The sequence below is a fragment of the Amblyomma mixtum genome, chromosome 7, assembly GCF_055824585.1.
Source record: "Amblyomma mixtum isolate Tamu chromosome 7, ASM5582458v1, whole genome shotgun sequence".
Taxonomy (NCBI): Eukaryota; Metazoa; Arthropoda; class Arachnida; order Ixodida; family Ixodidae; genus Amblyomma; species Amblyomma mixtum.
The window spans coordinates 84,954,497-85,077,462 of record NC_143018.1 but is presented as its reverse complement, the minus strand read 5'-3'; the positions used below and the strand labels follow the sequence as shown (position 1 = coordinate 85,077,462).

Genomic DNA, 122,966 nt, shown 5'->3' with positions numbered 1-122,966 from the left:
ACAACAAAAAAGTAGTCTGTTAAAGTTTTCCTTGCTTTTTTTTTAAAAAAAACTAATAATGAGGCAAAATTAAAAGCTCAAGAATTTTGATTCGTCTGGCTTGTTTGATATAGTCAAACATTAGAAAGCTGATTTTGTTTACTCTTGTATTGGTTAGCAGAGTAACATAAGATGCCACAAACCATGACCCATTGTTACTAACTGCTGTTTAAGTTGTATACTAATATAGCACCTTCTATGCCACGAGGTTGTGCACATGGTCCCCACACGCACTTGTCTCAAACAAGAACACATGAGCTGGTTCACAAGCATCCTTAAGTAGCACTGACAACGTATGTACTGCCCTGCAGGCATGTCTTTCAGAATGGTAGCACACACCTACTCTGGCTAGGTGAAGCCAGCACTGCTCTTTTCTTGAAAGTAAACCCAAGAGGCTATTGTGAAGGAAAAAGCTCATACCTGCTCTAGTGGCTGCCTCTCCCAGATAAGGGATGTGATGAGAAGTGGCAATTATAAATCCCTTTGCAATAAGCTGCTGGGTTTGCTTTCAGGAGTAGTTAGGAGCAGTGCTGGCTTTGCCTAGCCAGGGTAGGTGTGCATGACCAACCTGTAGACACGCCAATAGGATAGTACATTGTCAAAGCTACTCAAGAATGCTTGAGAACCAGTCCACTTGTCCTCATTTGAGGCCAGTGCATGTGGGGACCATGTGCACATCTCCATGGCATAGGAGGTGATAGTGATTATTATAAGTAGTCAATATTATCACTGTCTTTACTCCAAGCTGCCAAATAGTCATTTCATAGCTGTGCGTACAGACATTTTTGTGCACAGTTAACCCTTTGTGAGACAATGGGACACACGTCCCACTTTGCTCTCCATACTAAAGGGCTCGTAAAAGGCAGTGGGACACAGCAGTCCAACATGCATATGCTGTGCTCCCACCTGTAAGGTTTCAGTGATTTGTTGAAAAATGGTTTCAGCCAGCTGCGTCAACTAGATGAGGTAGTGGGTTGAGACCTTAAAACTTCATTCTTTTTTCGGGAACGTTGCAAGTTTAAGGCTATATTTGATCTGGCAAAAAACAAAAACACAATGTGCACTTGTTCCAAAGATTTTAGATGACAAGTAATAAGAGGAAAGTACTTTATCTTTGCCATGCTGAAAATATTTGCCATTTAATGACAGATTATTGAGTGCAAATTCTCAAACATTGTATGTAGAGTTTGTTCTTGGGTGCCAAATCATCAATAGCCAAACATTCACAACTGCCAGCAGCAATAAGCCTTTTCGAATTAACATGGAGGGTTTTTTGAAAAAAATGGCCAAAATAGTTGGCGTCTCAGGTGAAGTTCAGCTAATCAGCCAAGTACACAGCCCTGTGAAAGTCAAACGAGGGCATGGATGCCGCTGGCATTCCATGACTGGAGAAGTAGTGCGAACAAGTTCCAACAGCAAGCGAACAAGTGTGAACAAGTTCATGAAATGGTAAGAAAAAACTAAATCAGTGAGGAAACCCGTGTACGTCAGAGGGACAAATACATCCCATTTTCTTTATCCTCATTTAGTGTCCTTGGGACAAATATGTCACACTTTTTTCCACATAACTGTGTGTACTGAAATTCAAAATTTGTTGAGAATTGTTTCTGTGCAACTCTCTGCTCGTGCATTCAAAAACTTTTCATCAATTTTGCCAAAAAAACACATGCTGTCCACAAAGGGTTAAGACACTGTCAGAGATTGCCTTATATTTGATCTTAATGCCACATGTAATTTTGTTCACAAGGGCAAAAACAAAGAAAACACTCCAGTGCCCACTCATAATTTTGGCCCATAGTACAGTTAATTAAATATGTACTGCAATCTGCTCACGATTCAAAAATGGCTGTGATTAAAGGTACGTCAGGCAGACCTATGTAAACTTTTTTCCTAAGTACGTCGGACGGGTCTGAAGGCTGGGGCTAAAAGTACATCAGATGGACTCGGCACGTTTTTTTTCCCCGTATGTCGGGTAGATGATGAGCAACATAAAGTCCGGCCACTCCTTGCTCGCTCAGCGGTCCGCTTTTTTTTCCTCCTGTTGCACACCTCTTCGGTTTACCATCTACCAGGATACATGACAGAAGACAACAGTCATGAAAACCAAGGAGCATAGAAAAAAATTTGAAAATTGGCTGTTGAGGAAAGGAAGTGGTGCAGTAACTGTCTCGCATATCTCGATGGATACCCGAGCTGCATAAGGGAAAGGATAGAGAAGGCAGTGAAAGAAGAAAGAGGCGCTGTAGTGAGATCTCTGAAATAATTTTGACCCCTTGGGGATCACTGACATCGCACAGCACACAGGCACCTTTTGCGTTTCGCCTCCATCAAACCGCGGCTCGCGTTTCACAAGGCGAACCGCAAAAGGTGCCCATGAGCTGCGAGATGTCAGTGCACATTAAAGATTGCCCGCGGTTGGGTTTGAAACTTTAGTAACCGAGTGCCCTAACTACTGAGCCACTGTGGCAAGCAAGAAGCATAGGGGATCTTTTTTTCTTGTTCATTAATGGGACATTAATAGGGTAATTAATTTACTAATTGATTAGGAAGGAGAAGCAAAAACAACCACATGCTGCCAGTAGAATCCGAACCTGCAACCTCCAATGTTTGTGTCCGGTGCTCTACCAAATGAGCTACAGCAGTGGCTATCCAATCTTATGCTTTTGGGGGTATTTATGTGTACTGTAATTGAACTTTGAGTGTTCAACAGGGCTACCCTCAACCATAGCGGTAAACGTAGTGCATTCTGTCGACGTTCTAGTAACGTTGCGTCCTGTACTACCGTGAGTGCCACGTAAGAACATGATCAAACCATGAGGGCGGAATCTGCGCGAGAATTGAGGCCCTCTGTTAGCTGCTGAGCATACAAGGGAAGGGAAAAGAGGAGCACATTATGACACATATGACGGAAGCCAATTGTCACGTGACTGTTGGCTTCCGTCATTTATACCGTGATAGTTAAACATTTTTTGGACTTGCAGTTGCTCCTCCTCCATTTATTGTTCTGAAGCACACCTTCGCCTTAGCAAAAGCGTTGGCTTGGTAATCATGCCAGTAACCATATAGACCAACAACGATGACACGAGCAAGATGCAGTGGCGCTGCTGTTGCCAGCTGGGATGACAGGCAAAACTGCGTGTGAAATGTAGGCCTAGCGCCCATAGGAATGCACGGAAGCAAAAGTTTCAAAAGCAGTTTTCTGATTTCATAGTGCACCTATGATGGCGTCCCTTCGTGAAGAAAAAACAGGTTCATCTAACAGATTCCGAAAGCATAAACATCATTTTTCTCGTTTCACATAGTAGCCATAGAGGGGGCTGTTTGTTAACAGCTTGCAAGTGCTTTGAATTAGTGTGTGAGAAAGTATGCTACGTCATATCAAAGCTATCATTTTAAAGGCACTCTGAAAGGGGCTGTCAATAAACTTGTGGTATGCCTAGGATGTAAAACTAAAGAACGCTGCTTCACAAATATCCTTCAGCAAGAATTTTTTTATTGCGCTGCATGGAAGCCGAGTTATCTGTAGTCTAAATTTGAATTTTCGTCTTTTGTGCCCTTCCCTCACCTCTCATCGCTTTTTGCACGCTGAAATCTTGGCACTCTGCTGGCGGCCCCTTTGAAGGCTGCCGACACGCATGGGAATTCCGCGGGGAGCGGAGCTTCCTGATTCGCCAGAGTGGCCACGGCCTTGGTAGTTACCCAACGTCTGAAAAGATTTGACATGGCGACCCAATGACAGCCCTCCGCTGATGACGTCACTTGAACGACACGACGTCGTGAGCCAGGTTTCACGTGAAAGCCCGGCACCGCAGGTCGCCGCAAGGTGCAAAAGCGAGAATTTTTCAAACTGCATGTGAATTATCCACTCGCTTCTGAGGTCTCGTACTTGGCATGAACGCTCGGTGACCTGTATTCTACTTAATGAAATCACTTTATAGCCAACCTCGTACATCCCTTTTCAGAGGCCTTTCAAACACCACGACCAATGTGCTGTGAACCCGGATACACTCCCAAAAAAAATTTGGAGGAGACATTTAAGCTCCACCTTAAGGGTACAACACAATTAGCGTTATTGGATTAATGCCCTTATACGCGGGAATCAGCCATTCTATAGACCAACTTGCTACTCTTTTAATCCTTTCGGGATTTTTCCCTCACGGCCAACGCCTTCGACGCCGTGTGAACCTGGTGCTGCTGATTCTAGAATGGTGAAATGGACGCCCGGAGCGGCAAACCCAGCCACGAACGCCAGCATAGCTTCCGCGCCGAACAAATGGGCAGCAAGCTTCGTGGTGAACGCGCCTTGTTCGCCGCTCAGTGCGTGATTCCTGCATCCCCGCACGGCCCCACAGCGCCCGAACGAGACGAGTGGGAGGCGCTGCCGTCGCGTGCTATCTGTTGGGGCAGTGGCGTACATTGCGAGGAGGAGGAGGGAGTGGTTTTAGTGGGCGCCGCCTGATGGCGCTACATGCGCGCCAATGAAAAGGAAAAGTAGCGGAAACATACTTTGCTAATCACTTAACTGCGACTTCTGTATTTTCCATGCTCATAATTAGTAATATACACCACAGTCTTAAAGGGCAACTCCGGCGATTTTTCGATGTGCATCGATTGAAATGAAATTTTAAGTCTGTATTCTTTATGATAGTCTTATGCCTCATGTAAAATTTCGCACCTGAAACCGGCGTAGTTTTTCCGCAAGCGGATTTTGAAGACAAGCGCTCCTCGACGCGAGCGGCACCCACTGATCGAGCAACTTCTACAGGCCACCCTGTTCTGTGACGTCACTGGCGGGGCGGCGTGTCAAGCTGGTTGGGCGCGCGCTGGCGCTGGCAGTGCAGGGGAAAACTGAAAATTGGTTTTGAGGAAAGTAAATGACGCAGTAATGGACACCCGAACCGCGACTTAAGGGAGGAGTGAAAGAAGAAAGGAAGAAAGAGGTCCGTAGTGGAGCTCTCCGAAATTATTTCGACCACCGGTGCCATTTCGCGCCAGCTCAATGTGCCTGATGTGATGTGTAGGTGGTGGTGGTGAAAACTTTTATATTGTAAAAAAAAAAGAGTTTGGGAGCCACAGAGTGGCCCCGCTACATGGTCGGCGTCCCTAGTCCGGGACACCGCACGACGAGGCCCCGTCTCTCGCCCGTTTCACCAGAGCCCTTTGGGACTCAAGCGAGGAGCAGTTGAGGAGGGCAGTCTCCCATGCCTCTCTGGAAGGGGTAGGGGAAGGGGGGAGGTGGGGATTTTGAGTACATGCCCACACCATGTGGAAGATATCACAGGTCTCCCCACAGTGTGGGCATCGCCCATCCGTGTTAGGATCGTAATGTTTTATTATTGCAGGACAGAGTAGAGTACCTGTCTGCAGGCGCCTTAAAGTTCGCTCCTCCGTCTTACGCCAGAGTGATGGGTCACGGCAACTTCTTGTGTGCTGTGGGGTGCACAAATTCTTGATCTGTGACAACGGGCGTGATCTAGCGTAGGTTTCCTAGCGATAAGGACCTTCGCGACAAGTTGGTGAGAGCTGTCCGCCGTGTAAACTGATCTCCGAGGAAGCATTCCCGCTTGCTCGGAACATTTCGCGCCAGATTGCTATGAAGACAGCATGTACTTCAAAGATTGGACTCGCTAAGGCTTCGTTCAACTGGCGCTTGAAGGCATATTCTGTGGCAACGTTATTCTAGTACAACCGTCTATCGCAGCGGCCAGCTGAAGGAAGCGCGGCCGTCAAGAAGAAGCGGTATGTTGGATTGTTGAACTCAGCAAACCATGAATATGCAGAGGATGTCCACTAATGGTCCTAACGTCCAATGTCTATGTATCAATATCCTCTGCATGTTGAGAAGACTATCGGATTCAGATATCAGTTAGTGGATATTCAGATGACATTCATACATGTTTTTCTTTCAGCACAGTGGAAGATTTGGAAATGTGCAAACAGCTTACCAGAAAACACATTAAAATTATGTTGCCTTTAAATTTTAATTTTTTTTTTTGCTTTCGCAATCTGGTTTTCAGGAATGAATTATTTAGGCAGTCAGCAATTACATGCTTTGATTTTATTTTATGCAAGCAAATGCATGTGAAGTACGATTATTTGAAGAAACTTCTCAAGCTAGACTGAAACCCACAAACGCCGCGAATTTCAAACCAGAACCGCAACTAGAACTGTATTGATATTAGGCAGCCCAACGGCCATGGGCATCATCATTAGCCGCGGCGGCCGCGTAGCGACGTTTTCTTGGTCCCTTTCAGCGTTCGTTTGCACATTTTATTTTTTCGCGTGTTTACATTTTCTTCGTTGTGGCGGCAAGCTTGTACGCGTCGTATACCGTCCTGTGCCAGCATTGTGCAGTGTACTGGGGGACTACGTGAAGAACGGCAATAATGGTGAGTTTTTGCACACTTTTCGCTCAAACAAGTGTTAGTGTTCGTTTGTGGCATTGTGCAGTTTTCGTGCTGGCGATTTCACCAGTCGGTTTATCAGTTCGTGGAGTGCATAGATAGCTTAAAAATGCGTGGCGTTTAGTTAACTGGATTTGTCCCTGAAGCGGAGGCATGGTACAGTAGTGGCGCGGGAATGCCTGTGGCGGCCGCCTGGCATGCTATGACCCTCACTACAAAGGTAGAGTTTCCAGTCTCCGGCGGCTCAAGAAGACAGTTTTGGCAGATCTTGTGTTGGTGTAAAATTTGCTAACAGGTCCCCTTTCGTTGCAGCTCTTCTCTTCAAAACTAACTGGGCTTTGTTTTTAGTCAAGCTCTTCTGTTTAAATTTGCCTTTTGCGATCTGACATTGCTTTTTCATCTTTGTGCTTGTAAAAAACCTTTGTGGGTTCTTTCTTATTTGTAATTTTCTCCTATTTCAGTTGTTGCTCACTTCATGATATTTGGTTCTTGACTGTTTTTGTCTTTCAGCTTGTGGTTTCTATAACTTTTGCTGAAAATATCTTTTTATTGCAGTGTGTGAATGCAAGTAGTGCTGAGAAAATTCTTGCTACTGTTCGTGTGCCCCAGTACGGGGTTACATTATATAAAATGAGAGTTGCAAATTGTAAACCTGTAATGCAACTGGGTGTGACCATTCTTCTCTCCTGTTCATTTTCAGGTATTTTGGAGAGCATGTTCAGAAAAGAGGCTGTCTGTATGTTGTCACTCACTAGCTGCATTTGCTCCATCAAGACAAAAAGCTGGTATGAAACTGTTTTTCGCGCTTCATTCTTAGGTTATTAGTCATGACCTATGGAAAGCAAATAGCTTTCACCAAATATATTCTAGTTCTTCATTAAAGACAGGCTAATTGCCAACTACTGCCACATCTTTCGTCTTAACATAACGCATAAAAATTCAAGCAATCACGTTTCACTGGCGTAATTAACTCACTTGAGTTAAATCTGTTTTCTCACACGTCCCAACTTTGGTTCCGCAAATGCTTTCATGAAGCACAATTTATAATGTTCGGTAATGATTAACATACATTTATAGCTTCTGGGTCTGGAAAGAGCTTTGATTTTAGACGTCTCCAAGGCATGTTTCTATGTTAAACTCCAGGTTTCTACAATAAGACTAAGGCACCTCAACAATGACTATTTGGTTTTCTACAGGGTTGCTGACTTTCTAACTGCACATCATTTGACTGTTAATGCAACCAACTCTTATGGTGTTCTAATCCTTTCAGGCATGCCTCAAGGATGTGCTTTAGCATGTTAACTTTTTCTGACCTGTATTAGCAGTTCATTTAGTGTTGTTTCTGCTTGTTTTTTGCTGCTGATTGTGTCATCTACTGCTTAATAACTGATGGTTCTGACACTGCATCACTTCAGACTGAATTCAGTAACGCTGTGTAACGCTTTCTCTAGAATGTGGAGCTTTACTTTCTGTTACAAATTTATGAGCATTTCTCATAACCAGGCACCCTGTTCTTGTTATTTTTACAAATAGTTGCCTGGACTTTCTGCATAGAAGTACTTTAGCATGCATTATACAACTTTTAGCAAAAATTTATGGAAGTCCAACTAGTATTGCTTAAGTAATATCAAAATCTAATTGCATGCTGATGCATTTGGAAAACAATTTTCACAATGGCAATGAAAAAGTACGTGCCAGCCCATTCCAATTTTGTTCCCATCCGTGTTTCCTCATGCTGCATTCCCCGATTATGATCTACCAACCAGACTTATTACAATATCGACCATTCATGGCTCTTTTTTCCATGTGTGCTTTCATACTGAATGTGTCCTATCGTTCTGCATAGATGCTGTTCGATCGAACAAGATGTTCTCAACAACACTGGCCGAGATAGAAGAAATGGTAAAAAAATGGCTGCAGCATGCGTCCTGCAGGCAGAAGCAGCTCCAGGAAAGGCACGCAAAGAAAGCTGAGGCAAGTTGATTCCCTTATACCTTTTGTGAGCTTGAGACTGTTTTTGTGTGTACAGTGATGACCAAAAGTGTGCTTGTCTGCATAGACCTGGCATACCCAAAGGTTACATTCCACACCTCGTGTTATCCACTTTTATGGAAAAAGATACTTTTGATTTTTGTGAGCATTTGTGTGCACACTATTAGTTTTTTGGTTTGCTGCCTCATGTAGCCTAACATTTTTAGTCCCCTGGTACACAATTAGGTGCACTGCAAATTCACAAAGCTTGGAGCATAGTCTGCGTAGCTTAGATTGTTTCATTTAAGGCTAATTAATTGAGCAGATAGAACGCTTTGTATACAACTGAAAGAGCAAATATATTTCACAAAATCGTAAGCTTGGCACTGTGACCTCCAATGTTTTGGTGGTAGATTTTGGCCCTATAACTGATGTCATTTTTTTTTCTCAGAATTCAGTTTTATTTGGTTCATGGGATTTAACGTCAAAAAGCGACTGGCTATGAGGGACGCTGTGTGGAGGGCTGTGGATAACTTTGACCACTCTGGGTTTTTTTATCATGCACTGACATTGCTACACAGGCACCTTCCATGCCTGTGTAGCCTCCACAGCCAGGATCAAACCTTGGGTTGCCAGGCTCAATAGTCGAGTGCCCTAACCACTGACTGGTTAGAGCCCATGCGCCCTTACATCACATCTGTCTTCAAAATGATTTGAAGATGCCTAGGGTGACAATTTCATAGATCTGGATTTTAAAAATTTTGTTTCCAATTTTTTAGCAGTTTCCATACCTAGAAAATGTTCGCCATTTGTGTTCTCTCTCCGCTGGAATGATAAGGACTGTTTTGAATCGAAGTTTGTTTTATGGGGTTTAACGTCCCAAAGTCACTCGGGCTATGAGGAACGCCGTAGCGAAGGGCTCTGGAAATTTCGACCACCTGGGGTTCTTTAACGTGCACTGACATAGCACAGCATACGATAAATGGCGCCTAAATGCAGTCACTTTCTGAAAAGTTCTGTGATTTAGTACAAATAGCACATCATTGAATGTTTTGATTCCTAGTTGCATTTGTAATTCACCTGTAGTGTCATTCTGGAGCTAATTTTTTCCAAGCAGAAACTGCTTTAGCATACACGTTTTTCTCCACAAAGTGCATTTTTTAGTTACTTGAGTCATTAGTTACGTGAGTCATTTTTAGTTACTTTAGTCAAGTAGCTAAAAGTAACTCACTTCCAAAAGCTCGCCACCGAGATAGAGCTTCGCAGAGAGGACTGTTGGTGATGCATGCCCCTGTAAGGACGTTGGGCACCGCGGCAACGTTCCGGCAGCAGATTCTTTCATCAGGCTCGGTCGGCCGGCACTGGCCACACGAACAGCTGTCGGCGGGAGCATTTCATTAACTTTTGTTCTGACGACTCTGTCACAAATGCATGCACGAGAAATGACTCAAGTAATCATTTCTCCAAGTTCAGACCGTCTTCGTGCTGCAGGAGACGCGGCCTGCGGTGTGACTCGGCTGGCTCGCGCGGCGGTGGATCATACCTAAAAGGCGACTCGTCCAGTCCAAAATCGTCGAATGAGTCGTCTTCTAAAGACTCGCTGGTCTCGGAAAAGCTGTCCTCCGCGCTTTCAGTCATGTCGACAGCGCGGCTCACGGTAGTTGTGATGTCTTCGGGGACTTCACAGCGCGGCGAACCCGCTCGTGACGTCACAGTCAATACCGCACGCAGGCACCTCCCCGGTTTCGGTTTTGCGGTTTCGGTTTCGAGTTTTGCGTTTTTTGCTGTTTAAAAATTATTTTACGGTTGCTTTTGAAAACCTTGTATCGTACCCATTACAGGTGGTTCTTAGGAACACAAAACAGCCATTAACTTAAAATGGCTGAAAAATCGCAGGAGTTGCCCTTTAAGCACCCTTCTAAGACAACACCGTATTAACTAGACGCGCCTTTGTTCACGGAGTGGTTAGCGTGCTTGTCTCGCACTCCAGGAGGCCCTGCATGGTGCGATTCCCCAACGCAACCAATTTCCTACTTGGTTTTATTTATGAATGCTTCTGGGATTTTTCGCTTACGGCAAATGCTGCCGACGACGACACCGGCTTTTCTGTTGTTGTTGTGACTGAGAGAAGGATGAAAAGGAAATTGCACGGGCCTGCCTACTGGCTCCAGCCGAGCCACCACCGTTGCCACGTGCAGATAGAGGAGAGTTAAAAGATCAGAGGAAAGAGAAAAAGGAAAGAAAAGACGCGCGTCGCAGCAACAACTGCTTCCGCCGGAGCGGACGCTGCTCAAAAAACAGATAAGCGGCCGAAGCCGCGCTCGCCGAAGCGAGGACAGATCGGCTTTTCTGCGACACGGGGCTATCGCTTTAATAGGAGCTTTATCCACTGGGTGGCACCCGGTAAGCGCAAGCTTCTCGTGAGTCTCGTGCAGTCCGACATGCTGCCACGTGCGCTGCATTGCACTCCCGTAGTTTACTGGAAGGCAAGCTAGCCGATATAAACCAAGCCAAGCCAATTTGTTCTGCTCGCGCCAGGTTTTTTCTTTCTCCATGGCCCACGCGAATCTTCGATGTGATTAGCGACGAGGTGGGTTCTTGTCGATTGTTTTTGTTCACATTACCCACTTTTGTAAGCTAAATAAGCGTATTTACTGTTATTACTCGGACAGCTTCATTTTTACGCAAAAACAACTTACTGCGATGACCTTTGGGGCGCCAGAAACCGGCGCAGAACAAGTCAAGTGGCATGGTTTCTTTTTCTTAAGAATCGCGCTTTTGTGTAGTTCAGACGTGGCAGCTAGTGCACAGCAGAAGTGCAGAAGTTTCGGTGCTCCTAAAATTAGCACATCATATGCTTACAGAGCTCTAGAGTTCACTGTTGTGAACAGTTTGGAAGCTATAGAAACTGCGCGCCGAATGCGCCATCGACTGGGCGAACTGGTCGCCGCTACCCGAAGGATCAAGCTGCAGCCAGCACAGTTTACTTCCTATTCAGTCATGGTCATAGCTGTGTTGAAGGACATCCAGCCGCAATGATGCCAGCTAATGAAAGGACTGCAGCATATCACCTACTGAACAGCTGTCTGGCCTCGAATACATGCAAGCATTGTCACTCAACAGGCGGCTAAAATTTGTTCGGTTGAATCTGGATTCTTTCATGCAGCGGGCAACTCGCTTAGCACAGGTTGCGCATATTTTTAGAGCGCAGCTCTTTGGTCCCGTTTCTGCATTTCGCGACGTCGCCGTCGCCGCGCTGCCGTCAGTTGGTTGGTTGGTTGGTTGGTTGGTTGGTTGGTTGGTTGCGACTGAGAGAAGGATGAAAAGGAAAAGTGCACGGGCCTGCCAACTGGCTCAAGCCGAGCCACCACCGCTGCCACGTGCAGATAGAAAAGAGTTGAAAGATAAGAGGAAAGAGTAAAAGAGAGAGTAAAGACGCGCGTCGCAACAACCGCGTCCGCCGGAATGGACGCTGGCTGAAAAAGATACCCCGTCAGTGGACTACCTTAGTCGCGTTTTAAGCTGAGAATCGAACCAATGGAGCGGGAGCGCGGGAACTTGGAAAGCTGAGGGAAGGCGCATATAACTGCCCTTTTCGAACAAGTGACACCTCAATCGTGCTTTATCTATGTGGCGGTAGTGACAGATGTGGGTTACATGCTTTGACAACGTTGTGCCAGAAACGCGGCGCTGAATCCATAGGCCGTCGGCGTTCATGGGTTCATTGGTGTTGACGTTTTACACTCCAATCATTTTAAGGAAAGGAAGTGCGCATAACTGGCCCCCCCATGTCAGTGGACTCCTGAATCGCGTTTATAGGTATGTGGGTGATGATAGATGTGGGCTGCATGCGTTAGCGCTGACAACGGTAAGCGAACTCTCGCGATCAACCGTCAACTGCCACCTGCCAGGGTGGCAGGGTAGGTGGGGACTTTAATGTAGATATAAAGAAAAACAGGAATTTCTAATGCGGGAGAATATCCCGTTCATCTAGTCTCCCATGGCTTTGACAACCTCTCAAAATACTTGCATAGACCTCGTCTTTGAGAACTAGGCATTGGTGCAGCAAGGCGAGCATATATCCATCTATTTCTCCGACCACAGGAGGAGCCGGACGGAGCGGATGCGCTCCATATGGGCTCCGTCAACTTTTTTTTTTTTTGCCGAATTACCTCATCCATGCTCCTGAAATCTTCACTTCAGGCCTGGCTGATCACCCCTTCACCTCTTCGAGAACTTCGTTGACCGTTAGTGTTGCTTATTTTTGCACAAGTTGCCTTTGAAGACATCCAAGGCGGTGCCAATGCGCTAAGCCTAACGCCGCTCCGGCGGCGAACGGGGCGAGGCCGCGCGTCATGTCAACGCAGCATATCGATAACTGCATCGCTTCCCAGCCAGGCCCCAGCAGGCTGGGCTCGGTGCCTGCTTCTGCCGGAAGCAGTCAAGACTCAGCCAAAATGGAAGTCCAGGACATTCCACCCGGACTTACCAAGCAACACTCAGAAGAGGAGGGGCCAACGCTGGGGACACCTAAAGCCCTTTGATATTGGAAGTAGCGCATTGCTGTGAACTTCGCCGCCGTGCCGCGAACCCTCGCACATCCTCCTCACCCGTGTGTCTTTGCGGGGCTTTTCTGAACGCTGATTGGCCCACTCCGGCAGTCGCCCTGGAAACGCACGGAAGAATCGTTTTGGTTGTGTTTTCGTTTTTCTTTGCCGCCATGCGCAAGCCATCTGCCTCTGCTGCAAGTCGAGCTCCCTTGAGTTGCGCGCTGAAAATTCGAACTCTACCTTTAGTGCTCCGTTATACCCGTTTGCAGCGCATTGCAGTGTGCAAGCCGGCGTGTAAATGGCTTCGTACTGTTCGTGATTTTTCGAAGAAAAAGTGGCATTAGCCACAGAAAAAAGTGAATCCAAAATATCGGCCATAACTGAGACTTCTTTAATCCCTTCATTCCCTTCCCCTGTGCAGGGTAGCCAACCAGAATCCTTTCTGGTTAACATCCCTGCCTTTCCCCTCTTTCTGTATCTTTCTATTTATCATTCCGACAAAGCACACTGTCCTCTGCTAAGTACTGGACATTTCTTTGTATCTAAAGTGCAGTGTGGCTACTTTAAACTTTTCGAGATCACCAGGAAGCTGATAATCTTGCTTGATTCGCTAGTCATTTTGTACCTTTTCACATGCTGTTCTTTCCATTCGATGGCATTGTTCTGTGTGTTCTATTCGTGATTGTCGGCGTACGTAATGGGCCTATAATACTGGCTTTAATTTCTGGATCTCGGTGTGGGTTTCCATGAAAAACGAATGCATCGTAGACATCAATTTTTTGCTAGTAATCGCGTGCTTCTAATGTGGCACAGAATAGAAAATGTTCATTTTTGTAGCGTATACGGCAGTCTATCTCTCGTGTGCCCAAGAGCTCTGTGCGCTAGTAGCTGTAACGACGTTATACCGTCATCTGTCTAGGGATGATAGGAGTTGTTAATCTTTGCAGAAATTAAGGTGCTCATTTGACCGTTGCGACTGCGCAACTCTACCGCGATTTCGAGATCAATGACGCCACATGAGGAGCGAGTCACAGAAAAAATGTTTTTTGGGATGAGTTTTGACTTGTCATTGGTGAAATTGTTATCATCATATACAATAGTGAATGGTGTTTTCAAACTAACATCATAGTCTTCAACTCCGTAGTATATAAAATAGTACGAATTGTTTCCGTGAAGTTGATTCTATCACACGATAAATACATCATTTCCAATCGTGCTTTACAGTGCTGAATATTGGTTCAGCATGAGCATTAGAAGCACTCATTAAATTCCTTCGAGGAACTATTCTACATGAGTCATCAAGAGAGCATCATCTTTGTGCCACTTAATCTCATCATCCCTTGGCACCAGCAATCATCCAGAAATTTTAAGCCAACCCTGGCCAGGCATGCTTCTGCAGTAATCAATAAAATAAACGAAAAAAACTAGAAAATAAAATTGTTCTTTTTCAAGCAGCCGTGAAATTTGTATTGACCAGGCAATAAAGCCACTGCATGTGCATGATTCCGAGGAGCCAAGCTTAAGTGTATCAGTCTTAAACTTGGAAAAAAAATGCATACCGCGTATTAAATAAAATGTCCCAGCATTTTCGCAGCCACTATCGCGCTTCTGAGACTTCTCTCATGAAAAATCTTTAGCTAAATTACGAAGTCTTTGCTTTGCTCGTTTGCAAAAGAACACCGTCGTAAACAACATTTTCTGGAAAATGCAGCACTAAGTGAAATCTGCTTTTATTGGAGCGTCATTGTGCCGAAAACTATCGAAGAATATATAAATTTAACGTTAATTTTGTCCTAATAAAAACTGTGCCATATTGGAGAGAATGGAGGAGGCTTTGATTGTTCATGCCGCAAGCACTCATGTTTAGCACTGTCATTGCTCAAACGAGAAGTTGATAAATGTGGCTCATGGTAAAGTCAAGCATGTCGCATCACTTTCTGGTGATTGTGTTTAATAACAGACCATGAAAAAAAGCATGAACTTCGGCGCGTTCATGTGCACAGGTGAAGACATTGGGCCGGCGAGCGTGTGATGGCGTTCAAAGTGTGCCGTGCACAGCGCACACACCTGGTGGGCGAGAATTGAGGAAAGCGTGGGAGTGGAGGAGAGTGTCGCTACTTTCAATATCAACGGGCTTTAGGGACACCGCCGGGGGACCCTTACTCCAACTAGATGCTAAACCTCTACAAACGCACGAAACATCGCCTCGCTAAAGGTCAGCAAGTCGTGGTTGCAGATACCCATCTCGTGCTTACCAACACCCTAGAATTGACTTCGCTTATCAAGCAAAAGCTGAGCCCAGTGCCTATAAAACAACGAAAGCTTCCGCCTCTTCCGAAGAGCAACTTAAAAATCATAATACAGCTGAAGAAAGGCCTCCTGGTCAAGATTTGTACCAACCACCAAGTATCCCGAGCTTTTTCTCAAGCCTGTGAAAATCAAGTAGAAGATTCTAAATTCCTGGTTCATGTACGGCCGGGCTCTAACATCATCGTATTTAGCACCCCTCACCAGGAGGTAGCCAAAATACTAAGAAAAATCACCGAGATTACGCTCTAAGGCGTAAAGTACCTCGTCAATACATACGTGGCGGCCACAGATGGAGTATTGAGAGGAGTCATACACAGACTGGGACCCAACACCCCGGCGGACGAACGCATGGCCCATCTCAGGGTTCGAACCCAAGGAGTTTAAATCTTGCAAACCCGCATGCTCGGTAAATCAACGACAGCAGTCATCACGTTCAGCTCATCAACACCTCCCCGTTGGGTCTATTACTGCCGGGGAGAAACAGCATGCTACCCCTACAAACCCACCCGACAAGTCTGCTAGGTATGCCAAAGCATTTAACTCCAGTCAGAGGTGTGCCCAACGCCAGACATCCAGATCTGCTGCAACTGTGGCACGAGGGATCCAGACGAACTCCATACCTGCTCCCCACGCTGCGTAGCCTGCGGAGAGGCCCACAACACGGGGTCCCGGGAGTGCCAAAGACGCCTTAAGCCCGACACTTGGCTCTGCCAAAAGAATCCCTTCCTCCCCAATAAAATGGGGAACTTGCAAGGAAACCAGCCGAAGCCACCAGGACAGACCAAATCATCTCTACATCTCAGCAGAGCCGACAATTAATCCTCCCAACCTACGATTCAGGTGGTTCAGTTTGGATCAAGAAACCTCATTGCGCATCTGGTCGAGATCACGTTCCCACTTGAGATCCAGGGTGGACCATCCCGTCAACGTCTACTGGAAAGAAGAACCACAAGGAACCAACAAAAAAGACACCACCCAACATCAATGATCAGGTGAGCTGGCCAGCTTTAAGCGTCTCTCACCCCTCAAACACCTGCTCTAAATGTTCACAATTAGAAAAGGAAAACACACACCATAGAGAACAAGTTAATAACCTAAATCGGTGCCTTCAGCGCCTAGATGCACAACGACAACAACCCGCGCAGTTAGCACAACAACAAACACCAGGTACTCAAAATACAGAAGTAAGACCCAATGCGCAAGTAGTGGCATCCCCGACAGAACCCCCTTGTCCTGCAAGCTTACTAGCTGCAGTTCAAATGCTCATCACCCAACAACAGCAGTTCGTCACCCAAATGCAAGCTCACATGTAGACCAGTACAGAGCTAGGGCAGGCTGTAGCCGAGCTCCAATGGAGTGCCCGCGTCCTGGAGCACGGCCCATGCAAGAGAGGGGACGATAAAAACAACCCAAGAGCCAAGGTATACGGTGCATCAATGACATAAAAGATGTTAGTGACGCAGAAAGCAGCCTCGATGGCAGCAACAACTAATACCTTTCGAGACATCCCAAATCAATTGGAAATATGGCATTGGAACTGTCGCTCGTTTTATAAAGGACCCTCGTTACAACTCTTCATTCAGACCTCCCCTACTCCACCCATTGTCATCTGCCTTCAAGAAATAGGAATGCAATTTGCCATGCTAGGAGGCAATTACAGAATTTTTATCCAGATTCACCACGCATCACTGTGTATGTATCAAAATCCATAGCCTCTGTGGCCCACTCCACCTAAGTTACCAGTATTAACCGCATATTGCTGGAAGGCCTCCCACAGAAACGGGGGAAACACAGCACCTTTATATTGAAACTATATAGCCCACCTCATGCGCAACAAGAACAGTTTGTAAACGTACTCCAGGAATGTGCTCAAATAGCAAACAAAAACCAGATTGTAGTATGTATTGGGCAACCTGAATGTCCCCCATACGGCATGAGGGTATACAAAGGACACCAGAAAAGGCACCTCCCTGTTGAAAGCAGTGGAGAGGGAAGACCTCAGGCTAGCTAAGGACTTTACAATACCTACCAGGATCGGCAACAGCGTTTGCAGAGACACCACTCCTGATCTATCTTTTATGATGAAAGCTATTAACATCTCGGCAAGGGCGTCCGCAGAATTTTTTGCAGGGGGGGGCCCCATTGGTTGTTGGCGCCGGAGGGGGGGGGGGGGGGGGGGGCATGTTCGTAGCAAAAAGGCACTATTTGCGGTATGAATTTATTTATTTATATATAAATAAAAAATAAGTGAAATACACACATGAAATAAAAATTACAAACAGCAAATTAAAGTGTGGCTAGGAGAGATACATTGCAGTTTATCAACGAAGAAACAATTAAAATTAATAAAAAATCCAAAAATATACTATCACTTCGTGGAGAAGAGTGCTCAGTATTGCTGCATACGGGTTCTCGACTCACCCGGATTGATGACCAGCACACAGCACAATATGGTCACAAACACGCAACCACAGTCACTCAGTCAGTCTTCCTTGAACAGCAACTGTAGACTCCACGGATTTTTCTGGGCGAATTGCGTGATTACACAGGTGATAAATTCATTTCTGTGCTTCATTACACGCTCTCGGTGCACACTCGTCACACACATTGATTGGAAAAACGTTTGAACGCGCACGTTGAAAACAAAAGATGTCTATACATACAACGAAAACTTATTTACAAGATAAATGCACGCTCGCAGCTTCATACACCTCGCTCCATCTTGCTCGCGCATCCGCACAGTCGAGCAACCGCACGCACACTGCTCGCCGCTCGTAGTTTTCTCGTCCACTGTCTTGGTTGTTCTCAGCTTCGTTGACAAACGGCCACTAAAAACACCGAAGCACAAATACAGAGGCGCGCACACGTGCAAGGGCTTACTTCCGTGCGACTTCCAAGGGGAAGGGACACTAGCCACTCCCGTGGGAAAATTTATTTTGTGTGTTTTTATGGGGTTCAGAGCCCCAAAACGACTCAGGTTATGAGGAACGGAGTAGTACAGAGCTCCGGATAATGTCGACCACCTGGGTCTCTTTACCGGGCACTGACCTCGCACAGTACACGGGCGCTGTTGTCATTTGAGGCCCAGCCAGAGGTGACAGGCGAGCCAGGCAGGCGCCATCGGGCTGCGTTGACCAAAGGCGCTGGTTTTCGGAGAAGACGCAAGGGACGCTGGTGTGGGGGCGCCTCTGGAGACTGCGTCGCCGTGAACAAAAGATGCTAATCTCCTTTGCCGAAGATTCTGATAGCGGCGCTTCTACCGCACTGCGCTCTCCCGTGGATCGGAGGCACAGCGAGCGGCGGCGGCGCCAACTGATCGCCCGCTTGCCCATGAGCAGCCCGACAAAGCGGGGGTGGACACGGCTGATTTGTCTTTCCCTCCTGAAGAATTCATCGGTGGCCGGCATAACGAAGGCGAAAACAAGATGCACTGTGCACTGTCTGCCTCCGTGTCGCTATCTGTCTAGAGATCAAAGAAACAGGCACCCATTTCAAGACGGCTTGAAACACATGCTCGCCGGTGCCGCTGTATGTCTGCAACAGGTCGGCCTTCAACAGAGCTAACGATGGCGTGGTTTGAAAACGGCATAAAGACGCGTGCCCGGACGCGGCATTTCGCAGATGTGACCCAAAGCGTGGAAGCGGAGCTGCTTTTACCCTTTTGGCTGAGCCCACCACGGCCCCTGGCGTGCGGCCATCACTCACGGTTCGAGAGAGTGATTTTCCAGGGGGGTGCAGCCGCCCCCCCTTGCCCCCCCCTCCGGACGCCCATGCATCTCGGTGAGACCCTAGAGAGTGACCATTACATCCAGAGTTCAACAATCTCTGCTCCCAAGCTCAGACTGTGAGCTGTGCCAGCCCTGTCTTCGTTACAATATTTTGCGTGCTGTTTCTAATAAGCTTTCAGTTCATAGTCAGCGTCGGTCCTGCTGTCTTCTTCTTTCTTTGTCCCTCGTCTCAGCACTGTTTCTTTCCCAGCAGTAGGTACCAACTAGCTCAACTCTTTTTTATTGTAATTTCAGTTTGTGAGCTTCATGGCCACCCAGTGGGGGCAACAGCTATGGCTGTGCATTCACCAGTCATCCAAACCAGCTGCACGTTGCTTTCGGACGGCAGCTGCTGCGGCATTGCTGGTCATTTCTTAGTTGAAGCAGTCTCGCCATTCTGACACAAAAGCACATTCCCCTCTCTTACGTCTCCTTTATTCATCTGACATGCCAGAACTGTGCACTCAATAGAGGAAGGGTTTGTCGCATTTTGCCTATTGGAGCCTCCTTGTAAGGCTTTACCGCCCTAAAAGATACTGTCAGAAATGTTAAAACGTTTCCACTTTCGGCCATTTTGGGGAGGGGGGGAGCACTTTCGAGGAGGAGTAACGGCTTTAATCTCATCTTTCTGCATTTTTCCTGAACCCTCGAAGTACATAGAGTACCTGTTCTACTATTTTTGGTGCCAGTCGTGTCAGTTCTTGGATTTAATTTTGTTTCACAATATGAGTGACCATATTAAAGGTTGCTTACTGTTATGCTATCTAATCAAGTACTATACATTTCTTTGCTTATCACATTTTTCTTGTGTGGTTCTGAGTCGATTTAGCTTTTTGTAGTTGAAAAGACCATACACAGTTTAGAAAAAGAAATAAGGGCAACAACATTGGCTATTTATCTTTATCTTAAAATTGTTTTTCATGCTGAATACGTACTAGATTAGTATGAGGAAGTTTCAATATTCCTGCACTCCTACCTAGTTACAATCGACAGCCAGTCTTCAATAATTCTGTGCATAAAGACTATAGTATATCATTGAGGTCTCACATTTCATCTTTATTTTAGTTTGCATCTTAATAAAGTTGTGGTGTTTAACAAAACTTCGTGCTGGGCTAGTTGGTTGGACATAGTTGAAACTTGGTTCAGCGCAAAAGACGAGCGCTCCGTGTGTGTCGTTTCCTTTCTTTGTGTTCGTCTTTTGCGCTGGACCTAGTTGTGGTGTTTATTCAATGGCATGCTGTGTACTGCTGTTGTGTCAGTAAATGCACACCAACTTTGAAAGAGAACATTTATTTTGGTACTGTGTTGTCTTAAGTAATGCTACGCTTATTGGTTTTGACACGACATATGCCCGTCCTGAGTTACAGCGTCCTTAGCATTCATTGCCTCTTCTGGAGATGGGGGTCAGCTGTTGTCCGTGCACTGAAGCGCACTCTTATCTTGAGAGGTATATGTTTTTTTTTTTTTAACTGTGCAGGTTCAGTAGCAGCTGAGAGCAGCTCCAGCATATCGTCTTAGCAAGAATTGCAGGCTGGGAGGCGGTGTTTCTCGTGCCCTGACTGCAGCTATGCCACAGCTTCTTACACCCACTTCAAGAGATGCCAGAGGACGCACATCAGTGTCCTTATGAGTGCATCCACTGGAGCAAAAGCTTCATGCACCAGGAGCAATCTTGTGGCCCACCTCTGGGTGCATACGGGCGGTAAACCATACCACTGCAATCACTGACTGCAGCTAGAGCTTCGTTCACCGCTGCGCTCTGACCCCTCATCTCACATCCGCATCCACACAGGCGAGAGGCCACACCAATGCCACCAGTGTCCCACGGCCTTCACAAACAAGTCTAATTTAAGTCATATGCAATCTTACACTAGTGGAACACTTAGTGTAGCATCTTTTTGTTATGCTGCAAAATGAATTTGGGTTTAGCCAGCATCTTGCATCCTGTGCTCACAAGTAGAAGAGGTGACCTTTAACTGAAAGCAGTCTCCGGTACTCTGTACACCAGTACCAATGGTACTAGCATCACTTATAGCATAATTGTGCATCACTTGTACTGGCAGAAATACTGGTATCAGAACTATTCAGAAAAAAACTAGTCATTATTTCCTTTTTTTGCTGAGGAAATGTGCAATTGTACTATGCCTAGGCTTCTTGCATTCTCTTCTGCAGTTGTGCGAAAGGAGTGTGAAAAAATTTTTAGAAAGGAAAGGGAGCAATGTGGGAGGGAAGAATGTTGGAGGTACTTTGTTTGTTTGCTTTTTAGGTTTTAAGCCTGCCTTTTGACATTTCCAGTGAAATGCAAGTCTGTGTTGCTGCACTGTTCTGTGGATTACTCATGGTCATGACACTGTAACTTACATGCTGTCCTTACTGCAGTGCTGCACGTTCAAGAGTTCATCAGCCTTTGAACTGTGATATGCCCTCACAAACTCAGAGATAGCTGCTGCAAATGTATACCATTGTTATTGTGCATTTTGGGCAATGTTTTGATAGATTACAAATATTCCTGCTGATTTTGTTCGCAAGTTTTCACATCTTGGCATTCAGAGGAGTAGTTGCTCTGCTGTCAGTTAACAGTTTACCGTCTTCGCAACATTCAGCTTGCACCTTGACGCATCCCTGCAGCAGAAGCTTCACATTACCATGAAGGGGCGGCTTACGTATGCTCGAGAAAGGTTGCATGGTGCGTAACAATCAGGTTAGGTTAACAGGTGCTGTCGGGAGACTAAGGATTGTGGAACTGAGACCGTAGGCTGAACTGATTCATTACATAACCTGGTGGAGCTGCATTCTATGATATAGAGGTTGTGCTTAGCCTGCCCTTTTTGTGCTGCTTATGGTATTTGCCCAATATGCATCACTGGGATCACTGATGCCCACTTTTGCGACAGGGAGCCTTGTGGTGATGGTGTGGTGGTGGTAAAACCATTGATTTAGTGTTATAGCCATCCATGATGGGTGGAGTCCTCAGTCCTGCACCCCCGTGGATGACGTGATCTGGCATGCCCACTTGATCAGCAGTTGTTGATCGCTCGAGACTGAGCCGGTTAGGGTTGTCTCACAGGAGGAGATTGAAAGGCGGGAGATCAGTGTTTGGTTTCCTGGTGGGTAAAGATGGATGCTGCTGCTGATACAACAGTTCATGCTCATGTCAACATTCAGGCTCCCCCTGAATTGAAAATGATGTGCATAACAAATATTTTTAGGTGTGCGAAAGGTGTATGTTGGTGCTAGTGTTAGCAGCAGGGAGGCAATCTGTGTTGGGAAACACCAGTGCAGTCATGACAGTTCATGTATGTTCTGTGATACTTTGTCTAACTTTGTACCTAGATCTTTGATGAATTTGTACTTTTGTTGTTCACAAGTACCTTCAGATGTCAGAAGTTATTGTGGAAGCAGCTGTTTTTACAATGCTGTGATACATTCATTGAGCAGCTCTTTAAATTCAGCCTCCCACATGCCAGACCTGAAAGCACAAGATGTTTTTTTAAGGACATCATGAAACACTTGCTAGGTCTGAAGTGCTAACATAGGTATCTTTGGTGCAGAGACTGAACTAGATACTGCCTGGTAGTAATGTGTCAACTAGTGATGTTAATAGGGTTTAACTAATAAAGTTAAAAGCAGTGAGAGCAAAATTTGGTAATGTAACTAGAGGACTGGGCATGGATTGTGTGGCCTTATCTAAAAGCCTGTGTGATACATATTTTGTCTGTTCTGGTCATTTTCATAGTAGTTCTGCTCGTGCTTGATGTCTTTTGTAATTAGACATGAAGGACGAAGGAAAGAGTAACAGAGGACAGAGTAGATGACATGATACATAGCACTGTGTGTTGTGTCGGGCTCTTTGTCCACTGTGCATCTCCGGTTGCACTGTACACTGTGTTATGCTTCTGAACCAACTATCCAACCAAAACATGCACCCTGTTGAAAGAGCAACAACAAGGGTGGGTCAGATTATACATTCATTCTCCACAACAGAATTTATGAATATTAGAATCGCTTTTCGGTTTCTTCCTTATGAAACTCAACCTCATGCCAGATTACAAAATCATCTTCTCCTATTCTTTATAAATATTACTGTGGTTGTGTCATGCAAGTTTTATTTTCCACTGCCAGAAGCCATGGTCACTGCTGTGTATATAGGGGAAAATCTCATAAAGCATGAGGTGTGTTTCACATGTTCGTATTTTACCCTTTTGCTGAAGGGTGGTGGATGGTGTAACGCATAATACACGTGGCACAGCTGGTAAATCATGCACACTGCTGGGTTTAAGGCTGTTCAAGATTCTGTCAACTTTGTATAGTGCGGATGCTTCTGTGTATGCTGCTAATAAGTTCCTCATCTTGCTGGGAACGAAAACACGACTTTGAAAATTGGTCACCTTTTAATGATGCGTACCAGGTTATTCAATAAAGGTGAAGAATTGAGCTTCATTTGCTGAGTGTTTTGAAGGAGGAGAAAATTATCTAATGCAAAATTGTTTTACCAATGAAACGTGCATTATAAGACAGCTGCATCATGACAATCTTTGTTCTGTTCCTGCCTTTCATAAATGTACTTTCCATTTCATCTTTTTTGTTTTGTTCTTGTTGCACTTGTTACAGTTGCACTTGAAAATTGTGAGTTCAGACTTGAAAGAGCTTAGATTCATCTTTGTTCCTATGCATTTGTTGGGACTTGCTGCACAAATACAAGCGGTAAGTTTTCAGTGTAACGCTGCGTTGTACATTCTAAGCTACTTGGAGCGTGTGAACTTTCTGCTAATTAAAGTATCCTCCTGCACTATTGTTAAACCATGCGGTGGCTCATAATATTGATCGCTTTTGATTCGATTATAAATAATTCTAAACATCTTTTTGTGCTGTTAGCTTCTTTGTGACCTGCCTTTGCTCATTCATGCTATCTTAAGAACAGGAAGTCTTCACTCCATGGAAATATTGTGTTAGGACTTTGACTTTTGACTCACAGTGCCTACCTCATCAGAAGCGTCTTTGTCATTCTCTAGCGCTCCTTCAGATATGGGCGAGCTTTTGCCAATATGTTGAGGAATGTACCCTGCCTATGAAGAAACTTACCTGATGTTTCTTTTGTGCAGGCTTACTAGCTGCGTGTAACAGTCGCAGCTGGTAATGTCAACAAGTTTTGTGAGGAGATAGCAACATTTCACTCTCACTTCAAGAACCTTCAGTGGACGAAAACCGGAGGGCACCCCTTTCAGTTCAGCGACTGCTGCGAAGGCATTGCACAGAAGAGCGCCCTGCCAGGACACCTTTGCCTCCACGTACGCTTGAGGCCGTAGCAATTCCAGCTGTGTCCCATGGCTTTTGCTCAGAAGACAGATTGAAACTGTCCTTTATTAACGCGCACATTTTTTGAACCACTCAAGTGTTACTTTTGCTTCAAGGTTTTTGCGGCCAGTGTTCTATTAAGCTGCGATGTTGTGTGGTTGTTGAGTGGTTCACTTGCAGGCAGTGTCTGGCTGCAAGGTTGTTGTTTTCGATGTTTCTTTGAAGAGAGACCCAAAGCGGCATTCAGACACAACCCATGTTGTTCTGTTGGGCATAGTGCTGTATTTGTGCATGAGTAAGTGTCATAAAATTTTGGCGTGAATGAGTTCAAACGATTTTGGTTTCTGGCTCATTAAATAAATTGGTAAAAATGGTCGGAAGGAAGTACACGGACCTTGAGCGTGCATGTTTGCTGTGCAATAACGTTTTTTCTGGTTTATAATATGTGTAGTGTGGGGTAAGTGGATTTTTTTTTCTTAAAGTGTGAAAATAGTTTTTAAACCCGTTCTAGAATTAAGAACAGGTAATGCATGGCAAGTGCCTCGCCTGTGTATTTTCTGGTACCTAGTGCTTGCTTTCTCTTGTGGCACACATAATATGAAGTGCAGTTCTGTTTTGCTGTTGTATTCATGAATTAACCTAAAAAATGTGGCCTGGTGCAGTTTTATTATGCTAGTGTGGTGTAAGTGGGAATGTTAATTCTTGTCCCAAGATTTTGTATTGCCTTTATTCCAGGCACTGCAAAGTTAATGCAGCAGTTATCTTTCCAAACCATTCCTGACCTTCTTCTCGGCATCATGCCATGAGAACATAAGCATTGGTCACATTTTTTAAATGCGTTCGGTGCTTCTGTATTACAAGTTAAACTGACGCTGCAGTTTTGCTAACACATTTTATTGTTGTTGTCTTAATGAGAGTTACTGCTCTGTTTTGTATTGTACTACGTTCTGAGTAACACTCAGTCAGCAGCTTTGTTATGCAAGCTTAACAGTGCACTAAAGTTGATTGTTGGCTCGTTCATTTACCACAGGAACTTGACCTACACGCTCCAAGCATTCTTAGGAACCCTGAATTGTCTTGTGCGGCCAATTTCCCTACTAAATCGAATTAAACTTCCCGGCCCCCCCTCTTTTTTTTTTAACTCACCTCCTAAAGTATGAGGAGTCAGCCAACACGTGGAGTTTCTTTCAGCCAGTGACGTGGCAGGCTTGCCACTCTGGCATCGGCGGAGTGATATGTAAAGCAAGGAGTCTATGCCTACTTTTATTTCCGTGGGCCTAATTTGCAGCTATAATGTCTGCGACTGAAACTATTTATTCACGAAAATTTAAAAAGCAAAAGCGAAGCTGGCTTGCGAATGTCTGAAAGGCATTCTATGCGTTGGTTGACTCCTCCTACTTTTGGAAGCGAGTTCAAAAAAAGGTAAAGAAAAAGTAAATCAGCCACACAGGATAATAATTCAAAATTTCTAAAATGCTCGGAGTGTGTAGGTCGAGTTCCCGTGGTAAAAAAAAAGGCGAACTGAGAATCCTCTTTAATGCACCTTTAAAGCTAAATCTTACAGTTGCAGCACTTGGTGCCTGCCAGCTGATTTTATTCTTGACTGTCATAGAAATAGAAGGCTTTTGGAATCTTTTGTGTGGATTTTAATATGTTTAGTGAATTTGACATAGCTTTCTTATTGGTTGTTTGGTTTTGGTTTTACAAGGCTTAAAGTTTTGAATCAACCTAGGCTATGAGGGATGCCGTAGTGGAGATTTCTGGACAGTTTTGACTACTTGGGGCTCTTTAACGTGAATTGAACATGTTTATTAGTTCATGGGCCTCTAGCCCATGGGCAACAAATTTATGGGCAAGAGGCCCATGAACTAATAAACGTCGAAATGCGACCTACATCGAAATGTGACCTCCATAGCCAGGACCAAACCCACGTCTTTCAGAAGCACCTTAACCACTCAGCCACCAGAGTGGCTCTCTTATTGGTTGTATTAGGTCACATTTTAAAAGTTAGTTTACTACCTTCCCAATCTTGCAATATAAGCAGAAAATGAAAAAACAAACAATACAATATGACTATTGACGCCTTGTCCTTAGTGATATTTTTTAAATCAGGTGTGTAGCAAAATTATTTGCATGCTGTAATGTGCCTTCCTAATAGTGATGCAAAACTATCGGAAAATTGACTGTCGATAGTTTCTATCTATAGTAATAAAATACTATCAATAGACTATCGATAGTATTATCGATAGTCTACTATCGATAGTATGACTAGCAATAGTACCGCTATCGATGGCAAGACTATCGATAGTGGTAAGGCTATTGATAGTAACAATGTTGATATTATGCATTTGTCGGCCAGCGATATAAGCAAAACATTTGCGATACCTGATTGGTTTAGCGGTCTCATGAGGCTTAACATCCCAAAGTGACTCAAGCTATGAGCGATGCCATAGTGGAGGTCTGCGGGTAAATTTCAACCAGCTGTGGTTCTTTAACGTGCACTAGGACAGTTCGGAAAAATACCTGGAACTGCATCTAATGTAAGAACAAAGAGCACAAGTTGTGCCGGCTTACACGACACTATCGTGCACTGCAGACGTCATCTTGCTGGCGTAGCCACTGCAGAAATGCTTTCGCACACATGCTTTGCAACCAGGGCATTCGCACGCTAACATTTTATCCAGCAACTTTACGTAGGGAACGTTTGTAGGGTTCGTTGACACGTAGGCCGCGAAAATGGGCGACTTCTGTCAGTTACTCATATCACCACCTCTATTCCACACACTCGGGAAACCAAGTTTAGGATGCGGTGTGTATGCATGGTTGATTTTATAGAATCAATAGTACCATATATAACAAGTAGTATCGATACAGCTATCGATAGTACTATTGATACTACTATCAAAAGTACTAAATATCGATCGATAGTGCTAGCGATAGTACTATCGATAGTTTTTTTACCATCGATAGTTCAATAGTGACCCAACTATGGTTAGTATCAATAGTACTATCGATAGTTTTGCATCACTACTTCCTAAGTATTATTTCCACTGTATCTGTAAGGGATGTCGAGAGCGTGATTGCAACTATGGTTAAGAAGACATATTTCTGGGTGAGACCCACCAGTGTGAATTGTTAATAGAAACAGCAAGCATTGTGTTTCATTACTTTATGTTATGACTACAAAGAAAAAGGTGCAGCAGTATGTGCAACGCTGTCATAGATGATGTTGGCTTTGGTAGGCTAATAGTCTCTCTTTCCATCTGTATCTTTACTTTTTACAGTGTTCACTGGAAATACTAAAAAGCAAAGCTCTGTTCAGCATGAAAGTCATTTGCAGTCTTAATTGCACATGGAGGTACAAGTAGGGGAATTCAGTAGTAGAACGTTCTTGCGGGCTAGTTGGTTCATTGCAGTTGAAGGCAGGACTGCACAAATACGAATAAACAACTGGAATTTGTGCCTCTGGTGCCATTTTGCTTCTGTTTTCTGCCCTGTCTTATTCGTGCAGTCCTGCCTTAAAATGGAAGGGGAATTCATTTTCCCTTTCCCAGTTTCTTGATGTGAAGAAATTGACTTCAAAGCAAACTTCCTGTAATGGCCATCCTAATGATAAGCTGCTGTGACTGGATGATCATTTTCGTTTTTTCCAACTTTTACACGCTCTTGGTGCCTTCCTTGTGATCTTACACTCTAATAGAATTGCTCTGATAGTGGACATTGTTCGCTGTATTGGTAACAAAAAAATGTATGCGACCTTAGAAACAACACATTACTGAATGGAACCAAGGTTGTCTTAATCTGAGGCTCACTGATATATGCTACATGTCTAAGAAGTACTTGAAGCTGTGCTTGTTGGTGCATATTCGTGAAAGACATGAGAGCAGCGCTCGTCCTGTTAACTTCCTCGTCCGTGTCCCCGTTTTGCGCTCTCATGTCTTTCACGAATATGCTACATGTGCCGAGCTTGAACTAGAAAATGTTTACCATTCATTTACTTACCTCAGTATTTGGGCCAGGTGTTATCAATGCATTGAGGCATACACTTTATATCTAAAAAAAACGTTCATTTTCATTGTGCAGGTTCGGCCTCAACTAACAGTAGCTGCATCTCGCCTTCACAACAAAAATTGCTAAAAGGCAGGAAGTGGTTCCTGTGCCCCGAGTGCAGCTATGCCACAGTGGATCCCTCCAACTTCAGGAGACACCGGAGAAGCCACACCGGAGAGCGTCCTTACCAGTGCAGCCAGTGCAACAAGGTGTTCACATACTCGGGGAACCTTGTTGATCACATGCGCATCCATACGGGCGAGAAGCCGCACCAATGCAATCACTGCGGCAAGAGCTTCACAAAGAGTTCTAACCTGATGGACCATGTTCGCATTCACACGGGTGAGAAGCCGCATCAGTGCCCCCTCTGCCCCATGGCCTTCACACAGAAGACAAAACTAAGATGTCATTTGAAATTCCACAAGAATGGAACCCTGTAGTAGCCTGTCTTGTTCAGCCACATTCACATGCAGGCTACAGCTCAAGAACTGTGAGCATAGTATGTTTTAAAAATATTTTGTTTAAGTAAATGGGGCGTTCTTCCAGCGTTATGGAGTGCAGTTACAGGCAGCCATTGTGCATTGTAGAGTTGCCAGTTTGGCGATAAATTCTTTGCCTAAGGGACCGATTATTTTTAGAGTTATCTGTCAGATTTTAGGGGTCAGTGACTGCTTTCTACACGTGAACTGGGAACAGCAGCAGTTGGGAAATTCACTGGCCATGGGCTGATGTGCTAGCTGTGTATTAATGTTCTGTTTTGGTTGAGAATTTTTTCTAACAGCATTCTGTTCAACTGTTTTTTGCTGAAGATATTTGCTTTCAAAAGTGAGACAGACTGCCCATGCTGCTTTCATTAATTGTCTTGGTTTGGTTTAAGATGCTATCAGTTTGCTAAAAAATTTCTCTTTGTTTTTTCACTGCATATAGTTCATACAGGAAATGTGGCCACTGCACAGGATTTTTTTTGTTGGTACCTCATAACTGAAAAGGTAACCCCTTTCTTGAAATGATGGAACCTGCTCACGTTTAAGCAGTGCAAAATAAATTCAATCTAAGTCTTTGCTATGTACTTCTAAGTGTCTGCTCAGCTTCATGTCCTCTGACACATATGAAGCATTCTTTGTTTGTTACTTTGTTAATGTTTGCTGTTCGTTCTTTCCTCAATATATGACTCGTGTACAACACCTGCTGACACATTTTCACATTATGTTCGTGGGAGGTGTTTAATAAACTTGCCTATTACCTTTGTTGCAGGAGTAGGTAAAATTCGTTCTTGTATATGAACTTGCTCTTCTCTTTTGTACTACTTATTCCTGTGCATGATCATGTTAGTGAACATACCTATTATATTTTGGCACAGTTTTTAAATCATGCGCACTTTTGGGTTTTAGGGCTGCCCAAGCCTCTATGGTGGATGCTTCTATGTGACCTAATAAGTGGTTCATCTTAATGGCTGGGAACGAAAACATGACTTTGAAAATTGAACACTCTTTTGTGATGCATACCAAGTGATTCAACAAAGGGTGGAGAACTGCGTAAACAGGAGTCATCGCATTTACTGAGTGTTTTGAAGGAAGAGAAAAAATTGGTAAATTGTTTTCTGAGGAAAGGAAATGGCGCAGTATTTGTCTCACATATCTCGGCGGACACCTGAACTGCGTCGCAAGGGAAGGGAGGAAAGTGGGAGTGAAAGAAGAGAGAGAGAAAGAGGTGCCGTAGTGGTCGTCTCCGGAATAAGTTCGACCACCTAGGGATCTTTAACGTGCACTGACATCGCACAGCACACGGGCGCCTCTTGCATTTCGCCTCCATCGAAACGCGGCTGTTGAACGAAGAGAAAATTATCTGAAATGCAAAATTGTGATAACAATGAAACGACTGTCTTATTGGACAGCTGCGTCATAAAGATTTTGCAGCGAAAGCTACACTACTATAGCTGGGACGCATTTTGCCCTGAGCATCCGAATGACCCTGAGATAAGTCATGTCTAGTGTTGCTATGTACATGTGTCTAACCATGTGTGGTCGACCTTTCACCTTGAACTTTGGCAAACGACGCCTTTTGCTGTGAGCCTCTGAATTACCTTGAAACGACCTTGAGGTAAGGGTTGCACGTCTGTGTTACCATGTGTGGTTCACCTTGGTGCCGCACCACTTGATGTTGACCTTTTAAGTTGTTGGTGCAGGGTGGTAAGAAGCCACCTGGCAATCGCATGGTGTCACGTGATTCAATTTACAGTTGTGATGTCAGGGTATGGGTTATATAATCCATAGCTGTGCGCTCTGATTCTGCTATGTGAAACTTGGTTTGGCAGAGTTTAACCACTGCCTAAATTTTTGATCAGTCCCTGCCTTTCGTATGTGTGCTTTTCATTTAGTCTTTTTGGTGTTTGCAGTTGTCACAGTAGCACTAGGAAATTACAAAGTTCAAACCCGAAAGAGCTTAGATTCATCTTTGTTCCTATATGTTTGTTGCGACGTGCTGCAGAAATAAGTGTCAAGCTTTCGGTGTAAGGCTGCATTGCACGTTATAAGCTACTCGGAGCCTGTGAAATTTCTGCTAATTAAAGCATCCTCCTGCATGGTTGTTAAGCCATGTGGTGGCTCATAATATTGAGCACTTTTGATTTGATTATAAATAATTCTAACCATCTTTTTGTGCTGTTAGCTTCTTTGTGACCTGCCTTTGCTCATCCATGCTATCTTAAGAACAGGAAGTCTCCACTCCATGGAAAGATTGTGTTAGGACTTTGACTTTTGACTCACAGTGCCTACCCCATCAAAAGTGTCTTTGTCATTCTCTAGCGCTCCTTCAGATATGAGCGAGCTTTTGCCAATATGTTGAGGAATGCACCCTGCCTGTGAAGGAACTTACCTGATGTTTCTTTTGTGCAGGCTTACTAGCTGCGTGTAACAGTCGCAGCTGGTCATGTCAACAAGTTTTGTGAGGAGATAGCAACGTTTCACTCTCACTTCAAGAACCTTCAGTGGACGAAAATCGGAGGGCACCCCTTTCAGTTCAGCGATTGCTGCGAAGGCTTTGCACAGAAGAGCGCCCTGCCAGGACACCTTTGCCTCCACGTACGCTTGAGGCCGTAGCAATTCCAGCTGTGTCCCATGGCCTTTGCTCAGAAAACGGATCGAAACTGTCATTTGTTAACGTAAACATGTTATAAACCTCTCAAGTGTCACTTTTGCTTCAAGGTTTTTGCGTCCTGTGTTCCATTAAGCTGCAATGTTGTGTGATCGTTGAGTGGGTCACTTGCAGACAGCCTGTCTGACTACAAGGTTGTTGTTTTCAATGTTTCTTTCTCTTTGAAGGTGGGCCCAAGGCGACATTTAGACACTAGCCATATTGTTTTGTCATGCATGGTGCCATATTTTGCTAGTGAATAAGTGTCATGAAATTTTTGTCATGAATGACTGTGACCAGTTTAGATTTCTGGCTCATTAAATAAATAATTGGTTTATTGGTTTACTGGGGTTTGATGTCCCAAAGCGACTCAGTCTATGAGGGACGCCGTAGTGAAGGGCTCCTGAAATTTCAACCACCTGGGGTTCTTTGACAACGGTTTGAAGAAAATGCATGGACCTTGAGCCTACGTGTTTGCTATGTAATAAGGTTTGTTCTGGTTTGTAATATGTTTATTGTGTGGTCTCTGGCTTTTTTTCTCTTCAAATGTGAAAAATTGTTTTTAAACTTGTTCTAAAAAATCACACACATAATGCATGTTGTGTGCCTCGACTGTTTATTTTCTGGTACCCAGTGCTTGGTTTTTGTAATGAAATATGTGAAGGACTTCTGTTCCATTTTTGCTGTTGTATCCATGAATTAACCTAGAAAACCTGGCTTGGCGCATTTTTTTCTGTGCTGGTACAATGTAAATGGGAATGCTAATTCTTGTCCCAAGATTTTACATTACCTTTATTCCAGGCACTGCAAAGTTAATTAATGCAGTGCTTATTTTTCCACCACCATTCCTAATTTTCATCTTGGCATCATTCCATGAGAACATGCATGAGCATTGGTCACATTTTTTTTAATGTGTTCGGTGCTTGTTTATACAGTTTAAACCGATGCTACCGTTTTGCTAAGACATTTTATTTTTGTGTTTGTCATGAAAGTTACTGCTCTGGTGTGTATTGTACTACATTCCGAGTAACACTCAGTCAGAAGCTTTATTGTGCAAGCTGAAAAGTGCACTAAAGTTGATTCTTTGCTCATCTCTTTATCACGAGAACTCTACCTATACACGCTCCAAGCATTCTTAGAAACTCTGAATTATTGTCCTGTGAGGCCAATTTTTCTACTAAATTGAAGTAAACTTCCTGGCTCCCTTTTTTTTTAACTCTCCTATGAAAGTAGGAGTCAGCCAACACGTGTAGTGCCTTTCAGCCAGTTGCGTGGCAGCTTGCCACTCTGCCATCGGCGGACTGATACGCAAAGCAGAGTTCACGCATATTTTTATTTCCATGGGCCTGATTTGCGGCTGTGTGTTCTGTGACTGAGACTATTTATTATTCACGGAAACCTAAAAAACAAAAAGCAAAGCCACCACGCGACTGGCTGAAAGACATTCCACGCATTGGTTGACTCCTCCTGCTTTCGGAGGTGAGTTAAAAAAAAAGGCGGAACTGGGACATTGAATTCAGTTGCACAGGGCAATAATTCGAAGTTTCTAAAATGCTCAGAGTGTGTAGATTGAGTTCCCGTGATAAAAAGACGAGCTTAGAATCCTCTTTAATGCACCTATAAAGCTAAATCTTACTGCTGCAGCAGCACTTGGTGCTTGCCAGCTGATTTCATTCTCGACTACTGTAGAAGGCTTTGTGAATCTTTTGTGGGGATTTGAATGTGTTAAGTAAATTTGATATAGCTTTCTTATTGGCGATTTGGTTTTACAAGGCTTAAAGTAGCAAATCAGCTTAGGCTATGATGGAGGGCGTAGTGGAGAGCTCCGAATAGTTTTGAATACTTGGGGCTTTAACGTGCATACTAGCTCACAGTCCTCTAGCATTTCGCCTACGTCGAAATGCAACCACCATGGTTCCAGGATCGAACCCATGCCTTTCAGGACCACCATAACCTCTGAGCCACCAGTGTGGCAGTCTTACAGTTTAAAATTTAGTCTAGTACCTTCCCGGTACTTGCCATATAAGTGGAGAATGAAAAAAAAACGTCATCCAATATACAATAAGATTCAACAGTGTGAATTGTTAATAAAAACAACTAGAATTGTGATTCATTACTTTACATTATGATTACAAAGAAAAAGGTGTAGCAGTGTTTGGAACGCTGTCATAGATGATGTTGGCTCTGGTAGGCTAATAGTTTCTCTTCCCATCTGTATCTTTACTCTGCATAGTGTTACAGAATATACTAAAAAGCAAAGTTGGGTTCAGCATGCAAGCCATTAGCAGTCATAATTGCACATGCAGGTACAAGTAGGAGAATTCAGAAGTAGAACGTTCTTGCGGGCTATTTAGATTACTTCAATTAAAAGCAGGACAGCGTGAATAAGAATAAACAGTTTGAAGTCTGCACCTGTGGTGTCGTTTTCGTTTCTGTCCTGTCTTATTTGTGCAGTCCTGCCTTTAAATGGAAGGGGAATTCACTTTCCATTTCCCAGTTTCTTGATGTGAAGAAATTAGCATCAAAGCAAACTTCCTGTAATGGCCACCCTTATGTTAAGCTGCTGTGAAAGGATGGTCATTTTGTTTATTCCAACTTTTAGAAGCTCTGGGTGCCTTCCTTGTGATTTTACACTCTAGTAGAATTTCTCCGATGGTGGACTTTATTGGCTGTATCAGTAACAAAAAAATGTATGCCACCTTAGAAACAACACATTACTGAGCGGAACCAAGGTTGTCCTTATGTGAGGCTCACTTAAATATGCTGCATGTTCCCAGCTTGAATTCGAGAATCTTTACCATTCATTTACTCACCTCAGTATTTGTGCCAGCTGTTATCAATGCATTGAGGCATACACTTTGTATCTAAAAAAACATGTTCATTTTCATTGTGCAGGTTTGGCCACCACAGATAAGAGTAGCTGCAGCTCCTCTTTGCATAAAAAATCGCTCAAAGGCAAAAAGCGGTTCCTGTGCTCCGAGTGCAGCTATGCTACAGTGTATCTCACCACCTTCAAGAGGAACCAGCGAACCCACACCGGAGAGCGTCCTTACAAGTGCAGCCATTGCAACAAGGCATTCACTACTGCAGACAGCCTTGTGCAGCACATCCGTGTCCATACGGGCGAGAAGCCACACCAGTGTGATCACTGTGGCAAGAGCTTCACAGGGAGGGGCACCCTGACACAGCACGTTGCATCCACACAGGCGAGAAGCCATACCACTGCGATCACTGCGGCAAGAGTTTCACAAAGAGGACCTACCTGATGGACCATGTACGCATTCACAGGGGTGAGAAGCCGCACCAGTGCCACCTCTGTCCCATGGCCTTCATACAGAAGACAAAACTAAGACGTCATTTGAAATCCCACAAGAATGGAACCCTGTAGTAGCCTCTCTTGCTCAGGCACATTCCCATGCAGGCTGCAGCTCAAGAACTGTGAGCAGTATGTTCTTCTAAAAATATTTTGTTTAAATAAATGGGGCGTTCTTCCAGCGTTATGGAGTGCAGTTACAGGCAGCCATTGTGCATTGTAGAGTCTGCCAGTTTGGCGATAAATTCTTTGCCGAAGGGACCGGTTATTTTTAGAGTTATGTGTCAGATTTTAGGGGTCAGTGACTATAAATAAACTTGGCTTTCTACGCGTGAACTGGGAACAGCAGCAGTTGGGAAATTCACTGGCCATGGGCTGATGTGCTAGCTGTATAATAATTTTCAGTTGGACCCAGAGCTTGCCTTTTTGTAATGAGTGTTGGGACTTAGGCATCCCACCGCTGTCTCCACTGTTGGGACTGGGTGTCCGAGCCAGGAAACGGTCGAGGCGACGGTGAGTCAAAAGAACTTTATGTACAGTATGTACAAGGGCTTTTACATGATACAAGGGCCAAGAGCACCACGGGCGAGCACAAAGAAGAAGGGCGACCCAGGCGGCGAGCGTAGCTCCGGCGTGATGGCTCTTCTGCTGCCCGTCTGCTGCTCGGGTTCAGCGCGGCTCCGCTTTTAAAGCCGCTGGAAACGGTTACGGCAGCCAGCCGTTCAAATCCTCCAATCACTGGCCACCATTCAAATTAGACCAATGGTTGAGATCCGGCGAGCGCCGGAGGAGTTCGCACCGACGGAGAGGAGGAAAGGAGGAAGGGTCCGTGTCGGCGCCGCGCCGACGGGATGAGTCACGCTGCATGTCGCGACTTGTCCGAGAAAGTCTGGGCCTGCTTTGAGCGTCGGCGAGCGCGCAGCGCTTGTTTCCAGGGGGGCCAGCCAGCGAAATGGGAGCTCCGGCACTACAGCACCACCGCCGCCAGACAATGCGCCACGAAGACGAGCTACTTCCGCGTGGCTCGGATGCGGGGCGCGCTCGTACGCCAGGCTCCTCCAAGTTCTCGTCCGGTGTTCAGCCGCAGGTAGCTCCAGGCTCCTTCCCGAGAACGGGTCCCTCTCGTCAGGACAGGATCACTGCTCCGCAGCTTAGTCGCCCAGGTGACTGGATCAGCTTCGCTCGGTCCTTCGGAAGAGCTTGCTTCTCAGCATCGATCGTTGATCGTTCTGCATGTTGCGAAGAACCGACCGACAACAGGCAACACCCAACACGAGCAAGTGCCCTCCGTCACCCGTCAATACACCAGACTTAAAGTCACAAAACTCCGTTAGCAATAGTTCTGCCCCCTTTTTGTTCCCTCTTCAACAAGAGACACATGTGGGATACAAGAACTTAAAAGTAATTAACTCAAACAAAGTGTCAAACACGTAACACGGAATAAAATGAATGCACAATAAATTCGCTCTCTTGAGATCACCCGGCCAGAAAACACTCAGCTGGTCACAAATGAGGACATAAATTTTTCCCCGATCTACGAGCGAACTTAAAACAGCTGTTCGCGAAGAGACAAAATGTAGGTCACGAGGAGGCGAAGCCAGCCTTGCTTAGAACACACGGCTTAGTGCGTCTACGTTCGCGTTTTCCTCGCTTCTAACGGACGGTAAACGACACCCGCTACAGCGGAAACTAGTGACTCTGCCTCTTTCGCTGTGCTGCGCTTTTCTCTCTCTACTACCGTGGTAGCTAACGTTTCTGCCTCTTTCGCGGTAGACGCGCTTTTCTTTCTCTCTCTACTACCGCGGTAGCTAATGTCTCTGCCTCTTTCGCGGTATACGCGCTTTTCTTTCTCTCTGTACTTGTCTTTCCAGTTTCTACGGGAGCTACAGTACGAGAGCGATTCGCTTTCATAGACTGGCAACTTGTCCCTTTCTTTGCGCTTCGCGCGCCAGTCGCGACGTCCCATAGCGAGTGCGCAACGCTTCCGATGGGACCGTTCTTTCTTTCACTCTGTTCGTGGGGGCAAGTCAGACCTTGCACGAGTCTTGACTTTCTCGCGCACCCGTTTGCCTTTCCGCTCGATGTGTAGTTCGCCTCTGCCCAGCCTGTGGATTTTACGCGTACTGGAGAGCGTTATCCTGACATGCGGCTTCCCATCGCGATAACTGTACTTGGCCGAGCGCTTAGACGGTTTCTTGCCAATTTTCTTGCCCCTGTCACTGCGGCCTCGTACAATCTCTCGCTCTTTCAGCCGTTCTCGCGTTTTCCTTGCGCGCGCGTGCCTCTTTCTGTGGGAGCGCGGTTGCTCCCGTGACTGCAGTGGAAAGCGAGAGCCGTCCTGAGCACACGCGCCTTTGCGCGTCTCGCTCTCTCTGTGCTGGCGGCAAAATTCACGCTTGTCCCGCTCCTTAATTTTTCTCCTCCCGGGCAGCGCTCTCTTGAATCTTGGTTTGCTGCTTTGGTGCACTTTTCCGCGCGAATGTTTGCACGATTTCTTTTTGCAGTTTATTCTACTGCCCAGACCTATGTGTTTCGCTTTGCGCGATAGCGACGCCTGGAACACTTCTTTAGCTCTGATTCTGACGCTAGTTTCAGGGATGTAGAAGTGACTTACTTTACTAGAGTCATTTTGCCGGCGACGTTGGCGCTTCCGATGGTGGCAACCCGTTTTCGCGCGTTTGCCCTTTCTCTCTTTTCGGCGGCGATCGTCTTTCTTATGCCTTCCTTTCATCTTTCGGCGGCACCACTCTTTCTTTTGCCTGCCTTTCATCGTCTTTCGGTGACAGCTCTCTCTCTCGAGCTTGCCTTTACTGTCCTTTCGGCGGCAGCACTGTTTGTCGGTCACCTTGTGGTGATAGCTCACTTTTCGGAACTGGCTTTCCTTCCGGTTGCAGCTTTCTTTCTCGTGCTTTCCTATCATTTTCTCCTGAGGAAGCACATGCTGCTTTCGTCGCCTAGGTTCCTGTTCTCTGACAATGTCACTATGATTCTCAGCCGATTCACGTGCGCTACCTAAATCAGACCTGTCTTTGGCGCCTTCACTAAGTTCCTCAAAGCTGCGCTCTTCCTGCTCAGCGTCTCTGAGTGCGCATTCGTCCTCATCTTTCTCGGAAGGAACGACGTCTACAGCTCCCATGTCGTCTGGGAGGTTCTGTACTCCACTGTCGTCCAGCACCTTGGCTTCTACAGGCGCGGACGAACTAGTGTTTTCTCCTGACATTAGTGTTGACACGCAGCTCGCGTCGTGCTCCTGACGCGTTTCAGCCGATTGCGGATGAGGGTCGGCTCTGCACTCAGTCGCGGTGTTCCCGCTACTGCAGCTGCTTTCTGGAAAGTCGCAAAGCTCAGAGCAGAGCGAAAGCACGGGACTCGTTTCGCATCGCTCGCTGCAAACACTAGCGCACAACTCAGCGTCCGCAAACTCTATATGCGTCCGCATCCGTTGATCGGAAGTCTCGGGTTTCTGCATCTCTGCCGAACGCGCTGCACAACACGGCGTGCCGTCCTCATCTACTTCGCTTGCGTTGGCACTGGTGCTTTCATTAAGGTCCAGACGGACATCCTCTCTGCCCTGTTCGGCAACTTTTCCTACTTCTGACACACTAGGAGGTCCGCTTTCCGGTAACTCCGCCACAATCTCAATGGGCGAGACCTCTGTAAGTGCATCGTCCAATGCTGTGACTACGTTATCCGATGGTATAGAGGTTTCCTCGGTTGGCGAATGCGGGGAAATTCCCACTGTTACAGCAGCAGTTACATCTGCCAAGTACGGACTACGCTCCTCTGTGCCGCACTGGCAGCTCTGCTCTACAGCTACGCACTCTACCTCTGTGTCACGATCTTCCGACCCTTCAGCATTTTCGAGCCACTCTAAAATGTCGGCTTTAAACTGGTAGGGAAAATCGTAAAACGATGGGCTGCTATTCTCTCGCAGGTACCTTTTTCGAAGGTCCATCGGTGACACGTTATACCTCGTCAGTAAGAAGCTTTTCAGCTCATCGTAGTCCGCCAAGCCGTCGTCCAACAGGCGCTTCACAACGTCATACGCTTCGCTAGAAAGCAGGGCTACCAACTTCTGTGCCCAACCATTCCGCTCAACGCGCTTTCTCTCGCAGACGCGCTCGAACTCCGCCAAATATTTCGCCATATCTTCGGCGATCACGAAGGGCCGTGGCCTGTCTCTCGGCTGTCGACTATTAGTCTCATTAAGAACGGATAATGTTTCATATCTCTCGAAACTCATCTCATGCGCTTCAAGCTCGAGGCCCCTCAGTTTCCTGACGCGAGCACGCCGTTTTATCTCAAGCTGCTTCTGTTTTTCTGCCTCTTCGCGCTCACGGCGTTCTGTGATCTCTTCCCAGGCCTCATTGGCTTCCTCAGCCGTTACATCCTCCTTCCGCATGACCTCAAGAATCGCATGCTTTTGTTTTGCGGGGCCCAAATCAATGCCCAACTCTTCACAAATTTCGATGAGTTCCTTCACTTTGAAGTTCTCCATCGCGCACAATAGCCTCTTGTAGTTTGCCCTTTTCTTAGAATTCCCTTGCCGTTCACTACTATAGCGCTACTAGTATGACACGCGCAAGTAATTCTTTCCAACAACGCCTCGTTAACTCCCTCTGCACCAGCTTTCGTTTCAAAGCGCTCCGACTTGGCTCGAAACAGCAAAGCTCTCTCCAGTGCAACACACAGCCCTACTCTAAACTACAATCACGTGTGCTAGAGAAGTCTGGCGAATTGAGGGGAAAACATCAGGCACTCACCGCGCCGAGGTAGCTGACGCCGGTCGATCCCGCAGCTGCCATCCACTGTTGGGACTTAGGCATCCCACCGCTGTCTCCACTGTTGGGACTGGGTGTCCGAGCCAGGAAACGGTCGAGGCGACGGTGAGTCAAAAGAACTTTATGTACAGTATGTACAAGGGCTTTTACATGATACAAGGGCCAAGAGCACCACGGGCGAGCACAAAGAAGAAGGGCGACCCAGGCGGCGAGCGTAGCTCCGGCGTGATGGCTCTTCTGCTGCCCGTCTGCTGCTCGGGTTCAGCGCGGCTCCGCTTTTAAAGCCGCTGGAAACGGTTACGGCAGCCAGCCGTTCAAATCCTCCAATCACTGGCCACCATTCAAATTAGACCAATGGTTGAGATCCGGCGAGCGCCGGAGGAGTTCGCACCGACGGAGAGGAGGAAAGGAGGAAGGGTCCGTGTCGGCGCCGCGCCGACGGGATGAGTCACGCTGCATGTCGCGACTTGTCCGAGAAAGTCTGGGCCTGCTTTGAGCGTCGGCGAGCGCGCAGCGCTTGTTTCCAGGGGGGCCAGCCAGCGAAATGGGAGCTCCGGCACTACATGAGACATAAGAAGGACTTTGTTCCATTATTGCTGTTGTATCTATGAATTGACCTAAAAGTGTGGCCTGGTGCATTTTTTTTAGCTGGTGCGGTGGGATGTAAATGGAAATGCTAATTCTGTCCTCAATTTTGCATTGCCTGTATTCCCAACATTGCAAAGTTAATGCAGTGTTTTTCTTTCCCCAACCATTCATAATTTTCTGCTCGGCATTATGCTATCAGAACATGTTTCACCATTTTTTACAGTGCTTGGTTCTTGTTTCTTGCACGCTAAACTGCACTAAAGTTTGGCTGACACTTTTTTTTTGTTTTAGTCGTAAGAGTTGTACCACATTTCGAATGATATTCGATCTGCAGCTTTGTTCTGCACATATCAGGCAAAATATCATAGCTCCAGCGCTTCATTCTCTGCTGCCTGAGAGTGATTTGGAAATCTGTTACTAATGTGGGGTTTTGAACGCATGAAATGAATCTCGGGTAACTTTCTTATTGGTTGTATCAAGATGTTGGGTCTAATTTAAAAAAACTGATTTTTTACCATCCCCATACTCTGTTGTGTGTATTGTGTCACATAGATGGAGAATTGAAAAAACTCCCTTCAGTGTGACCATCTACAACTTGTCTTGACTGATCTATCTATGTGAATCAAGTGTGTGGCAAAATTATCTGCATGCTGCAGTATGGCTTACTGAGCATTATTTTCGCTGTAACTGCAATACTGAGGTTAGCATGACTGCAGCTATGGGGTTGATTAGGAAGACATATTTCTGGATGAGACCCTATAGTCTGTGTTGTAAACAAAAAGAGTAAGAATTGTGATTTATTAATTCATGTTATGACTGCAAAGAAAAAAAGAAAGGTGTAGCAGTACTATGACACTGTCATAGATGATGTTCGCTTTGTTAGTCTAATAGTTTTCTTGATAGTGTTTACAGAGAATCCTGTAAGCAAAGCTGTGTTGAGGGATCACCCAATTAGACTGGGCGATCCCTGTCTTGAAATGGTACATTGTATTTATTTGGAGCCATTCTGGTGGAAACACAGAGTGATCACTGCCTTTCATTTTTAATTTTCAACAGCGATGTACGCATTGCATCTCATGAGAGCATACTTCAATGTTTCATATCCTGTTGGTGTCCACTGCTTGTACTTTAGTGGTAGAAATAAAGCTGCAGCACTTGCTGACCGATTTCTCTTTATCCTATTTTGAACAGTTTTCTTTTTGCCATTTCATCTTGTATTTTTCTCAGCGATATTTCATTGACAATTTGAACTTATTTGCATAAGCGAGCCTTTGCTGCAGGCAAAATTTCCAATTACGTCACTTATGTGGTTGTGCAGTTTTTGTCACAGAAGTTTCTGAATGAATCCTACAGTCACAGCTTTTATTGCAGGCCACTTCTCTTTGTTGTTGACTTTTCTGCAATGAATGGACTAATTTTGTGTGATCGTAGATATAACAGCATCAAGAGAGTTCGAAGTAACATTTGTGTTATTTCAAAAGATTAAATTACTTCCAAAAACCTAATTATCACACCTTTCCTTCTGATGTGCTGTACACTGATGTACATAATTCAGAGGCAAAAAAGCGGGGTTCACACAATCGAAGAAGAAGCTGAAGTGATCTGGAAGGAAGGAGTTGGTTCAGTGACTGCATGGTTGGGAGTATCACCGTGATATTGTGTGTCTATTACAGTTGGCTGCTAACCTGTCCAACATGCACCATGCAGTAGCTGCCCTTTCCATTTGATGGGCCTATTTCTGGCGACTAATGCATCCAGCTGGAAGCCATTGCGTCAGTGAATTGCAAGAGTGACCACACAAAGGCTCAAATACTTCCTGCCAAGCTTGGCAAATATACTGAAATTTTGCAAAACTTGCCAGCACAATGCGACTGAAACATATTCAAGGCATGGTACTGCTGACTGAGCTGTCACTTTTCAGACTTCATCCTCACTGATCACTTTGGCCTCCTCTTCTACTGTATTGTTCTGTCTAGCGTCTCATTTTTGTAGAGGTTGTCGGCGTGAGCGGGTGAAACACACATAAGAACGCGAGGCCAGCAAGTGCCGCCGCAGAAGCACAGCCGCGCTAGATAGAAATAACGGGGACACACGCGACGCTGGTTCTGGAAGGGACTGGGGTATCTATCCAGGGTATCTGGGGAAAAACTGCAGAACTGGCCATGGCTGATCACTCTGGAAATCAAGTAAGCTGATTTAAGCTAAGCCAGGCCAAATTCGTCCCGCGCAAGTCTTTGACGAAGTCGATCTCTGGATTGCTGCGGGGTAAGCTGCTGATATTCGTTTTAGACCGAAAGCTCTACTACTCCCATACAAAGCTGAAGGTCGTGTGGCTGTGAAGTTTGACCAAACCAGGAGGAGCGGACGGTTGGCTCCGACCTCATGCCACGTGATTCGCCACACCTCGCCCCAGCTGTGCGCATTGAGCCAACAACACTCACTCATCCCGCAACTATATCGAATCACGTGACTCGCTGTGCTTCGCCACAGTTGCGTATACGGAGCTGACAGCACTCCCACAACTGCATGCGGCATGTGCTTACCTTCAACGGACCCAAGGATGAGCAACATGCTGCAACTTCGACGATGTGTAGTTGCTGTCAATTGACGGGAAGCACGAGTTTAACAATGGAGTCAGATTGGATTACCATGCTTAGCAGAGCATTCACTCGTCTTAATTACTAACCCCTAAAACCAGGAAACGCCAATAAAGTGTCGTTATTGCACCCACCGGCGAACCCGCTCAAGACCACCTCTGTGCTACTGTATGAAATTATACTTTCGTTAAGTTGTTTCCTTCTTCGTCCAATGTTATTCGACATCCCGATCTCCAGCTGTGCGATCATTTTGCAATGGATCCCACCATGTTCGACTTACAAGGCATCATACCGATTATCGATTTCAAACTAACATCTTCTAGCAGAATTGATGGTATAAATGGCAAATTTATATGGAATGTAAAGAGTGTAGTTCTGCCATCATGAAATGCATATTCTTACTATCGTATCATCATGGTGTACTACTGAAGACTGGAAGACATCTGTGGTCATACCAGTACATAGAGCCGGAGATAATCTGAATTCATCCAACCATTGACCCATATCTTTGAGATCAATAGCATGCAAAATAATGGCAGATATATTTACACATCTTGTTAATTTTCTGGAGCATAACAATTTCTTCTCTCTAACAGCTTGGCTTCCGAAAGTTTTTCTCTTGTGACATTCAACTACTTTCCTTCATAGCCTGAGTTGCTTTGGGATGTTAAATACCCAGAAACCATAAACCCTAAACTTTCCTTCACTTACGACTTGCACTTTCTTTGGACACTGCTTTTTCATCTTTACTGCGTATTTCACGACTTTGCTAAAGCATTCAATAAAGTTAATAACTCACTGGTAATACATAAACTAAGTGTGCTGAGCAATGACTGCAGTTCTTAACTAGATCTGTGGATTTCCTTCTTCTCGTGTTGAATTTGTCAGCATTAATGACGCCGATTCCTCTACCGTACCACATGGTTATGGGGTTTTTCAAAGATCAGAACTTGGCTCCCTTACCGTTTTTTTATCTTCTATATTGCTGTGAATTGCTGTTCCTCTCTGTAATGTACTGTGTATACCGAGAGTAACATGAATAAATATCTCTTGCCCAGGAGCATGCCTGGAGGAGGGGGGAGGGTGAATGAAAAAAGAGAGGGTGCTAACTCCCCCCCCCCCCCCCCCCTCCTGCAGGTTAAAAACTTGGTGCCTATGCTTCCTTATACTGGTTTGATTGGACCTAAAATCGAATACACCTCAGCAATATGGGACCCAGAGAAATCCTACATCATAGATATCGAATCCCTGCAAAATCGTGATGATCTTTTCATTTCTTCAAATTGCTCAAGTTTCAGTGGTGTCATGGTGTTAAAAGCACAGGCTGGATGAGATCACTGCTCTCACTGTCGCAAGCTTGTTCGCCTAACACTTTTTCAGAGTAATTTATCATAGTTAATTGCTTCACAATCATTTCTTTCACTCACCCTAAGCAGTCCTTCCATTCACGCTGTGACCAATCTTTCAAGACCAAGCACACCATATGCCACACAAAAACATCTGCCAAATATTTCTACCTAAAACCATTATTGACTGGAATCGGCTGTCGTTTAATATCGCAACTAAAATGAATGCAACAATATTTCAAGGGCTTTAAAAAAGTAAGAGCCATGCAGTTTTCCAGGTACTTTTCGTCTGCTTACCGTCTGTGTTTATAATTTTCATTTTTTGTATTTGTTGCTTTCTTTGATATGTCCACATTTTATGTTGTATTTCTGCCACATTTTGATATCTGCAGCCTATCCATCTCTTTGTTTTTCTAGCTTTCGTTATTGTTTTCTTTGCCATGTTGCTGTAATTGCAAGTTTACACTGCGTCCTGGTACTTCTCCGCTTTCGACACCCTTCATGTAATACCCTCATAGTGAGGGCCTTTAGGGGTTTTTGTGATACAAATAAAACAAGCGAGAATGAAAGAAGTTTTTTTTCGGCAAAATCTGTCATTTTTTGACCTATGTGTTCCCTTAACAACCAACTGCTCTGATAATGTCTGTGTGTCTAATCTCATAAAGAATGAAGTGTGTTCCACATATTCGTATTTTGCCCAATTGCTGAAAGCGACACATGGTGTAATGCTCAATATATTTTGGCACAGTAGGCAAACCATGCACATTTCTGGGTTTAGGGCTGCCCAAGCCCCTGTCAACTGAGCAATATATCTAATAAATGCAATTACGCTCTGTACACCATGACATTTACTGCTGAAACACTACATGGTAAGGCACACTGCAATATGCAAATGGTTGCTAAGCAGCTCGTCTCTTATATGAAAATCTGTAATTCAAGTCATCACAGATAACAAGGGTGCAGTCCATACTTTTAACGTAGGGACACATACAGAGCAGATGGGAATTACTATTGTACTACAAAGAAGTTACCGACTGACATAATGCCTGGACATAAACGATACCTGACACTCTCTTGGTCCTTTTATGCATCTATAACTGCACAAATCTGAAAGGTATCAACTGGGCAACATTTCTGTCCCTCATTGGAAGCGTTGCAATTATAAATTTTACTTAAAATCATGGCAAACCTACCAGCACGAAAAACAGGAACATGATGGGGACAGCACTTGTATTATCTCCTTTCACGACTATGTCATTCACGCAGGCATATTCATTATGACACCACACGAACTTGCTCAAGCTTCTCCCCTTTTACTTGAAGCTTGGCCACTCTCCTGTACACCAAAATTAGACAATGTTATTCAGGAGGTAGCATTAGATGAAATAACAATGCAACAACTGCATTCTCCATAATGTGAGAACATTTCAGCAAAACTGTAGTTTTATTTTAACCAGGAAAGAACACATAGCACAAATAACAAACACAAGATTCGTATATGTTGCAAAGCATCTTACAGACAAAATATTTCAAAATGTAACTCAAACATTAAAGGAACAGTGTCTTTCTTTCACTGTAGCTTGAAACTTTGCACAAAGGTAATGCATCATCTCAAGACAAAAATTTGCTACATGTTTGCACCTACCCAACACATATTTTAATGTTCCAAAGCCCTAATAGCAATACCACTCTTGAATGCAAAAGGAATTCTTATCATGTCTCATGTGCAAATTAAACACAAATCAACATTCAAAGTGCATACAATAGTCTGTTCTGGTTTTCTTAGGCAGCCTAGAATATGCTTTGCTACAAGAAACACAAGAATTGGGTTGCACACAGCACCTCTATAGTAAGTAAAATGAAATTTTACTACACAACCACACTTATCTGTGACTAATCATTTTCCTCATGCCATTCCAATTTTTATGAGCACAGAGCCAGAGAAATCAAACATGCTCCTTGTCAATATGGCAGACCGTAACACAGCACAGTCTTTGTTCGAAGGCACGTTGATGGACAAACTTCACTTTAGGTCACCAGTGAAAGCTTGCAAAATAACAAGCTAGGGCTTTATAAAATAGTGGACTTTCTTGCATGGCTATGCTGCTCATGATACTTGCTACCTACATGCTAACGTTTGCAAGCAAAAGTGAGGAAGGAGCAGTTTTCAATTCTAGTGTTTTTTTTGCACGTGCCTATTAAAGTTCGACCTGCACGCAAAGGATAGTGGACACAGCTGGCATTGGTACGGCTTCTCGCCTGTGTGGATGCGAAGGTGGTCTACCAGTGCAGACTTCACTTTGAAACTCTTTGTGCAATGGGTGCACTTGTATGGTCTCTCTCTTGTGTGGGTGCGAAGGTGGTCTACTAGGTGGTTCTGCTGAGTGAAGCTTTGGGGACAACAACTGCAAGTGAACGGTTTCTCGCCTGTGTGAGTACGGAGGTGCACAATCAGGCCGCCCTTCTGCGCGAATCTTTTGCTGCAATGCGTGCATTTGTGTGGCTTCTCGCCCGTGTGGGTGTAAATATGGTCTACCAGGGTCATCTTCACTGCGAAGCTCTTGCCGCAATGTCTGCATTCAAAGGGCCGCTCCCCAGTGTGTGTCCTCTGGTGGCGCTTGAAGTTTGCGCGGAAAGTTGTAGCATAACCACAATCTTGGCACAGGAACTGTCGCCTTCCTCGCGTTTTTTCTTTTGTTGGCGAGCTGGATTTGCCATCAATGACAGAGCCTGCGTTAAGAAAAAAAAAAGTTAACCAAAATGCAAGGGATATGCCTCACTCCATAGTTCTATACTGATGCCACCTTCAAGAAGGGTAAATAAATGATGAAGGTGCCTCTAATCAGTCACTCTTATGTTGTTGACACATTGGGTGCCAAAGTCAGCAAGTCAAAGTTAAATAAAGCTTAGACCTGACAAAAAACATTCTTCCTCTCCTAGCTTACACGCAGATAACATGCAGCATACAGAAGGTCAGTAACAGCATGCCACTACAAAAGTGGTTGCATATATAAAGAGCTACAAATATTCTGAGCCTCTGTATGACTTTAGCGCCGTTTGTCCTATCTTTGTATTTTCTCTAATTTGAGCTCACAAAAAAAAGGTAAAAATATGAAAAACATCCACCAGATGAATTTTCATGGAGCAAGGGGACCACTCTGATTTTCCAACCATTACATTTTTCGGAGATCAACTTTACGGTGCAAATATCAAACTACACGCCACTTGCATGACTTAAAAAAAACTACGAGACCCATATAATCTGCTCGAAAAACAGCAAAAACTTGGCAAAGAATTGAAGATGCGAAATAATACAGAACTGCACACAAAATAAATTTATCACAAAGTTTAAAGCAGTTCTAATAATCATGGTTGTTTACACGTAAGACCATGTGCAGAAGGCTGCCTCAATATCACACTTCACATCTGTGCAAGAAAATTTGATTCCATGAGATTCAACGGCAAAGCACGGCATAGCACGATGTCTGAACAGCGGCATATATTATAGGGCTTCCCGACACAATCACACCCCTCAGTGCTCATAAGCCAGATTTTGGGGACACCTGGTTAACCATATTTGTCGTCCAAACTATTTAGAATGCAACACCACGGTACTGGAGATATATAGAACGGAAAAAAAAATGGACAACTCAAGGTGTGCCCTGTGTCGGGCTTTTTTCTTGCTCATTTTATTGTTTTAAATCCACAGATTGGATATATTCAGTATATCATTGCTCAAAACTCATCAAAGAAATAAGACCACCAAAGCTCAGACAATCTCAGACATGCACCCTAAAAACATGACATGCACATGACAAGTGTGGTTTCAACGCTGCAGCACTGAGACACCTGACAATGCATCGACGCTATCCACTTGATTATCACATTTCTACAATCTTCCTACCACCTATTGCATCCGTTAACAATGTCAGTTTGGTCGTCACAAAAGGTGCTTTGAGCATGTGCAACTATCTTCGTGAAAATGTGCAAAAAGTACATCGTGCATCTGAGGAATACTTTGACACAAAGCTGCAATCCTACCTGTAGGGAAGGTGTGAGATGGGAGGAGAGCATCTGCTCTGGTGAAAGTAAAGTTAAATATGTGGGGCAAAATTTATAAATAGTGGAGAGATGCCAAAGCCTGACATCAAAACTTGAAGTACAAAATTAATGAGCCGCAGATTATTACAACAAATTTGGATAAGACAATGCTCATCAGAGTACATGCTGCACTGCAGTAGGAAAAAAGCCAGCAAAATAATTTGCACAAAAGCAGTCAATAATATGATGGGACTTGAACTTCATTGAAGATACCAGAAGAAAGGCTTACGACCTGAAAAACAAATAAAGAATAATTATTTTCAGCCAAAGCTCTCCATCTCTATTCAAAGCTGCCGCTGTGGATCAGTGGTTATGATGCTCGACTGCCAACCTGAAACATGCTGGTTCAATTTCACTCTCGATGGTCACATTTCATTAGAGCTGAAATGCTACAGGCTCTTGCACTGTGCAATGTCAGGGCACATAAAAGAAGCCAAGGTGGTCGAAATTATCCCAAGCCCTGCACTACGGCATCCCTCATAGCCCGAGTCACATTGGGATGTTAAACCCCATAAAACCCAACAAAAGTGTCTATATACATGTACTTTCTTTTCCAGCCTTCATTTGCATAATAAGCGATATTGTGAAAAGCGAAGGTTGGCTGATGCGAATGCAGAATGTTGCAGAAAGAAAGGAGCCTTCAACTAGTATTTTCATAGAAAGTCTGATATCACAGATGCATTCAGACACCAAACAAACTGGATCACTCAGCTGCTTTTTGCAGGATTCAGATACTTGAGCAGTGTAGATTTTCTTCCAGGGACTGCATCAACCTAAAATGACTTTGATTTGCCAAACAATTTCTTTTGATACCCAGTATACATACAAGACGCAAGAAGTGAAAATCCAACACTCTTCACATTTAAAATGGGATGCAGTACCAAAATATACAAGGCTGCAGTCTTACTTGTCACTTCCATTTGCAAAGCATGCAGTGATGTAAACTGCATATTTTCTGCATCCGTCTCACTTTTGCTTATTATTGAGAAATGATATTGGCTACTGGGCATGTCAAGAATTTTAGAAAGGACTAAGCAAGGCGCTTATCAAGCCTGCTTTGAATTCTTGATGATCATGATGGATTCTTATGGATCAAGGGTAGCCACAACCAAAGTGCACCGTGGCACAGAGAATCTGCACTTATCCAAGGTGGGGTCAAAGGCCCATTTTCCAAGCATTTCACCACAGATAACCTGAGCACTAGGTCAGAGGAAAGTTTGCAGCTTTCACATCACTGGTGGGCACCCAGCAACACTGGATCGAACCCCGCACATACCTCACGTCAAAGGGCTTGGGTCCTCACCACCCTCGAACTGTTTACACACCTGACACTCATACACTCGTTTGGTTTATGGGTGTTCAACGTCCCAAGGCGACTCAGGCTATGAGGGACGTAGTAGTGAAGGGCTCCAGAAATTTCGACCGCCTGGGGTTCTTTAACGTGCACTGATATCGCACAGTACACGGACCTCTAAAATTTCGCCTCCATCGAAATTCGACTGCCGCGACCGGGATCGAACTCTCGTCTTTTGGGTCAGTAGCTGAGCACCATAACCACTAAGCCACCACGGCGGCCACTCATACACAGACTCTCATTAATGTTCAGAGTGCACATATGATGCAAAAAGAACAATCATAATAAAGTGGCAAGACAGCCATATTTCTGGAAATATAACAGCAACAAGGCATACCATTTCTTCAAGCAGCACAGCATAAACACAGGCTCGTTTCAGGAGACTTCATCTCATATATTGCTGTGGGGAAAGACTTCAAATGGTATGGAAGTGCAATACCCAGCATATTTTATGAACCGCAATCATGAAGCTTGAACTCACTTTTGTCTATGTGCATTTATGTGCATGTCTTACAGGAACATTCTCCCAAAGCCCAGTTGCCACTCAATCACACAGACACCAACCGAGGTACCATTAGCAAAATCTTGCGGTGGCCCACTGTGCCCACATTCATTACAAGTTAAAATTGCCAAAACATGCCGTTTTAGAACACAACTGTCAGCCAGAGTAGTTGCCTTGAGGCATATTTTGCTGCAACAATTTTTTGTTAGCTTCTCTCATATTAGCTTGAATGCCTGCGAAAATAAATAGAGTAATGCATCATGTATGCAAAAAAATGGAATGTCACATGCAGCTCTACTTAACTGGTAACTGCACACCCTAAGCACATCCACATGAAAAGAGAATATTACTATTACTGCTATAACTGCTGCTACTGCTACTCTTAGGCGAGGTTCATTTACAAAGAGTGGCAGCCAGACTTAGTCTAAACAAAATATTGGCAATATTGGCATATTGGCTAAACAACATATTGGCAACTGAGAGGGAAGAGAGATGGAATGTGCTAAAGAAAAAAACAAACTACAGGACAGAAAACACGAAGTTGAAATGTGAACTTGGGAAAGTATTTTGCAATCCTTGCCCAAAATGTTAGCACTCATAAATTCAGTTTTCTAAAACGTCACAATTGCTTAGGTTAACTACTTATATCAAGAGAAAGTGTTAAGGCTCGAGGTGTCTTTCGCAAGTACTATGACCTTTTAGGCAAGCTTCACTACCAGTTTATATACACCTTGGCGCAACTCGCCTGTGGAATACATTCCCTGTGAGCCATCCAAGCACAATACAGGCCAATAGCAAGGTCACATCTAATTCAGAGTAAAGTGCCATGCAAAAAAGCAATTCAATCTGGTGAGCAATTTTCATGCTTCGAGCAGGGCTATTGTAGAGTCCAGGTGCATTGTGTAGCTGCAATACCTGTAAAAAACAGATACAATTATCAAAAAGCCCTTTCTGGGCAAATACAGCCACCATCTTGGCAAACACTGCACCTCAGGAACACTACTGCTGGCAAGGCAAAGTATGAAACAGATTGGAGGAGAACAGGAGCTGTGAAATCCAGATAAGGATATCCAATGTAAATTCATAAAAATACTAGCAAGCTGGTAAGCATCATGTAGCACTCCTGCTCAAATTTGTAAATGTGCCAACGCACCAACAGCAAATTCCGAGACAAAGTGAAACAGTTTCGCCTGCAGTGTAAAAGGAAGGAAGTGACAATGTTCCGGCCGGAAGTAATTTGATTTATGGAGTGGTGTTTCGCACTTTGTCAGAAATCTCAGAAGATCCGCTTACAACCTGAAAAAAAAAAGAAAAGAAAATATACCCCAGACATATCTTACCACAATTCATGCATATCTCTTTAAGACTTCCCACATCAACACAACTGGAACTGCGACAGGCTGAGGACGCACGGCGTAAATCCGGAAGCAAGACCAAAAAGCGTAATGACTGCAGTGTTTCATGAGACTAGGGATACCAAAGGTGAATGTGGACAGCAGTAGAACTGGGTCATTCCAGTGCTTGCTGAAGAATTCAGGTACTTGCACTCAGCTGACTGGATTCAAGGAGCTACATCCAGTCGGAAAGCTCTTATATACATTCGAAACAACAATTCAGCTAGTTGCTACAAACAAGATACAAAAGAGTGCAAAGCCAACACTCTTGAGATTTAAAGAGGCATCCACTGTCAGAAGACGTGTGAAAATCAGAAATCAAGCATGTGAAAGATTCAAAACATCTCTTTCTTGCGTTTCTCACTGAAGAGAGGAAAAGTGAATATTAGGCATAGACAGCAAAAGACATTAATCTAGAATGTCAAAAAAAGCAAATTTGGGGAAAAGTCAGAACTTATTGCTTTGCACTCAAGTACGCTTTCAACAGAGAAGTAGCTTTCATGCTGCTATACTTGCAACATCTAAACTTACAACAAAACTAAAATTCTGAGTTAATATTAGATCTCCAGAAACATGGCTTCAGGAAATTGGGGTCATTGATTCTCTGCAATTGTTTACCCACTCAAATATTGATCTAAATCAAAGCTCCCACGCTTGCAAAAATGAACAAAGCAATTCGCCATGAATGTGTAAAAAAAAAAAATTCAGATGGGCACTTTGTTGACCTAAAGTGCGATAAGGCGGAAGAGCGGTTTTGCTGCTTTCCATTTTGACCATATCGACCAATTGAAAAGCGTGACATTTCTGTTGACAACTCCAGTTTACAACGATGAGGCATTAAAGGCTTCCGCCTTAAAATAAAAGATGGGCACGGTTAACTGCTCAATCCAATCCACGAGAACGTACAAATGACCTGTCCCTAGAACCACTTATTATTGCTATGCTACTCTTACTACTACTACTAATTAAGCTATCGCTTTATTTCCAAACAATAGAAGCTGGACCTAGTTTACGTTGTATCTGGGCAAGCTGGTACAGCACAGAGTGCAGAAAGATGGCATTTGCTGAAGAGAAATGATCTACAAAAGGGACAATTAGAGGTATCTGAACATTCGAAAGTCAGAAAAGCATCTCACTGTTAGCACTAGTGAGATCATTTTTCGTCATTTAATAAAGTCAGATGAAGTGCCTGTATATATCTCCACCATACCAGGAGATGCTGGTATGTTCCTGTGAGCCACCTTGCTTTGGATATGGAAGCTTCTAGGCTAGGTTCACAAGCAGTCAGCATATACCCGATGAGTCTCACATGCAGGATGGATTTGCTATGCACAGTGGGAAGATGAAAAAAGGCCCACAGCAAAGTCGCATCAAGTTGAGAACCTAGTGCCCTGTGAAAAAAACTGAGAACCTAATGCAGGTTACCAATAAAGGCGTTTATGGTAGCACAGTAGGAAAAGTCACACAAATAGCACAAAAGCAATTTCTGCACTTGCACAGGCAGAAAGTTTCATGAAACAGAGTAGGCAACTCAGACATTTGCATGCAGGGGCTATTTATGTAAGCAGAAAATTGAAGCTTCCACATTACAACTTTTTTTTTTACTCGATGTCACAACCTGTTCGCAGTGGAGTGCAAGCGAAGAGAACGAGGTGAGGGGCATCCACCAGACTACTGCTTTCCTGTGCTCCAAAGCAAACTACCGTATTTACACGATTGTAAGTCGACTCGAATGCAAGTCAACACCCCTTATCTCATATCAGGGGAGAAAAAACTTAGAGGACCCTTAAGATTCCCCTTTAATAGCAGAATGTGATAGCATTACCTGGCCACCTCAGACGGTATCGGCTGCCGTGCGCAAGCGTGCCATTCCAAAACTAAAGTGTATAGTTACTGGACTACTCATCCGCCCTTACGCCATCGTCCTCACTAGCACTGTCGCCGTGATCGCTGCTGCGGTCCCACAGCATATCAGTCTAAGGTCATCGTCCAGCGATATTCCGCACTTCACATATAGCAACATCACGAAATCACATGGAACAGCTGAAAATTCTGCCTTGCTGCAGCTGCCACACCTTTATCACCCGTTCCGAGATGTAAACCGTGCTCCCCGCAGCGCAGTTCTTTTCTTCAGCGTAAATCATGACAATCATCTTGAATATAGCCATGAACAAGCGCCGAACTCTTACCGGGCCCAGAGCACAAATAACGACTGACGAAGCACTACGTTAAAAAGTGGTAAAACATGGTGGGCGGGCGGTCATCAAATATGTCACATCTAAAGACAAACTACTCGTGACCAGTGTCGGCTCTTCCGTCAGCTACCAACACTCCCTGACACCACTGCCGTTCCGAGTGGCAGTACAGTGGTGGCCGTGCTCCCGCAACTGGAACAGCGGCCCTTTCAACAACTATCGAGACTCCCTTGAGCGCCGAGTGCGCAGTTAAAGTAAAAAAAAAAAACTTTGAGGACGCTGACACGTCTTTTTTAAGAGCAGAACGCAACAGCGCTATTGGGCCATCACAGCTTATAGTAGCCGCAGTCTCCAGCCACGCACGGGGAGGGAAACGAGTACCAGTCCGCCACTTATCCATAACTGCCATCGCCGCCGCGCTTGGGCAGGCTGCTGGTTCTGCGCGTTCACAAAGCAGCTGCTCAAGGCCATCACCAAGAGAGATATGCGACAGAGCCCCACAGGAAAAATGAAACCACGCTGTAGCATCCCTGATATCTCGTTTGTCTCGCCTTTATTTATGATGGCATGCTTTGGTATCGATGGTAAGTCGACCCCCACTTCGAATTTTAAAAAAAAAAAACAGGTAGACCTACAATCGTGTAAAATACGGTACACACATCCGCTACTCGTCAGCATGCCCTCATTCCTTCTGCTCCACCGCACACGATACGAACAAGATATGAAATGGAGTCTTATGTACGTTGTTGTGTTGATGCAATACAAAAGACATCAACAATTATAAAAAACACCACTGGCCTCCCAGAGCCAACATCATCCATTACCCAAATTCGTGTAATTCTTAAAATTCTGTTCTCATGACAATGATACAGTAACTGAAGGCTTTGTAGCTACTGTCCTTTAAAGAAACCATTGAATTAGAGGAGAACGGCCTGGCAAACTCCTGAGGATGGTCTAATAACCTTTCTCACAAAGAGACATACCTACACTATGCAAACCACAACCCTGAAGCACTAGGTGGTAAGGCACACAGCACTATGCAAGTAGTTATGTAATACAGCTGACTTTTGATCGCTGAGGTCACCATGAATACCAAGAACGCACTGTGTAGATACCAGCCAAGGATGATGAACTGTGAAGCACATAACTGAGGTTAAAGAGCTCAGACACATTGAAATGACAATCCCAACATGCAGTGAAGTTACCACATCCTCTCTTGGTGCTTTCATATATAATTTATACCCACACAAACCATACACTGCCCCATTAAAAAAGACCCCGCAACTAAGCTGGCCAATCAGCACAACGCATGAAGGTTGCACACAAGTGCATCACTGAAAGCTAGCAGAATGAGCAGGAGCTTTATGGAGGAGTAGATGCCTTAGGATAAATGCTGTTTTTACGGTATTCTCGTCTTTGCTTGCATGCGAATGCCTTCAGGTAAAAGTGATACTGAAACAGCTCACTTCTTGTGGGCTTTCACATGCTGCTTTACATCTGGTTTTACCGATGTCCACTGGACACACATGGCTGTCACCAAGCTAGCCACCTGTACAAGTACAATGTCAAGAAAAGAAAAAGGAAAAAGCCAATACAACTGTTAAAACTGTCACACCACTACTTATAACAATGACACCAGTAATAACAAAAACAAAAAAAATGCTTTAAAGACAGAAGAACAGAGAGAGAGTCATTCCAAGGAACTCTGCACCATTATGAAAATAAACAAGTAGATTACATTCGTGCTCAAGGTGGCAGCACCACGGTGCAGGCAGACACTAGTACTTACTGCAGCACCATATAGCCGTAGGGAAGAAAGGCAAAATAATATGACAGCATTGTTATAATTAAGAAAAGGTAGACCTTACCATGGTACCAAACAAGTTTGTGCACATTGTTGCTAGGTGTCCCCATACTTATGGTCATAAAGAAAGAATCATTCAGTGCTAGGCTAATGAGATTCACACAAAATGCTTTAGTGCTTCACTGTGTCCAAGTATACATCTGAACCTAAAAGAAATGTTTTACATGCTCTTAACTTTAACTGTATCATGATCAAAAAATAGATGTCTTCAGGCAGTGTTTACTTAAAACTTCTGACCCACGCTTCAATGCATGAGCTACTGTGCTTAATTGCTCAATGCATTTTACATGCGCATTCTGAGCACTCAAATACTGTTAATTACTTGAAGTACTATTAGTTCTACTACAGCCATGACTACTAATAGAATTGTTGGTATTGGACACAGGAGGGAGCGGAAGATGAAAGAGCCCAGCAATAACAACTACTTTCTCCATAGTGTGAAACCATGCCAGCAATAGTGCAGCTTTATTTCAACCCGGAAAGAACACACAGCATAAATGATAAAAAAAATTCTTCTTATATGTTGCAAAGCATCTAACAGGGAAAACACTTGAAAAAAGAACTCAAAGATCAAAGAAACAGTGTCTCTCATTCACAGTAGCCTAAAACTTTGCATCAAGGTAATACATAATCTCCAGACAAAAATTTGCTTCCTGTTTTAACCTACCCAACACAAAGTTTTGAAGTTCCAAAGCCCAAATAGAAAAGACCAATCTTGGACGAAAAAGGAATCTTTATGATGCCTCATGTGCAAACTTCACAAAAACGAACATTCAAAGTGTATACAATATTCTGTTCTGGCTTTCTTAGGCAGCCTAGAAAATGCTTTGCTACAGGAAACACACAAGAGCTGGGTTGCACACAGCACCTCTATAGTAAGTAAAACGAAATTTTACTACACAACCCCACTTATCTGTGACTAATCATTTTCCTCATGCCATTCCAATTTTTATGAGCACAGAGCCAGAAGTGTTCGCAATCGTTCAACTCGAAATCAAACATGCTCCTTGTCAATATGGCAGACCGTAACACAGCATAGTCTTTGTCAGAAGGCACGTTGATGGACAAACTTCACTTTAGGTCACCAATGAAAGCTTGCAAAATAGCACGCTAGGGCTTTATAAAATAGTGGACATTTTTGCATGGCTATTCTGTTCATGATACTTGCTACCTACACGCTAACGTTTGCAAGCAAAAGTGAGGAAGGAGCAGTTTTCAATTCTAGTGTTTTTTTTGCACGTGACTCTTTAGGGTCGACCTCCTTGTGAAGACCATGGGACACAGCTGGCATTGGTATGGCTTCTCGCCTGTGTGGATGCGAAGGTGGTCTACCAGTGCTCTCTTCACTTTGAAACTCTTGCTGCAATGGGTGCACTTGTATGGTCTCTCTCCTGTGTGGGTGCGAAGGTGGTCTATTAGGTGGCTCTTTTGAGTGAAGCTTTGGGGACAACAACTGCAAGTGAACAGTTTCTCGCCTGTGTGAGTACGGAGGTGCACAATCAGGGCGCCCTTCTGCGCGAATCTTTTGCTGCAATGCGTGCATTTGTGTGGCTTCTCGCCCGTGTGGGTGTAAATGTGGTCTACCAGGGTCATCTTCACTGCGAAGCTCTTGCCGCAATGTCTGCATTCAAAGGGCCGCTCCCCAGTGTGTGTCCTCTGGTGGCGCTTGAAGTTTGTGCGGAAAGTTGTAGCATAACCACAATCTTGGCACAGGAACTGTCGCCTTCCTTGCGATTTTTCTTGTGTTAGTGAGCTGGATTTGCCATCAGTGACAGAGCCTGCATTAAGAAAAAAAACGTTTACCAGAATGCGACGGATATGCCTCACTCCATAGTTCTACACTGGTGCCACCTTCAAGAAGGATAAATAAATTATGAAGGTGCCTCTAATCAGTCCCTCTTATGTTGTTGACACATTGGGTGCCAAAGACAGCACGTCAAAGTTAAATAAAGCTTAGACCTGACACCAAACATTCCTTCCTTCCTAGCTGGCACGTAGATGACATCCAGCATATAGAAGGTCATTAACAGCATGCCACTACAGCTGCATATGTAATGAGCTACAAATATTCTGAGCCTCTGTATGACTTTAGCCCCGTCAGTCCCATCTTTGTCTTTTCACCAACTTGAGCTCACAAAAAAGAAGGTAAAAAATAAGAAAAACATCCCCCAGATGACATTCAGTGCAGGAAGAGGGCCATTCTGATTTCTCAGCCATTACATTTGTTGGAGATCAACTTTACGGTGAAAATATTAGACCGCATGCCGCTTACATCACTTAAAAAAAAATCTTTGGGGCCCATATAATCTGTTTGCAACAGCAAAAACAAGGCAGAGAAATGAAGATAAAAATAATAGACAACATCAGACAAATTAAAATTTACCAGAAAGTTTAAAGCAGTTCAAATAATCATGCTTGTTTACACGCAACACCAAGAGCAGAAGGCTGCCTCTAAATAATTTATAAGCTCAACATAACTTAATAAAATGCAGTGGCAGCATAAAGGGACATTGAAAATGAAAAAACAATAAATGGATTCCACTGCTTACAGTTCAAGGCACAATATATCTCACTTCACGTCTGTGCAAGAAAATTTTATTCCACGAGTTTCAATGGCAAATCACGGCATAGAACGATGTCTAAACAGCGGCATATATTACGGGGCTTCCCGACGCAATCACACCCCTGTGTTCATAAGTCAGATTCTGGAGACAGCTGGTTAACTACATTTGTCGTGCAAACTATTTAGAATGCAACACCACAGTACTGGAAATACATAGAACAACTACATAGAACAAATACATAGAACATAGAAATACATAGAACAAATACATAGAATGGACAACTCAAGGTGTGCCTTTTGCTCTGCTTTTTTCTTCATTTTATTGTTTTAAATCCAAAAATTGGATATATGCAAGTTGTCACTGCTCAAACCTCATCAAAGAAATAAGACCACAAAAGTGCAGACTCTCTCAAACAATCACCGTAATAGCATGACATGCACATGACAAGCGTGCTGCAGCGCTGAGACACCTGACAATCCACCGACGCTATTCACTTGATTGTCAGAGTTCTACAATCTTTCTACCAACTATTGCATCCATTAACAATGTCAGTTTGGTCATCACAAAAGGTGCTCTGAGCATGTGCAACTATCTTCGTGAAAATGTGCAAAAAGTACATCGTGCATCTCAGGAATACTTTGACACAAAGCTGCAATCCTTCCTGTAGGGAAGGTGTGAGATGGGAGGAGAGCATCTGCTCTGGTGAAAGTAAAGTTAAATATGTGGGGCAAAATTTATAAATAGTGGAGAGATGCCAAAGCATGACATCAAACCTGAAGTACAAAACTGGTCAGCCACAGATTATTACAGCAAATTGGGAATGTGACAATGCTCATCACAGCAAGTGCTAAGTCACAATTTAACAAGTTGCACTACAGTGAAAATAAAAGCAAAATAATTTGTACAAAAGTAGTCAATTTGATGGAATAGGGATTAGCACTTCATTGAAGATACCAGAAGATGGGCTTACGACCTGAAAAAAAAGGAAAAAGAAAAATTATCATCAGCCAAACTGTTCCATCTCTATTCAAAGCTGCCACTCTGGCTCAGTGGTTATGATGCTCGACTGCCAACACTTATATTGCCAACACATATATGCCAACACATATATAGGTTAATTAAACCGAACTAACGTCCGGCTCTCGCCTTTATTTTTTGAATTCTCCCCGTTTGGTGGGCAGAGTCGACCAATGCGTGGAGTGCATTTCACCCAGTCCCGTGGTGGCTTGCCGCTCTGCCATCAGCGGAGTAATACGTAGTAATCCATAGAAGCAAAAAGTCTGTGCGTATTTTTATTTCTTTGCACTTATTTTGCGGCGATATTATCTGCGAATGAAGCTATTTATTCACGGAAACCTAAAAAACAAAATAAAGCGAAAGCAAAGCCTCTACGGAGCTGGCAGAAAGGGACTCCACGCATTGGTCGACTCCGCCCATCGTATGGGGAGAATTCAAAAAATAAAGGCGGGAGCCAGACATTAATCGATTTAATTAGTGAAATCGGCCATACAGGGCAATAAATCAATGTTTCTAAGAATGCTCGGAACGTGTGGATTGAGTTCCCACGGCAAAAAGACGAGTTCAGATTCCTCTTCACTGCACCTTTAAGCTGGCAAGACTCTGCAACTGCTATGGTAAAATTGCTTTTAAATTGGGATGCGACTCCACTATGAGTAATTTTCCAAGTTTATTCTAAAATTTTCCAGAATTATCCTACAGATTTTTTTACATTATTAGAAACAGGCAGTCTAAGAGCTTGGGTCCTCACCACCGTTGAACTGTTTACACACCTGACACTCATACACTGGTTTGGTTTATGGGAGTTCGTCCCAAAGCGACTCAGGCTATGAGGGACGCCGTAGCGAAGGGCTCTGGAAATTCAGACCACCTGGGGTTCTTTAACATGCAATGACATCACACAGTACACGGGCCTCTTAAATTTCGCCTCCATCGAAATCCAACCAGCACGACCGGGATCGAACCCTCGTCTTTCAGGTCAGCAGCCGAGCACCATAATCACTAAGCCACCACGGCGAACACTCATACACCGTCTCTCATTGATGTTCAGAGTGCAAATCTGATTCAAAAAGAACAATCATAATAAAGTGGCCAGACAGCCATATTTATACAAATTTAACAGCAACAAGACAAATCATTTCTTCAGGCAGCGCGGCATAAACTCAGGCTCGTTTCAGGACATTTTGATCTTATACATTGCTCTGCGGAAAGATTCCAAATGGTATGAAAGTGCAATAACATAGCATATTTTATGAACCACAATCACAAAGCTTCAACTCACTCTTGTCTATGTGCATTTATGTGCATGTCTTACAGGAACACTAGCCCAAAGCCTAGTTGCCACTCAGTCACATAAAACAGCAACAGAAGTACCATTAGCAAAAAACTTGAAGTGGCCCACTGTACCCACATTCATTACAAGTTAAAATTGCCAAAACATGCCGTTTTAGACAACAACTGTCAGGCAGAGTAGTTGCCTTGAGGCATATTTTGCTGCAAAGCTTTTCTCTTTGTTTTCCTCATGTTAGCTTGAATGCCTGCAAAAATAAGCAGAGTAATGCATCAAGTGTGCAATAAGAACAGAATGTCACATGCAGCTCTACTTAACTGGTAATTGGATACCACAAGCACATCCAGCTGAACAGAGATTATTACTATTACTGCTATCACTGCTGCTGCTCCTATTCTTAGGACAGGATCATTTGCAAACAGCGACCGCCAGATCTAGCCTAAACAACATATTGGCAATATTGGCATATTGGCTAAACAACATATTGGCAGTTTGCCGCAACTGAGAGGGCAGAGAGATAGAATGTGCAAAAGGAAAAAATTAATCTACAAGACGGAAAACACGACATTGAACAGTGAATTTGGGAAAATATTTTCTAATCCTTGCCCAAAATGTTTGCACTCATAAATTCAGTTTTTTATAGCCTCTCAATTGGTCAGGTTAACTGCTTCTACCAAGAGAAACTGGTAAGGCTCGAGGTGCATTTCAGATGTTCTATGAAATATTACGCAAGCTTCACTACTAGTTCATATACACCTTGATGCAACTCGCCTGTGGAACACATTCCCTGTGAGCCATTCCAAGCACAATACAGGCCAATAGGAAGATCACATCTAGCTCAGAGTAAAGTGCCATGCAAAAAAAAAAAAAAATTCAATCTGGTGACAAATTTTCACGCTTCGAGCAGGGCTATTGTAGAGTCCAGGTGCATTGTGCAGCTACAATACCTGTAAAAAACACTGATACAATTATTACAAAACTTTTTCTGTTCAAATGCACCACCATCTTGGCATACACTGCACCTCAGGAACACTACGGCTGGTAAGGAAAAGTATAAAACAACATGGAGGAGAAGAGGAGCTGTGAAAACAAGATAAGGATATCCAAGGCAAATCCATAAAAATACTTGCATGTTGGTAAGCATCATGTAGCACTTCTGCTCAAATCTGTGAATGTTCCGACGCACAACAGCAAATTCCAAGGCACAGTGAAACAGTTTCGCCTGCAGTGTAAAAGGAAGAAAGTGACAATGTTCTGGCTGGAAGTAATTTGATTTATGGAGTGGTGTTTCGCACTTTGTCGGAAATCTCAGGAGATTCGCTTACAACCTGAAAAAAAAAAGAAAAGAAATATACCCCAGACATACTCTTACCACAATCCGTACATATCTCTTTAAGACTTCCCACATCTACACAACTGGAACTGCGACAAGCTCAGGCCACACGGTGCAAATCTGGAAGCAAGACCAAGAAGGGTAATTACTGGAGTGTTTCATGAGAATAGGGATACCAAAGGTGAATGTGGAAAGCAGTAGAACTGGGTTATTCCAGTGCTTGCAGAACAATTCAGGTACTTGCACTAAGCTGACTGGATTCAAGGGGCTACATCCAGTCGGAAAACTCTTATATGCATTCAAAACAATAATCCAGCTAGTCACTAAAAACAAGATACAAAAGAGTGCAAAGCCAAAACTCTTGAGATTTAAAGAGGCAACTGTCAGAAGCCATGTCTGAAAATCTGAAATCAGGCATGTGGAAGATTCAAAACATCTGCTTTAAGTCTTTCTTGCATTTCTCACTGGAGTGGAAATGTGAATATTAGGCATAGATAGCAAAAAACATGAATCTAGCATGTCAGAAAGGCAGCAATTTTGGGGAAAAGTCAGAACTTATCGCTTGAAATGTTTAGGGGATTCTCCTAAACATTTGACCAACACTGTTCCCACGTCGAGTTATTGATCAATTCGCTCTCGCCCTACCATAAGCTTACCGTCCCGGTTAGCTCAGTTGGTAGAACGACTGCTTTGGTGAAGTTGTGGTCCCAAGTTCGAACCATGGACCAGGACGAATTTTTCTTTAACTACGAAGTTTCTGAGAAAGCTGTGTAGCTTTCCTTCGTAGCCGTATGGCTGCGCTTGGGTGGACGCCAATGAGCAATTACTCCTTTATTATCGCTCTGCACTCAAGTATGCTTTTAACAGAGAAGTAGATTTCATGCTGCTATATTTGCAACATCTAAACTTACAACAAAACTAAAATGCTGACTTTATATTAGATGTCAAAAAACATGGCTCCAGGAAATCGGGGCCACTGCCTCCTAGCGATTGTTTACACACTCCCATGCTTGCAAAAATGAACAGGGCAATGTGCCATAGTGCGACAAAAAACAAAATTAAAGATGTGTACAGTTAACTGCTCAATCCATTTCATGAGAATGCACAAATGACTTGTCACTAGAACAACTTAATATTGCTGTGCTACTATTACTACTGCTACTAATAAAGCTAGCTTCATTTCCAAACCCTGGAAGCTGGACCTAGTCTACATTGTATCTGGGCAAGCTAGTACGGCACAGAGCCCACAAAGATGGCATGTGCTGAAGAGAAGTTAGAGGTATCCGAACACTCGAAAGTCAGAAAAGCATCTCGCAGTTAGCACTAGTGAACTCGTTTTCTGTCACTTAATAAAGTCAGGTAAAGTGCCTGTATATCGCCACCATACCTGGAGACGCTGGTATGTTCTTGTGCGTCACCTTGTTTTGGATGTATGAGCTTCTAGGCTAGGTTCACAACCAGTTAGCATATACCCAATAAGTCTTGCACGCAGGATAGATTTGCTATGCACAGTGGGAAGATGAAAAAAGGCCCACAGTAAAATCGCATTCACTTGAGAACCTAGTGCCCTGTAAAAAATACTGAGAACCTAATGCAGGTGACCAAAAAACGCGTTTATATAGGAAAAGTCACACAAATAGCACAGAAGCAATTACTGCACTTGCAAGGCAGAAAGTCTCATGAAACAACAGAACAGGCAACTCTGATATTTGCATGCATGGGCTTTTTTTATGCATGCAGAAAACTGAAGCTTTGAAGCTTCCACTCAAAAAAATTTTCTTGCAACTCATTAGCAATAACAAGAATCTTTGCAAATAAAGACCACTTAAATATGGTTTCGATGCATTGGGATTTAGGTTGAAATTTTATGCATAGCAACAGCACTTCAAATGCTATGCCATCATAGTAGGAGTTATTACTGGTAATGCACTGTGCCTATTTGGAAAATTTGAGGTGTACGATGAAAAAAAATCAATCCATCAACTTGCCATCAATTTTTTTCAATTTCAATGCATCAACCACAACTCAAGTTCACATCCACGCCTGCGGACACAGTGCTGGCGCTGTCCTAGCCAAACAATGGCAGAACCATGAACTCGTCACTACTATGCTACCTGCTCAGCGGAATTATTTAATGTACATCAATGAATGTGAGTGCTCGGTGCTTGCTCAGGCTGCTGCCAATTTTCACGGTTCTCTGTTCAGTTGGCATTTCCCAGTCCTGACCAGCATTTGTGCTCTTCTGGCTTTCTTCGTTAAAGAGAGAAAAAAAAAGCGATACGGGCTGACTTGGCACCGGGCCTTATGTTTGCAAGAGTATTCGCTCACCGTCACATACACCACCACGACTTAGGCTGCTTGACCTTTACCCTGTACCGCCCGATTGCAATGAGGGGGCCCATATTAAGTTTCTCTTCCTCATACCAGAACTTCTCAATATCACCCACGAACAGCGCCGTGATCTCTCATTACAATTGCTAATTGCAGACCTCGACTCGGAAAACAATTCCTCCTTACGATTTGCTAGACAGCACTATTGCCGCAATATCCACTCTAATGGGTCTGAGTTGCTGCTTCTTTTGCCCTAGTGACTTCGCTTGGGCATCTTGAGGAAATACCTGCCAATCGCTGGCCATCTTGGTGTGTAGAGTACGCACAAACAGGTGTGCAGCTATTTTTTAAGAACCAGTTTGTGCCGCAACACATGAGGTTATGTTGCCTCCTGCGATTTGCATCACCAGCTTGCGCTCTTCAGCCTACTGACATTCACTTGAACCTTTATATCGCATTGATTTCAACCTGCTGGAACCTTTCCGATGTCCTGCTTAGGTGATAAGTCGATGGTCGCTATCACTGATTCTACAGCCAGGTACACTATACCAACCTAATCGCCATAACATGTGCTAACTATAGAGTTGAGTTTATTAACATTTTAGTTCTCAGTACAGAAAACTAAGGGCCGGGAACAAAAGGTACCAAACCGGTACCTGGCTGCGTCCCCTGACCCCATAACAACAAAGTTGATAGCGATGCACTACGAATAACCAAATCATAAACTAAGGAAGAAACACATACAAACCACTTAGATTGAATACGATTCAACATGATGTTTGAACTTGTGCACAACACTTGTGCCAATATTTGAGCAAAATAAAATCTGTTTCAACAAAACTCTGTGCAGAATCCATCATAAAAATGCAGAATCCATCAGGGGAGACATTTATAATCAATAATGTACAAAAAGTAAGTATGACGAACATAAATTAAATATAGTCCATTCCACTCAAAAGCAGTCATTACAGAAAAGACACTCAAAAAGAAAGTAAATATTATAGAAATCACAGTAACTGTGAACCCAACTACAACTACAAAATGAAATTTTCGCGCAAAAGTCTTTTCAATGTATTAATAGAAATGCTAAAAGTTTTCCTCTGCAAGAGAACTTCCTTCAGCATGGTACTTCATGTGACAATTATTTACTGAATAAGGGCGCTAGTTTTGTGCCGAAAATAGTCCTCCGCTCTTGTTCCAACTAATACAAGCTGACCACACACCCTATCATTCCTCGAATCGACTGACTGAACGCCTCGACCGTACATTGACCGGCATACTCTCCTTTATATGGCTTTCACAAAAGTAAAGTGCCAAAAGAGGTTTGCCTCTAGCACGGTTGTGAGGATTCTGTAGGATCCAGGGAAGTTCTAAATTTTCCAGGCCTAACGACGACAGTTCGGGTCTTCAAGGCAGTAGAACTCCAGTGATACATAATGAGCCACACAGCATGGGACCAGGCGCAGACCCCCTGGGGTCCTTACATTTGCAAAGGCCTGACCCGACAAAAGCGATTGGGAAATTGCTCCACCTTATGTTACGTTTGCCACTGCGACACCGCTGTCTTTTTGCCATTTTATCTTTAGTTCCCCATCCACACTACATTGTCCTAGGTCCTGGACACATCCGTACTGCCTGCTCGCGCATCAACAACACAGTATGCACATGCCACTGCATGCAAGCGGAGCTAGCTCACATACCAATTTGCCAGCGCTTGTCTCTCCTCGTCACAAACAAATGAGCAGCTGGTTTATGACTGCCGTCATTGGAAAGTCCACATCCTTCCAGGCTACCTTGTCCTCCTGTGGTGCCTATCTCACTGGGCCTAAAAAGCTATATTCCCACTACATGGGCCACTCTCGAGTGCTCCTTCAGGTGACTGATATGGCCTATGTAATTGCTCAATTTTCCGACATTGTTCACCCACCTACACATGTACACAAGCTGAGGCGACGCACTTCCAGCTAAGCACCCGGAATGTGTTGTCGCCGAAGGGTCTTGTCATGGTCATATAGGTGCAGGCAAAGGGGATGTCAATAGGGGTACATGTATTGGGTGCCCCTTCCTGTAGGCTATTTGGCTGCATGAGCCTATATTTTGTAAATCGGTCTTTCATGCGATGCTTCGGTCCAATACCTTTCATACGTAATGGCTCAAAGTGACTTCCAAAGCAAAACAGGCGAAGCGGCCACGTTTCGATGGAGGCAAAATGCAAAAGGCGCCCGTGTACTGTGCCATGTCAGTGCAGGTTAAAGATCTTCAGGTGGTCGAAATTATTCGGGAGCCCTCCACTACATAGGGAACCTCTTTTTTCCTTTCTTATTTAACTCCTTCCTTTATCCCTTCCCTTACAACGCGGTTCGGATGTCCACCGCGATATATGTAAGACAGTTAGTATGCCATTTCAATTCCTAAAAAAACAATTTTCATTTTCGAAATTAGGGGGGGGGGGGGGGGGGGTGCACAAACTACCGCACCGGATGCCGTTCACCCTAGTGACGACCCTGGAGCACAGTCCCGATATATCAAACTTACCATTTGATTTGTTGATTTATTGGGGTTTAACGTTCCAAAGTGACTAAGGCTATGGGGGACGCCGTAGTGAAGAGCTCCGGAAATTTCGACCACCTGGGGTTCTTTAACGTGCACTGACACCGCACAGTACACGGGCCTCTTGAATTTCGCCTCCATCAAAATTGAGCAGCCACGTCCGGGATCGAACCGCGTCTTTCGCGCCTGCAGCCGAGCTTCGTAACAACTGAGCTACCGCGGCGGTTATCAAACGAACAGCGAAATTGCAGTTAGATATACAACGCTACTTTTCAACACTAGTACACAGGATTTTCAAAGGGATCACATGTTGGCCAAGTCAGATGCAAGATCCGTAGTGGATGGGCCATTTCTTTTTTTTTTTTTTCTCGTAGTCGAGGATCAATGACTGTAGTACACTGACTTACCAATTCAGCCGCCAGTCTTCTCTTGATAAGTCGCTTTGCAGCGTTCGAGCACTCTCTGACAACGCCCGGCCGTATTGTTGTTATTACTGCTCCAACAAAGAGCGCGCCAGAAGTTCGAACGCGGAGTTCAAAAGAAGAAAACTTATGCGGACGCTGCCGACTTGGGAAAACAGTAACACTGACATAAGTTACAGTCGCTGCATTTCGCACCAATGAGCGTGAACATACGCACATACAACGCACTACTTTCGCCGAACACGGAACTACAGGAGTGATAGTTTTCGCGCCCGCACGCACACACCTTTGACGAGAGAGAGCAAAAGTGGCGAGAAGCTTTCAACTTTCCGGTTCCTGTCTCCTTGCGCGCGGCCGGATCGAGCCTCACATTGGCCGAGGCACTGTGGTCACATGTTAGCATGATGGCAATTGCCATCACCCCGTTTCAAGGGGGGCGCTCCTATCCATCCATCCATCCAGCGCGCGCTGTTTGGAGGGAAACGTTTCGCCAGCTTTGACGACAATGGAGGACGACGTCTACGCGTTGCAGCGACGCCGAGCTTCCGTTACGCTTACGGTTGCTTCAACCGAAGAGGCAGTGGGCAAAGGTTTTTCGTCATTCTGTCCGGAAAAAGCAATGCGGCTTGCCGAAAGGTTTCACTGCAGGCATAGGATCGGCCAGGAAAACATTGATAATGAGCGGGATCCCTTTCTTTACTATGTGAATGGCCGTTCCTGAGTTGTCAGCTGCATCTTTTTCGGAGGATTTGTTGTGAAGAGTGAGCGACAGCAGTCTTTCTTCGCAGTTAATGCCGTTTGGCATGCTGTAGACGGATTCATTCGCTCGCGGACTACGAAAGCCGTGCTTCTCGTTGTTTTCGCCCCCCCGTTCACGCTGCTGGCTCTGCTAGGCTCTCCAGGGGCAGTTTAATTCATGTCACGCCCATTTCGTGGCATCAGAGCCTATCGAGGAACGCGGTTCAGAAGTTGCCACTCAGTCTCCTCCAAGTCATCAAGGCCATTCAGGTTAGAATGGTAGTTGCTTGCATGCTCCTAACAAATGGTTAAAGCTTTCTGTCTTAAATTTAATTGCTTGGATATAGTGCCATCAGGTAATAAAAATATTTAAAGTGCTTGGCAGTACGCAACATGAAAGAGCTAAGCCCAAACAGGAGGGTAGTTTGCTATTATAGGTTACATTTTAAGGAGGCTTAATATGCAAGATTAACCAAAACTTCAGCTTTGTCAAGAAAGTGCAGTGCAGCTCTCTTCAAGGATTTGTGACAAGGAAGTATCACACTCTGCAAAAAACACACCTAAAACATAATGCTCTCTGCTTGGAGCAGGTTTACAAATGAAAGTTTAATGACCTGTAGAGCATCAGAATTGCAAAAGTACACAGAGTAAGGGTTACCACATGCTGCCTACTGATGGCAAACATTCACATCAGAGCAGATTCCTCAGTTTGCTTTGCATGAGAAAGTTTATGATGAAATACAGATTTTTGTGCGTTTTAAATATTAGTGCCAGTGCAGTCACCTGTGGAGCCACCTCCTGGTAGTGGCCAAGACGTTTCGGTGCCTTGCTCTGCACAAGGTATGTGTAACAATGTAACCAATTTACTACCAAATTTCATTTTGTGGTCTTTCATTACTGTGCTTTTTTTCTGTTTGCAAGCCAAGGGTGACTCGGCAGGGGCATTTCGTAGACTAACCCACGGGCTCTCAGGTTTCTTAGCTTCATTGAACACCAATAGGTTTCAAGACATGCTTGGCAACTCCATGTGACCTAGCTTTGTACCCTTCCTGCATAAGATGGAGGCCGAAAACAGCATGCAGATGCATAGTTCATCAACAAATGTGCAGCATCAATTAATAATGCCTGGCTGCGTATTGAATAGTCTGCTGTTTGCAGTTACAGTATTATTAATATTTTCAGAACAAGCAGGTAAAAAAATGGAGCGGAAGGCATGCATGTGTTAAAAAAAACCCAAATGTTCACTGATTTGAAATACAGAACCTTGTGAGCGAGGACAGTCGCATTCTGGAGGTGTTTGTGCGCCCATTTTTATGGCTTTATTGTTGCTTTTCCAGATATCTCTCTGCTCGTCCTGCGAGAGTTGTGTGTTCTCAAGAAGGAAGTCAGGGCTATAAAGAAAATGCTTTCTGTGAAAGAAGTGCACCAGGGTTGTGCAGACAGCATCATTGCCATGCTGCCTCTAAAAACTGAACAGGATGTCGTTGAGATTGAAAAAAAGCTGGAGGCGAGCCAGGCACTGTGTACTGAGATGGTATAATTAAACTCATTTGCTTAAACATTTTTTGCATGCAGGTAACATCAGTTAATTGAGCTGCACATGAGTTTTAGATTTTAGTGGATAGTGTTAAACTTCGTCTCGGAAGTTGTGTGCAGCGGAGTGGAAACAAGCTCAAGGCAGATTTCTTGCCTCTTAAGTTGACTGGTGAGCGCATGAGAAGAGTATGCTCAAAGATGTCATCTTGTGCTTGCACCTTCCACTCCACTGCAGTTAAGATGAAAATAATTGAGTTGTAATGTTTGGCAGCAGCAACCATACCTAACCTCATTTACCTAGAAATGTGAAATCAATACCTTGTGCTTCATTAAAAATAATGCAAGCAGTGCTTAGTCTTGCATATTTCATCTGTGCATTAGTTTTCTTTTTTGTTGTTGTAGAGGCAGCTTTACTTTCCCTTCTTATTTAATCCATTTGGATGCTTTTGATGGCTGTATGAGAAATTTTTTTAGTGGCAGGTGCACAGCTGTGGCTACTTCGAAAAATGGATGTTTTTCTGGCTTACCGGGTTCTTTATGCAGGTCAGTCAGCTTGCCAGTACGGGCGGAAACAACCCGCATTCAGCGACAGCGCGCATACTGGCACGGCTTTTGACAAATGAACTTGGCCAAAAATTCAGCCTCTACGGCCAAAAGGGTAAAAAAAGCATTTGCCGACCTGCGCCTTTTCGTTGTTGTTCAGAGTGAGTCCTTAGCCTCTTTCTTTAGTGAAATAATAATGTTAAGCTGTATATTTAGTGCGTCATGGGGCAAACAAGGTAACATGGCTCTCTGCTAATGGAAGCCTTCAGGTGGATGAATTGCTATGTAAATTGGCTTCTTCTGGGTTTGATTTTTTTTTAACTCCGGTGAATGCTGTATGGGGCTTAGTTTCACTAAATTAAGCAAAAAGGGATAACCAGGAATGATCCACCTTTATCTTTAATTTTTATGCATACGACTGGTATGCCTTATATTCTCATCCGGTTGGAATGTTCTAATTGACTTTTTTAATGCAAAATAAATTGATTCGAGATTATGGTGGCTGAATGGTGAAGTGTTTGTAGTGAAGGAGTAAAAATACTCAGATTAGAAAAATGAACTGAGGTATTGTCAGTAATAGTGAATATTAGAAGTGAAGTCAGCCATTTCAACTAGTAAGCTTATAAACTACACTGGAGTAGCTTTTAAATTTGCACATTCAGTCGCCACAGTGGGAGATTTTTGTACTGTCATCCACACACCTCTTGCAAGCACTTGAGCCACGCACTACAGAGTACAATGCTGTCAGTTATGAGTGGTGTAGAGAACACAATTTTGTGCGTAGATGTTTGCAATGATTTTAACTAGTTTCTCGGTGTCTGAAAAAATAATACACTAAGACAGTGATGAATAATGCTCAATAGAGCTTGTTGATCCAGCACTGTAGACAAATATGTGGGTGCCTGTAGTTTAGGTGTATTTAATTTTTGGTGTAATTGGCGTAATTAATTCCTGCGTTTCCAAGACCACCTTGTAGTCGTCGCAGCACAGTAAACTTGAGCTCTCCATGTAGAGTATAGGCATCTAAAGAGAATGCATGTCATTTAGCAGCAGACTGACCCAGTCCCACGCTGCTTATCACACTCCTGGTTGTGTCGGACTGCAGCAGAGCGGGGTCGTGGTCGTCATCGCTAGAGATGAGCTGCAGACCAGGCTGCATGGCATGCTCCCATGTTACATGAGTGTGCCTTCGTGTGTCCAAGGCTGTGTGTTTAATAGTGCCACGCCTGTATACAGCCTGATTTCCTTTTGTTCAACAATCACAATAGTACTAGAATATATGAAAATTCATACAGCTATATAGCCAGCCATGACTGTGGCAAGGTACCAAACCATTGATTAAAAAGTAATGGAAATTTGTTTTAACTGAACATTTATTACCTTGAAAGTGTGTGGAGGAATCTCTAATATGAACTGCAGTGTAATAACAAGGCTTCCCTTAAGTGAGCCAAATTTGATTTCCAGTGCACTTCTTGTTCAGAATATTAAATCGACTGCACTTTTAAAAAAATTGTTGCAGGTATTTGCTGACATGACACGAGAAATGGTTAAACCAAGTTGTAACTTGAGAAAAGAAGCCTTTACCAGAAGTGGGGAAAAATAGACCAATAAGTGCTCGAGAGGAGTCTGATGCCATGTTTCTGATTCACAGTGAAGGCTACTTTTATCCGCATTAGGGGCAAATTTAATAATTTCTCGTGTTCCTTTTAAGTATGACATGTACTGTCATGTATTTCTGAAAATGTCCACAATTTACTATTTATCTGCAGAAGCAGTAAGCCAGATGCAAAGCATGTCACAAGCGACATTAAAAGATATACGAGATGGTGTAATGGCATGGCTGAAAAATTGTTCAGCCCGTGTCAAGAATGCAGCCAAAAGGTACGAAAGCTTTCTACTTTTTTATTTCATTTTCATTTTCTGGTCTAACTAGTTTTGACGTTCATTTGCTTTTTTTATTGTACATGCTCTTTTTGCTTGGGCTTAGGCCTACAGTATTCAGTAGAGAAATAAATACTGCAGCTTCCCTAGCAGACTTATTCCATAGGGGGCATGCTATGCTCTCTTGTCAGTGTTCCTAATGGGTATTCCTCGCCTCCCCTGCTTGGCAAAATTATCAATTTTGGTGCCTCCTGAAAAAAATTTCTGGCTACATGCCTGAGAAGGGATGGATGCAGTGCTACCGTTTTCTGCAGCTGTAACTTTTATGCCCGTTCAGTGGCATAGTTTTTGTTCAGTGGCAGCAGGTGGCAAATCTAGCATGAAATATTGTGCTCATTCGTATGAAAAAGGTGGCTGCCATTGTGGACCTCTGCTTGTGGAGCTTAAATGGCATTCGCGGTTAAAAGAGCACTTTTCTCTATCCTGTGTGGGTTAGCAGCTTTGGTTGCTTGTTAGTTGCTCTGCGCTTGTTGTGTGTATTTTCTCGTCCTTGTTTTTGTGTGTGCAGTATACTTTGAAGATATGCCTGACCAACTGTCCCAACAACGTACCCTTTTAAATTAGTTGCTTCGGAGTGACTGTTTTGTGAAATGTAATGGGTATAAATCATGATGCTGTCAGCTGTAGTCTTTCTGCATCTCACTGCATGCTGTAGTGTTCAGAAATGGGCTTGTCCTTGAGCTCAGTGGCTGTAGTTACGCTGATCATGAATTTCATTATGAATGGCCAGAACACTAATCTAGCACTGCAATTCTCAACACCCCTACAGGACTACATCAGGAGGTCCCTCCCCTCTATCGAGCCCCTGATCTGGATGCTGCGTGTGAGGACCCATGTACTGAAAGCTGAAGACCTTTTTTTTTAAACCTGTTGCTTTAGTGGGGGAATGTCTTCCTAGCCACATAACGTTGTACTGATTAGAACAGCTCTAGACAGAGCTGCTTTTCTCTGTGCAACCTCACCAGCAAGTGCCTCCCCTGTGTCTCGAACCCCTGTCCTGAAAGGTGCAGATTTTTTTTTTCCAAACTGTTCTAGTCATGTTAAGGGTTAACAAATGCTGCTTTGCTTTCTTTTTTTTTAGTTGTTGCCTTAGTCCTTGAATCGCTTCCTGGCTACACCCGTGATACTGATGTAGAACACTTCTAATTGTAGCTGTTTTTCTTTTTGTTCTGTTTTTATGCAACTGCATCAGCAGGTGCCTCTATTGCACGGAGCCCCTGTCCTGAAAGGTGCAGATTTTTTTTTTTGCAAACTGTTCTAGTTATGTTAAGGGTTAACAAATTCTTCTTTGCTGACTTTTTCTTTTTAGTCTTGCCTTAGTGGAGAATGGCTTTCTGCCTACATTCTCTGATACTGATGTGGAAAAACAGCTCTAGGCATTAATGTATGTTTATCATGCCGTCCATTTTAGTGAAATTGAGTTTTGCCAAGCCATTGCCAGCATCTATATATATAACTGTTGCTAATTGCACAAGTGCTGGAATGGGTCTATGCTCATTTGATCTGTGTATTTGAACCTGTTCGTTGGACAAAATGTGATACTGTTCTGTAAGAATACCTCCAAGCATAACTTATACTGTGCCTTATTTTCTTGCTGAAAGCGTTTGTCAAGCCATTTCCAATGTTTTCAAATTTGATGTGAACTTTGCTCTTGTTTTGCCTGTAAGCCCCTGTACACAAATCTCGCTTTGCAGTCTCTTTTTATTGTGCAGACAGTTTCTTAAGCCCTAGCAGGGTCTTGGAAAATTAACCTGTGCCTTGAAAGCATCTTGTGAGTGCAACATTATGTCATATGTGCACTGAAATACATGTGCACTTTACTTTTGTATACATTCTTGACTTGTATTAGTCTGCAATCTGAGTAAATGGGCCCCTGTGCTATTTAATACTCTGCATAGCAGTTTGTGCTGTATTGTTGTAAGCTGTAGTGCAGCTCTGCTGTAACAGGTTGCTACTGTATTTTTTTTAATATTAATATGACAGGTTACTCAAGTTTTAATAAAAATAAGAACTTATGTGTTTGCATATGTTTGCAGTCTTGTGCAAGTGCACAACTGTGCATGGTATGTGGTCTGTTCTTGTTTTCTTAAAGTTGTGAAATAAAATTTTATTCTGCTGAAAGCGTGACTACAACTCATTTTTCATTTAAGTACCTTGCTTCCTTTCTTTTCTGGGGGGGGGGGTAGGGGGCACTTTTTTTTATAAAATGTAGAGCAGCTGTTGCATGGTGCTTTAAATTTCTTAACTGGTGTGTAAGTATCTATTTGGAAAAGTATAGATAACGTTATAAACATCTTGTTCAGATCTTGTGCAACGTCTTGTATTGCAAAATTTGCAGTGTTATAGGAGAGCTACAAAATATTGTTAGAAGTCCTGCCTAGACCTTGAATGTCTCGCAGAATGCCTTATAATTCTAGCTGTTTAAAGAAGAATAATAAACGTTATAAAGGACATCTTGTGGACAGCTTGCACAACGTCTTATATCCCAAAATTTGTGATGCATTAGCCCTGCTACAGGAAAGCTACAAGATGTTTAAAGATGTCCTTGCTAGAAACATATAAAACGTTCGTAATATTTTCCAGACGATGTTTTTAAGACGTCTGTAGAGGTTTTTATTCTGTGGGCAAGATGTCTCGCTTGCGAAGACGTTACTGTGTTCAGTGGGTATATCGAATCACGTGACTCGCTGCGCTTCGCCACAGTTGCGTATGCAGAGCCGACGGCACTCCCACAACTGCATGCAACATGTGCTTACCTTCAACGGACCCATGGATGAGCAATGTGCTGCAACTTCGACGATGTGTAGTCGCCGTCAATTAACGGGAAGCATGAGTTTTACGATGGAGTCAGATTCGATTACCATGCTTAGCAGAGCATTCACTCGTCTTAATTACTAACCCCCAAAACCAGGAAACACCAATAAAGTGTCGTTATTGCACCCACCGGCAAACCTGCTCCCTGACCACCTCTGTGCTACTGTATTAGATTATACTTTCGTTAAGTTGTTTCCTTCTTCATCCAATGTTATCCGACATCCCGATCTCCAGCTGTGCAATCATTTTGCAATGAATCCCACCATGTTCGACTTACAAGGCATCATACCGATTATCGATTTCAAATTAACATCTTCTAGCAGAATTGATGGTATAAATGGCAAATTTATATGGAATGCTAAAGAGTATAGTTCTGCCATCATGAAATGCACATTCTCACTATCGTATCATCATGGTGTACTACTGAAGACTGGAAGACATCTGTGGTCATACCAGTACATACAGCCGGATATAATCCGAATTTATCCAACCATTGACCCATATCTTTGAGATCAATAGCATGCAAAATAATGGCAGATATATTTACACATCTTGTTAATTTTCTGGAGCATAATTTCTTCTCTCTAACAGAGCTTGGCTTCCGAAAGTTTTTCTCTTGTGAGATTCAACTACTTTCCTTCATAGCCTGAGTCGCTTGGGGATGTTAAACACCCAGAAACCATAAACCCTAAACTTTCCTTCACTTACGACTTGCACTTCTATTTGGACACCGCTTTTTCATCTTTACTGCTTATTTCTCGACTTTGCTAAAGGATTCGATAAAGTTAATAACTCACTGGTAATACATAAACTAAGTGTGCTGAACAATGACCCTGTCGTTCTTAACTAGATCTGTGGATTTCCTTCTTTTCGTGTTGAATTTGTCAGCATTAATGACGCCGATTCCTCTACCGTACCTCTTGGTTATGGGGTTTCTCAAGGATCAGTACTTGGCTCCCTTACCGTTTTTTTATCTTCTATATTGCTATGAATTGCTGTTCCCCTCTGTAATGTACTCTGTATTCTGAGAGTAAAATAAATATCTCTTGCCTAGGAGCATGCCTGGAGGAGGGGGGGGGAGGTTGAATGAAAAAGAGAGAGGGTGCTAACTGCCCCCCACCCCCTCCTGCAGGTTAAAAACTTGGTGCCTATGCTTCCTTATACTGGTTTGATTGGACCTAAAATTGAATACACCTCAGCAATATGGGACCCAGAGAAATCCTACATCATAGATATCTAATCCCTGCGAAATAGTGTTCATCTTTTCATTTCTTCAAATTGCTCAAGTTTCAGGGGTGTCATGGTGTTAAAAGCACAGGCTGGATGAGATCACTGCTCTCGCTGTCGCAAGCTTGTTCGCCGAACACTTCTTCAGAGTAATTTATCATTGTTAATTGCTTCACAATCATTTCTTTCACTCTCCCTAAGCAGTCCTTCCATTCGCGCTGTGACCAATCTTTCAAGACCAAGCGCACCATATGCCACACAAAAACATTTGCCAAATATTCCTACCTAAAACCATTATTGACTGGAATCGGCTATCATTTAATATCGCAACTAAAATGAATGCAACAATATTTCAAGGGCTTTAAAAAAGTAAGAGCCATGCACAGTTCTTCAGGTACTTCTCGTCTGCTTACCGTCTGTGTTTATAGTTTTCATTTTTTGTATTTATGTTGCTTTCTTTGATATGTCCACATTTTATGTTGTATTTCTGCCACATTTTGATATCTGCAACCTATCCATCTCTTTGTTTTTCTAGCTTTCTTTATTGTTTTCTTTGCCATGTTGCTATAATTGCAAGTTTACACTGCATCCTGGTACTTCTCCGCTTTCGACTCCCTTCATGTAATACCCTCATAGTGAGGGCCTTTAGGGGTTTTTTGAAACAAATAAAACAAGCGAGAATGAAAGAAGTTTTTTTTCGGCAAAATCTGTCATTTTTTGACCTATGTGTTCCCTTAACGACCAACTGCTCTGATAATGTCTGTGTGTCTAATCTCATAAAGAATGAAGTGTGTTCCACATATTCGTATTTTGCCCAATTGCTGAAAGTGGCACATGGTGTAATGCTCAATATATTTTGGCACAGTAGGCAAACCATGCACATTTCTGGGTTTAGGGCTGCCCAAGCCCCTGTCAACTGAGCAATATATCTAATAAATGCAATTACGCTCTGTACACCGACATTTACTGCTGAAACACTACATGGTAAGGCACACTGCAATATGCAAATGGTTGCTAAGCAGCTCGTCTCTTATATGAAAATCTGTAATTCAAGTCACCACAGATAACAAGGGTGCAGTCCATACTTTTAACGTAGGGACACATACAGAGCAGATGGGAATTACTATTATACTACAAAGAAGTTACCGACTGACATAATGCCTGGACATAAACGATACCTGACACTGTCTTGATCCTTTTATGCATCTATAACTGCACAAATCTGAAAGGCATCAACTGGGCAACATTTCTGTCCCTCATTGGAAACGTTGCAATTATAAATTTTACTTGAAATCATGGCAAACCTACCAGCACGAAAAACAGAAACATGATGGGGACAGCACTTGTATTATCTCCTTTCACGACTATGTCATTCACGCAGGCATATTCACCATGACACCATACGAACTTGCCCAAACTTCTACCCTTTTATTTGAAGCTTGGCCACTCTCCTGTACACCAAAATTAGACAATGTTATTTAGGAGGTAGCATTAGGTGAAATAACAATGCAACAACTGCATTCTCCATAATGTGAAAACATTTCAGCAAAACTGTAGTTTTATTTTAACCAGGAAAGAACACATAGCACAAATATTAAACACAAAATTCGTGCATGTTGCAAACCATTTAACAGGCAAAATATTTCAAAATGTAACTCAAACATTAAAGAAACAGTGTCTTTCACTGTAGCTTGAAACTTTGCACAAAGGTAATGTATCATCTTAAGACAAAAATTTGCTGCGTGTTTGCACCTACCCAACACATATTTTAATGTTCCAAAGCCCTAATAGCAATACCACTCTTGAATGCAAAAGGAATCCTTATTATGCCTCATGTGCAAATTAAACACCAGTCAATATTCAAAGTGCATACAATAGTCTGTTCTGGTTTTCTTAGGCAGCCTAGAATATGCTTTGCTACAGGAAACACACAAGAGCTGGGTTGCACACAGCACCTCTATAGTAAGTAAAATGAAATTTTACTACACAACCACACTTATCTGTGACTAATCATTTTCCTCATGCCATTCCAATTTTTATGAGCACAGAGCCACAAGTGTTTGCAATCGTTCAACTCGAAATCAAACATGCTCCTTGTCAATATGGCAGACCGTAACACAGCACAGTCTTTGTTAGAAGGCACGTTGATGGACAAACTTCACTTTAGGTCACCAGTGAAAGCTTGCAAAATAACAAGCTAGGGCTTTATAAAATAGTGGACATTTTTGCATGGCTATGCTGTTCATGATACTTGCTACCTACACGTTAACATTTGCAAGCAAAAGTGAGGAAGGAGCACTTTTCAATTCTAGTGTTTTTTTTGCACGTGCCTCTTAAAGTTCGACCTGCACGCAAAGGATAGTGGACACAGCTGGCATTGGTACGGCTTCTCGCCTGTGTGGATGCGAAGGTGGTCTACCAGTGCAGACTTCACTTTGAAGCTCTTTGTGCAATGGGTGCACTTGTATGGTCTCTCTCTTGTGTGGGTGCGAAGGTGGTATACTAGGTGGTTCTGCTGAGTGAAGCTTTGGGGACAACAACTGCAAGTGAACGGTTTCTTGCCTGTGTGAGTACGGAGGTGCACAATCAGGCTGCCCTTCCGCGTGAATCTTTTGCTGCAATGCGTGCATTTGTGTGGCTTCTCGCCCGTGTGGGTGTAAATGTGGGCTACCAGGTTCCCCTTCAATGCGAAGCTCTTGCCACAGTGTCTGCATTCAAAGGGCCGCTCCCCAGTGTGTGTCCTCTGGTGGCGCTTGAAGTTTGTGTATACAGTTGTAGCATAACCACAATCTTGGCACAGGAACTGTCGCCTTCCTCGCGTTTTTTCTTTTGTTGGCGAGCTGGATTTGCCATCAGTGACAGAGCCTGCGTTAAGAAAAAAAAAAGTTAACCAAAATGCGAGGGATATGCCTCACTCCATAGTTCTACACTGATGCCACCTTCAAGAAGGGTAAATAAATGATGAAGGTGCCTCTAATCAGTCACTCTTATGTTGTTGACACATTGGGTGCCAAAGTCAGCAAGTCAAACTTAAATAAAGCTTAGACCTGACACTAAACATTCCTTTTTCCTAGCTGGGACGCAGATAACATCCAGCATACAGAAGGCCATTACCAGCGTGCCACTACAAAAGTGGTTGCATATGTAAAGAGCTACAAATATTCTGAGCCTCTGTATGACTTTAGCACCGTTTGTCCTATCTTTGTATTTTCTCGAATTTGAGCTCACAAAAAAAGGTAAAAATATGAAAAACATCCACCAGATGAATTTTCATGGAGCAAGGGGACCACTCTGATTTTCCAACCATTACATTTTTCGGAGATCAACTTTACGGAGCAAATATCAAACTACACGCCACTTGCATGACTTAAAACTACGGGACCCATATAATCTGCTTGAAAAACAGCAAAAACTTGGCAAAGAAATGAAGATGCGAAATAATACACAACTTCACACAAATTAAAATTGATCAGAAAGTTTAAAGCAGTTCTAATAATCATGGTTGTTTACACCTAAGACCATGTGCAGAAGGCTGCCTCAATATCACACTTCACATCTGTGCAAGAAAATTTGATTCCATGAGTTTCAATGGCAAAGCACGGCATAGCACAATGTCTGAACAGCGGCATATTTACGGGCCTCCTGACACAATCACACCCCTCAGTGCTCATAAGCCAGATTTTGGGGACACCTGGTTAACCATATTTGTCGTCCAAACTAGTTATAATGCAACACCACGGTACTGGAGATACATAGAACAGAAAAAAAATGGACAACTCAAGGTGTGCCCTGTGTCAGGCTTTTTTCTTGCTCATTTTATTGTTTTAAATCCACAGATTGGATACATTCAATATATCACGGCTCAAATCTCGTCAAAGAAATAAGGCCACCAAAGTGCAGACAATCTCAGACACGCACCCTAAAAACATGACATGCACATGACAAGTGTGGTTTCAACGCTGCAGCACTGAGACACCTGACAATGCACCGATGCTACCCACATGATTATCACAGTTCTACAATCTTTCTACCACCTATTGCACCCGTTAACAATGTCAGTTTGGTCATCAAAGAAAGTACTCCGAGCATGTGCAACTATCTTCGTGAAAATGTGCAAAAAGTACATCGTGCATCTGAGGAATACTTTGACTCAAAGCTGCAATCCTACCTGTAGAGAAGGTGCGAGATGGGAGGAAAGCATTTGCTCTGGTGAAAGTAAAGTTAAATATGTGGGGCAAAATTTATAAATAGTGGGGAGATGCCAAAGCCTGACATCAAAACTTGAAGTACAAAATTAATCAGCCACAGATTATTACAACAAATTTGCATAAGACAATGCTCATCAGAGCACAAGTTGAACTGCAGTAGGAAAAAGCAAGCAAAATAATTTGCACAAAAGCAGTCAAAAATATGATGGGACTTGAACTTCATTGAAGATACCAGAAAAAAGGCTTAGGATCTGAAAAAAAAAATAAAGAAAAGAAAAATTATTTTCAGCCAAAGCTCTCCATCTCTATTCAAAGCTGCCGCTGTAGATCAGTGGTTATGATGCTCTACTGCCAACCTGAAACATGCTGGTTCAATTTCACACTCGATGGTCACATTTCATTAGAGCTGAAATGCTACAGGCTCATGCACTGTGTGATGTCAGGGCACATAAAAGAAGCCAAGGTGGTCGAAATTATCCCAAGCCATGCACTACGGCATCCCTCATAGCCCGAGTCACATTGGGATGCTAAACCCCATAAAAAACAACAAAAGTGTCCATATACATGCACTTTTTTTTCCAGCCTTCATTTGCACAACAAGCCATATTGTGAAAAGCGAAGGTTGGCTGATGTGAATGCAGAATGTTGCAGAAAGAAAAGAGCCTTCAGCTAATGCTTTCATCGAAAGTCGGATATCACAGATGCGCTCAGACACCAAACGAACTGGATCACTCAGCTGCTTTATGCAGGATTCAGATACTTGAGCAGTGTAGATTTGCTTCCAGGGACTGCATCAACCTAAAATGACTGATTTGCCAAACAATTTCTCTTGATACCCAGTATACATACAAGACGCAAACAGTGAAAATCCAACACTCTTCACATTTAAAATGGGATGCAGTACCAAAATACAGCAGCCGCAGTCTTACTTGTCACTTCCATTTGCAAAGCGTGCAGTGATGTAAACTGGATATTTTCTGCATCCGTCTCACTTTTGCTTATTATTGAGAAATGATATTCGCCATAGGGCATGTCAAGAATTTTAGAAAGGACTAAGCAAGGCGCTTATCAAACCTGCTTTGAATGCATGATGATCATGATGGATTCTTATGGATCAAGGGTAGCCACGACCAAAGTGCACCGTGGCACAGAGTATCTGCACTTATCCAAGGTGGGGACAAAGGCCCATTTTCCAAGGATTTCACCACAGATAACCTGAGCACTAGGTCAGAGGGAAGTTTGCACCTTTCGCATCACTGGTGGGCACCCAGCAACACTGGATCGAACCCCGCACATACCTCATGTCAAAGAGTTTGGGTCCTCACCACCCTCAAACTGTTTACACACCTGACACTCATACACTCGTTTGGTTTATGGGTGTTCAACGTCCCAAGGCGACTCAGGCTATGAGGGACGGCGTAGTGAAGGGCTCCAGAAATTTCGACCACCTGGGATTCTTTAACATGCACTTTCATCACGCACTACACGGGCCTCTAAAATCTCACCTCCATCGAAATTCGACTGCCGCAGCCGGGATCGAACTCTCGTCTTTCGAGTCAGCAGCCGAGCACCATAACCACTAAGCCACCGCCGCGGCAACTCATACACAGACTCTCATTAATGTTCAGAGTGCAAATATGATGCAAAAAGAACAATCATAATAAAGTGGCAAGACAGCCATATTTCTGGAAATATAACAGCAACAAGGCAAATCATTTCTTCACGCAGCACAGCATAAATACAGGCTCGTTTCAGGAGACTTCATCTCATATATTGCTGTGGGGAAAGACTTCAAATGGTATGTAAGTGCAATACCATAGCATATTTTATGAACCGCAATCACGAAGCTTGAACTCACTTTTGTCTTTGTGCATTTATGTGCATGTCATACAGGAACATTCGCCCAAAACCCAGTTGCCACTCAATCACACAAACACCAACCGAGGTACCATTAGCAAAAACTTGAAGTGGCCCACTGTACCCACATTCATTACAAGTTAATATTGCCAAAACATGCCGTTTTAGACTACGACTGTCAGGCAGAGTAGTTGCCTTGAGGCATATTTTGCCACAAAGCGTTTTTCTTTGCTTTTGTCATATTAGCTTGAATGCCTGCAAAAATTAACAGAGTAATGCATTATGTGTGCAATAAAAACAGAATGTCACATGCAGCTCTACTTAACTGGTAACTGAATACTACAAGCACACCCAGATGAAGAGAGATTATCACTATTACTGCTATCACTGCTGCTGCTCCTACTCTTAGGTCAGGTTCATTTGCAAACAGCGACAGGCAGACCTAGTCTAAACGAAATATTGGCAATATTGGCATATTGGCTAAACAACATATTGCCAACTGAGAGGGAAGAGATGGAATGTGCTAAAGAAAAAACAATCTACAAGACAGAAAACACGACGTTGAAAAGTGAACTTGGGAAACTATTTCGAAATCCTTGCCTAAAATATTAGCACTCATAAATTCAGTTTTCTAAAACGTCACAATTGGCCAGGTTAACTGCTTCGACCAAGAGAAACCTGTACGGCTCGAGGTGCGTTTCAGATGTACTATGACATTTTAGGCAAGCTTCACTACTAGTTTATATACACCGTGATACAACTCGCCTGTTGAATACATCCCCTGTGAGCCATCCCAAGCACAATACAGGCCCAAAGCAAGGTCACATCTAATTCAGAGTAAAGTGCCATGCAAAAAAAAAAGAATTCAATCTGGTGTAGTGTGCCAAGTGTGACAGGTTCCGCTACCACCATGCGCCGACACTGCGCTGCGCCTGACGACAACGAAGTTTTGCGCCTGACGACGACGAAGTTCCCCCGCTCTCTTCTCTCTTGGTGCTGGCTACGCCCGTCTACGCTGCCAGACCCTGCACAGCGGTGCGGTCTCTTGAGGACGCCTAATAAACGCACCCCTACAATTGGTGGAGGTGCGGGGTACGTCCCCTACCAACCTGGAACTCCGGAGCCGTACGCTGCCGCCTGTGTCAACCATGCCAAATGAGACTGCCCCAACACCGGCGGCCAGTTCAGCCACCGTCATTTGTTCTGGCGCCATCCGGCAGCGTGACCCTGCCCTCTTCAGTGGCACTGCCGACCAAGATGTTGACGACTGGTTGTCATCGTATGAGCGAGTGAGCAGCTACAACAAATGGGATGACACTATCAAGCTGAGTAACGTCATCTTTTATCTCACGGACGTGGCGAACCTCTGGTTTCGAAACCACGAGGCGGACCTACCCACTTGGCCCGTATTTAAGAAGAGTTTTGCGGAAGTATTCGGCCGCCCTGCGGTGCGCAAGCTCCGTGCCGAACAGCGCTTACGGGACCGCGCTCAACACACCGACGAGACCTTCACAAGTTACATTGAGGACATCGTTGACCTCTGCAAACGTGTCAACGCCGCCATGCCAGAAGCGGACAAGATCCACCAGATCCTCAAAGGCATCGCTGACGACGCATTTCAGATGCTCCTCGCGAAAAATCCTACCACCGTCAGTGAGGTTATTAAGCTTTGCCAGAGCTATGACGAGCTCCGCAAGCAGCGCGCTTCCACACGGCGTGCCGATGTCTGCGACGAGGCCCTCTCTACACTGGCCTTGGGCGGTACTTCTCCTGAGGACTCCCCTCTTCTCAACCAAATCAAAGCCTTCGTTCGTGAAGAGGTCGCTCGCCAGCTGTCCCTCATATCACATTTTCAAGACCCCGCCCGCCAAGTTCCTGACTCGACCCCGTCTTTGGCTCCTACCATTCGCCGTGTCGTGCAAGACCAAGTCAAATTTTCACGTTTCGAGCAGGGCTATTGTAGAGTCCAGGTGCATTGTGCAGCTACAATACCTGTAAAAAACACTGATACAATTATTACAAAACTTTTTCTAGGCAAATGCAACCACCATCTTGGCAATCACTGCACCCTGGGAACACTACCGCTGGTAAGGAAAAGTATGAAACAGCTAGAGGAGAACAGGAGCTATGAAATCAATATAAGGATATCCAAGGTAAATCCATAGGAATACTAGCAAGCTGCTAAGCATCATGTAGCACTCCTGCTCAAATTTGTGAATGTGCCAACGCACAACAGCAACTGCCAAGACACAGTGAAACAGTTTTGCTTGCAGTGTAAAAGGAAGGAAGTAACAATGTCTTGGCCCGAAGTAATTTGATTTTTGGAGTGGTGTTTCGCACTTTGTCGGAAATCTCAGAAGATCCGCTTACAACCTGAAAAAAAAAGAAAAGAAAATATACCCCAGACATGTTCTAACCACAATTAATGCATTTCTCTTTAAGACTTCCCACATCAACACAACTGGAACTGCAACAAGCTGAGGACGCACGGTGCAAATCTGGAAGCAAGACCAAGAAGGGTAATGACTGCAGTGTTTCATGAGACTAGGGATACCAAAGGTGAATGTGGACAGCAGTAGCACTGGGTCATTCCAGTGCTTGCTGAAGAATTCAGGTACTTGCACTCAGCTGACTGGATTCAAGGGGCTACATCCAGTCGGAAAGCTCTTATATACATTCAAAACAACAATTCAGCTAGTTGCTACAAACAAGATATAAAAGAGTGCAAAGCCAACACTCTTCAGATTTAAAGAGGCGTCCACTGTCAGAAGATGTGTGAAAATAAATCAAGCATGTGGGAGATTCAAAACATCTGCTTTAAGTCTTTCTTGCATTTCTCACTGAAGAGTGGAAATGTGAATATTAGCCATAGACAGCAAAAAACATGAATCTAGAATGTCAAAAAAGGCAGCAAATTTTGGGGAAGAGTCAGAACTTATCGCTTTGCACTCAAGTATGCTTTTAACAGAGAAGTAGTTTTCATGCTGCTATATTTGCAACATCTAAACTTATAACAAAACTAAAATTCTGAGTTAATCTTAGATGCCCAGAAACATGGCTTCAGGAAATTGGGGCCATTGCCTCCTTGCGATTGTTTACACACTCCCATGCTTGCAAAAATGAACAGAGCAATGTTCCATAGTGCGACAAAAAACAAAATTAAAGATGTGTACGGTTAACTGCTCAATCCATTTCATGAGACCGTACAAACGACTTGTCACTAGAACCACTTATTATTGCTGTGCTTCTATCACTACTACTACTAATGAAGCTAGCTTCATTTCCAAATACTGGAAGCTGGACCTAGTCTACTTTGTATCTGGGCAAGCTGGTACAGCACAGAGTGCAGAAAGATGGCATGTGCTGAAGAGAAATGATTAACAAAAGGGATAATTTGAGATGTTGGAACATTCCAAAGTCAGAAAAGCATCTCACTGTTAGCACTAATGAGCCCGTTTCCCGTCACTTAATAAAGTCAGATAAAATGCCTGTTGGTCAAATGTTTAGGGGAATCCTCCAAGGTGGAGTAAATTTGTAATAAGGGAGCAATTACTCATTGGCATCCACCCAAGCGCAGCCATACGGCTACAAAGGAAAGCTATACAGCTTCCTCAGAAACTACGTAGTTAAAGAAAAATTCGTGCTGGTCCGGGGTTCGAACCCGGGACCACTGCTTCACCGGAGCAGTCGCTCTACCAACTGAGCTAACCGGGACGGCAAGGTTATGGTAGGGTGAGAGCGAATTGAATTTGTAGCCCTATGGCTGTGCCTGGGTGGATGCAAATGAGTAATTACTCCCTTATTATAAAATGCCTGTACATCACCACCATTCTGAGAGATGCTGGTATGTTTCAGTGAGCCACCTTGTTTTGGTTATGTGAGTTCCTAGGCTAGGTTGACAAGCATTTAGCATATACCCGAAGAGTTTCACATGCAGGATGGATTTTCTATGCACAGTGAGAAGATTAAAAAAGGCCCACAGCAAAGTAGCATCAAGTTGAGAACCTAGTGCCCTGCAAAAAAGACGGAGAACCTAATGCAGGTGGCCAATAAACGGTTTATGGTAGCAAAGTAAGAAAAGTCACACAAATAGCACAAAAGCAATTTCTGCACTTGCACAGGCAAAAAGGTTCATGAAACAGAATAGGCAACTCTGACATTTGCATGCAGGGGATTTTTATGTGTGCAGAAAATTGAAGAATTGCAGAATGGGTTACATTCGTGCTCAAGAGGTGGCAGCACCAGCAGTGCAGACAGGCACCTCCTAGTACTTAATGCAGCATCATCATACGGCTGTAGGGAAGAAATGCAAAATATGATGAGAGCATAGTTAAAAGGAAGACCATACCATGGTTCCAAACAAGTTTGAGCACATTGTTGCTAGGTGTCCCCATGCTTATGGTCATAAGGAAAGACTCATTCAGTGGCAGGCTAATGCAATTTGTACAAAATTCTTTAGTGCTTCACAGTGCCCAAGTATACATCTAAAGCTAAAAAAAATGTTTTACATGCTCTTAACTTTATCTGCGTCCCGATTAAAAATATAGATGTCGTCACGCAGTGCTTACTTAAAACTTTTGACCCTCGCTTTAATGCACGAGCTACTGTGCTTAATTAGTCAATGCATTTTACATGCGCTTTCTGAGCACTCACAAATACTGTTAATTACTTAAGCTACTACTACTGCTACGACCACTAATAGAACTGTTGGTTCTGGTCTTAGGAGGCAGCGTAAGATGATATAGCCCCGCAATAACAGCTACTTTCTCCATAGTGTGAAACCATGCCAGCAAAACTGCAGCTTTATTTCAACCCGGAAAGAACACACAGCATAAATGACAAACAAAATTCTTCTCATATGCTGCAAAGCATGTAACAGGCAAAATACTTAAAAAAGGAACTCAATGAAACAGTGCCTTTCTTTCACAGTAGCATAAAACTTTGCATCAAGATAATGCATCATCTCAAGACAAAAATTCACTTCATGTTTGCACCAACCCAACACAAATTTTAAAGTCCCAATGCTCTAATAGCAAGACCAATCTTGGATGAAAAAGGAATTATTATGATGTCTCATGTGCAAATTTAACACAAATGAATATTCAAAGTGCATACAATATTCTGTTCTGGCTTTCTTAGGCAGCCTAGAAAATGCTTTGATGCAGGAACCACACATGAGCTGGGTAGCATACAGCACCCCTATAGAAAGTAAAATGAAGTTTTACTACACAACCCCACTTATCTGTGACTAGAGCACTTTCCTCATGACGTTCCAATTTTTATGAGCAGAGAACCAGGAGTGTTTGCAATCGTTCAACCCGAAATCAAACATGTTCCTTGCGAAAATGGCAGATCGCAACACGGCACAATCTTTGTTAGAAAGCACGTTGATGGACAACCTTAATTTCACTTTAGGTCCCCAGTGAAAGCTTGCAAAATAACACGCTACGGCTTTATAGAACAGTGGACACTTTTGCATGGTTATGCTGTTCATGATACTTGCTACCTACACGCTAACGTCCGAGAGGAAAAGTGAGGACGAAGCAGTTTTCAATTCTAGTGTTGTTTTTGTACGTGCCTCTTTAGGTTCGACCTCCTTGCAAAGACCATGGGACACAGCTGACATTGGTGCGGCTTCTCGCCTGTGTGGATGCGAAGGTGGCCTACCAGTGCACACTTCACTTTGAAACTCTTGCTGCAATGGGTGCACTTGTATGGTCTCTCTCCTGTGTGGGTGCGAAGGTGGTCTACTAGGTGGCTCTGCTGTGTGAAGCCCTGGGGACAGTAACTGCAAGTGAACGGTTTCTCGCCTGTGTGAGTACGGAGGTGCACAATCAGGGTGGCCTTCTGCGTGAATCGTTTGCTGCAATGCGTGCATTTGTGTGGCTTCTCACCCGTGTGGGTGTAAATGTGGGCTACCAGGGTCCTCTTCACTGCGAAGCTCTTGCCGCAATGTCTGCATTCAAAGGGCCGCTCCCCAGTGTGTCTCCTCTGGTGGCGCTTGAAGTTTGTGACGTCAGTTGTAGCATAACCACAATCATGGCACAGGAACCGTCGCCTTCCTCGCGATTTTTCTTGTGTTACTGAGCTGGATTTGCCATCAGTGACTGAGCCTGCACAAAGAAAAAAAAAAGTTTACCAGAATGCGACGGATATGCCTCACTCCATAGTCCTACACTGATGCCACCTTCAAGAAGGGTAAATAAAGTATGAAGGTGCCTCTAATCAGTCCCTCTTATGTTGTTGACACATTGGGTGCCAAAGTCAGCACGTCAAAGTTAAATAAAGCTTAGACCTGACACCAAACATTCCTTCCTTCCTAGCTGGCACGTAGATGACATCAAGCATATAGAAGGTCATTAACAGCATGCCACTTCAGCTGCATATGTAATGAGCTACAAATATTCTGAGCCTCTGTATGACTTTAGCCCCGTCAGTCCCATCTTTGTCTTCTCACCAACTTGAGCTCACAAAAAAGAAGGTAAAAAATAAGAAAAACATCCCCCAGATGACACTCAGTGCAGCAAGAGGGCCATTCTGATTTCTCAGCCATTACATTTGTTGGAGATCAACTTTACGGCGAAAATATTAGACCGCACACCGCTTACATCACTTTAAAAAAAATCTTTGGGGCCCATATAATCTGTTTGCAACAGCAAAAACAAGGCAGAGAAATGAAGATAAAACTAATAGACAACATCAGACAAATTAAAATTTACCAGAAAGTTTAAAGCAGTTCAAATAATCGTGCTTGTTTACACGCAACACCAAGAGCAGAAGGCTGCCTCTAAATAATTTATAAGCTCAACATAACTTAATAAAATGCAGTGGCAGCATAAAGGGACATTTAAAATGAAAAAACAATAAATGGATTCCACTGCTTACAGTTCAAGGCACAATATATCTCACTTCACGTCTGTGCAAGGAAATTTTATTCCACGAGTTTCAACGGCAAATCACGGCATAGAACGATGTCTGAACAGCGGCATATATTACGGGGCTTCCCGACGCAATCACACCCCTCAGTGTTCATAAGCCAGATTCTGGAGACAGCTGGTTAACTATATTTGTCGTGCGAACTATTTAGAATGCAACACCACAGTCCTGGAAATACATAGAACAGAAAAAAAATGGACAACTCAAGGTGTGCCCTTTGCTCTGCTTTTTTCTTCATTTTAATGTTTTAAATCCAAAAATTGGATATATGCAAGGTGTCACTGCTCAAACCACATCAAAGAAATAAGACCACAAAAGTGCAGACTCTCAAACAATCACCGTAATAGCATGACATGCACATGACAAGCGTGGTTTCAACGCTGCAGCGCCAAGACACCTGACAATGCACCGACGCTATCCACTTGATTGTCAGAGTTCTACAATCTTTCTACCAACTATTGCATCCATTAGCAATATCAGTTTGGTCATCACAAAAGGTGCTCTGAGCATGTGCAACTATCTTCGTGAAAATGTGCAAAAAGTACATCGTGGATCTCAAGAATACCTTGACACAAAGTTGCAATCCTAACTGTAGGGAAGGTGTGAGATGGGAGGGGAGCATTTGCTCTGGTGAAAGTAAAGTTAAATATGTGGGGCAAAATTTATAAATATTGGAGAGTTGACAAAGCATGACATCAAACTTGAAGTACAAAACTGGTCAGCCACAATTACAGCAAATTGGGAATGTGACAATGCTCATCACAGCAAGTGCTAAGACACAATTTAACAAGTTGCACTACAGTAAAAATAAAAGCAAAATAATCTGTACAAAAGTAGTCAATTTGATGGAATAGGGATTAGCACTTCATTGAAGATACCAGAAGATGGGCTTACGACCTGAAAAAAGAAAGGAAAAAGAAAAATTATCATCAGCCAAACTGTTCCATCTCTATTCAAAGCTGCCGCTCTGGCTCAGTGGTTATGACGCTCGACTGCCAACCTGAAACATGCTGGTTCAATTTCACACTCAATGGTCACATTTCGATAGAGATGAAATGCTACAGGCTCATGCACTGTGCGATGTCAGAGCACGTTAAAGAAGCTCAGGTGGTCGACATTATCCCCAGCCCTCCACTACGGCATCCTTCATAGCCCGAGTCCACTCGGGATGCTAAACCCCATAAAACCCAACAATTAACTTTGATTTGCAAAACAATTTCTCTCAATAGCCAGTATACATACAGGATGCAAACAATGAAAATTCAACACTCTTCAAATTTAAAATGGGATCCACGAGAGCACTGTGCTATCGCAGCAGCCCATCACGCCTCGTGCTGTTGTTGTTGCTTTAAAAACAATGGCACATACCCACGGTGGGAGATTGGCCATTGTTTCATGCAGACCCAAACAGGAAAAAACTAAACTGCAACACACTCTTGCGCTGCGCGCATTGTACGCCGTCGTCTTCAACTTCCACCTTCGGAACGAACACATCAGACCAGCTTAAACTCGATCGTAGCATAACTTCAGTCAATTATTGGTGCCAGACGTGCCTATCACCAAGCAAAGCAAAACCATGAGCCAAAAAGGCTAAACACATGCGTTCGCACATCTGCTCGGTTTAACCACATTTAGCCCCTAGCGCTTTGTATTTTTTGTACATGTTTCTCCGTGATTTCTGTCAATGCTTAATTTTGGTTTACTGTGTGGCCACTCAGAACTTGTCTCTTATTTTGGTAGCGCGAAGCCGGCACACGAGCAATGAAAAAAAAATTCACAATTTCCTTGCACTTGTCAGCGCCTCCGTAGTCACAGCGTAACAAAGTGCAAATAAATGGCTTATGTAGGAATAGTCTTCATGCAGCTGGCTATGCCACCTCCGAAAATGTCAGCAAAAAAAAAAAAAATTTGGGATAACACCATCAAACTACCGCGCATTCGTCATGTGATCACTTTTGTAGCGCGCACTCCCGTTCTTAAAATGCCGCCATAACGTCTTGTTCTCAGCATTACTGAGGTTGCAGTATTTGTCACAAGGTAAACGCCAGCCCTAAGCAGCCTTGTGCACTTAGATGAAAGAGAGGACTCGGCCAAGACAGGTGCAACCCAGACACATATACATATGTTACTGATCGCTAAGCTAGATCTTCCAGAATGGCGTTGTAGGCAAGTTGCGGTAAAAATCAATGCAAAGGCTGGACCAATGTACAAAAATCGCTCTTTTGTAAAAAGCAACGAGAGCAAGCAAGCGCGTTAATTGTTTGCCAGAAAACAGCCGCTAACAAGGTTTACTAGTGGCCGTCATCGATATCACAGGGTTTTTAGTGTCTCGATGTTGCAACCAAGCTTACAGGTTATAACCAGTAAAGTAGCGTCCATCCCAAGCCCAAATACCGATCTCCAGAAAGCACAACTACCAAGCGAATATGAGCCTGTTGGCCGCAAATCAGCCGCTGCGAGCAGGCTCGTGCAGCGACTTGTGACCCCTCGCCGACAGCCGTGCCACTAGTGGCACGCGGTGTCCCTATATGAAACTTTGGCCGGAGTTTCGTGACCAGAAAAACATTGAAGGACTATGCCATGGCCAAAGAGTGCCATAGCACAAAGTATCTTCATCTATCCAAGGTCGGGTCAAAGGCCCATTTTACAACCCCGTAAACCATCAAACGTCACATGGACATCAACGAGATATTTACGCTGGACATCAGACACCTCCACTAGACATCCATTTTAGTAGTTTACCAAAAATCTACGTACCTACACCACAAAACTAGTGTCCAGTCCGAGGTATAGCACGTAGTGCAGACATCCAGCTCGACATTTACCAGATATTTGTGCACACTGTAAGTATGCCCAGTCTACATAGTCTAGACATCTACATAAAAAGAATGACTATGCACAGACCAATAATTTGTCTTACATACGGCAGTTGTAATATCTACAAAGTCTATTACAAAAAGTCCTCATCCTACTGTTCCTTAGGTCATCTCTTGCCTACGGGCTTCCGCTATAGCATGCTACATTACGCAAAGAGCATTATGTTACAAGAGCATTATAATGCACAGAGCTTTATGTTAACAATGCCAGCGGACTCTCACGGCAAGAAATCTCCAAGGGACAGTGCGATGAAGACGACCTTAGATTTTTGTAATGCTGCACGTAAATCACGGGAGCTTGCAACCCACAAATGCCAAAACTTTCCTCAGTTCAGCTTTCCAGTAGTTATCACTTCTAGCGCGACTAGCTGTTTTAACATATTTTTGAGAAAAATTAACTGCAAAATATTGAATTGAACCAATTTTTGTACTTTAGATAGTTGGATAAGTTGAATAATATATGCTTAATCAGAAAAAGAAAGGTTATCATAGTTCTGTGGCTATATTAAAAAAACAAAGTTTTTTTAGTGTAACCTCGCACCTTAAGCTGAGATAGCTTTGGCTGATGCGCAAGGTATAAATTTAAGGTAAGCATAGTAACGAAATAACAATGTGAATCCTTACCAAAGTAATTGGCATTTTAAGCCACCTGCGCCCAGTTGAGTCAGAAACCTGATGGGTGTGCATTGAGATTTGCCTTTACTACTTCAAATATTTTTTCTTCTTTTTAGTCACGATAATGTTGCCGTGAAGCGAGCATGGACACACATAAATACAGACAGTGCTGGTCATGCCACCAATTTGCTTTACCCACATGCATGCTACACTGCAAATCAATGTTTTTGAGGAGCACATCCAACCCTCTATGCATTCCCCAGTCCTCCCTCAGTACCCCCCATACCCTACCTCTTCCCCGTCAAAGTGGGATTCCGTCCTGTCTAGCACAGGACGACACGCATGACCTGATCGCCCAGGCCACCCAGATAGCACCAGGTCAGTGGAAAGCTTGTACCTATCGCATCACTGGTGGGTATCCAGCAGCACTAGATCGAACCCCGCACATAGCGCATGCGATATGGATGCTTAAAGGTGCACTGAAGAGGAATCTGAACTCGTCTGTTTGCCGCAGGAACCCAATCTACACATTCTGAACATTCTTAGAAACTTCGATTTATTGCCCTGTGTGGCCTATTTCCCTAATTAAATCGAACTAACGTCCGGCTCTCGCCTTTATTTTTTTAATTCTCCCCATTTGGTGGGCGGAGTCGACCAATGCGTGGAGTGCCTTTCACCCAGTCCCGTGGCGGCTTGCCGCTCTGCCATCAGCGGAGTAATACGTAGTAATCTGTAGAAGCAAATAGTCCATGCGTATTTTTATTTCTTTGCACTTATTTTGCGGCGATAATATCTGCGAATGAAACTATTTATTCACGGAAACCTAAAAAACAAAATAAAGGGAAAGCAAAGCCTCCATGGAGCTGGCTGAAAGGGATTCCAACCATTGGTCGACTCCGCTCATCGCACGGGGCAAATTCAAAAAATAAAGGCGGGAGCCAGACGTTAATCCGATTTAATTAGGGAAATCGGCCATACAGGGCAATAAATCGAAGTTTCTAAAAATGCTCGGAACGTGTAGATTGAGTTCCCACTGCAAAAAGACGAGTTCAGATTCCTCTTCACTGCACCTTTAAGCTGGCAAGACTCTGCAACTGCTATGGTAAAATTGCTTTTTATATTGGGATGCGACTCAAATATGAGTAATTTTCCAAGTTTATTATAAAATTTTCCAGAATTATCCTAGATTTTTTTACATTATTAGAAACAGGCAGTCTAAGAGCTTGGGTCCTCACCACCGTCGAACTGTTTACACACCTGACACTCATACACTGGTTTGGTTTACGGGCGTTCGTCCCAAAGCAACTCAGACTATGAGGGATGTTGCAGTGAAAGGCTCCGGAAATTTAGACCACCTGGTGTTCTTTAACATGCAATGACATCACACAGTACACGGGCCTCTTAAATTTCGCCTCCATCGAAATCCGACCACCACGGCCGGGATCGAACCCACGTCTTTCAGGTCAGCAGCCGAGCACCATAATCACTAAGCCACCGCGGCGAACACTCATACACCGTCTCTCATTGTTGTTCAGAGTGCAAATCTGATTCAAAAAGAACAATCATAATAAAGTGGCCAGACAGTCATATTTATACAAATTTAACAGCAACAAGACAAATCATTTCTTCAGGCAGCGCGGCATAAACTCAGGCTCATTTCAGGACATTTTGATCTTATACATTGCTGTGGGGAAAGATTTCAAATGGTATGAAAGTGCAATAACATAGCATATTTTATGAACCGCAATCATGAAGCTTGAACTCACTCTTGTCTATGTGCATTTATGTGCATGTCTTACAGGAACACTCGCCCAAAGCCTAGTTGCCACTAAGTCACATAAAACAGCAACAGAAGTACCATTAGCAAAAAACTTGAAGTGGCCCACTGTACCCACAATCGTTACAAGTTAAAATTGCCAAAACATGCCGTTTTAGATAACAACTGTCAGGCAGAGTAGTTGCCTTGAGGCATATTTTGCTGCAAAGCTTTTCTCTTTGTTTTCCTCATGTTAGCTTGAATGCCTGCGAAAATTGAGTAATGCATCATGTGTGCTAGAAAAACAATGTCACATGCAGCTCTACTTAACTGGTAATTGGATACGACAAGCACATCCAGCTGAATAGAGATTATTACTATTACTGCTATCATTGCTGCTGATATTACTCTTAGGTCAGGTTCATTTGCAAACAGCGACTGCCAGACCTAGTCTAAACAACATATTGGCAATATTGGCATATTGGCTAAACAACATATTGGCAGTCTGGCGCAACTGAGAGGGCAGAGATAGAATGTACAAAAGGAAAAAATTAATCTACAAGACGGCAAACATGACATTGAACAGTGAATTTGGGAAAATATTTTGTAATCCTTGCCCAAAATGTTTGCACTCATAAATTCAGTTTTTTATAGCCTCTCAATTGGTCAGGTTAACTGCTTCTACCAAGAGAAACTGGTAAGGCTCGAGGTGCGTTTCGGATGTGCTATGACCTATTAGGCAAGCTTCACTACTAGTTTATATACACCTTGATGCAACTCGCCTGTGGAACACATTCCCTGTGAGCCATCCCAAGCACAATACAGGCTAATAGGAAGGTTACATCTAGCTCAGAGTAAAGTGCTATGCAAAAAAAAAAAAAATTCAATCTGGTGTCAAATTTTCACGCTTCGAGCAGGGGTATTGCAGAGTCCAGGTGCATTGTGCAGCTACAATACCTGTAAAGAACAATGATACAATTATTACAAAACTTTTTCTGGGCAAATGCACCACCATCTTTGGCAAACACCGCACCTCAGGAACACTACTGCTGGTAAGGAAAAGTATAAAACAGCTGGAGGAGAAGAGGAGCTGTGAAATCAAGATAAGGATATCCAATGTAAATCCATAGAAATACTATCATGTTGGCAAGCATCATGTAGCACTTCTGCTCAAATCTATGAATGTTCCGATGCACAACAGCAAATTCCAAGACACAGTGAAACAGTTTCGCCTGCAGTGTAAAAGGAAGAAAGTGACAATGTTCTGGCTGGAAGAAATTTGATTTATGGAGTGGTGTTTCGCACTTTGTTGGAAATCTCAGAAGATTTGCTTACAACCTGAAAAAAAAAAAGAAAAGAAATATACCCCAGACATACTCTTACCACAATCCATACATATCTCTTTAAGACTTCCCACATCTACACAACTGGAACTGCGACAAGCTCAGGCCACACGGTACAAATCTGGAAGCAAGACCAAGAAGGGTAATTACTGCAGTGTTTCATGAGAATAGGGATACCAAAGGTGAATGTGGACAGCAGTAGAACTGGGTCATTGCAGTGCTTGCAGAGCAATTCAGGTACTTGCACTGAGCTGACTTGATTCAAGGGGCTACATCCAGTCGGAAAACTCTTATATGCATTCAAAACAATAATCCAGCTAGTCACTAAAAACAAGATACAAAAGAGTGCAAAGCCTTGAGATTTAAAGAGGCAACTGTCAGAAGCCATGTCTCAAAATCTGAAATCAGGCTGTGGAAGATTCAAAACATCTGCTTTAAGTCTTACTTGCATTTCTCACTGGAATGGAAATGTGAATATTAGGCATAGATAGCAAAAAACATGGATCTAGCATGTCAAAAAGGCAGCAATTTTGGGGAAAAGTCAGAACTTATCGCTTGAAATGTTTAGGGGATTCCCCTAAACATTTGACCAAAACTGTTCCCACTTCGAGTTATTGATCAATTCCCTCTCGCCCTACCATAAGCTTACCGTCCCGGTTAGCTCAGTTGGTAGAACGACTGCTCTGGTGAAGCGGTGGTCCCAAGTTCGAACCATGAACCAGGACGAATTTTCTTTTAACTACGAAGTTTCTGAGAAACTGTGTAGCTTTCCTTTGCAGCCGTATGGCTGCGCTTGGGTGGACGCCAATGAGTAATTACTCCCTTATTATCGCTCTGCACTCAAGTACGCTTTTAACAGAGAAGTAGCTTTCATGCTGCTATATTTGCAACATCTAAAGTTACAACAAAACTAAAATGCTGACTTTATATTAGATGTCAAAAAACATGGCTCCAGGGAATTGGGGCCACTGCCTCCTAGCGATTGTTTACACACTCCCATGCTTGCAAAAATGAACAGAGCAATGTGCCATAGTGCGACAAAAAACAAAATTAAAGATGTGTACGGTTAACCGCTGAATCCATTTCATGAGAACGTACAAATGACTTGTCACTAGAACAACTTATTATTGCTGTGCTACTATTACTACTACTACTAATTAAGCTAGCTTCATTTCCAAACATTAGAAGCTGGACCTAGTTTACGTTGTATCTGGGCAAGTTGGTACAACAGAGAGTGCAAAAAGATGGCATGTGCTAAAGAGAAATGATCAACAAAAGGGACAGTTAGAGGTATCGGAACATTCGAAAGTCAGAAAAGCATCTCACTGTTAGCACTAGTGAGTTCGTTTTCTGTCGATTAATAAATTCAGGTAAAGTGCCTGTATATCACCACCATACCTGGAGACGCTGCTATGTTCTTGTGAGTCACCTTGTTTTGGGTGTATGAGCTTCTAGGCTAGATTCACAAGCAGTTAGCATATACCCAATGAGTCTTGCACGCAGGATAGATTTGCTATGCACAGTGGGAAGATGAAAAAAGGCCCACAGCAAAATTGCATTCACCTGATAACCTAGTGCCGTGTAAAAAATACTGAGAACCTAATGCAGGTGACCAGTTTATGTAGGAAAAGTCACACAAATAGCACAAAAGCAATTTCTGCACTTGCAAGGCAGAAAGTTCCATGAAACAACAGAACAGGCAACTTTGACATTTGCATGCAGGGGCTTTTTATGCATGCAGAAAACTGAAGCTTTGAAGCTTCCACATAAAAAATTTTTCTTGCAACTCATTAGCAATAACAAGAATCTTTGCAAATAAAGACCACTTAAATATGGTTTTGATGCATTGGGATTTAGGTTGCAATGTTATGCATAGCAACAGCACTTCAAATGCTATGCCATCATAGTAGGAGTTATTACTGGTAATGCACTGTGCCTATTTGGAAAATTTGAGGTGTGCAATAAAAAAAATCAATCCATCAACTTGCCATCAATTTTTTTTTCATTTCGATGCATCACCCACAACTCAAGTTCTCATCCACGCCTGCAAACAAAGTGCTGGTGCTGTCATAGCCAAACAATGGCTGAACCATGAACTCGTCATTACTATGCTACCTGCCGAGCGGAATTTTTTATTGTACATGAATGAATGTGAGTGTTCGGTGCTTGCTTGGGCTGCTGCCAATTTTCACCGTTCTCTGTTCGGTTGGCATTTCTCAGTCCTGACCAACAATTGTGCCCTTCTGGCTTTCTTCGCTAAAGAGAAGAAAAAAAAGCGATACGGGCTGACCTGGCACCGGGCATTATGTTTGCAAGAGTATTCGCTCACCGTCACATACACCACCACGACTTAGGCTGCTTGACCTTTACCCTGTACCACCCGATTGCAATGAGGGGGCCCATATTTAGTTTCTCTGCCTCATACCAGAACTTCTCAATATCACCCACGAACAGTGCCGTGATCTCTCATGACAATCGCTACTTGCAGACCTTGACTCAGAAAACAATTCCTCCTTACGATTTGCTAGACAGCACTATTGCCGCAATATCCACTCTAATGGGTCTGAGTTGCTGCTTCTTTTGCCCTAGTGGCTTCGCTTAGGCGTCTTGAGAAAATACCTGCCAACCGCTGGCAGTCTTGGTGTGTGGAGTACGTACAAACAGGTGGATAGCTGTTTTTTAAGAACCAGTTCGTGCCACAACGCATGAGGCTATCTTGCCTCCTGTGATTTGCGTCACCACTTGTGCGCTTCAGCCTACTGACATTCACTCGAACCTCAATATCATGTTGGTTTCAACCTGCTGGTATCTTTCCGAAGTCCTGCTTAGGTGATAAGTCGATGGTCACTGTCACTGATTCTACAGCCAGGTACGCTATACCAACCCATTCGCCATAACATGCGCTAACTATAGAGTTGAGTTTATTAACATTTTAGTTCTCAGTACAGAAAACTAAGGGCCGGGAACAAAACGTACAAAACCGGTACCTGGCTGCGTCCCCTGACCCCATAACAAAGTCGATAGCGATGCACTACGAATAACCAAATCATAAACTAAGGAAGAAACACATACAAACCACTTAGATTGAAAACAATTCAACATGATGTTTGAACTTGTGCACAACACTTGAGCAAAATAAAATCTGTTTCAACAAAACCCTGTGCAGAATCCATCAGGAGAGACATTTATAATCAATAATGTACAAAAAGTAAGTATGACGAACATAAATTAAATATAGTCCTTTCCACTCAAAAGCAGTCATTACAGAAAAGTCACTCGAAAAGAAAGTACACATTATAGAAATCACAGTAACTGTGAACCCAACTACAACTACACAATGAAATTTTCGCGCAAAAGTCTTTTCAATGTATTAATAGAAATGCTAAAAGTTTTCCTCTGCAAGAGGACTTCCTTCAGCACGGTACTTCATGTGACAATTATTTACTGATTAAGGGCACTAGTTTCTGCCAAAAACAGTCCTCCGCTCTTGTACCAACTAATACAAGCTGACCACACACCCTATCATTCCTCGAATCGACCGACTGAACGGCTCGACCGTACATTGACCGGCATACTCTCCTTTATATGGCTTTCACAAAAGTAAAGTGCAAAAGAGGTTTGCCTCTAAGCACAGTTGTGGGGCTTCTGTAGGATCCAGGGAAGTTCTAAATTTTCCAGGCCTAACGACGACAGTTCGGGTCTTCAAGGCAGTAGAACTCCAGTGATACATAATGAGCCACACAGCATGGGACCAGGCGCAGACCCCCTGGGGTCTTTGCATTTGCAAAGGCCTGAGCCGACAAAAGCGATTGGGAAATTGCTCCACCTTATGTTACGTTTGCCACTGTGACACCGCTGTCTTTTACCATTTTATCTTTTGTTCCCCATGCACACTACATTGTCCTAGGGCCTGGACACATCCGTACTGCCTGCTCGCGCATCAACAACACAGTATGCACATGTCACTGCATGCAAGCGGAGCTAGCTCACGTGCCAATTTGCCAGCACCCGTCTCTCCTCGTCACAAACGAATGAGCAGCTGGTTTATGACTGCCGTCATAGGAAAGTCCACGTCCTTCCAGGCTATCTTGTCCTCCTGTGGCGCCTATCTCACCGGGCCTAAAAAACTATATTCCCGCTACATGGGCTACTCCCGAGTGCTCCTTCAGGTGACTGATATGGCGTATGTAATTGCTCAATTTTCCAACAGTGTCCACCCACCTACACACCACTAGCTGAGGCGACGCGCTTCCAGCTGAGCACCCGGAATGTGTTGTCACCGGAGGGTCTTGTCACGGTCTATAGGTGCAAGCAGAGAGGATGACAATAGCAGTACATGTACTGGGCGCCCCTTCCTGTTGGCTATTCGGCTACATAAGCCTATATTTTGTAAATAGGTCTTCCATGCGATGCTTCGGTCCAATACCTTTCATGCGTAATAGCTCAAAGCGACTTCCAAAGCAAAACAGGCACAGAGGCCACGTGCAAAAGGCGCCCGTGTGCTGTGCCATGTCAGTGCAGGTTAAATATCCTCAGGTGGTCGAAATTATTCGGGAGCCCTCCACTACATAGGGAACCTCTATTTTCCTTTCTTATTTAACTCCTTCCTTTATCCCTTCCGTTACAGCGCGGTTCGGGTGTCCACCGCGATATATGTAAGACAGTTAGTATGCCATTTCGTTTCCTAAAAAAAAAACAATTTTCATTTTCGAAATAAGGGGGGAGGCGGTGCACAACTAAACTACCGCACCGGATGCCGTTCACCCTAGTGACGACCCTGGAGCACAGTCCCGGCCGATATATCAAACTTATCATTTGATTTGTTGATTTAGTGACTCAGGCTATGAGGGACGCCGTAGTGAAAAGCTCCGGAAATTTCGACCGCCTGGGGTTCTTTAACGTGCGCTGACACCGCACAGTACACGGGCCCCTTGAATTTCGCCTCCATCAAAATTGAGCAGCCGCGTCCGGGATCGAACCCGCGTCTTTCGCGCCAACAGCCGAGCGTCGGAACCACTGAGCCACCGCGGCGGTTATCAAACGAACAGCGAAATTGCAGTTAGATATACAACGCGACTTTTGGTACACAGGATATTCAAAGGGATCACGTGTTGGCCAAGTCAGATGCAAGCTCCGTAGTGGATGGGCCATTTCTTTTTTCTCGTAGTCGAGGATCAATGACTGTAGTACACTGACTTACCAATTTAGCCGCCAGTCTTCTCTTGACAAGTCGCTTTGCAACGTTCGAACACTCTCTGACAACGCCCGGCCGTATTATTGTTATTACTGCTCCAACAAAGAGCGCGCCAAAAGAAGTTCGAACGTGGAGTTCAAAAGAAGAAAACTTATGCGGACGCTGCCGACTTGGGAAAACAGTAACACTGACACAGTCGCTGCATTTCGCACCAATGAGCGTGAACATACGCACATACAACGCACTACTTTCGCCGAACACGGAACTACAAGAGTGAGTTTTCGCGCCCGCACCCCCGCACGCCCACACCTTTGACGAAAAAGAGCGGAAGTAGCGAGAAGCTTTGAACTTTCCGGTTCCTGTCGCCTAGAGCGCGGCCGGATCGAGCCTCCCATTGGCTGAGGCGCTGTGGTCACTGTGGTCACGTGTTAGCATGATGGCAATTGCCACCACCCCGTTTCAAAAGGAGCGCTCCTATCCATCCATCCATCCCAACGTTGATCCATCCATCCATCCATCCAGCGCGCGCTGTTTGGCGGGAAGCATGGCGGGAAGCGGTTCGCCAGCTTTGACGTCTACGCGTTGCGGCATACCATGCGGCATACCGACTTGCGGCGACGCCGAGTTTCCGTTACGCTTACGGTTGCTTCAACCGAAGAGGCAGTGGGCAAAGGTTTTTCGTCATTCAGTCCGGAAAAAGCAATGCGGCTTGCCGAAAGGTTTCGCTGCAGGCATAGGATCGGCCGGGAAAACATTGATAATGAGCGGGATCCCCGTCTTTACTATGTGAATTGCCGTTCTTTAGTTATCAGCCGCATTTTTTTCGGAGGATTTGTTGTGAAGAGCGAGCGACAGCAGTCTTTCTTCGCAGTTAATGCCGTTTGGCATGCTGTAGACGGATTCGTTTGCTTGCGGACTACGAAAGTCGTGCTTCTCGTTGTCTTAGCCCCGCCGTTCACGCTGCTGGCTCTGCTAGGCTCTGTAGGGGCAGTTTAATTCATGTCGCGCGCATTTCGTGGCGTATATATGCCACGAAATGGCCGCGACATGAATTAAACTGCCCCTGCAGAGCCTATCGAGGAACGCGGTTCAGAAGTTGCCACTCAGTCTCCTCCAAGTCATCAAGGCCATTCAGGTTAGAATGGTATTTGCTTGCATGCTCCTAACAAATGGTTAAAGCTTTGTGTCTTAAATTTAATTGCTTGGATATAGTGCCATCAGGTAAATAAAATATTTAAAGTGCTTGGCAGTACGCAACATGAAAGAACTAAGCCCAAACAGGAGTTTAGTTTGCTATTATAGGTTACATTTTAAGGAGGCTTAATATGCAAGATTAACCAAAACTTCAGCTTTGTCAAGAAAGTGCAGTGCAGCTCTCTGAAAGGATTTGTGACAAGGAAATATCAGACTCTGCAAAAAACACATCTAAAACATAATGCTCTCTTGCTTGCAGCAGGTTTATAAATGAAAGTTTAATGACCTGTAGGGCATCAGAATTGCAAAAGTACACAGAGTAAGGGTTACCACATGCTGCCTACTAATGGCAAACATCCACATCAGAACAGATTCATAAGTTTGCTTTGCATGAGAAACTTTTTGAGAAAGTTTATGATTAAATACGGATTTTTGTGCGTTTTAAATATTAGTGCCCGTGCAGTCACCTGTTGTGGAGTCACCTCCTGGAAGTGGCCAACATGATTTGGTGCCTTGCTCTGCACAAGGTATGTGTAACAATGTAACAAATTTACTATCAAATTTCATTTTGTGTCTTTCATTACTTTGCTTTTTTTCTGTTTGCAAGCCAAGGGTGACTCAGCAGGGGCATTTCGTAGACTAACCCTCGGGCTCTCGGCTTTCTTAGCTTCACTGAACGCCATTAGGTTTCAAGACATGCTTAGCAACTCCATGTGACCTAGCTTTGTACCCTTTCTGCATAAGATGGAGGCGGAGATGCGTAGTCCATCAACAAATGTGCAGCATCATTAATAATGCCTGGCTACGTATTGAATAGTCTGCTGTTTGCAGTTACAGTATTATTAATATTTTCAGAACAAGCAGGTAAAAAATTGGAGCGTAAGGCATGCATGTGCTAAAAAAAAAACAAATGTTCATTGATTTGAAATACAGAACCTTGTGAGCGAGGACAGTCGCATTCTGGAGGTGTTTGTGCGCCCATTTTTATGGCTTTATTGTTGCTTTTCCAGATACCTCTCTGCTTGTCCTGCGAGAGTTGTGTGTTCTCAAGAAGGAAGTCAGGGCTATAAAGGAAATGCTTTCTGTGAAAGAAGTGCACCAGGGCTGCGCAGACAACATCATTGCCATGCTGCCTTTAAAAACTGAACAGGATGTCGTTGAGATTGAAAAAAAGCTGGAGGCGAGCCAGGCACTGTGTACTGAGATGGTATAATTAAACTCATTTGCTTAAACATTTTTTGCATGCAGGTAACATCAGTTAATTGAGCTGCACATGAGTTTTAGATTTTAGTGGATAGTGTTAAACTTCGTCTCGGAAGTTGTGTGCAGCGGAGTGGAAACAAGCTCAAGGCAGATTTCTTGCCTCTTAAGTTGACTGGTGAGCGCATGAGAAGAGTATGCTCAAAGATGTCATCTTGTGCTTGCACCTTCCACTCCACTGCAGTTAAGATGAAAATAATTGAGTTGTAATGTTTGGCAGCAGCAACCATACCTAACCTCATTTACCTAGAAATGTGAAATCAATACCTTGTGCTTCATTAAAAATAATGCAAGCAGTGCTTAGTCTTGCATATTTCATCTGTGCATTAGTTTTCTTTTTTGTTGTTGTAGAGGCAGCTTTACTTTCCCTTCTTATTTAATCCATTTGGATGCTTTTGATGGCTGTATGAGAAATTTTTTTAGTGGCAGGTGCACAGCTGTGGCTACTTCGAAAAATGGATGTTTTTCTGGCTTACCGGGTTCTTTATGCAGGTCAGTCAGCTTGCCAGTACGGGCGGAAACAACCCGCATTCAGCGACAGCGCGCATATTGGCACGGCTTTTGACAAATGAACTTGGCCAAAAATTCAGCCTCTACGGCCAAAAGGGTAAAAAAAGCATTTGCCGACCTGCGCCTTTTCGTTGTTGTTCAGAGTGAGTCCTTAGCCTCTTTCTTTAGTGAAATAATAATGTTAAGCTGTATATTTAGTGCGTCATGGGGCAAACAAGGTAACATGGCTCTCTGCTAATGGAAGCCTTCAGGTGGATGAATTGCTATGTAAATTGGCTTCTTCTGGGTTTGATTTTTTTTTTAACTCCGGTGAATGCTGTATGGGGCTTAGTTTCACTAAATTAAGCAAAAAGGGATAACCAGGAATGATCCACCTTTATCTTTAATTTTTATGCATACGACTGGTATGCCTTATATTCTCATCCGGTTGGAATGTTCTAATTGACTTTTTTAATGCAAAATAAATTGATTCGAGATTATGGTGGCTGAATGGTGAAGTGTTTGTAGTGAAGGAGTAAAAATACTCAGATTAGAAAAATGAACTGAGGTATTGTCAGTAATAGTGAATATTAGAAGTGAAGTCAGCCATTTCAACTAGTAAGCTTATAAACTACACTGGAGTAGCTTTTAAATTTGCACATTCAGTCGCCACAGTGGGAGATTTTTGTACTGTCATCCACACACCTCTTGCAAGCACTTGAGCCACGCACTACAGAGTACAATGCTGTCAGTTATGAGTGGTGTAGAGAACACAATTTTGTGCGTAGATGTTTGCAATGATTTTAACTAGTTTCTCGGTGTCTGAAAAAATAATACACTAAGACAGTGATGAATAATGCTCAATAGAGCTTGTTGATCCAGCACTGTAGACAAATATGTGGGTGCCTGTAGTTTAGGTGTATTTAATTTTTGGTGTAATTGGCGTAATTAATTCCTGCGTTTCCAAGACCACCTTGTAGTCGTCGCAGCACAGTAAACTTGAGCTCTCCATGTAGAGTATAGGCATCTAAAGAGAATGCATGTCATTTAGCAGCAGACTGACCCAGTCCCACGCTGCTTATCACACTCCTGGTTGTGTCGGACTGCAGCAGAGCTGGGCCATGGTCGTCATCGCTAGAGATGAGCTGCAGACCAGGCTGCATGGCATGCTCCCATGTGACAAGGGTGTGCCTTCGTGTGTCCAAGGCTGTGTGCTTAATAGTGCCACACCTGTACACAGCCAGCTTTCCTTTTGTTCAAGAATCACAATAGTACTAGAATATATGAAAATTCATACAGCTATATAGCCAGCCATGACTGCGGCAAGGTGCCAAACCATTGATTAAAAAGTAATGGAAATTTGTTTCAACTGAACATTTATTACCTTGAAAGTGTGTGGAGGAATCTGTAATATGAACTGCAGTGTAATAACAAGGCTTCCCTTAAGTGAGCCAAATTTGATTTCCAGTTCACTTCTTGTTCAGAATATTAAATCGACTGCACTTTTAAAAAAATTGTTGCAGGTATTTGCTGACATGACACGAGAAATGGTTAAACCAAGTTGTAACTTGAGAAAAGTAGCCTTTACCAGAAGTGGGGAAAAATAGACCAATAAGTGCTCGAGAGGAGTCTGATGCCATGTTTCTGATTCACGGTGAAGGCTACTTTTATCCGCATTAGGAGCAAATTTAATAATTTCTCGTATTCCTTTTAAGTATGACATGTACTGTCATGTATTTCTAAAAATGTCCACAATTTACTATTTATCTGCAGAAGCAGTAAGCCAGATGCAAAGCATGTCACAAGCGACATTAAAAGATATACGAGATGGTGTAATGGCATGGCTGAAAAATTGTTCAGCCCGTGTCAAAAATGCAGCCAAAAGGTACGAAAGCTTTCTACTTTTTTATTTCATTTTCATTTTCTGGTCTAACTAGTTTTGACGTTCATCTGCTTTTTTTATTGTACATGCTCTTTTTGCTTGGGCTTAGGGCTACAGTATTCAGTAGAGAAATAAATACTGCAGCTTCCCTAGCAGACTTATTCCATAGGGGGCATGCTATGCTCTCTTGTCAGTGTTCCTAATGGGTATTCCTCGCCTCCCCTGCTTGGCAAAATTATCAATTTTGGTGCCTCCTGAAAAAAATTTCTGGCTACATGCCTGAGAAGGGATGGATGCAGTGCTACCGTTTTCTGCAGCTGTAACTTTTATGCCCGTTCAGTGCCATAGTTTTTGTTCAGTGGCAGCAGGTGGCAAATCCAGCATGAAATATTGTGCTCATTCGTATGAAAAAGGTAGCTGCCATTGTGGACCTCTGCTTGTGGAGCTTAAATGGCATTCGCGGTTAAAAGAGCACTTTTCTCTATCCTGTGTGGGTTAGCAGCTTTGGTTGCTTGTTAGTTGCTCTGCGCTTGTTGTGTGTATTTTCTCGTCCTTGTTTTTGTGTGTGCAGTATACTTTGAAGATATGCCTGACCAACTGTCCCAACAACGTACCCTTTTAAATTAGTTGCTTCGGAGTGACTGTTTTGTGAAGTGTAATGGGTATAAATCATGATGCTGTCAGCTGTAGTCTTTCTCCATATCACTGCATGCTGTAGTGTTCAGAAATGGGCTTGTCCTTGAGCTCAGTGGCTGTAGTTACGCTGATCATGAATTTCATTATGAATGGCCAGAACACTAATCTAGCACTGCAATTCTCAACACCCCTACAGGACTACATAAGGAGGTCCCTCCCCTCTATCGAGCCCCTGATCTGGATGCTGCGTGTGAGGACCCATGTACTGAAAGCTGAAGACCTTTTTTTTTAAACCTGTTGCTTTAGTGGGGGAATGTCTTCCTAGCCACATAACGTTGTACTGATTAGAACAGCTCTCGACAGAGCTGCTTTTCTCTCTGTGCAACCTCACCAGCAAGTGCCTCCCCTGTGTCTCGAACCCCTGTCCTGAAAGGTGCAGATTTTTTTTTTCCAAACTGTTCTAGTCATGTTAAGGGTTAACAAATGCTGCTTTTGTTTCTTTTTTTTTTAGTTGTTGTCTTAGTCCTTGAATCGCTTCCTGGCTACACCCGTGATACTGATTTAGAACACTTCTAATTGTAGCTGTTTTTCTTTTTGTTCTGTTTTTATGCAACTGCATCAGCAGGTGCCTCTATTGCACGGAGCCCCTGTCCTGAAAGGTGCAGATTTTTTTTTTTGCAAACTGTTCTAGTCATGTTAAGGGTTAACAAATTCTTCTTTGCTGACTTTTTCTTTTTAGTCTTGCCTTAGTGGAGAATGGCTTTCTGCCTACATTCTCTGATACTGATGTGGAAAAACAGCTCTAGGCATTAATGTATGTTTATCATGCCGTCCATTTTAGTGAAATTGAGTTTTGCCAAGCCATTGCCAGCATCTATATATATAACTGTTGCTAATTGCACAAGTGCTGGAATGGGTCTATGCTCATTTGATCTGTGTATTTGAACCTGTTCGTTGGACAAAATGTGATACTGTTCTGTAAGAATACCTCCAAGCATAACTTATACTGTGCCTTATTTTCTTGCTTAAAGCGTTTGTCAAGCCATTTCCAATGTTTTCAAATTTGATGTGAACTTTGCTCTTGTTTTGCCTGTAAGCCCCTGTACACAAATCTCGCTTTGCAGTCTCTTTTTATTGTGCAGACAGTTTCTTAAGCCCTAGCAGGGTCTTGGAAAATTAACCTGTGCCTTGAAAGCATCTTGTGAGTGCAACATTATGTCATATGTGCACTGAAATACATGTGCACTTTACTTTTGTATACATTCTTGACTTGTATTAGTCTGCAATCTGAGTAAATGGGCCCCTGTGCTATTTAATACTCTGCATAGCAGTTTGTGCTGTATTGTTGTAAGCTGTAGTGCAGCTCTGCTGTAACAGGTTGCTATTGTATTTTTTTTAATATTAATATGACAGGTTACTCAAGATTTAATAAAAATAAGGACTTATGTGTTTGCATATGTTTGCAGTCTTGTGCAAGTGCACAACTGTGCATGGTATGTGGTCTGTTCTTGTTTTCTTAAAGTTGTGAAATAAAATTTTATTCTGCTGAAAGCGTGACTACAACTCATTTTTCATTTAAGTACCTTGCTTCCTTTCTTTTCTGGGGGGGGGGTAGGGGGCACTTTTTTTTATAAAATGTAGAGCAGCTGTTGCATGGTGCTTTAAATTTCTTAACTGGTGTGTAAGTATCTATTTGGAAAAGTATAGATAACGTTATAAACATCTTGTTCAGATCTTGTGCAACGTCTTGTATTGCAAAATTTGCAGTGTTATAGGAGAGCTACAAAATATTGTTAGAAGTCCTGCCTAGACCTTGAATGTCTCGCAGAATGCCTTATAATTCTAGCTGTTTAAAGAAGAATAATAAACGCTATAAAAGACATCTTGTGGACAGCTTGCACAACGTCTTATATCCCAAAATTTGTGATGCATTAGCCCTGCTACAGGAAAGCTACAAGATGTTTAAAGATGTCCTTGCTAGAAACATATAAAACGTTCGTAATATTTTCCAGACGATGTTTTTAAGACCTCTGTCGGCAAGATGTCTCGCTTGCGAAGACGTTACTGTGTTCAGTGGGTATATCGAATCACGTGACTCGCTGCGCTTCGCCACAGTTGCGTATGCAGAGCCGACGGCACTCCCACAACTGCATGCAACATGTGCTTACCTTCAACGGACCCATGGATGAGCAATGTGCTGCAACTTCGACGATGTGTAGTCGCCGTCAATTAACGGGAAGCATGAGTTTTACGATGGAGTCAGATTCGATTACCATGCTTAGCAGAGCATTCACTCGTCTTAATTACTAACCCCCAAAACCAGGAAACACCAATAAAGTGTCGTTATTGCACCCACCGGCAAACCTGCTCCCGACCACCTCTGTGCTACTGTATTAGATTATACTTTCGTTAAGTTGTTTCCTTCTTCATCCAATGTTATCCGACATCCCGATCTCCAGCTGTGCAATCATTTTGCAATGAATCCCACCATGTTCGACTTACAAGGCATCATACCGATTATCGATTTCAAATTAACATCTTCTAGCAGAATTGATGGTATAAATGGCAAATTTATATGGAATGCTAAAGAGTATAGTTCTGCCATCATGAAATGCACATTCTCACTATCGTATCGTCATGGTGTACTACTGAAGACTGGAAGACATCTGTGGTCATACCAGTACATACAGCCGGAGATAATCCGAATTTATCCAACCATTGACCCATATCTTTGAGATCAATAGCATGCAAAATAATGGCAGATATATTTACACATCTTGTTAATTTTCTGGAGCATAACAATTTCTTCTCTCTAACAGAGCTTGGCTTCCGAAAGTTTTTCTCTTGTGAGATTCAACTACTTTCCTTAATAGCCTGAGTCGCTTTGGGATGTTCAACACCCAGAAACCATAAACCCTAAACTTTCCTTCACTTACGACTTGCACTTCTATTTGGACACCGCTTTTTCATCTTTACTGCTTATTTCTCGACTTTGCTAAAGCATTCGATAAAGTTAATAACTCACTGGTAATACATAAACTAAGTGTGCTGAACAATGACCCCGCAGTTCTTAACTAGATCTGAGGATTTCCTTCTTCTCATGTTGAATTTATCAGCATTAATGACGCCGATTCCTCTACCGTACCTCTTGGTTATGGGGTTTCTCAAGGATCAGTACTTGGCTCCCTTACCGTTTTTTTATCTTCTATATTGCTATGAATTGCTGTTCCCCTCTGTAATGTACTCTGTATTCTGAGAGTAAAATAAATATCTCTCGCCTAGGAGCATGCCTGGAGGAAGGGGGGGGGGGGGGGGGGGAGGGTGAATGAAAAAGAGAGAGGGTGCTAAATGCCCCCCCCCCCCCCCTCCTGCAGGTTAAAAACTTGGTGCCTATGCTTCCTTATACTGGTTTGATTGGACCTAAAATTGAATACACCTCAGCAATATGGGACCCAGAGAAATCCTACATCATAGATATCTAATCCCTGCGAAATAGTGATCATCTTTTCATTTCTTCAAATTGCTCAAGTTTCAGGGGTGTCATGGTGTTAAAAGCACAGGCTGGATGAGATCACTGCTCTCGCTGTCGCAAGCTTGTTCGCCTAACACTTTTTCAGAGTAATTTATCATTGTTAATTGCTTCACAATCATTTCTTTTACTCCCCCTAAGCAGTCCTTCCATTCGCGCTGTGACCAATCTTTGAAGACCAAGCGCACCATATGCCACACAAAAACATCTGCCAAATCTTCCCTACCTAAAACCATTATTGACTTGAATCGGCTGTCATTTAATATCGCGACTGAAATGAATGCAACAATATTTCAAGGGCTTTAAAAAAGTAAGAGCCTTGCAGTTTTCCAGATACTTTTCGTCTGCTTACCGTCTGTGTTTATAATTTTCATATTTTGTATTTATGTTCCTTTCTTTGATATGTCCACATTTTATGTTGTATTTCTGCCACATTTTGATATCTGCAGCCTATCCATCTCTTTGTTTTTCTAGCTTTCTTTATTGTTTTGTTTGCCACGTTGCTGTAATTGCAAGTTTACACTGCATCCTGGTACTTCTCCACTTTCGACACCCTTCATGTAATACCCTCATAGTGAGGGCCTTTAGGGGTTTTTGTGGAACAAATAAAGCAAGCAAGAATGCAAAAAGTTATTTTTAGGCAAAAGCTGTCATTTTTTTTACCTATGTGTTCCCTTAACGACCAACTGCTCTGATAATGTCTGTGTGTCTAATCTCATAAAGAATGAAGTGTGTTCCACATATTCGTATTTTGCCCAATTGCTGAAAGTGGCACATGGTGTAATGCTCAATATATTTTGGCACAGTAGGCAAACCATGCACATTTCTGGGTTTAGGGCTGCCCAAGCCCCTGTCAACTGAGCAATATATCTAATAAATGCAATTACGCTCTGTACACCATGACATTTACTGCTGAAACACTACATGGTAAGGCACACTGCAATATGCAAATGGTTGCTAAGCAGCTCGTCTCTTATATGAAAATCTGTAATTCAAGTCACCACATATAACAAGGGTGCAGTCCATACTTTTAACGTAGGGACACATACAGAGCAGATGGGAATTACTATTATACTACAAAGAAGTTACCGACTGACATAATGCCTGGACATAAACGATACCTGACACTCTCTTGGTCCTTTTATGCATCTATAACTGCACAAATCTGAAAGGCATCAACTGGGCAACATTTCTGTCCCTCATTGGAAACGTTGCAATTATAAATTTTACTTGAAATCATGGCAAACCTACCAGCACGAAAAACAGGAACATGATGGGGACAGCACTTGTATTATCTCCTTTCACGACTATGTCATTCACGCAGGCATATTCACCATGACACCATACGAACTTGTCCAAACTTCTACCCTTTTACTTGAAGCTTGGCCACTCTCCTGTACACTAAAATTAGACAATGTTATTTAGGAGGTAGCATTAGGTGAAATAACAATGCAACAACTGCATTCTCCATAATGTGAAAACATTTCAGCAAAACTGTAGTTTTATTTTAACCAGGAAAGAACACATAGCACAAATATTAAACACAAAATTCGTGCATGTTGCAAACCATTTAACAGGCAAAATATTTCAAAATGTAACTCAAACATTAAAGAAACAGTGTCTTTCACTGTAGCTTGAAACTTTGCACAAAGGTAATGTATCATCTCAAGACAAAAATTTGCTGCGTGTTTGCACCTACCCAACACATATTTTAATGTTCCAAAGCCCTAATAGCAATACCACTCTTGAATGCAAAAGGAATCCTTATTATGCCTCATGTGCAAATTAAACACAAGTCAATATTCAAAGTGCATACAATAGTCTGTTCTGGTTTTCTTAGGCAGCCTAGAATATGCTTTGCTACAGGAAACACACAAGAGCTGGGTTGCACACAGCACCTCTATAGTAAGTAAAATGAAATTTTACTACACAACCACACTTATCTGTGACTAATCATTTTCCTCATGCCATTCCAATTTTTATGAGCACAGAGCCACAAGTGTTTGCAATCGTTCAACTCGAAATCAAACATGCTTCTTGTCAATATGGCAGACCGTAACACAGCACAGTCTTTGTTAGAAGGCACGTTGATGGACAAACTTCACTTTAGGTCACCAGTGAAAGCTTGCAAAATAACAAGCTAGGGCTTTATAAAATAGTGGACATTTTTGCATGGCTATGCTGTTCATGATACTTGCTACCTACACGCTAACATTTGCAAGCAAAAGTGAGGAAGGAGCACTTTTTAATTCTAGTGTTTTTTTGCATGTGCCTCTTAAAGTTCGACCTGCACGCAAAGGATAGTGGACACAGCTGGCATTGGTACGGCTTCTCGCCTGTGTGGATGCGAAGGTGGTCTACCAGTGCAGACTTCACTTTGAAGCTCTTTGTGCAATGGGTGCACTTGTATGGTCTCTCTCTTGTGTGGGTGCGAAGGTGGTATACTAGGTGGTTCTGCTGAGTGAAGCTTTGGGGACAACAACTGCAAGTGAACGGTTTCTCGCCTGTGTGAGTTCGGAGGTGCACAATCAGGCCGCCCTTCCGCGTGAATCTTTTGCTGCAATGCGTGCATTTGTGTGGCTTCTCGCCCGTGTGGGTGTAAATGTGGGCTACCAGGTTCCCCTTCAATGCGAAGCTCTTGCCACAGTGTCTGCATTCAAAGGGCCGCTCCCCAGTGTGTGTCCTCTGGTGGCGCTTGAAGTTTGTGTATACAGTTGTAGCATAACCACAATCTTGGCACAGGAACTGTCGCCTTCCTCGCGTTTTTTCTTTTGTTGGCGAGCTGGATTTGCCATCAGTGACAGAGCCTGCGTTAAGAAAAAAAAAAGTTAACCAAAATGCGAGGGATATGCCTCACTCCATAGTTCTACACTGATGCCACCTTCAAGAAGGGTAAATAAATGATGAAGGTGCCTCTAATCAGTCACTCTTATGTTGTTGACACATTGGGTGCCAAAGTCAGCAAGTCAAACTTAAATAAAGCTTAGACCTGACACTAAACATTCCTTTTTCCTAGCTGGGACGCAGATAACATCCAGCATACAGAATGTCATTACCAGCATGCCACTACAAAAGTGGTTGCATATGTAAATAGCTACAAATATTCTGAGCCTCTGTATGACTTTAGCACCGTTTGTCCCATCTTTGTATTTTCACTAATTTGAGCTCACAAAAAAAGGTAAAAATATGAAAAACATCCACCAGATGAATTTTCATGGAGCAAGGGGACCACTCTGATTTTCCAACCATTACATTTTTCGGAGATCAACTTTACGGTGCAAATATCAAACTACACGCCACTTGCATGACTTAAAACTACGGGACCCATATAATCTGCTTGAAAAACAGCAAAAACTTGGCAAAGAAATGAAGATGCGAAATAATACACAACTTCACACAAATTAAAATTGATCAGAAAGTTTAAAGCAGTTCTAATAATCATGGTTGTTTACACCTAAGACCATGTGCAGAAGGCTGCCTCAATATCACACTTCACATCTGTGCAAGAAAATTTGATTCCATGAGTTTCAATGGCAAAGCACGGCATAGCACAATGTCTGAACAGCGGCATATTTACGGGCCTCCTGACACAATCACACCGCTCAGTGCTCATAAGCCAGATTTTGGGGACACCTGGTTAACCATATTTGTCGTCCAAACTAGTTATAATGCAACACCACGGTACTGGAGATACATAGAACAGAAAAAAAATGGACAACTCAAGGTGTGCCCTGTGTCAGGCTTTTTTCTTGCTCATTTTATTGTTTTAAATCCACAGATTGGATACATTCAATATATCACGGCTCAAATCTCGTCAAAGAAATAAGGCCACCAAAGTTCAGACAATCTCAGACACGCACCCTAAAAACATGACATGCACATGACAAGTGTGGTTTCAACGCTGCAGCACTGAGACACCTGACAATGCACCGATGCTACCCACATGATTATCACAGTTCTACAATCTTTCTACCACCTATTCCACCCGTTAACAATGTCAGTTTGGTCATCAAAGAAAGTACTCCGAGCATGTGCAACTATCTTCGTGAAAATGTGCAAAAAGTACATCGTGCATCTGAGGAATACTTTGACTCAAAGCTGCAATCCTACCTGTAGAGAAGGTGCGAGATGGGAGGAGAGCATTTGCTCTGGTGAAAGTAAAGTTAAATATGTGGGGCAAAATTTATAAATAGTGGGGAGATGCCAAAGCCTGACATCAAAACTTGAAGTACAAAATTAATCAGCCGCAGATTATTACAACAAATTTGCATAAGACAATGCTCATCAGAGCACAAGTTGAACTGCAGTAGGAAAAAGCAAGCAAAATAATTTGCACAAAAGCAGTCAAAAATATGATGGGACTTGAACTTCATTGAAGATACCAGAAGAAAGGCTTAGGATCTGAAAAAAAAAATAAAGAAAAGAAAAATTATTTTCAGCCAAAGCTCTCCATCTCTATTCAAAGCTGCCGCTGTAGATCAGTGGTTATGATGCTCTACTGCCAACCTGAAACATGCTGGTTCAATTTCACACTCGATGGTCACATTTCATTAGAGCTGAAATGCTACAGCCTCATGCACTTGTGTGATGTCAGGGCACATAAAAGAAGCCAAGGTGGTCGAAATTATCCCAAGCCATGCACTACGGCATCCCTCATAGCCCGAGTCACATTGGGATGCTAAACCCCATAAAACCCAACAAAAGTGTCCATATACATGCACTTTCTTTTCCAGCCTTCATTTGCACAACAAGCGATATTGTGAAAAGCGAAGGTTGGCTGATGCGAATGCAGAATGTTGCAGAAAGAAAAGAGCCTTCAGCTAATGCTTTCATCGAAAGTCGGATATCACAGATGCGCTCAGACACCAAACGAACTGGATCACTCAGCTGCTTTATGCAGGATTCAGATACTTGAGCAGTGTAGATTTGCTTCCAGGGACTGCATCAACCTAAAATGACTGATTTGCCAAACAATTTCTCTTGATACCCAGTATACATACAAGACGCAAACAGTGAAAATCCAACACTCTTCACATTTAAAATGGGATGCAGTACCAAAATACACAAGGCTGCAGTCTTACTTGTCACTTCCATTTGCAAAGCATGCAGTGATGTAAACTGGATATTTTCTGCATCCGTCTCACTTTTGCTTATTATTGAGAAATGATATTCGCCATAGGGCATGTCAAGAATTTTAGAAAGGACTAAGCAAGGCGCTTATCAAACCTGCTTTGAATTCATGATGATCATGATGGATTCTTATGGATCAAGGGTAGCCGCGACCAAAGTGCACCGTGGCACAGAGTATCTGCACTTATCCAAGGTGGGGTCAGAGGCCCATTTTCCAAGCATTTCACCACAGATAACCTGCGCACTAGGTCAGAGGAAAGTTTGCACCTTTCGCATCACTGGTGGGCAGCCAGCCACACTGGATTGAACCCCGCACATACCTCTTGTCTAAGAGTTTGCGTTCTCACCACCCTCGATCTGTTTACACACCTGACACTCATACACTTGTTTGGTTTATGGGTGTTCAACGTCCCAAGGCGACTCAGGCTATGAGGGACGGCGTAGTGAAGGGCTCCAGAAATTTCGACCACCTGGGATTCTTTAACATGCACTTTCATCACGCACTACACGGGCCTCTAAAATCTCACCTCCATCGAAATTCGACTGCTGCAGCCGGGATCGAACTCTCGTCTTTTGAGTCAGCAGCCGAGCACCATAACCACTAAGCCACCGCCGCGCAACTCATACACAGACTCTCATTAATGTTCAGAGTGCAAATATGATGCAAAAAGAACAATCATAATAAAGTGGCAAGACAGCCATATTTCTGGAAATATAACAGCAACAAGGCAAATCATTTCTTCACGCAGCACAGCATAAATACAGGCTCGTTTCAGGAGACTTCATCTCATATATTGCTGTGGGGAAAGACTTCAAATGGTATGTAAGTGCAATACCATAGCATATTTTATGAACCGCAATCACGAAGCTTGAACTCACTTTTGTCTTTGTGCATTTATGTGCATGTCTTACAGGAACATTCGCCCAAAACCCAGTTGTCACTCAATCACACAAACACCAACCGAGGTACCATTAGCAAAAACTTGAAGTGGCCCACTGTACCCACATTCATTACAAGTTAAAATTGCCAAAACATGCCGTTTTAGACTACGACTGTCAGGCAGAGTAGTTGCCTTGAGGCATATTTTGCCGCAAAGCGTTTTTCTTTGCTTTTCTCATATTAGCTTGAATGCCTGCAAAAATTAACAGAGTAATGCATTATGTGTGCAATAAAAACAGAATGTCACATGCAGCTCTACTTAACTGGTAATTGAATACTACAAGCACACCCAGATGAAGAGAGATTATCACTATTACTGCTATCACTGCTGCTGCTCCTACTCTTAGGTCAGGTTCATTTGCAAACAGCGACAGGCAGACCTAGTCTAAACGAAATATTGGCAATATTGGCATATTGGCTAAACAACATATTGCCAACTGAGAGGGAAGAGATGGAATGTGCTAAAGAAAAAACAATCTACAAGACAGAAAACACGACGTTGAAAAGTGAACTTGGGAAACTATTTCGAAATCCTTGCCTAAAATGTTAGCACTCATAAATTCAGTTTTCTAAAACGTCACAATTGGCCAGGTTAACTGCTTCGACCAAGAGAAACCTGTACGGCTCGAGGTGCGTTTCAGATGTACTATGACATTTTAGGCAAGCTTCACTACTAGTTTATATACACCGTGATACAACTCGCCTGTTGAATGCATCCCCTGTGAGCCATCCCAAGCACAATACAGGCCCAAAGCAAGGTCACATCTAATTCAGAGTAAAGTGCCATGCAAAAAAAAAAGAATTCAATCTGGTGTAGTGTGCCAAGTGTGACAGGTTCCGCTACCACCATGCGCCGACACTGCGCTGCGCCTGACGACAACGAAGTTTTGCGCCGACAGTACGCTGCGCGTGACGACGACGATGTTCCCCCGCTCTCTTCTCTCTTGGTGCTGGCTACGCCCGTCTACGCTGCCAGACCCTGCACAGCGGTTCGGTCTCTTGAGGACGCCTAATAAACGCACCCCTACAATTGGTGGAGGTGCGGGGTACGTCCCCTACCAACCTGGAACTCCGGAGCCGTACGCCGCCGCCTGTGTCAACCATGCCAAATGAGACTGCCCCAACACCGGCGGCCAGTTCAACCACCGTCATTTGTTCTGGCGCCATCCGGCAGCGTGACTCTGCCCTCTTCAGTGGCACTGCCGACCAAGATGTTGACGACTGGTTGTCATCGTATGAGCGAGTGAGCAGCTACAACAAATGGGATGACACTATCAAGCTGAGTAACGTCATCTTTTATCTCACGGGCGTGGCGAACCTCTGGTTTCGAAACCATGAGGCGGACCTACCCACTTGGCCCGTATTTAAGAAGAGTTTTGCGGAAGTATTCGGCCGCCCTGCGGTGCGCAAGCTCCGTGCCGAACAGCGCTTACGGGACCGCGCTCAACACACCGACGAGACCTTCACAAGTTACATTGAGGACATCGTTGACCTCTGCAAACGTGTCAACGCCGCCATGCCAGAAGCGGACAAGATCCACCAGATCCTCAAAGGCATCACTGACGACGCATTTCAGATGCTCCTCGCGAAAAATCCTACCACCGTCAGTGAGGTTATTAAGCTTTGCCAGAGCTATGACGAGCTCCGCAAGCAGCGCGCTTCCACACGGCGTGCCGATGTCTGCGACGAGGCCCTCTCTACACTGGCCTTGGGTGGTACTTCTCCTGAGGACTCCCCTCTTCTCAACCAAATCAAAGCCTTCGTTCGTGAAGAGGTCGCTCGCCAGCTGTCTCTCATATCACATTTTCAAGACCCCGCCCGCCAAGTTCCTGACTCGACCCCGTCTTTGGCTCCTACCATTCGCCGTGTCGTGCAAGACCAAGTCAAATTTTCACGTTTCGAGCAGGGCTATTGTAGAGTCCAGGTGCATTGCGCAGCTACAATACCTGTAAAAAACACTGATACAATTATTACAAAACTTTTTCTAGGCAAATGCAACCACCATCTTGGCAATCACTGCACCCTGGGAACACTACCGCTGGTAAGGAAAAGTATGAAACAGCTAGAGGAGAACAGGAGCTATGAAATCAATATAAGGATATCCAAGGTAAATCCATAGGAATACTAGCAAGCTGCTAAGCATCATGTAGCACTCCTGCTCAAATTTGTGAATGTGCCAACGCACAACAGCAACTGCCAAGACACAGTGAAACAGTTTTGCTTGCAGTGTAAAAGGAAGGAAGTAACAATGTCTTGGCCCAAAGTAATTTGATTTTTGGAGTGGTGTTTCGCACTTTGTCGGAAATCTCAGAAGATCCGCTTACAACCTGAAAAAAAAAGAAAAGAAAATATACCCCAGACATGTTCTAACCACAATTAATGCATTTCTCTTTAAGACTTCCCACATCAACACAACTGGAACTGCGACAAGCTGAGGACGCACGGTGCAAATCTGGAAGCAAGACCAAGAAGGGAAATGACTGCAGTGTTTCATGAGACTAGGGATACCAAAGGTGAATGTGGACAGCAGTAGAACTGGGTCATTCCAGTGCTTGCTGAAGAATTCAGGTACTTGCACTCAGCTGACTGGATTCAAGGGGCTACATCCAGTCGGAAAGCTCTTATATACATTCAAAACAACAATTCAGCTAGTTGCTACAAACAAGATATAAAAGAGTGCAAAGCCAACACTCTTCAGATTTAAAGAGGCGTCCACTGTCAGAAGATGTGTGAAAATAAATCAAGCATGTGGGAGATTCAAAACATCTGCTTTAAGTCTTTCTTGCATTTCTCACTGAAGAGTGGAAATGTGAATATTAGCCATAGACAGCAAAAAACATGAATCTAGAATGTCAAAAAAGGCAGCAAATTTTGGGGAAGAGTCAGAACTTATCGCTTTCCACTCAAGTATGCTTTTAACAGAGAAGTAGTTTTCATGCTGCTATATTTGCAACATCTAAACTTATAACAAAACTAAAATTCTGAGTTAATCTTAGATGCCCAGAAACATGGCTTCAGGAAATTGGGGCCATTGCCTCCTTGCGATTGTTTACACACTCCCATGCTTGCAAAAATGAACAGAGCAATGTTCCATAGTGCGACAAAAAACAAAATTAAAGATGTGTACGGTTAACTGCTCAATCCATTTCATGAGACCGTACAAACGACTTGTCACTAGAACCACTTATTATTGCTGTGCTACTATCACTACTACTACTAATGAAGCTAGCTTCATTTCCAAATACTGGAAGCTGGACCTAGTCTACTTTGTATCTGGGCAAGCTGGTACAGCACAGAGTGCAGAAAGATGGCATGTGCTGAAGAGAAATGATTAACAAAAGGGATAATTTGAGATGTCGGAACATTCCAAAGTCAGAAAAGCATCTCACTGTTAGCACTAATGAGCCCGTTTCTCGTCACTTAATAAAGTCAGATAAAATGCCTGTTGGTCAAATGTTTAGGGGAATCCTCCAAGGTGGAGTAAATTTGTAATAAGGGAGCAATTACTCATTGGCATCCACCCAAGCGCAGCCATACGGCTACAAAGGAAAGCTATACAGCTTCCTCAGAAACTACGTAGTTAAAGAAAAATTCGTGCTGGTCCGGGGTTCGAACCCGGGACCACTGCTTCACCGGAGCAGTCGCTCTACCAACTGAGCTAACCGGGACGGCAAGGTTATGGTAGGGTGAGAGCGAATTGAATTTGTAGCCCTATGGCTGTGCCTGGGTGGATGCAAATGAGTAATTACTCCCTTATTATAAAATGCCTGTACATCACCACCATTCTGAGAGATGCTGGTATGTTTCAGTGAGCCACCTTGTTTTGGTTATGTGAGTTCCTAGGCTAGGTTGACAAGCATTTAGCATATACCCGAAGAGTTTCACATGCAAGATGGATTTTCTATGCACAGTGAGAAGATTAAAAAAGGCCCACAGCAAAGTAGCATCAAGTTCAGAAGCTAGTAACCTGCAAAAAAAATCGAGAACCTAATGCAGGTGGCCAATAAACTGTTATTGGTAGCAAAGAAAAGTCACACAAATAGCACAAAAGCAATTTCTGCACTTGCACAGGCAAAAAGGTTCATGAAACAGAATAGGCAACTCTGACATTTGCATGCAGGGGATTTGTATGTATGCAGAAAATTGAAGAATTGCAGAACGGGTTACATTCGTGCTCAAGAGGTGGCAGCACCAGCAGTGCAGACAGGCACCTCCTAGTACTTAATGCAGCATCATCATACGGCTGTAGGGAAGAAATGCAAAATATGATGAGAGCATAGTTAAAAGGAAGACCATACCATGGTTCCAAACAAGTTTGTGCACAATGTTGCTAGGTGTCCCCATGCTTATGGGCATAAGGAAAGACTCATTCAGTGGCAGGCTAATGCAATTTGTACAAAATTCTTTAGTGCTTCACAGTGCCCAAGTATACATCTAAAGCTTAAAAAAATGTTTTACATGCTCTAAACTTTATCTGCATCCCGATTAAAAATATAGATGTCGTCATGCAGTGCTTACTTAAAACTTTTGACCCTCGCTTTAATGCACGAGCTACTGTGCTTAACCCTTTCACTGCCACTCCCGAGATAACTCGGGCTACCACATATGCACACCCCCTGCCTCTCCCGAGTTAACTCGTTTTGGCTTTTTAACTCACCCCCTGCCGCTCCCGATAATACTCGTGTAAGATAGTTTAGTTTTAGTTTTATGGGGTTTAACGTCCCAAAGCGACTAAGGCTATGAGAGACGCCGTAGTGGAGGGCTCCGGAAATTTCGACCACCTGGGGTTCTTTAACGTGCACTGACATCGCACAGTACACGGGCCTCTAGAATTTCTCCTCCAAAGAAATTCTAGCCGCCGCGGCCGGTATCGAACCCGCGTCTTTTGGGTCAGCAGCCGAGCACCATAGCCGCTGAGCCACCGCGGCGGCTGGCTCATACTGGCTCAAGAAAAAACGATGCAAACATGTAGCGCCATCTATGGAGAGACGCTATAAACTCATAGACCTTGTAGGGTAAATTTTACACAACAGATAGCGCGCATGTTTCCACACCTAAGTCGCTTCGTTTTGGTTTCGACACAGGAGCCATGTGAGGCAATGTGTCACACTCGTCCGCGCTATGACGGACGAAGAAATTCAAAACTGCTTGTCAATTTAGAGTCCAATGATAATGAAAACAAGGAAGGAGCCCACCTAAGTGCCTTGTCGAGTGATGTCAGCAATGAAGTCCCCCTTCCACCGAAAAATCCGCGTAAGAAGAGGAAATCCGATAGGCACGATTGGTGCTGGAAGATTTGATTCAGTACAACTAATATCTATAAGATTATCCTCAATAAACATGCCTACATGCCCTGCAGAGCATTTTAGTGCGTTACTACCAAAAAATTTCCAGGAAACTAACATGAAAAAAAAAAACCCGGCAGGGCGTGTGCAGCTGTGAGTAAACAAACCTGGCAGTGAAAGGGTTAATTGCTCAATGCATTTTACATGCGCTTTCTGAGCACTCACAAATACTGTTAATTACTTAAGCTACTACTACTGCTACGACTACTGATAGAACTGTTGGTTCTGGTCTTAGGAGGCAGCGTAAGATGATATAGCCCCGCAATAACAGCTACTTTCTCCATAGTGTGAAACCATGCCAGCAAAACTGCAGCTTTATTTCAACCCGGAAAGAACACACAGCATAAATGACAAACAAAATTCTTCTCATATGCTGCAAAGCATGTAACAGGCAAAATACTTAAAAAAGGAACTCAATGAAACAGTGCCTTTCTTTCACAGTAGCATAAAACTTTGCATCAAGATAATGCATCATCTCAAGACAAAAATTCACTTCATGTTTGCACCAACCCAACACAAATTTTAAAGTCCCAATGCTCTAATAGCAAGACCAATCTTGGATGAAAAAGGAATTATTATGATGTCTCATGTGCAAATTTAACACAAATGAATATTCAAAGTGCATACAATATTCTGTTCTGGCTTTCTTAGGCAGCCTAGAAAATGCTTTGATGCAGGAACCACACATGAGCTGGGTAGCATACAGCACCCCTTTAGAAAGTAAAATGAAGTTTTACTGCACAACCCCACTTATTTGTGACTAGAGCACTTTCCTCATGACGTTCCAATTTTTATGAGCAGAGAACCAGGAGTGTTTGCAATCGTTCAACCCGAAATCAAACATGTTCCTTGCGAATATGGCAGATCGCAACACGGCACAATCTTTGTTAGACAGCACGTTGATGGACAACCTTAATTTCACTTTAGGTCCCCAGTGAAAGCTTGCAAAATAACACGCTAGGGCTTTATAGAACAGTGGACACTTTTGCATGGTTATGCTGTTCATGATACTTGCTACCTACACGCTAACGTCCGAGAGGAAAAGTGAGGACGAAGCAGTTTTCAATTCTAGTGTTGTTTTTGTACGTGCCTCTTTAGGTTCGACCTCCTTGCAAAGACCATGGGACACAGCTGACATTGGTGCGGCTTCTCGCCTGTGTGGATGCAAAGGTGGCCTACCAGTGCACACTTCACTTTGAAACTCTTGCTGCAATGGGTGCACTTGTATGGTCTCTCTCCTGTGTGGGTGCGAAGGTGGTCTACTAGGTGGCTCTGCTGTGTGAAGCCCTGGGGACAGTAACTGCAAGTGAACGGTTTCTCGCCTGTGTGAGTACGGAGGTGCACAATCAGGGTGGCCTTCTGCGTGAATCGTTTGCTGCAATGCGTGCATTTGTGTGGCTTCTCACCCGTGTGGGTGTAAATGTGGGCTACCAGGGTCCTCTTCACTGCGAAGCTCTTGCCGCAATGTCTGCATTCAAAGGGCCGCTCCCCAGTGTGTCTCCTCTGGTGGCGCTTGAAGTTTGTGACGTCAGTTGTAGCATAACCACAATCATGGCACAGGAACCGTCGCCTTCCTCGCGATTTTTCTTGTGTTACTGAGCTGGATTTGCCATCAGTGACTGAGCCTGCACAAAGAAAAAAAAAAGTTTACCAGAATGCGATGGATATGCCTCACTCCATAGTTCTACACTGATGCCACCTTCAAGAAGGGTAAATAAATTATGAAGGTGCCTCTAATCAGTCCCTCTTATGTTGTTGACACATTGGGTGCCAAAGTCAGCAGGTCAAAGTTAAATAAAGCTTAGACCTGACACCAAACATTCCTTCCTTCCTATCTGGCACGTAGATGACATCCAGCATATAGAAGGTCATTAACAGCATGCCACTACAGCTGCATATGTAATGAGCTACAAATA

General features: G+C 43.6%; 3 protein-coding genes and 1 long non-coding RNA gene across 6 annotated transcripts; 1 reads left to right on the top strand and 3 right to left on the bottom strand.

Annotated features, from left to right (window-relative positions):
• The first annotated feature begins 6,262 nt into the window (after positions 1-6,262).
• Positions 6,263-35,269, top strand: LOC149336689 (uncharacterized). 2 transcript variants are annotated; one of them, XM_089553042.1, is made up of 6 exons: positions 6,263-6,428; positions 7,144-7,228; positions 8,290-8,417; positions 20,519-24,329; positions 28,420-28,728; positions 34,414-35,269. In XM_089553042.1, the coding sequence occupies exons 5-6, from the start codon at positions 28,629-28,631 to the stop codon at positions 34,782-34,784; spliced, it is 471 nt and encodes a 156-aa protein (XP_089409168.1). In that variant the 5' UTR covers positions 6,263-6,428; positions 7,144-7,228; positions 8,290-8,417; positions 20,519-24,329; positions 28,420-28,628; the 3' UTR covers positions 34,785-35,269. The 2 variants fall into 2 exon arrangements, with proteins under 2 accessions (XP_089409168.1, XP_089409169.1); XM_089553043.1 differs by lacking the exon at positions 7,144-7,228.
• Positions 35,270-45,602: 10,333 nt separating this feature from the next.
• On the bottom strand, positions 45,603-57,284 carry LOC149336688 (uncharacterized). Its single transcript, XM_089554210.1, has 2 exons — positions 56,786-57,284; positions 45,603-46,918 (listed from the first exon to the last, which is right to left on the bottom strand). The coding sequence occupies exons 1-2, from the start codon at positions 57,144-57,146 to the stop codon at positions 46,317-46,319; spliced, it is 963 nt and encodes a 320-aa protein (XP_089410336.1). The 5' UTR covers positions 57,147-57,284; the 3' UTR covers positions 45,603-46,316.
• A 1,123-nt stretch (positions 57,285-58,407) lies between these two features.
• On the bottom strand, positions 58,408-67,342 carry LOC149336687 (uncharacterized). 2 transcript variants are annotated; one of them, XR_016284315.1, is made up of 4 exons: positions 67,047-67,342; positions 63,146-63,260; positions 61,556-61,878; positions 58,408-59,090 (listed from the first exon to the last, which is right to left on the bottom strand). It is a non-coding gene; the product is annotated as an uncharacterized LOC149336687 (long non-coding RNA). The 2 variants fall into 2 exon arrangements; XR_016284314.1 differs by lacking the exon at positions 58,408-59,090 and having other exon boundaries at positions 60,037-61,878.
• A 19,234-nt stretch (positions 67,343-86,576) lies between these two features.
• LOC149336686 (uncharacterized) lies at positions 86,577-122,685 on the bottom strand (the record flags this gene model as incomplete). Its single annotated transcript, XM_089554208.1, has 5 exons — positions 86,577-88,054; positions 102,307-102,357; positions 104,674-104,818; positions 111,929-112,487; positions 122,127-122,685. Coding segments are annotated over 5 exons (1,887 nt in total), but the record flags the coding sequence as incomplete, so codon positions are not given.
• Positions 122,686-122,966: the final 281 nt, after the last annotated feature.

Excerpts from the sequence above, each read along its gene's own strand:
- LOC149336689 (XM_089553043.1), top strand. The coding sequence starts at position 28,629 with ATGCGCATCCATACGGGCGAGAAGCCGCACCAATGCAATCACTGCGGC. Across the intron at positions 28,729-34,413 it reads CCATGTTCGCATTCACACGG|GTTTGGCCACCACAGATAAG; the intron begins GTGAGAAGCCGC and ends TTCATTGTGCAG.
- LOC149336688 (XM_089554210.1), bottom strand. The coding sequence starts at position 57,146 with ATGACCCTGGTAGACCACATTTACACCCACACGGGCGAGAAGCCACAC. Across the intron at positions 46,919-56,785 it reads CCTAAAGAGTCACGTGCAAA|GCATATCCCTTGCATTTTGG; the intron begins AAAAACACTAGA and ends CTATGGAGTGAG.